The sequence below is a fragment of the Podarcis melisellensis genome (genome assembly GCF_964234715.1).
Source record: "Podarcis melisellensis genome assembly, chromosome: Z".
In the NCBI taxonomy this organism is placed as follows: domain Eukaryota; kingdom Metazoa; phylum Chordata; class Lepidosauria; order Squamata; family Lacertidae; genus Podarcis; species Podarcis melisellensis.
Genome location: NC_138547.1, coordinates 30,537,606 through 30,666,443, shown reverse-complemented (window position 1 = coordinate 30,666,443; position 128,838 = coordinate 30,537,606). Strand labels below are relative to the sequence as shown.

The 128,838-nt window shown below is 42.9% G+C and overlaps 4 protein-coding genes and 1 long non-coding RNA gene across 12 annotated transcripts; 3 read left to right on the top strand and 2 right to left on the bottom strand.

Annotated features, from left to right (window-relative positions):
• Positions 1-58,358: 58,358 nt before the first annotated feature.
• On the top strand, positions 58,359-76,935 carry LOC309361996 (endothelin receptor type B-like). The gene is made up of 8 exons (XM_081897429.1): positions 58,359-58,588; positions 61,346-61,881; positions 69,622-69,734; positions 70,071-70,275; positions 71,472-71,621; positions 72,791-72,924; positions 73,650-73,758; positions 75,035-76,935. The coding sequence occupies exons 2-8, from the start codon at positions 61,426-61,428 to the stop codon at positions 75,176-75,178; spliced, it is 1,311 nt and encodes a 436-aa protein (XP_081753555.1). The 5' UTR covers positions 58,359-58,588; positions 61,346-61,425; the 3' UTR covers positions 75,179-76,935.
• Positions 76,936-77,530: 595 nt separating this feature from the next.
• On the top strand, positions 77,531-78,713 carry LOC309362049. Its single transcript, XR_014164734.1, has 2 exons — positions 77,531-77,731; positions 77,830-78,713. It is a non-coding gene; the product is annotated as an uncharacterized lncRNA (long non-coding RNA).
• A 3,931-nt stretch (positions 78,714-82,644) lies between these two features.
• LOC309362041 (DNA-directed RNA polymerases I and III subunit RPAC2-like) lies at positions 82,645-88,677 on the bottom strand. 2 transcript variants are annotated; one of them, XM_081897527.1, is made up of 5 exons: positions 88,521-88,677; positions 87,091-87,188; positions 85,699-85,775; positions 83,524-83,606; positions 82,645-82,823 (listed from the first exon to the last, which is right to left on the bottom strand). In XM_081897527.1, exons 1-5 carry the CDS (start codon positions 88,563-88,565, stop codon positions 82,770-82,772), a joined length of 357 nt encoding a protein of 118 aa, XP_081753653.1. In that variant the 5' UTR covers positions 88,566-88,677; the 3' UTR covers positions 82,645-82,769. The 2 variants fall into 2 exon arrangements, with proteins under 2 accessions (XP_081753653.1, XP_081753654.1); XM_081897528.1 differs by having other exon boundaries at positions 83,524-83,603.
• Positions 88,678-89,059: 382 nt separating this feature from the next.
• Positions 89,060-104,472, top strand: VAMP7 (vesicle associated membrane protein 7). 4 transcript variants are annotated; one of them, XM_081897511.1, is made up of 9 exons: positions 89,066-89,187; positions 89,804-89,890; positions 94,951-95,109; positions 97,251-97,308; positions 98,328-98,465; positions 99,866-99,956; positions 100,482-100,549; positions 102,036-102,128; positions 102,594-104,472. In XM_081897511.1, exons 3-9 carry the CDS (start codon positions 94,964-94,966, stop codon positions 102,657-102,659), a joined length of 660 nt encoding a protein of 219 aa, XP_081753637.1. In that variant the 5' UTR covers positions 89,066-89,187; positions 89,804-89,890; positions 94,951-94,963; the 3' UTR covers positions 102,660-104,472. The 4 variants fall into 4 exon arrangements, with proteins under 4 accessions (XP_081753638.1, XP_081753637.1, XP_081753635.1 ...); XM_081897510.1 differs by having other exon boundaries at positions 89,114-89,230; XM_081897512.1 differs by lacking the exon at positions 89,804-89,890 and having other exon boundaries at positions 89,060-89,187.
• A 2,868-nt stretch (positions 104,473-107,340) lies between these two features.
• On the bottom strand, positions 107,341-127,892 carry LOC309361683 (SLAIN motif-containing protein-like). Of its 4 annotated transcripts, XM_081896759.1 has the most exons (10): positions 127,452-127,743; positions 126,705-126,755; positions 123,081-123,833; positions 120,847-120,980; positions 116,061-116,210; positions 113,127-113,267; positions 111,226-111,540; positions 110,969-111,106; positions 109,818-110,139; positions 107,341-108,191 (listed from the first exon to the last, which is right to left on the bottom strand). In XM_081896759.1, the coding sequence occupies exons 3-10, from the start codon at positions 123,779-123,781 to the stop codon at positions 108,137-108,139; spliced, it is 1,956 nt and encodes a 651-aa protein (XP_081752885.1). In that variant the 5' UTR covers positions 123,782-123,833; positions 126,705-126,755; positions 127,452-127,743; the 3' UTR covers positions 107,341-108,136. The 4 variants fall into 4 exon arrangements, with proteins under 4 accessions (XP_081752885.1, XP_081752886.1, XP_081752887.1 ...); XM_081896760.1 differs by lacking the exons at positions 126,705-126,755; positions 127,452-127,743 and adding an exon at positions 127,806-127,892; XM_081896761.1 differs by lacking the exon at positions 126,705-126,755.
• Positions 127,893-128,838: the final 946 nt, after the last annotated feature.

Genomic DNA, 128,838 nt, shown 5'->3' with positions numbered 1-128,838 from the left:
AACGCCATATAGCTTCCCGCCATTTATCTACTTGCACTGGTATGCTTTCAAACTACTAGGTTGGCAGAAGCTGGGACAGCAATGGGAGTTCCCCCTATCATGCAGATTTGAACCGCTGACCTTCTGATCAGCATGCCCATGAGGCTGAGTGGTTTAGAATGCAGCGCTCCCTTTTTTACTGTTTTGCACGTATCAGAGAGGGCTGAGCATGAACCAGTTTGTACTGCAATCCTAAGAGAGATGGGGAGTGCAATATTGTTGATCAGCCACAGCTTCCAAAGTCAGAGCAGGCCAGAGCAAAGAAGATTTACCTACTCCCCCCCCCCATGTGGGTCTTTTTTAATGTTTTCCCCATTGGTTTCAGGTAGGTAGAGAAGATTAGTAACACAAACTCCTGAAGTCTCTCAGATTAACAAAGAGATCCAGCAGATCCACGGCCACCTCCTCCCCACTTCTGGTCCCAAAATGCTATATTTCAGTGCCTAATTCTGGTTATTGCTTTTGAAAGACCCCCAGTGATAGCTCTGCACCCATGGAACTATGTGCAGTGGTAAGTGAAGGGTCTCTGCAGCAGGTATGTCTCTCTACCAGTGAAGTAGAGAGAGTTGAGGTTATTGGTTTGTTCTTGTTCTTATTATGTATTTGTTGCTATTTTATCTTGTATTTTTATGCCCTGAGATCTATGGATGGAGGGTGGCATACAAATTTAATAATAAAGAATAAAGAAAATAATACTAATACTAATAATAGCAGCAGCAACATCACCACCACCGGTGAAAAGGCACCTCAACCCCATCCTAACCAGTGGAACTGGGGATTAGGGTTGATCAGATGCAACCTTATACCCCAGGAGTCCCAGTGGAATTCGCCTTGAAAGATGGATTCTGTTGTTGTGGTGGTGGTGGTGGTGGTGTGTGTGTGTGTGTGTGTGTGTGTGTGTGTGTGCAGCCCACAACTATGCCTCTAGTTTGCAAATGTCTCCAGGGGCCCATAAAGACTGATGATCCCTATGACAAAAGCTTACCTGGGAATAAGTCCCATTGAGCTGAGTTCTTCAATGTATACAAGTGTGGAACTGGACTGTAAAACTCCTGAGGTTTTTTTGTCCTGCTGATTTGAAAACTGTCAATTAAAAGAGAGGAAGTTGTGGTTCTGATTTTGGTCTTGTATTTGGTTTATCCCCTTTGGGTTGAGCTACCCTGGGAATCAGTTGTTGGAAGGTCTGCTTCTGTGGCTCTGCTTCATACACTTTATGAGTGATTTCACTTACCTGGAATGTGTCCTTGAACTATAATGGGGTTCCCCTGCTGGATTGCCCAATAGGAAGACTAAGCACATGCACACCAGGCAAGTGGGCTTTTCTTTCTTTCTTTTTTTAAAAAAAGAATTTGACATTGAGGGGGTGAGGAAGGGGGAGTGAGATGTGGACTCTTCCATCACCACAGTACCTTCTCTCAATCTAAAGACGTATTTCAGTCAGTCAGAAACACTCCAGGAGGGTGCAAAGCAGGTCTGGAGACTGGGTGCCCTGAACCCTGACGGAGAGGCCTGGAGGGCTGCATAAGGTCCCTGAGATTGTTATTGTCTATCCATGCTCTAACCTAGCACCCATAACAAGTTACAGTTCCCAGGGGGCACCATTTTCTGGTTCACGTCTGGCAGCAAAAATGCCTTGGGCAACCCTGTTCTTACCCCACTTATCTATTCTTTTCTTATTTCTTATCCCCACCTAAACCAGTGGGCATCTTACTAATGTAGACTGAAATAATGAGAGGAAATCAGTTCCTGTCTTGTGTTGCAATACATCTGTTTTGTTTTATTAGGGTTTTTTTACGGTTTAGTGCTGTTTTATTTAGAATTACATGGGTGGGGGTGGGGGGTGTAATAGCTTTTCAGTGCCTAGGGCCTCTGAAGGTCTTAATCTGGGTATGATATTGCCTCGTTGGTAGCTTAGATTGTCTATGTATGTAAACTAGGGTTGCAATATTTCAAAAAGTAAAAACCAGGACACCCCAAAAGTTGTTTGTTGAGCTTTTTTTAAAGTTGTTGAACCATGATTTTTTTTAATTATTGACTTCCCTATGATCCAGGATAAAGCAACACCTTTCAGAAATTCCTCCCAGATGTCAATTCCACCTTTGAAATCCCAGACGTGCGGCAGCCCCAATGTAAACCCTTGGATGCCTGGAACATAGGCAATTGTACAAAAAGAAGAGTCACAAAATTGCTTCACACCCTTTTGCCTCTAGCCCCGCCCACCACTGGCAGGCACCACATCCCCAGAATGTTCAATATGTGAGAATGCAGTCCTCAGGATTCAAGAAAAGTTCACACACCCTGGCATAAACGCCTTAAACAGACAAATGCATGAGTCAATATCAGCAGAGTGAATCGGTGGGAGGATAAGCAAGCAGGAGTGAAACATGACAAAACTTGTTCCATCACCATGGCAGTAAAGAAATGGGGGTGGGGGGGAGGGAAGAAGAAGCAATAACATGGTGAAAGGAAGTACACAAACCCACAGGACTAGGAGCTCATCCATATTTCACAGCCCAGTTATACAAACAAAATAGGAACCAGAGCGACTGCGAGGACACCATTTGTCATATCAAAAAGGCGTTTCAGCAGCACCTTCCTGGGCCACCTGTCCCCTTGAAGTGTGCAGCTGGGGAGGGGTGGGGAGGAAAGAAAAGGAGGAGAGGGGGGGACAGAGCAGCTTTCTCTCCATCCTGTAGCCTTCTTGCCACAGCTGGAGATGGCAAGCAAGTAATTAACCTCCAAGCCAATTCCCTAGAGGGGGCTGCCAGGCAGATGAAAAGGACCAACACATCTTTGTCTGAAAGAGGAAGCAGTGGGGAGCTGATCACCAAAGTCAAGGTGGGAGAGAAAAGAGGAGAGTGAAAGTCTGCGTTCTTTCTTTTTCTCTCCCCAAGTGTTTGTACCCAAGTAATTGGTGTGTGTGTGTGTGTGTGTGTGTGTGTGTGAGAGAGAGAGAGAGAGAGAGAGAGAGAGAGAGAGAGAGAGAGAGAGAGAGAGAACAAAACCAATTCCTTATATCTCTGAAGGTAGAGTGGAATCTTCCACCCTTTACATATAGTGCGAATGCCTGGGGCTGTACATTCTCAGGCAGGATCAAAATGGACCTTGTGGAGTGAGCACCCACAACCTTATGAGAGGGTTTCCATCTCAGACAGAGGGGTAAAGATTAAGCCAAGCTAAGATCTAAAATTGGGACTAAGCCTCCCCCCACCTGAATTTAAGAAGAGGGAAACACCAGGTGACTTGTTTATCATTAACAACAACAACATATACTACTTAATATGCTAAATCCCTAATTAGTTTACATAAAACAAAGTAAGACAATTAGAAAAAAATAAAAAATGTATATACAACATCTGAAACCAAAAATGCAGAGAAAAACATCAGTAAAAACAGAGAAGCCATCAATAAAATATTGAGTTAAGTATCAATCAATAAATAATCAAACAGAATGTGATGAATCAATGAGCCTGGGAATGCCTGCTTAAATAGACGAGTCTTTAGTAGGAGGTTATGCTAAGGTTAAATTATGACTAGGACTCATTGAGCATACATTCAGATGTGTTTGTGGGAGGTTATACAGCAATGGACATTCAACTTGTTTCACTTGAACAATAGTTATATTATTTTCCCATTAATTGTTTGTTCATCCCACCCAAAATGGCCGCTGAGGTCACATGCAAAAAAATGAGATGTCCCATTTTTTGGGGCTTAATGCCTTAGATGCTTCCCTTTTTAGATGGCCATGCCTCACATATTTCAGAATGTGGCAAGCCAGCTCTTCTGCATCTGAGATCCCTTCTGCTGAGTAAGGCCATGAACACCTGCCCCAAAGCCCTACCTTGACAGCACTACCCGAGGAGGGGAATGTACTGTTCTGGCTCATGCAGTAAAATAGATTGGGTCAGCCCTGCTGACTGGAAGCAGCACCCCTCTGCCTGTGTTATCTGATCCATTTAACCACAAATTCTGTAGATGGAACGTGGGACTTTCTGCATGCAACTCACACATTGAGCTAAAAGATCTCTGCCGACAGCCACCTTTACCAGTGAGAGGTGAAAAAAGAATTTCAAGGGAAGAGTCCAAAAATTTCAAAACTGTATTTTTCAGCTGTTTGTTGGGTGAGTGGGGTAAAATGAAACTCTCTGGATAAAATCTATGAGGAGCACAGAAAGTTGCATTCATCCATCTAGCTCACTAACATAGGGACATAAGGAGCTGCCTGACACTGAGTTAGTTTTTGTTGTTTAGTCGTTTTGTTGTGTCCTACTCTTCGTGACCCCATGGACCAGAGCACACCAGGCACTTCTGTCTTCCACTGCCTCCCGCAGTTTGGTCAAACTCATGTTGGTAGCTTCGAGAACACTGTCCAACCGCCTCGTCCTCTGCCGTCTCCTTCTCCTTGTGCCCTCCATCTTTCCCAACATCAGGGTCTTTTCCAGGCAGTCTTCTCTTCTCATGAGGTGGCCAAAGTATTAGAGCCTCAGCTTCAGGATCTGTCCTTCCAGTGAGCACTCAGGGCTGATTTGCTTAAGAATGGAGAGGTTTGATCTTCTTGCAGTCCATGGGACTCTCAAGAGTCTCCTCCAGCACCATAATTCAAAAGCATCAATTCTTTGGCGATCAGCCTTCTTTATGGTCCAGCTCTCACTTCCATACATCACTACTGGGAAAACCATAGCTTTAACTATACAGATCTTTGTTGGCAAGGTGATGTCTCTGAGGTAGTACTGGTCCATTTAACTGGCAGGAGTTTTCTGGGGTTTCAGACAGGGGTCTCTCTGGGAGATGCCAGGGATTGAGTCTGGGACATGCTGCATGCAAAGCAAATTCTCTACCTCTGAGCTATGACCCTTCACCTTAAAAGATATACCTCAAATGTCTGGGATGGGTTTACCATGTACTTTACATAAACCTACGGGTTGCCACAGGCTTTCCCTTTCCCCCCTTATTTTCCAAACTTTTATTTATTTCCTGGAATACCTTGAGAGCAATGCCATATCCATTGGCTTCAGGGAGTGTGGCCTACAAGTGTTGTGAAGCTTTTTTCAGTTTTCCCACCTTCTGCACTTTCTGGTGATACCCAATAGGGTAGGTGCTATTCTGCCTCCCCCTCCCCCAAATGTTGGATAATTTTTTCCTCCTCTCCCCAAAAGTGACAAATTATTTTCAGGAAAAGAAGGGGGGATTTTTTGCTTAACCTCACTTAATTCTGACTTCACGTGCAAGCATTGTTCCTTAGAAATAATCATTTGCATGAAAATGGAACAGCTTCCTGTTGGTTGAACTTTATAATGAACGGATCCGGCTACGTTTTCTTGATTTCTTTGTCAATATTCTGCAAAATCTGGCCTGCTCAGTTATCTGCCTAGACCTTACAAAGCAAGCTACTGCCATGCACCTGCCCAGCCAGATTCTAAAGAAAGAACCATTTAAAAGGATATTAATGAAATAACTTTGACTTAATTAAAGTCAATTATTGACTAACTCTTAGACTCACGTTATTTGGTCTGCAAACCACCATAAAGCAATTGGTTTTCTCTCATCTCTGCACTTGGTGCAAAGAAAAAATTGCTGTTATTACTTGACATAATTGTGTTTTGCTTAATGTTAAAGGAAAAAAAGAACCAGGCTGGGTGGAATCCAGGAGAGAATCTATCTGAAGTCTCTGTTATTGGCAGGTTGGGTGATCAAGGAGGTTGGCTAGCGGCCACTTGATGCACTCTTGGAAGGATTCAGTGACAAGGAATGGCTGCTTATGGTACATGGGTGGCAGCCTTTGCAACTAGGCAGCCGTAAAACTGCCCACAGAGGCAGATGAAGCCTGTTGTCTCAGCATTTTAGGAGGGGAAAACCTTGTGTACTTGCAAATGAGGGGGTCATCAGACTGACAGTACTAATAGTTTATGCCAAGAATGACCAATATATTGTCATACACCTTGCACTTTCCAAATGGCAAGGAATTCCATAGTCAGTACAGTCATACCTCTTGTTATGTTTGGTTCAGGTTACGTCTTTTCAGGTTGTGTCCTGCGGCGACCCGGAAGTACCGGAAAGGGTTACTTCTGGATTTTGCCACTCGCGCATGTGCAGACGCGCAAAATGATGTCATGCACATTCGAAGAAGCAGCGAATCGCGATCCATGCGTGCACAGATGCATAGACGCGGGTTGCGTTCCTTTCAGGTTGCGAACGGGGCTCCGGAATGGATCCTGTTCACAACCAGAGGTACCACTGTAGTTCCAAGGTTTGGCTTCCTTTGGCAGGAGAGATCAGTGGAGACGTCTGCCATTTTGTTAAAATATATTTATTTACAAATATGCAAGCCTAAGTGGCAGCAAGCAGGGTTCATTCACTCCTAACTAGATATGGATGAATCTGTCAATTTTCATTTTCTTTCATTTTCCCAACTGAAAGTTCAGTTCACCTCTTTTCCACATCAGTATGCATTTTTTAAAAAATAATAATAATCCAATACAAGGTGCTTACCTACCTAATTTTATTTGTATGACGCCTTTCTACATGGTTCAAACCATGCTCAAGGCAGCTTACAACATGAAGAAAACACATAACTGCAACGTAACAAAAGTGGTTGTAAGCAATAAATAAAAACATCAAAAAATACCCCACCAAACTGAACAATTTCTATATAAATCATAAGATCTAAAATACAGATACAATAAATTAATATCACTATCAGCAACACACACACACCTCCAACAAAACTCAACCTAGGAGTCTATTCAAGCTGCATCGGCTTTTGTAGCTGGAGTCAGTCCGGGCCCTGTTTCTCCCAGGCCAGGTGGAAAAGGTCTGCAATGCATGGAACAGGTCTTCCAGGACTCACAGCCAAAATGGGTTTGGTATCTTGAACTATATGATGTCATACAGTTTGATGGCTTCAGGACAGATCTCACTCTCTTAGTCCATAGGTTTTCCCCTCCTACGGTATTACACAGCAGAAGCCATTGGTTGAACAGGCTAATTCAACAGATTTCAATGGATCAAACTGGGAATCTGAAGGCAACCTCTGCCACGCTATTCTGCTGCGCTGGCTTGTAGGTGCCCTTTTTAACTGAGGAGGAAGGAATCACACACAAAATCAATACCTGCTCTTCATGGGCGTGAGATTAATCTAAGACAACAGAAGCAGTGTTTTTGCAGTTGGTTGATTTTGGTAATCCATTATTAATGCCTGACTAAGGCCTGGTTCTCTCTGAGGTGGCAGACTTGTATCTGAGCAGTATCACTTCAGACAGCAGGTGGAGGCTCTCCGGTCTCAATGTTGCTCCATACTGAAGAATAATGCCTCAGTATAGAAAACAAGAGCCCTGTTCCCATAGTGCCATGCAGTCTTCACTAACCTGGTGCTTTAAACTACAACTCCCATTAGCCCATTCAGCACATTCTGGCTTGGGTTGATGAGAGTTGTAGACCAAAACATCTGGGAGGATGCTGTGTTGGCCAAGGCTGATGTACTGTATATTTAGTTATCTGTCTTATTTCACAACATGTATATACTGCCTGATTGTAATAAAGCCTTAAAGCAGTTAAAAAAACAACCAATAAAATTATCAGGGGGTTTTTCAAAGTTATAAACAAGTTTATAAAACTTTTGGAATAATTAAACTCAACAATAAACTAAAACCAGTTTTAAATACATGATAGCTTCTACATGTGTTGATAGGCTTGCCTAAACACATTTTTTTAAAATAGGTGCCCAAAAATGGATGGATTGCCAAACCACCCTGGGAAATGTAGCTCTGGGAGGTTCAGAATAGTGTTCTCCTGCTCTCAGAAACCTTAATAAATTATAGTTCTCAGGAATTTTTGGATGGGGGCAGCCATGATTGTTTAAAGTAGTATGTGTAGCTTGTTGGCATGGCAGAAGCTCACCCATGATGCAGATTTGTAAGTCTGGTTCAGGGATGAGATCCTGTAGCCCTCCAGATTCCAACTCCCTGATTCCAGTTGTCTTGCAGATGGCAGGCTGATGGAGTTTTAGTCCAGCAATAACAGGAGGGCCACAGGCTCACCATCCCTTTACTTGGAAACCTATAAGGAAAAGCATACAGGTCTTCTTTCAGTTGCTAACTAAGCAATAAACTTGCTTTCAGCTTCCAGCAATCCGACCAACGAGAGAGCAAGCATGAGGAAAACTCACACGAGACATTTAAAGGACTGCTCAGTATTAAAGGATGGTTCAGTCATTTCTGTCATAGACTACTAGGGATGTGCCAACCTAGCAATTCGGGATTCTCTGAGTTTCTCAATATTCCAATCTTAAATTCAGTTCTTAACATTTCCACATCATTTTACCTTTTCTTTTTTTTTAAAAAAAAAAGTTCCTCATGGAAATTCACTAGCATTTTGGTGCAAATTTCTCCTGATATACACATGCTTATGGGCAAGTTTGCTTGATAGACATATTTTTGCAAAACAATAATTACCTAATATAATGAACTTTGCATGTTATTTTCCCTCATGCATTGCAAGCACACTTTATTTTAGTATCTTTATTTTAGTATATTTTAGTGCAAATTAGGTAGGTTCGCCTTTAAATGAGAAAGGAATTGTATTTCTCCTCCAACCATAGAAACTACCTGTATTTATGTTTTGGCCATTTTGCACTGATTACAAACCCTCTTTTATCACTTTTGCTGCAAGATCTCTGCCTAAAACAGATTCGATGGGTACCCTATTTCTCCTGTTTCAGTTCTGCACATCCATATACCAGACCTTTGCTACTCTCAGATTACCAGACCATGTTAATATGTCACAAGGTCATTCTTGGTCTTGTTAATAACCCACTGCATGAGAAAGGGGGGATTTCGAGAGAGAACCCTTTCTGATATCAAGTATGGACTCTTGAGTCAGTCCCACTGTGACCAGCTGGTCTTTTACTCTCATTGCTCATTCAATTTCAAACCCAAACATTGCCATGCGATACACTTGACCTTTGCCCTGGCAGAAGCTCATTTGGGATGACGGTGAAATTCATTCTTTGTCTCCCTAATTCTATCTGTTAGTTCCACCATCCTACACAAGTCCCCTCTTCATGCAATTCTAAGGAAGCATAGCCATTCTGTACTGTCTTGCCCTTTTGCAGACATATCTCTGGAGGAAAGATGAATTTATCACCTTTCAAAGTGTATTACATGAACACAGTTTCTACAGCATGCTCCCTACATCCTGTTTTGGGGGGCAGTTTTGAGTGACTTGCTGGTCCTTGTTAGCACAGTGATAGTTTCGTGGCTTTATTTTACATTGTGTATTTTTAAATATAGACACCTTCGCTTTTCTATTAAATTATATATCCGAAGTGGCTTACATAATATTCATTTTAAAAAACAATTTCTCCAAAGAATGAAGAAGACCTCTTAGATCACCATCAGTTATACAGGACCATCCCAATACATGTTTGTTGCCTGGTCAGCCCCACCATTAGGTAAAGTGAGGCAGCTGCCTTGGGTGGCAGATGTAGAAGGGGCAGGGAGTGTTGGCAAAGTTTCAAAACTGTGTGTGTCATGTGGCCTGCCCTGAAGCTCCTGATCTATCCTGCTGCCCTCTGGTACAGGAAAGCAGTGGGTCCCAGCTGGGGGTCTACGGACCCCAGGAGGTCCATGCAGCCCATCCAGGGTGTGCGTGGCACATATTCGCCAACTGTCTGGGACATCCCGTTTTTGGAGGGCATGCTCTGTCGTGTGAGAGCTTGGTTTTTGAAAAGCAGGCGGTATGCAATACTTAGCTAATTGGGAACCATTGCAGTAAAGGATGCTGTTCACATCATGAGTGTTGAAAAGACAATTCAGTTGTCAGTTCCATCAGCCATAGGAGTGGAGGGGGCATCTTCTCTTTTGCTTCAGGAGGCAAAGTGTCTTGAGCTGGTCCTGCCTGGGATGAAAGACAAGATGATGTTCATCCACTTCAGCTCCACATTAGGGATGGGTGAATCTGACAAATTGAGTTCCGCTCATGGTCCTATTTTTCTCCAGTCCTAAGTTTAGTTCTCCACATTTCTGTATCGGTTTGCAATGTATGATAAGCAATATGTTTGAACACTGAATGTGTAAGCTTATGTTTAAAGTCAATGGATAGAACAAGCACCATTAGATGTATTGGTGGATTTGTTTTTAATGGTTCTGATTTTTGTATTTTTTAAATTTAAAAAACCCAATAAAATAGAGTCCACACACACACACACACAAATGTCAGTATTTTAGTGTACATTTTTCCTGATAAACACATTTTTGAATGCAATGTACACATTTTTGCAAACAGATTTCCCATATCTAATGCATTTTTGTATGCTGTTATCATAAATGTATGCAGTTATAAACATTTTTGTGTGTGCATTATTTGTTTGGAGAACTGTATTGTTAAATTAAAAGAAGTGCAAATTCTGAAGGCCAGCTGAATTTCAGTTTACAAATTGCCTGGGGAAGTGTGAATCAGGGCCTGAACATTTAAATGATACCATTTGAAACGGTTGTATCTGCCCACCACTGCCATAAGAATCATGGGAAGTGGGTGCTGTGAGATTATTAGGAGACCTTTATTCCCCTCATGGAACTACAATCTGCAGAGTGATTTGGCAATCACCGCCTCTTCCCAGGTGACTTTGTGAAGGGAATTGAGGTCTCCTAGCAACTGCCAGCACCCTTAAATATCTAAATAATTAACTAACTAACTACAGTTCCCAGAATTCTTTGGGGGAAGCCATGACTGTGGTATCTTAGTGCTTACCTGTACCATGCAAGTTCACATTAAAACACAAACCAAACTGAATTTCTCTCCATACAGTAGTTGACAAGACTAGCAGTTGAATCTTGCTTCAACACTGGTAATAGACTATTGTTTTCAATGTAGCTGCATACCACTGTAGCCTTCAGCATCCTGCTGCTGCTTGCTCATTGCTACACTTCGCTCTTGTCTCTCTTCACTGCCCACCCCGCAGTATTTCATCTACCACCTCAAGCATGTGGTCATCACTACTGAAGCACTCCACACATCAGTACTGATGACCACATGCTTGTGGTAGTAGACGATTTTGTCCACCTGGGTTCTACCATAACCAGCAACTTCTCCATTGATGCTGAGCTGGACAAGCATATTGGCAAGGCAGCTATGGCAATGGCTCTCTTCTCCAAAAGGGTATAGGAGATTGTGATGCTAACACCCAATATCAAGATAGTCCACCTGGCTTGGAAGTGAGTCATGGGCAACTTACAACCATCAGGAGCGACGCCTTAGTGACTTGAACATGTGCTATGTCAGGAAGATTTTGGGCATCATATGACAGGACAGAGTCTTAAACAAATGTGTGCTCTCCCAAGCTCACATGCCCTGTATGTTTGCATTTCTGTCTCAGCAACATCTACGCTGTCAATAAAATGGAAGATAGCTGGATTCCCAAGGACATAGCCTATAGGGAGCTGACTTCAGGCACCAATGGCAGACCAACTCTGCATACAAAGATATTGACAAACATGGAATAAAGGCTGACAACAGGTTGTGCACCCATAGCAGTGACCAGAAGAAGAATGACTGCTGGGAGGAGCGCAAGAGAGAAGAAATGCTGTGGTACATCTGCAGCAGCACAACCAGATACCTTCATTTGCCCCAGCTGCAACGAAACATGCTTCTCCCATATTGGTCTCTACAGTCACAGTAGGTGCTATAATCTTCTGACAGTTTGACTACACCACCAAAGGAGCATGCCTTCATTGTCTCCCAAGACAGATGGATGCCAACCAGGGTTGGATAAACAGATAAACAAAATCAGAAATAATATAGATCTACCAAATGTTTTGGTTAAAAAAGAAACAAAAAGAACAATTTGAAGTGGATGCCTGAGATATCATAAGGAGACATCAAGTGAACATATGTCAGATCAAGAGGATATTCCACAACTGGAAAGCCACAGTGGAGAATGTCCTATCCTTGGTCCTAACTTCAGCAGATGAATGCACCTGGACCTCAAATGATCATCTTTTTTATTGGGTAGGTTCATGTGATGAGAAAAAATGGCCCTTCACCATAAATTTATAACCACGTTAGCTGCCATGGCTACCTCCAAGGCACCCTGAGAATGGTGGATTACTGAAGTGCTGAGAAATATTTGTGGGGAAATTGGACAGGGCAAGGTATGGCATAGTAGCACGTTCTTCAGACCACATGTGAATATCCCTGAAGAACACTAATATTTCTGGTCCCTTCACTATCTCTGTGCCCCAAGTGGCTACAAACAAGGCAAGAACTACACATTACACATCCTCCCCATCTACTTTATCTCCAGCAGCAATTCTAGCTCCTGTTTTTGTTGCAGCTTTGGGGTGAATTTGCACACACGTGGGAAGGTATAAGTACTCTTCACTCACATGTTAATCACCATTGTTTCCTGCTAATGCTGATTTGCAGAGAAGTAGCTGCCAAATTTTGTAAAATGAAATGCAGCTGAAATGGGCTTGTGAGGAAGGTACGCATAGCAAAGGCACAAATCCCTTTGCTTCAAGAATTTTTTAAGCCATCCCAACTTTTAACATATTGTGCTGTGTTTAATATTTATATTCTATGGACCTTTTATGATTCTTAGTCAGTTTAAGGGCTTCTAGTAAGCAGAAAACCAGGGTGCTAGTGTAAGAATAATAAATAATGACACTTAACAGAATTCTAGTTTCACATTCTTTTGAAGCAGGTATCGGTTGGACCGTTTGGTTTTTTGTAAAAATATTTTTTTTACTTGGAATATTGAGGACTAGAAGCTTACGGCATGGAATAGCCTTTGATTTAAAGGCAATTTCTGAAATTGGTTGCGCTCATATTCATGCACCCTTTGCTTCCGTGACTTTAGCTAGCCCACCTTAACTAAGGCAAGGCATCACCTTCATGCAGAGAATATCTGCATGGAATACACCTGATGAATCCTAAGTGTTTAACATCCATAAGCAGGCAAGGGCCTTCCTCTCTCAAAAGATGATCTCAGCAGCCTCCCCAGAAGCATTTAATGCTGGTTTATGCCATATATATATATATATATATATATATATATATATATATATATCTGTTGTGTTAACAGAGCATCTAATGTGACTAAATAGGACAACCTGCTCTCCCATCCCCATGAAAAATAAATGATGTGCTTTATTCATTCTCTCAGCTCGGCTTCCTCTCCACCCCATGCACTCGCCACGATGGGATGGCCTCGAACCCTCCCCCATTCAGGGAGAACAGCCCCACAGGAGATCAAAGCAGGGTGCCTGATCTCTAGAGAGCAGGCACCTGAGTGGAGACGTTGACCCCAGCCCATATTCAGCCGATCAAGCCATTACATTTTTTAAAAAATGGGCAGGAAGGAGGGAAGGCTTGAAAGGGGTGTGTGTGTGCATGCATGGGGTGTGTAGAATCTATGCGTAAAATGCGGCCAAGCAGCAGTTCACCCTTTTAAATATTAATCATCCCTGCTTCTGCAATTTTGCCAATGCGTCTGGGCCCACCACTGTTGAATTTTTCATTAACACTACTCACTTCCAACAGCATTTCACCCACTTTCCTCCTTCTGGAACACCCCTCCTCGTTCTCCTCCTCCTATCTCCCTTCCCCACAGGCTCTCAGCTTTGCCACCCAGCTCTCTCATTGAGGGCAATGACATTGCTGGCTGCCAGCATCCTCCCTGGCTAGGCTGTGGCTGTGGAAGGAGGAAGAGGTAGCAAATGGAAACAAGGTGCCCCACTTGACAGGGAAAGGACGCAAGCACCAAGTCAACAAGTTCCTTGTTGCATAATGCACAAGCAAGAACAGGGCAGAAGTGCTGACAGGGTGCAGTAGGAGCCTCTTGGCCCAAAGGTCTTCATGGCTTGCTTTGCTCTTGCAGTGACACCAAGCAATGAGCACACAGCTGTGTGCAAGTGGAGCGACCCCATTTTCTCATGGTGCAGCACAGCCAACCAGAATGGGCTAGCTGCTACAAGCACTCATTTTGCAAAGCAAAGCGGAGGACTGAATGTACACAAGGCAGGGTTTTTTGCAACAGCAGGCCAGAAGAAACTAAGCAAAAAAAAAATGAAGCAAATGGATCTCAGGTCAAGATTTAATGGGTGAGTGGGTAAGTGTAACAGTTTTACATCTGAGGAGTTGCCTTTCACATAGCTCTTGGCATGGGGAGGAGCTAAGCAAAATATTTGAGACCCACAATCAAATATCCCATCTCTTTCACACACAAAAGCACACACCCAAACCCACACACCCCAATTGAATCAGGATCACAGCATTTGGCGAGCCATGTTTAACCCAGGGTGGGGAAAGGGTGGTCAAATAAGGAGCAATCCCAGACCCTGAGATTTCAGGACTTGAACCTGAGGCCTTGGGGCAGCACCCCAGTGATGACATGGGAGCAGGTCCTGGAGAGAGGTTAATTGGGAAAGTGGAGCAGAGGAGGACAGACCTCTAGAACGCTATATATTGCAGCTGGCTCCTGCCAGACTGAAGCTTGCAAGCTGAATGCACAGTCTCCTTAACAGTTGTTGTTGTGGTGGTGATGGTGGTGGTGGTTGTCACTCTCACCCCACAGGAGATTCAAGCTCTCCTCCTACAACTTGGAGGGGCCAGGTAAACCTAGAGATCTCAGGTCAGACCTGGAGGTCTGGCAACCCTTTTCCAGAAGCTTCAGCCTTCACTTATTCAACCCTTCTCTCACACACTTCAGTTTTCATTCTATATTTTCTTTCATTTCAACCATACTCCTGGTATAAATCCACCTCCAACAGTTGTTATATAGTTGTTATATATAGATGATATAGATAGATATAGATATATATTACTGTATATAAATAAATACTAGTCTTCTTTGCTCAGGTGTTTGTCTTCCAACTCATGTCCAGTTTGTGTTCTTGTAAATAAATTGTATCACAACCATCCCACATGCTTCCAAGAAAACTACCTATAAACAACAGCCCCCGAAACTCCCAACTGCTCAAGTTAGCACAGAGCTACAAATCTGCCCCCATTTCTTACAGCAGAATAATATTTCTTGAGGGGTTTGAAACATTTGTTGCTGGTGTTGTTGTTGAGATACTCAGTAAAAGCTGTGTCGCTTTAAAATATCAAACACAATAACTAGTCTTATTAACTCAAGGCTCTCATTTCCTCTCTTTGCATTATTAAAAATTCAGAAGGGTTGTCACCCATGTCTCAACTAGGCTGTGTGCTGGTTGGGTTTATTTATTGCACATTTTCATAAACATTGCATGAATTAAAAGTGCACAGTGTATTAATGGGTTGGCAACACTCGGGGTCGATTTTATACAGTGGGCTAAAAGGCTGGGCTATTTGTGTTCTAGATGCCATCTCCTTGTGTGCCCAGTAGAAGCATGGGCACAAGGCTGAATTGTCCATAAGAGGCTGGATAACCTTCTGTTGGGGTAGCTTTGGATATGGACTTTCTGTGTCAAATAAGAGTTTGGGTGGAATAGTACAAGGTTATCTAAAGAAGAAAAAATGAGAGGAACGCAAGTGCTTTCTCCATGAAAAACCTGCAGTATCTCTTGTTCTTTATTATCTTTATCTTGTTCCCAACTGCATGAGCTGAGAAAGGAGGACTGCCAGACCTTCAGGGCTGACCTGAAGTCTCCAAGTTTGCCTGGCCTGCTCCGGGTACCAAGTGGGTTGAATCTCCAGATGGGTAAAATTGCCTTAAGAGAGATAGGGAGGGGGAGAGAGAGAGAGAGAGAGAGAGAGAGAGAGAGAGAGAGAGAGAGAGAGAGAGAGAGAGCAGCTTACAAACTTCACCTCTGCAGAAGTTGGCTTCAAATTGTTGCATAGACTCTCAATTTTAGTGGTCTAGGAGCCACATGCTATTAGTGGGTGTGGCCAGCAGGGGAAGTAGATGGAGCAACAAATGTGATTTTTACCTTTGTACAATAGACTAGTTTCTACACACACCCTCTCTAACCTCCAGCCAGGCAAGCAAGAAACATTATCAGAGTTCAAGGAGGGAGAGAACCAGGGCAGGTGAGAGGTACCGTCTGGGGAGAGTTCTTAATACCAGACAGAGAGGTGTGCAGGGCTGCATTCAGCCCCTGGGCCTGAGGTTCCCCACACCTGCCAAAGGCAGCTGCCAGTATTGCTTTTTCGTTGAGCTGGTGCTATGCTGGGCAAAAATCACATGACTGAAATGAAATGAAGTCTCCAATGAGAAGATGCTCTGGTGAAATGATGCTAGCAGACATTATTTCTGTGCCTTAGATAGATATATCTATTTGTCAGGGAAAATGTTTTCAGAGGCTATTTTGGTTCTGGTGTGTTGCTGCAAGATGGAAAGAATAATAAAATATCAAAACCATTTTCTCAGTCTTTGAACAACAGTTCACTATGTTTCATTTTTAAGTTTGAATTACCTTGCACTTCTTTGAGACCTTGAATTTTTTTTGTGATATGCAACTATTTTATGTGTGTTTTTGTGTTCTGTGCAATAAAAACAGATCTGCTATAAGCATGGAAAAGCAAACCAAGGAAGTTACTTCACTAGTTCCATTGCAATTAAATCTTTTTTCTTAATATTTAGAATTAAATAAGCTTTGCTAGCAGTAGATTTTTTTAAAAAAAATACATCCCCCCTCCAAACCCTGCATCTCATTCCTGCTTCACCCTGTGTCTTCTTTTTTAAAAAAGAAGACGAAGAAAACCTGGGCTAATTCACCTGGGAAACTCCAGACTTATAAACAGATGCCACTCACACAGGTTCTGGGAGGCCTTCCCATCATTAGATGATGGTGAACTTTGAACTCCTGATTTGGAGCCTCTGTTTCGCTGGAGAGGAGCAGAGAGAAGGAAGGAAGAGGAATGGCAAGGAAGGGATAGCGGCTTGACAGGAGGTCCCTAGTGAATTGTTGGCCTAGCCCAGCACTGGAACACTCAGGACATCAAATTGGCTCCAGTCACTTTGAAGCTCCCCTCACTCTTAATCTCTCTCTTTTTCTCTCTCCCTTTCTCACCCCCCTCTTTTTTTTCTTTCCCCTTGCATCTATGAATCATTCATGCCTTTTACTCCCCCCCCCGAGGTTCCTTTAAAAAAAAGAAAGAGTAGAAGAAAAAAGGAGGATAGAGGGAAGAAAAGTGCTACACACGCTCACACAAAGCCCAGTCTGCATTTATGTTCTTATTGCTCTATGTAGCTTATTATCACCAGTGTTGAACAAATTACTTACATGCTGTTTCCAGCACACTGGCAGTCCTCAGAGCAATGCTCTTGGTGGGGCAAACTGTTTCATTATCAATGTTAATGTTCCATCAGGGCAGCATGTTAACAGACTCGGTGAATATTCTTTTGCCTGATGCATTAAAGCACACACACCACAGAGCGATCCTTTGCTGCTGGATCAATTGGACAGGTATGGGAACGTTTGGGCCTCCAGAACGTGTGCCCCTCCAATTTCCATCAGCCACAGCCAACATGGCCAAATATCAGGCATGATGGGAGTTGGAGCCCAACAACATCTGGCCAAATGTTCTCCATCTCTGCCATAGGAGAAACCCAGTGCAAAATCAGAGACACTTCTCTCCTTGCATTCTTTGGTATTATATTGAGAGGTGAACGGATGAGCACTAAGCAATTGGAAGGAGTTTCATTTGCTTACTGAAAAATTTGCAGAAACTCTGCACACATGTCCACAAAAGAGGCTCCTGATACCTTATATATAACTTTGACATTCAAGATTGGATGCTTGACACTATTTACTTGCTGAAATGGCATGTACTTTGTTTCTGACTGTATTTGGGAGATGGCAAGCAGTGGGGGGGGGCATCCAGCTAAGTCAGAACAGACCCACTGAAGTAAATGAACTTAGCTAACAGAAGCCTATTAATTTAAATGGCTCTGAGTATGACTTTAGTTGGCTAAGGTCTATGATATTTTGTATTTGAGAGCTTGTTAGAGTTTGCATTAGATACCAGCCAGACTTTAAAAAAAATAAATCAGACAATGCCAAAAAGGTTAAGCTTTTAAAAATGTGAGCAAAAAAAGTAGATTTAATATGTGAATTTTTATTTCAAATTTAACACTCTGCATTAAATGTGAATGAACATTTTGACTAATTGTGATTTACTTTTAATTTTCTGTGAAGAATATTTGTTTCCATTCTGTCTGAAATGAATATGTGAGAAAGCATTCTGAAGCAAATTCTTTTGACATGAATTTGCTTTCAAATATGTGTTCCCCTGTTTTGTTTTGTTTAAAAATAACTTTAGGGGAAGGAAAATTACCTCTCCCTTCCTCCATGGTCTTAAAGTACAGGACACTTTTTAAAAACATTCATCTTTGGAGTGTAATTAACTAGCCCAGAAGTTGTTTGCTACCTGGTCTAGTCAATTTCACTTGCCAACTGACTTGCATAGAATTAGGGAAAGTAGCTGTAATTAGGAAGTAGAAAAAACAGAGCAAAAAAGTTTCTGCTCATCATGCAGAAAATGTCCCCTTTTACCATTACATTTTTGTGGTTATCAATCTAGAGATCAGGGCCAAAGCTATGGCAGTATAGAAGGGGAAATTACTCCTATTAATTACACCCTTCCCTTCTCTCTTTGGAAATGAGACCAGGCAATATGGAAGTCCAGACAGAATCTCAGGTGAAACTTGTCCAAGAATTTTTGATGCATCTCTAGGAAGATTAAGAAATGCCATTTTTAAGGGTTGGTGCTTTGGGTTAAACCACTGATCCTAGGACTTGCCAATCAGAAGGTGGGTGATTCGAATCCCTGCGACGGGGTGAGTTCCCGTTGCTTGGTCCCTGCTCCTGCCAACCTAGCAGTTCGAAAGCATGTCAATGTGCAAGTAGATAAATAGGGACCACTCCAGCGGGAAGGTAAACGGCATTTCCATGCACTGCTCTGGTTCGCCAGAAGCGGCTTAGTCATGCTGGCCACATGACCCGGAAGCTGTACACCAGCTCCCTCGGACAATAAAGTGAGATGAGCACCGCAACCCCAGAGTCAGTCATGACTGGACCTAATGGTCAGGGGTCCCCTTTACCTTTACCCTTTAAGCTGAGTTTATACGATCTTATATGATCTTGGGCACAAGGAGTGACAGCTGGAAAAATGTGTGTTACTTTCATGAAGGGCACGTCTATATCTTAAGGGGGAATCAGACTCCATCTTTTGGCCTCCAGTATCTTTAAAGGAGCTTTCTCTTTTAATATCTGTACCTTTCTTGATGTATGTAGAATGTTTGATGTTTTATGACTCTTTGTTTGCTACTACTATATAAGCCTCATTTTGATTTCTCTCTGCACAGTCTTCTAACTGGTTCTGCTGAGCAACTGGTTGATGATAGTTAATAAACTGGGTCCCTAACTGGTTCTGCTGACGGTTGATGTAATTCTCTTGGTCCCCTGATTTATTTAAAAGGTGTTCGCTCACCTGGATAATGAACAGGTGGTGTAGAAACCAAATTCTTACAACAATTAGAAACAAAAGAAATTTGAAATCAGTATGAATATTTAACATTATTGATGTGACAGTTGTCTTAAAGTTCTTGATTGCAACCTTCCATTGACTTTGCTGCTAATCCTCTCCACTCCTTTCAAGGCTTATAAATGCATTAAAAAGTATGTGAAAGGGTAGAGAGCTTTGCTTCTTCTTGGTCTCAACACGTTGCCACCTTTAAAAGCAATATTATCAAGACTAGCCTTCTTATTTCTAGCCTACCGTTAACTTTATGAGATAAAAGATATGAAAGAATGTTGGGCCACCTTCATGAAGCTACTGGTGGTCCATGGACCACAGCTTGGGAACTTCTGGTTTAGATCCCGCTACTGGCAGCTGGTCAGGACCAGGATGCCATCTTCAGGGCTGATAAAAGACATTTTATGCCAGAGTCAAATAACAAAGCCACTTCCATATATCCAAGCCATCCAGACTGGTAGCTGCACCTTAGTTCACTAGCAACAAGAAAACACCCTCCACCAGACCTAGCATAGTCTAGCTTATCGGCTGCAGGGACGTAAATTATGTGTAGGGTTGCCACTTGTCCTGTACTTCAATGTAAAATTCTATATCCTGTATTGATACAGTTTTGTCCTGTTTTTCAAATCTTCTCTCTCTCTCTCTCTCTCTCTCTCTCTCTCTCTCTCTCTCTCTCTGTACCAAATTAGGGATCCTCTCCAAATGCATGTGTTAGAAAGGGTGTGTGAAAGGTCATGCATTTCAACTCTGGGTAGTCAAGTACAGACAGATTTACAAATTTGTGTGTGTGTGTATTTGCACATGTATGACAAATTCCAGAGGGGCCATCCAGTTAGGATGCAATAGATTGTAACGGATTGCTTTGAAGTCACTTCAGCACCAGATGGGGGGGGGATCACCCCACAACTGCCCCGACTCGCCCACCCTGTATTTTATCAGAACAAGGGTGAAAGCCTGAGGAATATGACACTCTGTTCCCCAGCACCTCTGCATTCCTGCTCAGCTCCTGGAACATCTACTATCTGAAGTGGTCTTTAGACATGGGTGAATCTGTCGATTTCAGTTTCTCTCTGTTCATGGTTTTTCTAGTGTTAAATCCAGTTTTCCATATTTCTACATTGTTTTGTGGGGGTGCGGTGTGTGTGTGTGTGTGTGTGTGTCCTCATGAAAATTCACCGGAATTTTAGTGAACATTTCTACAAATATATACACAATTTTGTGTGCCATTTTGCCAGATATACACATTTTTTTGCAGAACATGTTTTCCCTAATATATAATGCATTTTTGTGTATTGTTTTCACTTCTGTATGGATCTTAATGCACGCTTCACCATAGTATATTATATGCACTTTTGTACACATTTCTTGGCTGGAAAACCAAATTGCAAAATTCAGAGCAGTGCAGATTTTAAAAAAGGGTGACTGTGTTTCAGTTTACATATTGTTTTAGAAAGTGAAAATTAGGCTGGTTCACCTTTAAAAGCAAACTGAACTGAATTTCTCCCCCGTCCCTAGTGGCTGCCTAACTATGCTTATTGATAGAGCTAGCCCCGGTTCATCATCATAGGCAGCACATTCACAGGGAAAGCTGATGACCCAAGAGCAAGAGATCCCACCCCACCCCCACCCCACATGTCCACACACTGGGAATAGTGTAAAGCATTACTCAGTTGATTTGGAAGTGAGTGGGAATAATTTTTCTCTAAAGCATTTTGAAATAGTTGCTCACGAATACCTTTTCAGTATTCAAGGTTCCTGCTGAGTTTAGACACTCATGGGCTGGAACAAGTATTCCATTTGGCTCACTTGGGAGGGTCTGTGCAAAACCTGCTCATAGATTTGGCCACTTCTGAGTAATACAACATGTGGAATGCATCATAATAAAAGCTTTCAAGTGCGTTCCTTCTCTGAAACATCTATAGCAAAGCTCCCACCGCCAGCCTGCAAGAGAATCAGCCATGGGCAGCAAGCCTCTGTGACCTATTTAATATGTTAAAAATAAATAGCTCTCCATTAATAATACATATTATAAGACTTCAGTTTGGATGCTCTTGGGTGGCTATGCTGTAAAATGTTTACTATTGATGCTGATTGCCAAGAAAACACTTCTATTGATGATATATTTGGGGGTTCCCTCACCCCTTCCTTCCTTCCTTCCTTCCTTCTCCCCTTCCTTGGATGGTTAGAGTCTCTGTGGGGCAGTCCTTGACACAATGGTTCAAAATTCAAGAAAGATTAATAGGGTTCAGTATAGCATGACTTGTTAGTTCAGAGATGCTTTTATAGGGCTGACTGCATTCAGAAGCGAGAGCGCTGGGACGTCTGTATGTATGGTGTTGTTGGTCATAATCTGTTTGTTTACAAATGTACAGGCTGGTATTCCAGGGGAAAAGAATTAAGCACAGAAGGAACATAAGGATTCACAGGAATGTTGATACTGCTCTTAGAATTTAGGTTGAAAAGACACTGTGGGGATGCAGCAGGAGTCAATTGCACACATGTGCAGCAGTAAATCCGAGATAACTTCAACATTCTGAAGTTTTACACATGTTATTATATCTATATAGGGGTGAGGAACCTGTGCCTGCCCAGCACTCTCTGTCCAGCCCCTGAGACTCTTCCCAAGCTATGCTCCCTTTCCAGACTACACTTCTCTCTGACAATGTTGTGCAGAGGCGTACCTCAGGTCCTTTGTGCCCTTAGCAAAGAGCTGTATCAGCGCCCTTGCCAATTCACTTTACCATGATAGCTACCAGCCGAACAAGGCCCACAAAAGGTCCAAGAAGCCGCTGGGGCTTCCGCCACCTCCAGGGTCAAGCTGGGAACACATAGAAGCAGTGTGGCTTCTTAGCCTGCACTCTCACCCAGCAGCAAGCAAGGAGGCAGCTAGGCTAGCAGAGTCTAGTCAGGTCGCCTGGGGAGGGGGGACTTTGAGGACCACACACACACAAACAGAAAAGAAAAAGTTGGGAGAAGTTAAAAGCCCCTGTTGATAGAGGATGTGAAGAAGGTGGCAGCAGTGACCCCAACCATCCCATACCATCCTCCCACTCACCCCAATCTCAATACCTTCTGAGGCCACTGTCATCCAGGCAATCTGTCTTCTGTCCCTCTCGCCCCACCATAGGTGCCAACTCCTAGGGGCCGAGGGGTCATCAGCCCCCCAATAGGATAACCAGCCCCCCCCCCAAGTTGATGGGCATTGCCATTCTGATGGTGTGTGTGCACAGTATCATGTGATTGATTATGCAGGGTGGGGCTTACCTGGGCCACCCCAATATTTTATTCAAGTTGGCGCCCCTGCGTTCTACACAGCCAACTACCTTTCCTCTGTTGGAGCAATGTGGGTGATTTTGCAGGGAGGGCTTGCGTCCTGAGCAGGGGCTGATTTTGCCAATCCCTAGCTACCCCCCTGCTGTTGTGCACCCCTCTTAACTGTCCTCCAGTTCCCCCTGCCGAATGAGGTGGGGCAGGTGGTTACAAGGAAAGGGACTTTTCAGTGGCAATACCCCAACTATGGAATGCTTTGCCCAGAAAGGCTCACCTCTGCCTATGTTTCAGTGCCACATGAAGACCCCTTTTTATTATTATCCCAGCCCTTTATATAACTAAGGTTTTAGGGCATATTAGAACCAGCCTCCCTCTGCTAATTTTAAATGTCATTTTCCATCATGTTGTTGATCTTATGCTTCTTTGTGATGGTTTTATGCTGGTTTCACATTGTCCTGGCACAGGTTTTTATACTTTTTTTATTTTATTAGGTTTTGTTGTATTTGCATTCTGTCTTTTAAATCTTTTAAATCTTTTAAATTTGTGAACTGGCCACACCTATCTCTATAAACCTCTAGGCTGGCTAGAAAAATTTGTTTCCACCTCTAACCTGGCAGGTAGGTAGATCTGCATTCCAAAATCACTTTAGACAGGACCAGCCAAATAGCCCATTACTTCCCAGTTGTCTGCCACCAGCAACCAGGCTGTACAGAATCTTGGGAAAGAGCCATTTCTCCATTTAACTAGCAGAAAAGCATTGTTCCAAACAGCATTTCCCTTGCATTGCCCCAAGGAGGTGAAACCCGTTTTCGGGATGATTCTGTGCAAGGACCCAAACACACAATTGTTTAGGACTTTCAAATGCAGACTGTGCTAATATGAAATTGTGAAACATCAATAAGATATTGAATGATGACGATGATAAGCTGCAATTGACCAAAGAGTGTAAGCAATGCATTCAAATAGGAAGTTTTGAAGGTTAGGGTATATGAATCTGCAAAGTTCAGCACTTTGGGGATGGAATAATAGGGACACTTTACTTGGAATGTAAGAGCTATTGAACAGAGTGGTACTTGGTTCCACATAAGATGTGTTGTAAGTTCTGTTTATTTCAGTTGAAGGAGTAAGCACTTGCCTAGCTCCACCCACTGAAATCAACAGAAGTTCTCAAACTTCTTTTTTTCATGGATCACTTGAAGATAGTTGGAGGTCTCAGCAGTCTTACAGTTTAATTATATAGAAAATTCAATAATTTATAAATATATAAATTCAATAAAGGATGGTGAACTATTATTTTACTTTTAAATAAAAACACAGGTGTACACGTATATATAATTGTTGTTCAATCCAGTGCTGTAGGAAAATTAAAATATAAGAACCACCTGCTGGATCAGGCCAATGGCTCCTGTAGTCCAGCATCTTCTTGTAACTGTCACCAACCAGATGTCTACGGGAAGCAACTGGCATTCAGAGAAACACAGGGACTTGCCATATGTATTGAACTGGACCATAAGTCTATCTACTGTGTACAGCAGGCCTCCCCAAACTCAGCCCTCCAGCTCTTTTGGGACTACAACTCCCATCATCCCTAGGTAACAGGACCAGTGATCAGGGATGATGGGAATTATAGTCCCAAAACATCTGGAGGGCCGAGTTTGGGGATGCCTGATCTACAGTGAATGGAAGCGGCTCTTCTCGGTTCAGACCAGAAACATTGCCAGCCCTACCTGGAGATGCCAGGGATTGAACCCAAGACCTTCTGCATGCAAAACAAATGCTCTACCAGTGAGCCATGGTCCTATCTGACTGTGGAGGTGGAGTCACTGCAGCTAGTAGCATGAGGAAATCCATGGGCTCTAGTCCAGTCTCAGTGGTAGAATGCCTGCTTTGCATGCATAAGATTCTGGGTTCAATTTCTGACATCTCCAGCTAAAGGTAGCAGCTATCTCCATCTAAGGTAGCAAAGGTAGCAGCTACCTCCATCTAAAACCCTAGAAAAGTGCTGTCCAGCAGAGTAAACAATATTGCCTAGATGGATAAATAATCCAATCTGCTGTAAAGCGGTTTCCTATGTTTTTTTAAAAAAATAATTTTTATTAACATATCAATCAAATCACAAATCACATTAATTCCAAATTACAAAACCAAATTTTAAATTTTTGTTGGGGGTACCCAGGCTTCGAGCTCAGAAAGGGTCCAATCATCTCTTATTTCTATTGCTTTGATGTTCACAGTTCTGTCCATTCATCTCTTTGTTATTTTCCTTTAAAAATCAATTCCAATTTTCTTGTTATTGTATTTTTTCCCTTTCTTTATAAGCTCTGAAAGTCTCCACAAGCGAGTTGAAACAAACGTTGTTATAGTCCTGTGTGGATTTTCACATTAATCCAAAAGACATATTCAAACAGCAAACACCATTTCGACACTTCCATGAAATACTGTCTCAGCGTTTGCTCATTAACTTTCGCAGACCTGTTGTTCCGACATCAATCTTTTCTGGGGGTTCTGCCAGATCAGACACAGAGTCAAGTATGATAACAAATTCATGGGTTCCCCCCCTTCTTGACCGTCAATCCTACAACAGAGTCTGTCTTGTCATGGCGAATCTCTTTTAGAACTGCGTCATCCCAAAAGCCTTCCATTTCTTTTCCAGATCTTTCCCAAAACAAAGCCTTTAGTTAATGATTCATTTCCACACAGTTCATTAATCTATCTCACTTGTTGTTGATTATTGCAACGGTTCTTCTTAAAGGGAGGGGGGTTAGGCAATCACATAGAGAGAGAAAAGAAAAGTCCCCCCCCTTTCCGCCCCATTCCAAGCGGTTTCCTATGTTCTGGCTGCCTCTGCCATTTCCATACAAGAACTTATAGTTGTGCAAAGGTGGCATTGTGCAAAAACTTACTTAAGCTAGGTTTGGATGGATCTGTCCATTTCATTTTCTCTGTTTCTTGCATCCTAAATTCAATTCTCCACATTTCCACACCAGTTTGCAATTCTTTTTCAAAAATAATATTGCAACCTAATCAGCATTTTAGTGCAAATTTCTCCTAATGCAAGTTCTTGTAAGCAATTTCCCCTCATGTTTGCATTTTTGCAAGCAATTTCCCTTGCTATAAGGCTTTTTTGGATATTATTTTCTATAATGCATGCATTTGTATGTACACTTTCCCCTGATATACACATTTTTGTAAACATCATCTGGTTGGAGAAGTGCATGAGGAACATAGGAAGCTGTGTTATTATGAGTTGGACCATTGGTCCAACAAGCTCAATATTGTCTACACTGACTAGCAGCAGCTGAGCAAGGTTTCAGGTAGGAGCATCTCCCAGCTGGGGATTGAACCTGGGATCTTTTGCATCCACAGCAAATGCTCTACTGCTGAGTTATTGCCCTTCCCCAAAGGAATTTGGGTACAAACTGGAGAAGTGTAAACTTCATAGGATAGTTGCATTCCAAATTGTACATTGCTTTGTGAAGTGCAAATTAGTGAGTTTTGCATTAGAGTGCGAACTGAACCGTATCTCTCCTCCAGCTGTACTCTAAACCAATTGAAGAGTGTCTGCGCTGGAGTGTCTGGAAGCTTTTTCTTGGGCACTGAAGGGAGGCAAAGCAATGAATACAAGACTGATGATGATCCTAAGCTATTGATTTTGGGGCTTTAGCTTCCCTGCCTCTTCTGACTCGTTAGCTCTGGATAAAGGCTAAAGTACAAGCTAATCTGACTTGATTTTAGATCAGAGATGGACACATTTAAATAAAGCCTCTGCTCTCTCCAGTCTTAATGCACTGCTTAATGGGTCATCTGCATGACTCCTGGGAACGCAGGGACTGAGGAGGAGGGAGAGGTGGGCTGTATTAGCAGGAACCGTCTACATTTCTGCATTATGGTAAGGGTAATGTTTAATTTTTTTTATTCTTCAAAGAAAAATGCACAGAGCTTTAAGGCTGAGAAAGACTTTTTGCAGCTGAAGATCTTAGTTTTAAGAAGGACCTTCACTCAGGACTTGAATTACAAGGAAGCCTGATTTCTTTGGGGGGGCAGTTCCTGTGCTTTAGCAGGGCAGGATTGTGGGGGGGCAGAGGTCCAGGGCTGCACCCCCAGAAGGAGCAGGATAGCCAAACCCCCCCCCCGATGCAGCATGGTAGACTCAGAGAGGTGGAGGAGAAATGTGATTTTGTTTGCATGTTAATGAGAAACTAACCCACATGTCATGATGCAGTTCTCCAGCCAAATCCCTTGTGCAAATCTACATGTGTTAGGAGAAAGTATACATGGAAATGCATATATGGCTGAAAATAACATGCAAAATTGCGTTCTAGATTGGATTACTGCAGCATACTCTGCTTTGCGCTGCACTGGAAGGCGACTCAGAAACTGCAGCTGGTCCAAATTGCAGCCTACAGGTTACTGACTAGGGTTCCATGTAGAACATATAGAACCCCTGTGTTAAAGCACTAGTTGCCAGTTCATTTCTAGGCCAAATTTAAGGTGCTCACATGTGTGTTTAAAACCACAAATGACTTGGGCCCCGAATATCTGAAAGATGGCCTCCTTCTGTACATACCCTCAAGATCAGCAGAGGGGGCTATCTTGGTAGTTTCAGCTCCCTCAGATGTTCAGAGTTGCCCAGGAAAGGGCGTTCTCTATTGTAGCTCTAAGTTGTGAAATTTCATCCTCGCAGAGGTGTATCACACATTCTTTATGCAATTTCTTTTATACACTGAAGACACTCCTTTTTACTCTGGCCTTTGCACCTGCATATATTAAGACCCACCCTCCTCTTGTGGTGTCCTTTGTTTTAAACTGTTTTTAGCATTGCATCTTAAATTGTTGTAACCTGCCCCGAGATTTCCTGTTAAGGGACTTAATAAATGGGGGGGGGGGAATAGTAAATGAATATATTAGGGAAACTGCTTGCAAAAATATGTATTTTAATTCGGAGAAATTTGCACTAACAATCTGAATGGTTTTCTTGAGGGTTGTTTTTTATTTTATTTTATTTTTAGTTTCAAATTGCTGCAGAAATGTGAATAACTGGATTCAATATTGGGCAAATGTGGCATGATCTCTTAGAGTAATCAAATGAAACTTTAACACAGGGCATGATGAAAGTCTGTAATTTGATCATGACAAGTTACTTGTTGTTTACTGTTGTAACAATTGATTTCTCAAAATTTATCTTCCGTACTATGAAAATAAACAAAAACAGTATTTAAAAAAGAAGTTTGGGCAAATGAGAAACTTAAGAGGGACTGAAATCAATAGCCCCTTAAGACATATCTAACACAAAAAACGGCAATCCTTTCCAGCCTGAGGGTCACACGGTCTCATGGGCAACCTTCTGTGAGCCACCCATTTATGGTGGACAGGGCCAGAGGCAAAAAGGGATCAGAGCAACAGAGATGACTCTTATTTCTGTACAGAAGGCTACATGCCAGCCATGCAAAAGTGAGATTTCTACACCCACCACTAGGGAGGGAGGAGAAATTTGATTCTGCTTGCATTTAAAGGCAAACCTACCTATTTCACATTTTCCAAAATAATATGTGGACCAAAATGCAGCCTTCCTTTGAAATTTGCACTTAAACAAATTTTGTACTTCAGTCAAGTAGTGTGTAAGATGCAAAATTGCATATGAAAATGTGCAAAAAGTTATGATGAATTTTCACTAGAATATTTTCATGAGAAAAATGAGAGAAACTGAAAGTGAACAATTTGACATTCCCTACCCACAAATCACATATCTGCAGCCTCCAAGCAAGCATGAGGCATTTTCACAGTTCGAAAACATATTTCAGTTAGCAAAAATGTTCATTTGTTTGTCAATCATTATGGTAGCTTAGTATTCATTATCCCCCTCCCCCGGGGAAAAAAAGAAGTCTAGGAGGAGTGGGTTTTACTTCTTGCTGAATGGAGTAAATATTAGTATTACTATTGTCATTTCAATTTATTACCTGCCCTTCACCATCTGGTCCCAGGACAAGTTACTACAATGGAAAACTGTTAAAGCACAGTTAAGACACTTATATGCTGTTCTTTTTTAGTAAAAGGATCCTTTCTGCTTGCTTTTTAAAAAAAATCAAAGCCAATAATTTAGAGAAAAGGCTTAGAAATCTCCCTTAGAAAGTCAGCTCCCTTTCCCAGGGGTTACAGCCCTGCATCCAGTTTACTGTCAGAAACATACAAAATCAATAGCTTGGTCCAGACCCTCTGTGTGCAAATTGCTACCAGTGGATTCCTGTAGAGTTACAGTATACGAGCAATCAAAGATAAAGATTGTTTGGGGCTGCCTGAGCTGGACTCACCACCAGAGAATCGTCCTAGCTGCTGGCTCTGCCTCATGCACATGCATGCACGTGCCTCTTCCCCCGCCCCCATTTAACAGAATAAAGCAGGTACGCTCAGTTTACATCAACAACAAAAGAGTCTTGTGGCACCTAAAAGGCTAAAAGGTGTAATAGAGCAAAGTTTCCATGGGCTGGAGTCGGCGACTACATGCTTTTGACTAGATTCTGTGTACCATCCCCATGTGCATGTGTACTACAACCCCTGTCCATGCATATGCTCTGTACATGAATGCAATTTGTATATGCAAAGGGACTGTATGGACTTGGTTTAGTGAACAGATGTAAGTGTGGGATCCACTGCTCCCATGCTGCAGCACCACTAACACCCATGCAAATGTACTCTTGCACATCAAGTGTTCAGATCAACCTTATGATTCCATGTGTTCTGCTGCTTTGGTTGCTCCATTGGACAACTTAGGAAAGATGTCCGTCACGCGGAGAGACAAGTTAATTCCGTGTCTGGTTTTGGCCTGGGTGCCATAATTTAGGAAGGCTACAGGTTAAAAGTGGGGAGCATTGGGCCCAGGAACCAAGTATGACCCTCCAAGCCTCTCTATGTCCTTTCTTTGGGTCACCGCCCTGCTTCACACACACACACACACACACACACACACACAGAGTGTTTCTGCTTGGCTGGAGTACATCCTTGAACTCTGATAATATACCTTGCTTGTCTTGAATCTTGATGGAGAACAGGGACATAAGGAACTGCATCAGTGCATTGGTCCATCTAGCCCAGTGTTGTCTACAGTGACTGACTGTGGCTCTCCAAGATTTCAGGCATCATTCTCTCTCAGCTGAGCCTGGAACAGAATCTGGGAATTTCTGTATGCAAAGCAGAAACTACGACTGTAGGGCGCTTCTTTGCCAGGGTGTTCACTGCAGGGAATGCACTAGGGAAGCAGACCCAGCAAGACTGAATCCCCTGTCCACTTGCTAGTGAGCACAGGATTCAGTCTTGATGCATGTTTCTCTACAAGCTTGCAGAGCAGCACCCAGCAGGATTGGACCCTTCTGCTCACAGTGCAGAAGGGGAAGAGAAGAAGATGCGGTGTCTCCTTCTCCCTGCCCCTTTTCCAACCATACGTTCATTTGGCATTTTAAAAGGAGGAGCCACCAGCCATTGAAGCAGTGGCGTAGCGTGGGTTGTCAGCACCCGGGGCAAGGCAAGTAATTTGCGCCCCCTAACCCATGGATTTTAGCAGGGGGTAGAGAGCTGCGAGTGCGAGCGCGCCCCCCCAGATGTTGCGCCCGGTGCAGCCGGCCCCCCTGCACCCCCCACGCTACGCCACTGCATTGAAGTCATGTGGCTGCAATGTTCAGCTCCATCCCTGGCGCCACCCAACGTCCTGATGTCACATGCACAAGCTGGCTCCTCTGTTCAGGAACGTTCTAGCTTTTGCCATGTTGAATTAAGCACCTCCACCTCTAAAACAAAAGTTGATATTAGGTTCCAGAAAACACAGGAACATAGGAAGCTGCCTTATACTGCTTCAAAGCATTGGTCTATGTATCATCTCAGTATCTCCAACACTGACTGGCAGTGACTCTCCAGCTTTTGCTTTTGCTTCAAAGCATTGGTCTATGTATCATCTCAGTATCTCCAACACTGACTGGCAGTGACTCTCCAGCTTTTGCCAGCTCTGCCCAGAGATGCTAGGGATTGAACCTGGGACCTTCTGAGTTCTTCCACTGAGCTATGGCTCTTCCCCAAGAGGTTTTTCTTTTTTTAAGCCTTTAGTTAGCTCCTGGCACTTTCTCATCTGCCAAATCTGTTCAGGATATATAGTCATTTCTGAATGTGGAAGTGCTCCCATTTACCTTCCTTCTCCTCCTCCTTCTCCTCCTCCTCCCCTTTCCTTTTCCTTCAGTTCTTTCCCTCCTTACCACCTCCACCTTGCTATTTCAATTATTTAATTTTTTTTCTTTCTCTTTCTTTCTTTCTTCCCTTTTTTTTCCCCCAGCGATGTGAAAAACTGAATGTCTTAAATACAAATCATCTCCAAATCATTCCACGCAGGACCTCTCCGCCCTTGCCAGAGCGCTGGGGCTGCGGGATAATGAGCTCTGTAGAGATTTTGCTCCGATCTTCCACACCACTAGTGGGGGGGATATAGGAGGGGGGGGAGGAAGAACAGAGGGAAGGGAACGAATTTTGCTCTTTCTGATTATGTGGGGAAAGGGAGGGGGAGCATCTCCTCTTTCTTCCTTCCCCACCTAGCTGACCAGGGAGCTGGTGTCTGTTTGAAGTGAGTAACCTTCCACATCCTGTAACAGACTGAGCAGGACCACAAAAGGGGGCTGGGGGGCCTGAAGATTCTCTTGCAGATTGGTGCACTGTATACTCTCCTTTGCATTCTGCAGGACACAACTATAATAAGGAGAGCCCTGCCGGATAGGACCAGAGGTCCATTTCGTGCAGCATCCTCTTTCCCGCTGCAGCCAAGCAGATGCCACTGGGAAGCTCATGAGGAGGACATGGGGGCAAGGGCTATGCTGCCACCTGATCCATGCACACGCTGTTGCATCCCAAGCTGCTCCCTGCATCCTCTGCATCTCAGAGGACCCTGTGGTCCTCCCAGAGTGGAGACAGGACCAGACTCAGTGGACTACAGCGTCAGGCTTGTGTCTGAAGCGGTGCTAAGCCTCTCTGTCCATTAGTGCAAAGATTTACACCTGCACAATTGAAACCACACCCCATAAAGCTCTTCTGTCACCCTTGACCCTCTGGAGCAGATTTAGGGAGCGTAAGGGGGTCACATTGTGGGGGGGAGGCAGGAGGGGGAACTTCTTCTGTGCATTTGTAATTTCTTGTGCTAACATAATAAGGGCACTGGATAACACCATCAATGAAGAATGGGAGTGCAAAGTGCTTTGCTTTCATCACAATTGGGGGTGGGTGACAGATTTCAGACGACAGATTCCAACTTCCAGCCATGTTTTAGACGTGGTATCAGTTGAACTCCAGACAGAGCAGGGGGACAACAACCAGATGCACTAAGGAAAGAGATATGTGTTGTGTGCGAGAGCCAACTCTGCCTCTTGCACATGCACACATAGCTGTCAACTTTCAGATTTGAAAATAAGGGACCAGCAGCCTCACCTGTCCCAGAGGCGGTCTATGGGATATCTAACAATCCGGGATAGCAGCGGGAAGTAGCAGGAAACAGCGCTGAAATAAAGGAATTTCCTGCAAAAAAGGGGAAGGTTGACAGCTATGCATGCACAGGGAACTCAGTTTGACATCCCTGTTGTGCATGCTCCATTTGCTAGAGAGAGAGACAGGAGAGAGGAGAGAGGAGAGAGGAGAGAGAGAGGGGGGGGGAGAAGCACAAGCTACAGTTGTATGTTTGCTCACTGGTGCACAGAAACAAGTGGCTGCAAATTCTGTCCTTCACTCCCACTCCTGGCCTCATGTGAACAGCAACCCTGCCCCTCCTTCAGATCCAACCCACATAGAGACTGATGCTATGAACTGGATCTGATTCAGTCCTGGATTCCAAACTGAACGAGGCTGCATTCACATGGCAGTTTATTCCTTTTTCAAGACATTTCCCTAACCCTTAACGTCCACATTGCATGTGAGCTTTCGTGTGATGTGAAATCCACTTTGGGAACTACAGAGGAATACAGTGCAAGTTTACCCCTCATTTCCATGTTACTTGCAAACAGTTTTCGTTTCTTCCTGGCAGCGGATAACACAGAAATGAAACCTAAACTTGCACTATATTCCACTATACTCCCAGAAATTGCCTTTACATCATGCGAAAGCTCAAATATAATGCAGAACTTGACAGTTTTCCCTACGTTGTGAAAATAAAATAAACTACCATGTACATGCAGCCTGAGTCAACCCAGGATGTGGATGGATAGGGATGATGCAGCTCAGGATCATCCCAGATCAGACTGAGCCCACCAGGAGCAATCTAGGGCTGTCAAAAGAGGGGCCGCCTGGTGCAAGGAGAGAGGAGATCTAGGTTGGGTAAGCCCTGTATTATCCTGGGTCAGACTGGGGATGTTCCAATGCATTGGATGCATCCCTGAATTGGGCTGGTCCCATGCACAGCCCAAATAGAGACCACCGGCATAGGGTGGACCATGTGTCTTATTTTACACATGTTTGAGGGTCTGTGTCCTGTCCAAATCTAGCTTAAAGTACCCTAAGAAATGAGAGCACAGCTGCCTAGCCACAGTTAGCACCTGGCAGCAGAAGGTGCATGCACTCTGACCCCCTGGTCACACTCTTCCATACTATGGTGAGATGTGCCATTTCCATTAAAATTACAGTTATTGTTTCTAAATTTGCACCTATATCTATGGTTTAGCACAGGGGTAGGGAGCCCTTTTCAGCCTCAGGACCACATTCCCTTTTGCTGTACCTTCCAGGGGGCACATGTCTATGGTGTGTGGGACCAGAGGCAAAAGTGGACAGACCAATGAATGTGATTTTTTTACCTTTCTACAGGAGACCCATTTCTGCACACACATGCACACCATATCTATCCTGCAACCACACAAGCTACAGGCATCTTCAGGAAACATTCAGGGCAGGCAAAAACATGCTTGGTGTGAAGTAGGACCAGTGAAGTAGGTGTGGTCTGGGGAAAGTTCCAAGGGTCTGGAGGCCTGAGAAGCTACATGAAGTTCTCCTTCCCCTGGATCAGCATATGCAAATCTTATGCAAATCAGACCCTCTTTTGCCCTCTTTTTGGGGGATGTGTAAGCAACCCCACCCACCAGGCAATGTGTAATCGACTGCTCCAGCCTCCTTGCACCTAGCTATCTCATCTGCTTTCTCCACCCCAAGTCTTGGACCTTTTCTCTATGAGTTCCACAAATGCAAGTACCACCTTCACGTACCGAGGCTGCCTTCTGACAGCTCTGCACACATTTTGCGTCAGTCAACTGAGTGCTTATGATGAAAACTCCCAGGTTGGCTGTTTCCACCATGGAAAACACACACACGCAACATGAGTGAGTCAGAAACAAAAGAGTGCCTGTCTCTCACTGCTGACTTCAAAGCTGCTGTCAGCAGGAGCCATTGAAACAGTTTAAGTACAAAATGAATTGTTTTAATATTTAATCAGTTCCTAATCGGCGCTGGAATCCCCACTGGAGGTCTGGTTCAGTCAGAAGGCTGTCCAGAGCTAGCACCCTCCACCTGCTTGACCAGAAAACTCATCCTAAACCCTCTTTTTTTGCCTCTCCAAACACGTTACCCACCTCTCCAGTCCAGCTCATAAACGGAAGAATGACAACCCTACATTATAAGGAACACTCTTAATTTGAAAGCAATGGGGGTTGCTGCTCCAAATCCAGATGTGAATTTCACAACAACTACTGCAGGTCTCTCTGGTTTCACACCCAAAGATTCATAGTGTAGTCCAGGGTTAGGGAATGTTTAACCCTCCAGAAGTAGCTGGATTACAACTCCCATCACCCTTGACAAATAATCAGGCTGTTTGGGTCTGATGGGAGCTGTAGTTCAACTACATTTGGCGGGCCTTGTCCCTGATGTAGTTATACAGACCTCGCGTGCCTGTTTTGTTCCTTCCAGTAGTGCGCAATATCTCCTACAGGACCCTCTGTGAGATTGTCTCTTAGGCCAATTCTCTAGTAATGTCCTTCCAAACCTTGGGTCCCCAGATGTTGTTGGGCTGCAACTCCCCAGCCAGCATGGTCAGTGGTCAAAGTCGGTGGAAACTGCAGTTTAACTATATCTGGAGGGCCATACATTCCTCATCCCTGGACTACACTTTGATTGGAAAACTTGGCCAATCACTTTTGAGACACCACCCACCAGATGAGCTATTTATGCATCTTAACTGGTGATCATCAAGACGTATTGGGATATCATGTTGTTATTGTTTTATACCATGCCATTTTGTGTCCTAAAACCAAAGTAAATAATCTGGCTTGCCGATTCCATGAATTAATTATGCATGGTGTAAATAAATTGTTTTTCTCTCTTCCTCACAGACATAAGAACGTAGGAGCAGCCTGTTGGATCAGACTAGTGGCCCATCCTGCCTATAGGAAACATGCAAGTAGGACCTGAACAGGAGAGTGCTCTTCTATTCTATGGTTTCCAGCAACTGGTATTGAGAAGCATCACTACCTTCAACAGTGGAGGCGATGCATAACCACCATGGTTCATAGCCACTGATAGCCCTCTCCCCCATGAATTTGCCCAGTTCTCTTCTAAAGCCATCCAAGATGGTGGCCATCACTGCCCCCTGTGGGAGCAAGTTTCCAAGTCCAACTATATGCTGGAAGCTGTCCTAATCATAAAATAGACTGGGATGATCACACTGAGAATCGCCATTCATGTTTCCCACAATGTGATGGACCTGATCCAAGCAGTGAATACATCCAAAGATTACAGCAAGGGGAGGAAATCACTTGCCATGGACAGGCAATGTTTCCCCCTGCAGAAAATGCTCCAACCCCTTTAAAAATGTTTACTGTAGTCCAGGATGATTCAATTTTTTGTTGTTGCTTCACACATGCACATCACTTGACTTCAATGGTACCATTAGGTTCAGCCTCTGGGGCAGATATCCAGGACCCCATTCAGAGTTTGAGCAAAAGGGCCCCCAAACAAAACAAGGCTGGCTCACCACATCTTGACGTAAGTGACATAGCACACATTACTATTTAAAGGAGTGGGGGAGCCTGGTAAGACCATTAAGGCCACAGCCCAAAATTACCTATCTGCACCACTTCTACGAAAGGATAATCGTACATGTGTGATCTGTCCCTGATGGCAGCACAATCCACCTGCTTTGACCCTCCATGCCCTCTGGCTAGCCCTCAGGCCTCTCCAGGCCACACACCCTAGCCTTGGGCCACATCCCTTACTCGCCCTGCTTTCTTGCACCCTCCTTGAGTGTTTTTGCCTGGCTGGAATATGCTGTTAAATTCTTGAATTAGTCTGCAGGGTAGAGAGGGGTGCTGAAGCGTGTGTAGGATTAGCCTGCCATCAAGGTAAAATCCATGTTCATGGCTCTGCCCATGTTAGCCTTGAGTGCTGCTTACCATGTGTCTACCACTGGTATGTGGTCCACAGAAGCTTGCCCAGAAGTCAGTGTGGCTCTCAGCTGAAAAACACCCAAGGCTTGCTCCTTCGCAAAAGTAGTTCACCTCCTCTTCCAGTGGCTTCCATTTCAGGGCCTGAGGGAATCCCTCTCCAACCCCAAAGCAAGGGATGCCTGGCTGCTCTTGAGCAAGTAGCATCCGGGGAAAGCTGAACAGCCTGAACTTGGTCATTAATCAGGGATATTTTCCATTAGCTACCTGGAGAACCTCCCTGCCCTCCACAGACACACACACACACAGAGAGAGAGAGAGAGAGAGAGAGAGAGAGAGAGAGAGAGAGAGAGAGAGAGAGAGAGAGAGAGAGAGAGAGAGAGAGAGAGACTGCCTTGAAGGCAGCTTTGCCTTGCGGCTTTTGAATGGCTGCAGCGTATCTTTGCTCTTTCGGTAATCTTCTGGATGTCATAAATAACTCCTTATGTCCCACAAAGTGAATTTAGCCATGCAGGGTTATTTTTACAGCATTGCTGATAGGAAAGGGGCTCAGGGGAGGGGGGATTTCTTCGTAGAGAGGCGGGGACGGACGGACTCGTGGCCAGCACAAACTCTCAGGAAAGCTAGTGGCTTCACGATGACTTTCCTGCCAGCACCATCTACTGGGCACAAAGGGAAGTGAGACAGCTTTTCTTCCTTGCAGCTTCTTCTACAACCCATCCTTCCTCATCCCACCTTCATGCAAACTCAGCCAGTGCAGGGAAAGCGCAGGCAGCACAAAGTAACTCATTGAGAGCTGGTGAAGATATGCAGAAGTTTTTCCACGTGTTGCAGATGGTCTTGAGAGCTGGGCAGCAAGGTAATTGTGGGGATGAAATGCTGTATGAACAACAGTCTGGGGTGGCTATGTGACCTGTTTCACAGACAACCCTTTCTTTGTTTGTTATTAAATTTCTATGCCACACTTCATCTTAGTATCATAGGGTGGTTTACAATATAAAAACACAAAAATACATAACACAGTAGCAAACAAAACCAATACCCCCCCCCCAGTTTAAATGGCCATAAATAGTTTTATTAGCCAAAGACCTGGAGTATTATGATGATGGTGATGATTTACATTTGTATACCACCCTTCATTTGCAGATCAGGGCAGTTCACAACATAAAAACACAATATAAAATCACAAAATATATGATAAAAACAAAAAACAAAAAAAACCCCACAGATGAATAACCCGCTTCCTCCGTATAAGATGTTAATCCTGGGAGAAGAGGAATGTTTTCACCTGGCCCCTAAAGGTGTACAATGAAGGTGCCAGCCAAACTTCCCTGGGAGGAGCATTTGACAAACAGAGAGCCATAGCAATAGTAATAATAATAATAATAATAATTTATTTATTTATACACCGCCCATCTGGCTGGGTTTCCCCAGCCACTCTGGGCGGTTTCCAACAGATCACTAAAATACAATAACCTATTAAACATTAAAACCTTCCCTAAACAGGGCTGCCTTCAGATGTCTTCTGGTAGTTATTTTTCTCGTTGACATCTGGTGGGAGGGCGTTCCACAGCGCGGGTGCCACCACCAGGAAGGCCCTCTGCCTGGTTCCCTGTAACTTGGCTTCTCGTAGCGAGGGGACCACCAGAAGGCCCTCGGCGCTGGACCTCAGTGTCCGGGCAGAACGATGGAGGTGGAGACGCTCCTTCAGGTATACTGGACTGCGGCCGTTTTCATGCTGCCAGCCTATGGACCTCTCGTGGAGGAGGCACACAAAGAAGGGCCTCAGATGATGAACTCAGGACCTGGGTAGGTTCATAATCTGAGGGAAGAGGAATGTTTTTTCCTGACGCCTAAAGATATGTAACAAAGGTGCCAGGTGAGCCTCCCTGGGGAGGGCATTCCACAAATGGAGAGCCACTGCAGAGAATGCCTAACCTATTTGAAGGTCTGTCCAGTACATGTCTGAAGATTGAGCAGGAGGAACCTTGACACTAACATCGTCCTTAAATGTATTGCCTGCCCTTCACTAGCAGTGAGCTTCAGATCAGCAGGTTCAGGCAGGCACACAATCTCCCTCACAGTGGCAGGACGTATTGCTACTTAAATCATTTCTACATTTGTATCTATGCTACTACTATTACTTTGACTACTACTACCAGTGCTTTTTTTCTGGGGGGGTACAGGGGGACGCATAACCCTAAACATTTTATGAATCTAAGTTTGGCCTCATTGAGGGGCAGTATTTCAATATGAGTAGGAAAATGAGAGTATCTCTAAACATTTTTTTAGAAAGCACTGACTGCTGCTACTACTACTAATAATAATAATAATGCTTATACCCCGCCCATCTGGCCAGGTCTCCCCAGCCACTCTGGGCGGCTCCCATCATAATATTAAAAACACGATAAAACCACAACATTAAAAACTTCCCTGAACAGGGCTGCCTTCAGGTGTCTTCTAAAAGTTTATGTCTTGGACATCTGATGGGACGGCGTTCCACAGGGCAGGTGCCACTACCGAGAAGGCCCTCTGCCTGGTTCCTTATAACCTCATTTCTCGCAGAGAGGGAACCGCCAGAAGGCCCTCAGAGCTGGACCTCAGTGTCCGGGCAGAACAATGGGGGTGGAGACGCTCCTTCAGGTATACTGGACTGAGGCTGTTTAGGGCTTTAAAGATTAGCACATGCAGATTTCATGCAGCTCTGGGCCTGTACAGATAAACTCTGTATGTCTCTTTCTGTATGTCAGTTTCTTCTGGTCTTCCCTGGTGAAACAAGCCAGGGCCAGGGCCAGGGCCTTTTCCTCCAGAGGGAGGGAAGTGAAACAGCCACAGGTAGACTTGGACAGGATCAGGTGTAAAAAAGACATCACCCTGCAGAAGCAACCCCCTCTAATGATGAGCAGGTCTCTGCCACAGGTGTCCCCTTTTATTGTCTTTCATGTCATTTGCCGTTATTTTCTGTGGCACTTTTAAAGGTTCTTAAGCCTGTTTGGACTGCATTTGGGGGCAGGTGCATGGAAGAAAAGGCAGGCAAAAGGTGCTTTTGTGTGCTGCTACCAGGATCAGAGGTGATGTGTCTTTTAATACCAGTTGCTAGGGAGCAACAGTGAGAGCCGGCTGCCACTGTGCTCCTACCTTGCTTCTGGGCTTTCCAGAGGCATATAGCTCACCACTGTGGGGAGCTGGATGTGAGGCTAGATGGGCCTTTGATCTCGTGCAGCAGGGTTCTTCTTATGTTCACCTGACATCATGCCTAGGATTAAACAGCTCTCCTGCAGCACAGCAAGTGATTCCATCCTCCAGCCCTTGCATTTGTTTTATTTTATTGCAGATTTGTATCTAGTCTATTAGCCTCACTAATTGGCACCTGTCTGCGGCTGTGTGCATTGCTATACATCCACATTTAAAGCACATTCCACCCCTAAAAGGAATCCTGGGAACTGTTGTCTGTGAAGAGTGCTGGGAATTGCAGCTCTGTGAGGGGTAGACTATAGTTCCCAGGATCATTTTGGGGAAGTTGTGTGCTTTAAGAGTGCTTAAAATGTATGAAGTGTACACAACCCAAGCCAAAAGAAAAACGCCTGCCTCAAAATAGTGCAGCTCAGCAAACCAGCACTGGATGGCAGCAGTCTATGGCCAAAGTACCTAGACAGCAGCAGCCGCAGTAACCATTCGCTGGGCTAGAGAACCACAAGCTGGCCACATACAGTTCCGCTCCTCTTACCTTCTGTGCAAGAGAGGTTAGAAGTGCTTTAGCCTCCAAGAAGGTGCAAATATTAATAGTGATAGTAGCTGCACCCCAATTAAAAAAACTTGAATCAATTAAGCATACGAATTATTTTAGGCTGTAATCCTATACCCACTTATGGGGAGTGTCATTGAACCTAATGGGGCTTACTTCTGCGTAGACATACATAGGATTGAGATGCAAAGCTACAGTCCTTTGTATCAGGGATGAGGAACCTCCAGTCCTGTAAATGATGTTAGACTCCAGCTCCCATCAGTTCAGTCACCAGCATGACCAGTAGTTAGGGATGGTGGGAGCTGTAGTCTAATGACATCTAAGGTAAAGGTAAAGGGACCCCTGACCATTTGGTCCAGTTGTGGCTGACTCTGGGGTTGTAGTGCTCATCTCGCTTTATTGCCCGAGGAAGCCGGCGTACAGCTTCCAGATCATGTGGCCAGCATGACTAAGCCACTTCTGGCAAACCAGAGCAGCACACAGAAATGCCGTTTACCTTCCCGCAGGAGCGGTACCTATTTATCTACTTGCACTTTGACGTGCTTTCGAACTGCTAGGTTGGCAGGAGCTGGGACCGAGCAACGGGAGCTCACCCCGTCGTGGGGATTCAAACTGCCAACCTTCTCATCGGCAAGTCCTAGGCTCTGTGGTTTAACCCACAGTGCCAACAACATCTAGATGGCCACATTTCCCCAAAATCTGCAATGCACACTTAGCTGGAGTCAGATCCATTGAACTCAGAGACACTTATTGTTACAGCACAACTTATCTGCTCAGAAGGAAGCCCTGTGGAATTCAATGAGTGTTTACTTCCAGGTAAGTGAGCATAGTATAGCCTTAGGTGATTAATCAAGCAAGTTATCACATGTGTGGAAATATAGGCTATTACACCTTTAAAACATCCCCTTCTAAGTCATTTCTAAAGCTCCCTACTTCCTTTAGCATAGAAAGCACCACACATTTAGTAAGTTAAAAATGGTATACTTAGAAGCTCTTCAAAGATCAGATTCATGTGCTTTTCTAAATTATTTGTATAGAAACACAAACATGGTTTGTGAAAGCCACACAATCAAAGCTTGGAGCATCCAGATTAGACATTCTTTTTCTTTTCTTTTCTTTTCTTTTCTTTTCTTTTCTTTTCTTTTCTTTTCTTTTCTTTTTACATGATGGAAGTGAGAGAGCAAAGAGTTTGGTAAATCTTCTTCCCAAGGTGAGGGAGTGTGACCTAGCTAAGCCTGGCAGGACAGCTTACTCTATGGTCTTAACCCCTTCATGCATTAATTAAAGCTAAGCATGTTGGTTATACGAGGCTGATTTATCCCACAAAAATAATGCACAAAAATGTATTATATTAAGGAAGTTTGTTTGCAAAAAATGTGCACATTACTCAAATCTGCATATAAAAATATATTCATTAGGAGAAATTCACACAAAAATCCTAATGAATTTTCATGAGAGTCTTATTTTTTCACATTGCTGCAGAGATGTGGAGTCAAAATTTAAGATCAGGAAAAATGAGAAACTGGGAAAACTGAAACTGACAGATCCCTCTACTTCTGAACAGATGTTCACTGGGGTGTGTTGCAAATGTCTAGAACCAATGAGCTGTCCTTAAAGACTAATAGTACATAGTCAGAAACACAGAGCAAGGGGAGACTGATTAGCATCCCACCCTACTTAAAATTGGCTTTCTGCTTTCCAGATCAAAGCCAGATGTACTCCATCCTTGCCCTATCTAAAGAGACAATTGGCTGTTATTTATTATTTACCGAGGGTCAAAAGCGGCTACTGTAAACTGCAACAGCAGGTTAATAAGCTGGAAACATTCCCTGGAGTGGCTAAAATTGCTGCATATTTCACTGCAATATTCTACATGCACACGCAGCATGCAAAAGCTGCTGAAGAAGCATCTAGCTGAAGAATGCACCGTAAAAACTGTAATTTTATTATACACATTTCTGTATGAATATTTGTGTATATTGTTATAGGTGGAGGAGGGGGCTAAACCCTAGGAATTAATAAAAGGTAGGATTTTGGTGATTTGGGGCATGAAGGGAGAAAGACAAAATCCTGGTCTACCCTGTGCAAAATGACCTGGCCAAGCTAGGGGTATTAAGAAACAATACAGGGCCATTGAGGGCCCTTGGCAATGCAAGAGAACTGATCTTACACACACACACACACACACACAAACGCCTTGAGGTTGAACAGAGAATGGGGATTTGGAAGGTTGCCAGGGTAACTGGGTGTGATGTCACAATAAGGGTTTGGGGCCTTGGGCATGAGGCTTGGAATAGCTGAGAGAGAACAGAATGATTTTGGGCTGGCTGGCTGAAGGCAGGCAGGGAGAGATGCCTTGAACTTCAGTGCTGCACTGCTATGGGGAACAAGCCCCTCTTGAGATGACCATGCTGTAATATCTGGACTCGCTCCATATAAATTCAGGTGTAAATATGTGGATACATAACAGCCTCTGCCCTATCTTCAGTTCTCCATAGTCAAGCCCCCTGGAATCCCATGCACAGCTCAGCAGAGATTGGGGTGGCCTATAACAATATTTTCACCAAAATAGGTATTTTTTTCCTGGTGCATTTCCCTGTAGGATATGCACTTTGTGCACATTTTAATAAAAAAAATATGGTTTTCACATGCACTTTTTTTGCACACTAGAATACCACTGCAAAATTCAAAGAAGTGTATGATCTGATCACAAGTTGCATTCAAAACCACAAGTAGGTTTGGGACTGTCAAACTGGGTCAGTCCAAAGCAGACTAAACAAATTATTCCTCCATCTCTCCATTTGGAGGTGTGAGAGGTTTGTCTTTTTTCCAGAGACACTGACAGCAGACAAAGGCTGGATCTAGACCATCAAAGAAGTGTTTCAGTCTAAAGCCTTGTGATAGTGAAAACAGGTAGAGAAAAACGGGACTCCACGTCGCCATCTGGTGGCACATTGCACATACAACACACATAAATTGCTTTTTTCTTTGCCAGTCTAACTGAGTCCAAAGTTGATTTTGGAGCGGCTGTAATTTTATTTTCTCAGACGGGAGATGCCAGGGATTGAACCTGGGACATTCAGCATGGAAAGCAGGTGCTCTGCCACTGAGCTATGGCCTTGGATAGCTCACCTGGATTTCTGGCACAGCTCCTAACATTGTCAAATATGATTATGGTTTGTTTGCTGGCCTAGTATCAGTATCCAACATATGAGTGAGGGGGTGGTTCTGAGGCCCATGAACCCCAGCAGGACCCACCAGACCTGATGTTTTGCTTGGTTTCTGGTGGTGATGCCGCTGAAGCCACCAGCCTTCCCAGTATGCTCACTTGTGAGCAGGCTTATCTAGCACCAAGTGAGCCCATGCATTCATGGCTGTGTAAGAAAGTGCAAACATGAAGTGAAGGGAGGGAGGTGGCAATTTCAGCAGTGCAGCTGCCACAATGAGATCCAAGTGACAGAGGTTGATGGGGGATGGCACCAAAGGCACCCAAATCTGCAGTATGCCTCTGGCCACCAGCTGTTGGGAATCACAGGTGGGGAGAGTAATGCTTCACCTAGGGTTCCCATAGGCATCTAGTTGACCACGGTGAGAGTTTTTCACTAGATGTGCCCTTGACTTGACCCAACAGGGCTCTTCTTGGGCATGTTTATGTCTGCAACACTGGACTCCTATAAAGCATGTGGGAGGATAGCTCAGTTGGTCAGAGTGTGGTGCTGATGATGCCAAGGTTGCAGGTTCAGTCACCGTATATGGGATGGTTGCATATTCTTGCATTGCAGGGGGTTGGACTAAGATGATCATCATGGTCCCTTCCAACTCCATAATTCTATGATTTGATTCTATGTGGAATTCATAGTCAAATCCTGGCTTCAAACACAGGAAAGATTGTAGGGAAATGTAGAGAGCGGACTACTTCACTCCCCTTGGTCTTAGAGCCTTCATTTGGAATGTCTCCTGTGATCAGTTCAAACTGGGAAACATAAAATTGTCTAAGGAAATATTACAAAAACAGAGATGAATGGCTTGGGGGGCAGGGAGAGGGGGGAAGACACACACACCAGCACAGATGTTTTATTAACACTGCAGCACAGCAGGAGGTGGGTTTCAACATTCCTTTCACCGGTGATTAAAGCAACATGGCCTACAGCAAGCCCAGAAAACCTCTTGCTTTGACTCTGAGCACGTAACAAACATTGGCAGGAGAGATGAAGAGGTTCACAACAGAGAGAGGACCAAACCTAAGCCCTGCAGCCAAGTGCCCCCAACTCTGGAAGTGTTAGAAGTTTGCAGTTTGCAGATGTATTTCCATCATCATCATCATCATCATCATCATATCATAGGGCCTCTTATCTTTTAAAATGATAGGTATGAATTTTTATTCAAAGCATTGTGGGATACTTACAGAATGGTACCACCATGTTAATTGCTGTGTTTAAAATGCCAGAAAAACATTGTGGGAACCTAATGAAAATATAGTTTACTTTCAGCATAAGATGCCATCAGGAATTTGGTTACCCTGTATTAGGTTCTGTAGAGTGCTTACAGTGCTTACTGGGCATTATAAATTGATATTGGTTGAATAAATCAAGACCATGTATTCTCCAGTGTCAACTTGGAGGGAGAAATGAGCAATTTCCCCTCTCAACACACAGAGATGCCTTCTGTTTTCCTGGATAAGTCACATAGGTGATGCTAGCTTGCCCATCATACAATTAACAGGATGACACCACAGTGCTATGTATCCAGTTGGTGTTGTTTGTGTGAATAATGCAAAATATTCCCAACAATATTGGATGTCTGCTGGAGATGTAAGCATAACAATGTTGGAAGTCTGAAGATGTAAACAAGTTCAAGGCACTTTTCTCCTTGTGTGGTGGGATTGTAATTTAATAAGCATCTATTGGAAAGTGGTTACTCAAACAATTGAAGAAATTAAGGCACCTGAATTATGAGTGATTCCTGTCACTATGCTTTAGGAATATGCAAGATACCCAATAATGGAATTTTTTTCTTCATCTGGTTCCCATTGGGATTAGTAGGACAGAAGGCATGGAGGTCAACTGTGGGTGGAGCAAGAGCCAATGACAGGCAGAACCAACTAATTCTAGTTTTGTTCCCATCCTTCTTCTTACTGAGTCCTACAAAGACAATGCTGAGACTAAGGAAGAGGAAGCTGACGTCCATGGCCACCCTTTTGGATGAATTATAAACATGAAGACTGGCAGGCAAGGACTAAATAAGAGCAGGCTGAGGTTCCTGGGGCAGTGCCCCATTTGCCCTTATGGACCAACTTCCACTGAGCAACCCAGATTGTATCAACTAAGACATGCAAGTTCAAGGTGGTACCAACAAATGGCCAGTGATTTGAGAAAAATATAGTACATCATAGTGATGAATAAAATCACTAGAAGCAACTGTAGGATGGGAAAATTCAATCAACTTGGATATGTCAACAGAACTAGGCACTTTTTGCAACATGGTAAAATCAATATAGAACTGATAAAATAAGTCTTATGTGAAATAGTGAATATGTAATGATGACTTTCTACCTTTATGGATGAAAAATATGGGAAATAAATTTAGGGAAGAACTTTTGGCTATTAAATGATGTCACTGAGGGCATGTGAGGTCAATGTAAATGGATAAGCAAAATGTTCCCAAGAAATGCAGAAAATGCTCACTAACATGGAGCAGTTTGGGCTAAACTTCTATAGGAAGCAGTTCCTGGATATGACTGATCACTTGTGAAGTTCACCCAAACTAGCCATACCCACAACCAAGCATGATCAAAGGGGCTCTAATATTTATTTGTCTGCATATGATACCATCATGTTACCAAACCCTATCTGTCATCACATTGCCAAATCTAATTGACTGTGTGACACCACAAAACCAAATTAGAGTGAGGGCAATCATTTCTGCTAACTTCACTAACTCTGAACTGACATCATCATCATTATGGGACTCAAGGAGACTCACAGATTTTTTAAAACCGCTAAAAATATAGAAAATACAATCATTAAAGACAAATAAACATTGATAGAACATTAAAGACAATTTAAAATTGATAGAATTAAAATTATATGCATATATAAAAGCTGTTTAAAACATACAAATAATTACAGTAAAACAGCATGGCACCAGCAGTCAGTTCCCAAAAACATGTTGAAACAAGAAAGTCTCCAACTGCAGATGGAAAGACAACAATGAGGGAGCCAATCTAGCTTTCTCCAGGGAAGGAGTTCTAGAGTCTGGGAGCAACCACTGAGGAGACATCATGATTTGATGACACAGCTAATTCTGAGAAGTTATGTGGCATCATCATGAAACCAAATAAAAGGCAAAGCTATGTTTCCTGCCCTGACTCTGGCACAGAAGAAAGTGGAAAAGTCTCTAAGCAATGGCATCGGACATGATTGCCGCCATCATCAGTTTATTTCCCAGCATGCCTCTATCATAACTAGAGCCACCGTAAAGTAAGTAGGGAGTTTATTTGCAGGTGATGAGTGAGGTGATTAAGTTGGGGGCTTTAGGGATCAGCCCTACTTTTTAGTAAAAATGTAGGCCTGCAGCTCTCCCAGCAAAGCGTCAGCAGTGACAAAAATAACACAGGGCAGAGACCACTTTCCATTGCATGAACTTTATAGGGCAGTGTTGGGCATCAGTAAGCACGAACACAGCAAAATTCCCAAGCTGCCAGAGTCCTGTGCCCATGCTATTAAATATAAATTATTTGGAGCACCAAGAGACTGTGAACCTGGCTGAAAAAGAAACATCTCCATTCACCCTGAGGCCTGGAGAAGCTGGAAGTCCCTGTGCTGGGAGTGCCTTCTTTAAACTCTCTCCATTTGGGGGCAGGAGGTTAATTAGGAAGCCAGGTAATAAGGAGTCATTAAATCTGTCTGCACAATGAAGTTAGCATAACAAGGGCAAGCTAAGATGGTTAGAGCTTGTTTGCCCCATGCCTTCAATTAACCTCTCCATGTTTTCAGGATGCGCAAACCCCCTTGAGAAAGGTTTCCCAGTGCCTCTCCAAGTTTGCTAATTAGCAGGAAGGCTTGGCAAACAAGGCCCTTCAAAATGGCTATATACTGATAACTGTACTGCCTCCAGGATCAGAGGCAGCAGACTTCCAAATACCAGTTACTGGGGTGTAGAAGCAGGAGAGAGCTATTGCGATCATATCCTGTTTATGGGCTCCTAATAGACATCTGGTAGGTGACTGTGAGAAATGGAATGTTGGACTAGATAAGCCTTTGGTCCAATCAAACAGGACTCTTTTTTCCAGTAGCAGAAAGTATAGTGGGCTGGATGCATTTACCTGAGCTCCTAGCAGATGAGGGGAGGAGTGGGGGGATCCAGGTGAGTGTAGTGCAAAGGCCCTAGTGGTGCTAAGGCTCCTGCCCGTGTGTTTGCACCACAACACCCTTCCACCTCCACCTGGCAGGAAGCAGTGACCCAGCTGCCAGGAGGTCACAATAAGCATCTCCACCCCACTCCACTGCTCACTACTGTCTTCTTGACTTGAGCTTGAAGAATCTATGGCATTCATTTCCACTATCCCTGTGGGTTCTAGGAAGAAATTTGCCGCATAAAGAATAAATTACCATGAAAGCATAAGATTAAAATGGATTACAGTCATTTTCAGAATATTGGTTGTAGACAAATTAACAACAGCAAGGAGGCAGTGGCCAGCAGCACCTGGAGTCAGTACCTAACCAGCATGGGGCTGCTAGGACTTATGCTGAGCGCACTCCTTATTTTAAAAAGCATTTTAAAGCCAGGGTAGTTGAGGCACAGACATAATTACTCACCCTCATTTTATTATTTTAACTTTAAAAATGCATTGTCCTTTCGTACAACAAAATTGTGCTCATTCCCAGATTAACGTGTTTTAATCAGGAATAGCATCCGAAAGAGTGGAATAGCAGTAGAAGCAAACTTCATTTTATTCCTGCGCTCTTGTTGGTGCTGTGATTTCAGTGAACTTTTTCAACTAGGAAGCTGCACATTTTCAGAGTTTAAGGTTTGTTTGTTTGCTTTTTAAAAAATCAGGATTGGTAATCTATGGTTGGTTGGTTGGTTGGTTGGTTGGTTGGTCACTCTTAAAAATCAGGAATGTAGTAATAGCTGTAAATCACGGAACAGTGGAGAAGAATAATGTTATGCTTCAAAACTTAAGAAATGTCCATAGTCTTCTAAAAGACATTTCCCCTGCATTAATTCCAGAGTCTAGATTTAACTAAGTGCATCACTGATCTTATGAATTTATTCAATTACTGGATAAATTACCTAGGCACGTGGGTAAAAAACCCCACAATATTTCTGAAGCAAGAAGCATGTTTTCTTTGTTTTAAATTCTTGCACACACAAGGTCTAAGAGGCACCACCTTAGAAGAGGCTTTCTCCCCTGCCTTTGAGAGAAAACAGAACACCTCTCTTCTTAAAATCAGCCAATCTGATTAATCCAGGATTAATCTTGGGCATTTAAAGACCAAGAACCATATTCCATTCTAGGCAGCCTCCCAAGGGTCACCTGACAGTGGAGGGTGGGGCCAGGAGCAAAAGTGGGTAGGGCAACAAATGCTAATTTAGCCACATATCCCTCTTTATTCTCCATCCAGGCATGCAAGAGGCGGTATCACAATTTGAAGGACGTTCTAGTCAGACAAAAATGTGGAGGGTGAAAAGAAGGACCACTGAGGGATGTAGCCTGAGGGCCTTATAGAGATGCCTGGAGGGCCACATTTGGCCCCTAGGGCTTGATGTTCCTCATCCATGGATCAATCAATTAAATATTTCAGTCCATTGTTTAAATAATCCTTTTTTCAAAGCTGGTTTAATTAGAAAACATTCTGCTGTGAGCAGGCCATTGCTCTTGATGGTTGTGATGCTGACCCTCAAATCTAAGAGATCCCAAAGCACCCTAATCTCCCACAACATGATTTACAGCTCCTCCAATAACATCTCTCCCATTGGGGAAATTCCTAACAGGATGTTTCCTGCAGAACCTGCTCTGAGCTCCACTACTATCCGGATTTCTGACCAGAGCTCTCTGAATAGGAGGCCTCATTGAGGCTCCATCGTTCCGCAGTCACATGCTCTGCTTGTGACTCACCAGCCAGCATTGTGCACACTTGAATCCACAGAGACCTTTCTGTCCTCTGGGGATAAGGGTTACATTCACCAGCATCACATAAAACCAGTCACCCTTAATGGGCATGACCAGCATTTGCCTGCAAACCATTTGTGATTTATTTCCCTTTAAATGATCTTTTACATTCTTCCAGCTACGGTTTGCATGATTATTATTCTTTTTTTAAAAAAATTGTATTTATTGGAGACTGCACAGTGAGGCCTTATCATTTGACTAACCACAAGCCAAGGTGTTGGCTTCTTCCTGTTTTTTAAAAGCAAACACTGACCTCTCAAAAGAGGCTAGCTGCTGTACAAAATCAATGAACCCCAAATGGAACATGCCCAGAATGCCTCAGAGGTGGGTATCAATGAATCTGTCAGTATCAATGAATCTGTCAGTTTCAGTTATATTCACTTTATCATTTTTCTAGTCTTAAGTTCAGTTCTCCACATTTCTATGTCAGTTTGATGTCTGTGTGTGTGTGTGTGTGTGTGTGTGTGTGTGTGTGTATCCGTTTGATATTTTGAACAAATTTCTCCTAATATTTTCCCTATTTTCTATTCAATTTTGCCAAATACATCCAATTCTGCAATTTGGAGAAGTGCAAATTTTGAAGGATGACTATTCTAATAGGTGTCCTGTCTCTGCAGGTGGGGGGGGGGAGTGCTGAAAACCTAAATCTCATCAGGAAGTTATCTGACCATGACAAGGAAGCAATGTCAATATCCCCCACTTTCAGATCACCTTCATCCTGCCTAGTTGAGAATAGAGGTCCAGAGTTTGGTCTCCCACATGTTGGGACAGCCCTATGGTCATCGTGGCAGCCATGATGTCCAGAGCAACCCCAGATTCAGTCACGTTGGCACGGACATTGATGTCTCAATAACTCACAGCCTGGGAATCCCTTGAAGCAAGGGCAAAGCCTTAATGTAATCAATTAATCAAGATTTTAGGACACTGCGGAAAAAAGAGAGAACAGCAGTGTCTGCACCATTTAGTCAAATGATGTGAGGGCAGAGCAGGGTGGGGGTATGACTCTGCAGATGGTTCTGGAATATAACTCCATGCTGGCATGGTCATTAGTAAGAGTTGATATCATTTGCAATCTATCCAGCAATGTTTGATAGACCACAAGTTCCCCATTACTGATTTAGTCAAGATTTGGTTTGGTTAATCAGTTGATTTGGTTAATCAATTTCAAACATTTTCATTTATGGATTTTTACATTATTTGCCATTATTTCAAATGTAATTTAAAAATGTAGGTGGCAAATGCCATCTTAGAAGAGACATTTCCCTTAGCCTCAAACCCAGGAGGGAATGGAACTATGATGGCACTAGACAATCAGCTCATCATCGTATCACCTTGGAACATACCACATTACACTGCAAGAGGGTGAAGTCACAAGTCTGAATTCTTCCTCTTAGGGGAAAAATGCCCTTAAATATTACATGAGCATCTATGGAAGCAGACTAGGTCAGAATTCCTCTCCCTGACATCTAGCTTTCAAAATAAATGGAAGTTGGGAGCTTTCTCCTGGGTGCTGCCAGCAGAGAACTCTTCAATGTGACTTCCACACACCCAAAGGAAGAGCTCTGTGCTGCTGAAGTGATTCTGGTGTAATTCTGCAGGTAGTAGGCAACCAAGCTGATCCTTCATCCAGTTCAAACCTCCCCAATCCAGCAGGAAGAGGATTTGGATTGCATTAAAATACACAGATTGGAAAACAGTTGTCCTTTGTTTTTTGCACTTACCCAATTTTGCAATGCAGTTCTGGGTTCAGCAACTGTATGAATACAAAAGTACATACTTTAGGATAAGGTGTGTGCAAAAATATGCATTTTAGGACCAAATGCATTTAAAAGGTATATTGTGAGGGGGGAAATACATACAAAAAGAATACAAGTTTTTGTGTAGTTTTGCAAACAAACAAACAAGTGTGGGTGGGTGCAGAAACGGGGGAGAATGGATTTAAGCACATGTGCAAAAATGGATATAGAATAGAAATAGACTGATCCGTTCATCCCTGCACCCAGGGGGTCAATCTGATAATGTGCATGTGCATACGACCATCGTCATACATACACAAAATTATGAGAAGAAAATTATGGGAGAAAATGTTGGAAAGCAGGTGAACTTTTTCTGAACTCTCCAAGAAAAACCTCATAAATGTGGAACCAATTATGAACTGAGCTGAGGGACACACATCCATCGTTTGTTTTGTGTAGACCATGTATTGGGAGCAGCTGGTGGCCAATTTACAACATATCGGCCAACTAAAGCCAGTGGATAATAACTTTCCCAAAAGATATCCACATCTGCTGCTGTTCTGAAGCAGTAGTGGTTAGCTGCAGCTGGGCAAGTGGTATGTATTTTGTGTATTTTATTTCTCCAAACCCAGTCCTCAGACTGCATTTGACAACTGATCTAACAGTCACACATCTCCTTTTTCACTCCTAAATGTTTACTTTCTGCCTTCATGCTTCATCAGTAACAAACATTTTATTCAAAAGTGACCACTAATGCCATTGGTCTCAGATAACATCTCTGTGCTTTGAACTTCTGTATGGGTGTTTGTACTCCTTTCTTTCAGCTTTTGCATAGCTCTTTATGCTTCTATTTTAGATCCAAATTCTTATTCATTGCCTCATTTATTAAGCTCTGGTTTTGACTGGTTTGTTTCTTCCAGAATCTGTCATGGAGCAATTTAGATCTGCAACAATATTCTTTCCTTTTTTTAAAAAAAAAGTAAACTTAATATATTTTCCTTTTTTAAAAAACCTTTTTTAAAAAACCAAACCAATACTTTTATCTAGATGCAATAAAAACACAAAAAATGTGTGAGTGGGAAGAAAGAAATAGAGGAAGAAAAAGGAAAAGGAAAAAGAGTAGAAAAGAGGTTAAAAGAGAAACGTAGAAAAACAAGATTCAGAAAATAAAAACTTCTGATAACTGTCGAATAGGGGAACAAATATCACAACTGGAGAGAGATCTGTTGGAATTTAATGTAAAAGTTCTGTCTAAAATGTATAAGATATTATTGGAATGGGAAACAAAGGATGAGCAAGTAAAATCCTCAATGAAACATTGGGCAAAAGAAGCATGGGAACTATTGTGGAATATGGATATAAAATTTAGAGCATACTATAGTTTAAGAGAAAATTAAACAAAAATGTTATATTGATGGTAAAGGTAAGGGGACCCCTGACCATTACGTCCAGTCGCAGATGACTCTGGGGTTGCGGCGCTCATCTCGCTTTACTGGCCGAGGGAGCCGGCATACAGCTTCTGGGTCATGTGACCAGCATGACTAAGCCACTCCTGGCAAACCAGAGCAGCACACAGAAATGCCATTTACCTTCCCGCTGGAGCAGTTCCTATTTATCTACTTGCACTTTGACGTGCTTTCGAACTGCTAGGTTGGCAGGAGCAGGGACCGAGCAACAGGAGCTCACCCTGTCGTGGGGATTTGAACCGCCGACCTTCGGATCAGCAAGCCCTAGGCTCTGTGGTTTAACCCACAGCACCACTCACATCCCAAACAAACTGATGGTACCTCCACCAAGTAAATCGGCAAAAAATATAAATCAAAATCAAATAAGTGTTGGAAATGTAAAGAGAAAGAAGGTTCTTTTTATCACATGTGGTGGCCTTGGAGTATGATTAAAGCTTATTGGGAAGTGATATATAATGATTTGGGAAAGATATTTAAAATGAAGTTTGTAAAAAACAACAACCCAGAAGATTTCCTTTTGGGAATTATAGGGACAAAACTACCCATACTATATAGAAATTAATTCATGTATGTGACTACAGCGGCAAGAATGTTACTTGACCAAAAAATGGAAAGAAGTTCCAACAAAAGAAGAATGGATACAAAAACTTATGGAATATGCAGAGATGGTAAAACTTACCAGAAAAATAAGAACTTTTTATAAAAGAATAGAAATGATTTATTGAATATTATAAATAAACTGTAGACAGATAAGAACATTGGCAGGATTATTGTAATAACCTGCAGTCTTATAAGATTATAAATTTAAAGTAGATGAATAAATGAGTAGATTAAGTTAATTTGGAATATGCAGAAAATATTAACAAATATATACTAAGGAACCACAGGAAGAGGGAGAAAGAAGTTGATTTTTGAAATGTTAAAATGATTGTAAAATTATTGAAATGTATAAAACTGAAAATCATAAATAAAATAATATTTTTTAAAAAACAGAAAATAAAAAATCTGATTCTTCATCTGTCCACTATATAAAAACAATATTCACTTCATCAAATCCAATATAACACCCTACAAAGCAACAAACAAACAATATCTTCAATCCTCAAATCCAAATATCATTATCTCTGTTTTTTCACACAAAAAGGCTGTGAGAGGTTTCCAATCTTTAACAAATGTTAACAATGACTTTTCTCTGATTAAACATGTCAATTTCACTATCTCAGCTAAGTCCATTAGTTTTGACAGCCGTTCTTCCATTGTTGATAAAAGTGGGTCCTTCCATCTTTGTGCATATAAAAGTCTTGCAGCCATACAGTGGTACCTTGGGTTACATATGCTTCAGGTTACATACGCTTCAGGTTACAGACCCAGAAATAGTACCTCGGGTTAAGAACTTTGCTTCAGGATGAGAACAGAAATCGTGCTCCGATGGCGGTGAGGCAGCAGCAGGAGGCCCCATTAGCTAAAGTGGTGCTTCAGGTTAAGAACAGTTTCAGGTTAAGGACGGACCTCCAGAACGAATTAAGTACTTAACCTGAGGTACCACTGTAATTATATATTGTAACAAAATTCCATAATCCTTTTCTAACTGTATACAGTTGTACCTCAGGTTAAGTACTTAATTCGTTCCAGAGGTCTGTTCTTAACCTGAAACTCTTCTTAACCTGAAGCACCACTTTAGCTAATGGGGCCTCCTGCTGCCGCCGCGCCACCGGAGCACGATTTCTGTTCTCATTCTGAAGCAAAGTTCTTAACCTGAAGCACTATTTCAGGGTTAGCGGAGTCTGTAACCTAAAGCGTATGTAACCCGAGGTACCACTATATCAATAAGTCCCACCAGGAGGAGTTCTGGCTTCAGTTGAAAATCAATCTTCAAAATTCTCTGTATCAAAGTATGTATTTGTATCCAATATTTTTTGGCTTTTTTACATGTCCCCCGAGCATGATAAATTGTCCCTGCATGTTCTTTACATTTCCAGCGTGTATTTGGAATATTATTTTTTTTTACATTCTAAATAATTTCTTAGGAGTTAAGAATCACAGTGTATATTTTAACCCTTTAGTTCACATATCTTTCCACTGTTCCATCTGTATATTATCACCAAAAATTATTGCCCATTTAATCATGCAAACTTTGACTTGCTCTTCTTTCATTTCACAATTCAGCAGTAATTTATTCAATTTTTTGCAATATATTCAACATATGCATAGCTGTACTTCAAAATGTCTCTCTTTTTTTTCTATACCACAAGTCTTTTTATCCAACTTAAATCTCTCAAATCAATTGCAAATGAGCACACCATTGAAGACTGTAACCTTCTCTTATTAATTGTTTCCATGTTTTAATTTTACAGTCTCTTTGGTCCCACTTAGTTAACCATTTCTCATTACCTATCATCTCTCTTCTATAGAATGCCTCTTGAGTTGAAATCCATAAAGGTATCTTCATAGAAAACCGAGATTGGATCTATTACAGACTTTCAATATAGAACGTCTAACAAAATGATTTTTGAAGTCCACATTAACTTCAACCCTGTCACATCACATAAATCCATAACATCCAAACTTTAAATCATGACCCGTTACTTCCAAAATGCTCCTGTTTTTTAGAGTCATCCAGCCTAAACAACAAGCGGCAAAGTACAATTTCAAATCATTCAGTCCCAGTCCTCCCCTGTCTCTCACATCTTGCAGTACTTTCATTTTAACTTGTGTTTAAATCTCTTTGATAAATCTCTTTGCCATTCTTTAAATGGTAGATCATTATTCACAATAGGTATTCTTTGAAATAGAAAGATCGTTCTATGCAAAACATTCATTTTTATCACTGAAATTCTGCCAAGCAATGACAGTTTTAACTTCACCCATTTGACATATCTTTTTTAACTTCAGCCCATGTTTTGACCTAATTATTTTGAAATGATGCACAATTCATATTTGTCGTGGTTATACCCAAGTACTTTTTTCCAGTTTGAAACCCTGTTTTCTCCATCAAAGCCTTCTGGTCTTCTTTGTTAACATTTTCATTTTCTGATGGTTAATCTTAAAACCTGCTAATAAACCAAACTCTTTTAATTTATCCATAAGAACTCCTAGTCCCTGCAGCGGGTTTTCTAAAGTTAACATCAAATAATCAGCAAATGCTTTTGATTTATACATTTCTTTTAAAATCTTTATTCCCATAACTCATTTTCTCAAATGTTTCTAAGCAAGACTTCTAAGACCAAGATGAAAAGTTAATGGGGATAATGGGCATCCTTGCCTTGTCCCCTTCTGCATATCACAAGGTTTAGTCAAATCTCCATTAACCAGTATCTGTGCTGTCTGTTGTGTATAAATTGATTTTACCCATTTAATAAAATTATTTCCAAAGTTCATTTCTTGCAAAACTTAAAAAAAATACCCACCCAATTCAGATTGACAAAGGCCTTTTCTGCACCCAAAAAAATCAATCAACTTGCTTTTCATTATGATAATTCAAATATTCCAAAATGCCTAATGCATTTCTTATATTGTCTCTTAGCTGTCTTTTATAAACTTTTATAAAATAAACATTGATCATAGTGAATAAGGTCCTGAAGAATCTTTTCAAATCTTTCCACCAATATAAATGTAAATAGTTTATAGTCATTATTCAGCAAGGAGAAAAATCAATATTTTTTCACTTTTCACAAAAGCTATAATTTTATGGACAAGTGTCAAGCTTATGTAAGTGTCCATGTGAAACAGTGGGAAGAACCTTTCCGGGCATATTACCTGTGGCCAGCATTGTTGTGAAGAATGGGGTGATTAAAAACAATCAATTCTCCTGTCAGATTGAGAATATCCCCTCAGTCATGAAATTTAGGATATTCCACCATTCTTCATGAGAGTTTCTTTTCTTTCAGCAAAGTCAGCGGCTCAGGTATATGCCAACAAAACTTTAATAATAAAGAAAATTGTAATGCAATAGCATACTATCTGAGAGAAACTAAAACAACATCAAGCAAGTATGACAGTTGGTGTCACTATCTGAACTAACTGAACACCTGAAGGGAGGGGCTGATTCTGGAGCACAACACAAAAGCCCCGCCCACCAGATGCCAGACATTCTACTGTTCAAATTAGGCCCCAGTGTTTTTCTAACAAGCATAACGTGTCACAATTTGTTGACAGGCCCCCACAAATAAATACTTCCAGTGCAACACTCTGTACATATGAATTCTTACTATGCATTAAGGAATTGCAAGTTAGTATGACGTCCATGTGGAAAGTTGTAATGCCCACAGGAAACTACAGTTGGCAACCTAATGATTTATGTATTTTCAGCTCAGCATTTAATTTGCAGAAAAGATAAATGTCATGGAAGTCCTTTTTTAAGAAGAGGATTTCATGTTAATTGATATGATAATGCATCTCCTGGTCAACAAATTTCCTTTTCAATTTCCCTGTCTTAAAATCAACAATCAACAATAACAAATATTACCAGCCAGTACTTTAATAGGCTGTTTCTGCTTATGTACTTTCTTTCAAGGTAATTGCTTTCCTTCGGGGGCATGATTACCTCTGTTTCTGGTGTTTATCTCAAATTATGCGAAATTGTTTATATTTTGTGTTAAAGACTACCTTAAACCTTTTACAGCAGGGATGAGAAACCTCCTTTCCACAGGCCAAACTTTGCCTGATATGGCCTCATTTGGCCCGCAAGACTATTTGAGGGAAGCCATGCCCAGCTGCCCTACACCTGATACCTTACATGTTGTTGGAGGTGGGACGAAGTAAGGGTGAGACAAAGGACCTTATGTCCAAGGTTGAGAGGATCAGCACAGAGCAGGCTTTGCAAGCCTTTCTGCACTCCCTCTGTTTCTGCCAGCAGGAGGGATGAATGGGCCAAAGCAGCTTCTACTTGTCTTTCATTCCCCACCCTCACCTCACCACGGTCGCCTCTGTTGCTGTAGGGAAAAGAGACTGCATATTTCCTCCTCTCCCTTGCTTCAGTGAAAGCTGCAGTGTGAAGTGTGAGAATGAATGGGACAAATAAGCTTATTTCCTGCCTCATTCCCCACTTCCCTATTGCCACTGCTGCTGTGTGAAGGAGAGGAAATGCTACATTTTACAGGGTACATGTCTTTCTTGCCATTTCTACAGAAACAGTGCAAGGAATTTTGACAGGTGGGCAGAAGCAACCCATCTGCCAGTTATATGACATCAAAATGATGTCACACAATTGGCAGATGGGCAGCCCCACTGGCCTTTCAAATTTGGCCCACAAAGCTTATGCTGATAATGATCTCACCTGTGGAGCGTAAAAGGTTCCCCACCCCTGTTAAACCAGGTTGTAATGTTTTGTGAGGCAAGGCAAGAGAACTTCAGCTCCTGGGACAATTTTTAGATGGGCCCACCTGTTAAGCTTAGCTAGGGAGAGCCTGTCAGGATGGACCTGCCTCCTTGAAACATTTGGGCAGAAGCTGACAGAAGCTTCTGCAATATTCACAAAAAAGAGTTGGGGGGGTCTAGGAGAGCAATATCAATTCTACTCTTTTCTAAATTACACCCAGTTTGAAGTTAGTGATAATTAATCTAAAAACGTTATCTAATTACTAATTATATTGATATATGATTATATTTTCTTTCTTTTACAAAAGCATTGATGTATGTCCACACTCTTCTTGTTTGACTTTTCTCCCAGATTTGTAAGCTGCTTGAAGGCAGACACCCGCCTCCTTTTATAAAACTTTGTAAAATGCCCTACATTGATAGTGTAGCACAAATAATGTCTTAGTAATTACTAAATTCTCAGGGAACAAATTCCTACCAGTACTGTGTCTCAGTACTGGTAAAAATGTGCCTGGTATAACAAGACGGTCAGGCGATTGACCATATGACAGAGGTTGCTCTTTGGGATTCAATTCCTGTCATCATTCTCTTCCTCCTTTAGCTATCTCCCTCCTCCACCTCCCCTCTGCCTGAAGCACACACACTGGTGTATGATTTTGCTCTCCCACATGACAGCTTTTCCATGTCAGCCCTATTTCCTTCACCCCTTCTGGTCTAATGCCTATTGGCTGCCGTGGCTGAACACAGAGGAGGGACAGGCCTTAGGTCCTCTATAATTGCGGCTCATTCCTTTTTTGAAACTTTTCATCAAACTCTTAGGAGGGCATACATCACAGCTGAGCAGCATCTTCATTGCATCAGTTTTGGGAAATGGCTGGATCCAAACTCCTCTGATTTCCAAAACCACCCAGCTCACTTTGTTGGATAACTCTCCTTGGTGAAAGGGATCCTTGGTGTGAATGCAACCAACACAGAGGGCTTCCTCCTTCAAAAGGACTGGGAAGGTAACTGAATATTTTTTAGGGCAGATAATTATCAGGGTTGTTATGCCTGCAGGATATTCTTTTTTAACAGGCTGTATATATTTTAAGTGTCCTATCCTTTAAAAATATCTAATATTGTGGCTTGGGATGGAGGAGAAATATGATTCAATTTGCAAGTAAAGGTGAATCTTTCCCAAATAATACATGAACCGAAACACTACCATCCTTCAAAATTTACACTTCTCTGAATTTTGCAGTGCAGTTATCCATCCAAGTAATGTGTACCAAGATGGTAAAGTTTTCATTAAAATGTATATAGTCATGAAAGTACTCAAATTAGGGAAACTACTTTGCAATAATAACAATATTAGGTTAAATTGCATTCAAAAACGTGTATATGAGGAGAAATTTGCACCCAAATGCTGATGAATTTTCATGAGGACTTGTATGAACAAATCCACAAACTGATACGGCAATGCGGAGAAGAAAAAATGTGGGATGGGAAACTGAAATTGATACATTTTCCAGTCCTAATTATGGATGGAGTTTGACAGTGTGTCTTTTCTGGTGGCTGAATGAAACCATCTGTAATTGGGGGCAGGGTTAAAAAAAGAGCTTTTCAAAATGAAGGCCTACTGCCAATATGCTTAAAAAATGAATGGGGGTTCTGTGTGAATTGGGAATGGTGGAGAAATCGGTTCAGTTCTCATTTTAATGCAAGATTTCCAATTTTTCACTTTCCAATATAAAATGCAAACCGCAGCATAGCCATCCTTCAAAATATATACTCCTCCAATTTTTGTGATGCAGTTATCTCACAAAAGAAAATGTGTGCAAGAAAACCTATATTGGAGGAGTGTGTGAGGGAGAGGGGATGAGGGAGAGAGAGAGAAATTCAAAACCATATTATATTTGATATATGTATGTATGTATGCAGCAAATTGTACTGTGCTGAATATTAGAAAATTAAAAGACTAAGAGAAACAAAAATTGGCAGATTTGTACATTCCTAGCAGCACTTTGTAGGAAAAATATGGTATGCATCCCTGTTTAATGTATACATACATACATACATACATACATGGCAAGGAGCAGTAACTCACAGCATGAGGAGCACCGAAGATTCAATCCCAAGCATCAGTGATCCTGTCAACAGGGAGGACCATAGTTCAGTAGCAGAGCATCTGCTTTGCATGCAGAAGGTCCCCAGTGTCTTTAAGTAGGCCTGGGAATGTTCTCAGCTTGGAACCACGGAGAGATGCTGCCAGCTTGTATGGGCAATGCCTAGATCATGGGTAGGCAAACTAAGGCCCGGGGGCCGGATCTGGCCCAATTGCCTTCTCAATCTTGCCTGTGGATGGTCCGGGAATCAGCGTGTTTTTACATGAGTAGAATGTGTCCTTTTATTTAAAATGCATATCTGTGTTATTTGTGGGGCATAGGAATTTGTTAATTCCCCCCCCCCCAAAAAATAGTCCGGCCTCCCACAAGGTCTGAGGGACAGTGGACCGGCCCCCTGCTGAAAAAGTTTGCTGACCCCTGGGCCCAGATGGACTGAAGATTAATAAATAAATAAAAAGCTGGTCACTGGTTGTCCAACAGACATTTTAACTGAACTTAAATTTCATAGATTTAGCACACTTTTCATTTTCTTTCCAATGAGATTCTTATACACCACTTAGAGATGATTGCAATTAAGTGGTTTATAAAATATTTAAATAAATAAATTACAGGCAGTTTCAGTGAACTGAAAATTACCATTGTAGATTTATGCAGATGCACAGTCTCTTCTATGCCAAAGACACCTGAAACTTCAGTAAGTCACAGATGATGATAGATAGATGATAGATTAGATGATAGATAGATTAGATAGATAGATGATAGATAGATAGATAGATAGATAGATAGATAGATAGATAGATAGATAGATGATAGATAGATATAAATAGATAGATAGATAGATGATAGAGATAGATAGATTAGATAGATAGATGATGATAGATAGATAGATAGATAGATGATAGATAGATAGATAGATAGATAGATAGATAGATAGATAGATAGATAGATAGATAGATAGATAGATGATAGATAGATAGATGATAGATGATAGATAGATAGATAGATGATAGATAGATAGATAGATAGATAGATAGATAGATAGATAGATAGATGATAGATAGATAGATAGATAGATAGATAGATAGATAGATAGATAGATGATAGATAGATAGATATAGATGATAGATGATAGACCTCTTTTTCTTTTTTGCTTTTTCTGGTTGTGTCTCTCATTTTCATGGTAGCTACAAAAAGAAGACAGAATTTTTCTCTCTTCCAGTTCCCTAAGTTTTTGTCACACTCTAAAGCAGGGATGGGGAACATATGACTCTCCAAGGTTTGGTTAGGCTACAACTCCCATCACTCCTGACCATCAGCCGTACTGACTGGGGCTGATGGCACTTGGAGTCAAACGGTGATGAATAAATAGCTCAGATGATAGAGCATGAGACTCTTAATCTTAGAGTCATGGGTTTGAATGCCACATTGGGTGGAAGATTCCTGCATTGCAGGGGGTTGGACTAGTTGAACCTCTTGGTTCCTTCCAGCTCACAATTCTATGATTTTATGAACATCTGGAAGGATACAGGTTCCCTATCACAGCCCTATATGAACAATAATCAATTCCAAGGAAATTCATGCCGAGTAACTGTTCAATATCACTGTTTCTCTCCTCTCCTGTAACTCAGAGAACTCATCCTTATCTTCCTTCCACAGGCAAGATCAGAGAAGATCTTTAGCTCCTGGTCCCACCAACAGACTCAAAACTTTGGCTGAGCTTTAAGCTTTCCATCGCAATGGGCAAGTTTTCTACTTTACCTGTTCTGGCCTATTGCCTGGCCTGCCTCATCCTGAGAGTCTCCAGCCAGACAGCAGTGAACTTCAGGAATACCCCCATCCCCTTTGAGGTTCTGGATCAAGATAAAGCTTACAGTCTCATTCAGCCTGGAATATTTACAAACTCCAGAGCCACCACCAACCATTCAGGCAACCTTATTGGAGATGCCACCACAGAGGGTCCACAGCTGTCAGTCATGTGTGCTAAGCCGACAGAAATCCGGCAGGCCTTCAAGTACATTAACACGTTTGTGTCTTGCACTATCTTCATTGTGGGCATCATTGGGAATTCCACCCTCCTGAGGATCATCTACAAGAACAAATGCATGAGGAATGGGCCTAATGTCCTCATTGCTAGCCTGGCTCTTGGGGATCTGCTCTACATTCTCATTGCCTTGCCCATCAATGTATATAAGGTAAGGCCCCTCTTGGCCAGGGTTGGGAAAGAGGAAGAAAACACCCAAGTTTGGATGAGTTTATTACATCACTGCAGTGCAGTGCCTGGTGAATCAAGACTCTTCAGCAATAAACAGTAACCACGAGTTAGGTAACTGCCATATATACTAGGTTGAAGATGGGACCTATCCAGGCATTCCAATCCCTTGTGCAAGGAGGGTGAGTGGGAGATGAGGCCCATCATTCCCATTCTTGTTAGCCTCCACAACTTGGAATAATAATAATAATATAATAATAATAATAATTCATTACTTATACCCCACCCATCAGGCCAGGCCTCCCCAGCCACTCTGGGTGGATATTAAAAACACTAAAGCATCAAACATTAAAAACTTCCCTAAATAGGGCTGCCTTCAGATGTGTTCTAAAAGTCATATAGTTGTTTATTTCCTTGACATCTGGTGGGACGGCATTCCATAGAGCGGGCGCCACTACCGAGCAGGCCCTCTGCCTGGTTCCCTGTAACCCTTCTCACAGTGAGGGAACCGCCAGAAGGCCCTCAGCGCTGGACCTCAGTATCCGGGCTGAACAATGGGGGTGGAGACACTCCTTCAGGTATACTGGGCCGAGGCCATTTAGGGCTTTAAAGGTCAACACCAACACTTTGAATTGTGCTCGGATATGTACTGGGAGTCAATGTAGGTCTTTCAGGACTGGTGTAATATGGTCTCGGCAGCTACTCCCAGTCACCAGTCTAGCTGCAGCATTCTGGATTAATTGTAGTTTCCGGATCACCTTCAAAGGTAGCCCCATGTAGAGAGGATAACTTCTGATACAGGAAGACTTTTCTGTTCCTGAGGGTCCCCATGCAGATTTGAAAACCTGGATCTCATGGTGTTCTAGGTTGTACAAGGAAATCCTCCATGAGCATAACAGGTTGGCTGCTACATATGTTTGCCTCCCTGATCATGAATCACAGTTGGTGCAAGCTTCAGAGCAAGCACACTCATTCTCACTCTATGTGACCTAATTGTGAGGGTTATTAGAACACCATATTAGGGGTAGCATGCAACACTCAAAAGATGCTTCTCTTTTTGGTAACATGAGGGATAGGGAAGAAATCTGATTTGGCTCACTTTTTAAGGTGAAAAAAAAAATTCCTTCCAGTAGCACCTTAAAGACCAACTAAGTTAGTTCTTGGTATGAGCTTTCGTGTGCATGCACACTTCTTCAGATACACAGTGTATCTGAAGAAGTGTGCATGCACACGAAAGCTCATACCAAGAACTAACTTAGTTGGTCTTTAAGGTGCTACTGGAAGGAATTTTTTTTTATTTTATTTTTTTACTATGGCAGACCAACACAGCTACCTATCTGTAACTTTTTAAGGTGAATCTACCTAATTAACACTTTCTGAAACTGTAACACAGGGATCCTTAGGAATGCTCCAAATTTAGCAGTGCGGTTCTGCAGTCCAACAGTGTGTCTAAGAATGCATATACTAGAATAAAGCATGCATGAAAAAGCACATGTTGTGCAAAATAACATTTTTAAAAAACATTATATTTGAGGACATTGTAAAAAATGTGTATGCTAATCAAAACTGTGTATATGCGAGCAGAAATTTGCACTGAAATGCTGATGAATTTTCATGACTTCTCCCCCCCCCCCATTACAAACTGATGTTGAAATTTGGAGAACTGCAGTTATGATTGGAAAAATAAACTGAGGGAAACCAAAATTGGAAGATATACCCATCTGTACCCTCATATTATGTAAATTTGTGTCCTCTTTTATTTTGATCTATAAGGGCTTGCCACATGTTGGGGAAGACACAAGCACAGCAGGTTTTTCTGTTTTGAGAGTAATTTATTTGGGAGAACATTGAGACACCAGGTAACTCCCCTTTTCTCTGAAATGGTATAGAGTGACCATTAACAGATAAGTGAAGGCATGTACACATTGCCATCTAAAGAGGACTTTCCTTGCCCCACCCCCTAATATGACCAATAAGTTCAGAGCAGGGCTTCCCAAACTTGGGTCTCCAGCTGTTTTTGGACTACAATTCCCATCATCCCTGGCTACTCATCCTGCTGGCTAGGGATGGTGGGAATTGTAGCCCACAAACAATCCCAGTCCAGAATCTAAAATTCCCTACTGCACCATGGTGCAGAGATGGGCGGTTCAGAAGCATTTAGGAAAGCTTGGTGTTTACTTCCAAACAGAAGCATCCCTCTTTGAACTCCCTTCTTAGCCCTGCAGCTGAGGACACAATCAAGCTACTGTTTTGCATCTGAGAGCCAGAAGTTGGTCAGATGTCAGAGAAGCAGCAAAACTCGGCTTTCGCATGTACTCAGCTGGGAAGCCTCCAGTGCAAAATATTTCTGTGAGATGTAACTGTTTGTGCAGGCTGACTTGGATATTTCAAGTTGTTTTGGATGTTAGCCAAGGCACCTCCTGATTACAATTAATCAGGAGGTGCCTTGGTGAGGAGCCAAAACAGTTGTGGACACATGGCATGTGAGTGTAGGGTCTCCTTCAGGGGGACTTTGTTTTGAAAGGGCTGCTACTCCTGCTTGCCTTCTCTGAAATTGGTACAGCAGCAACAGCTTATACAATCTGACCTTTGGTTCATCTTGCTTAGTATTGTCTACAATGACTGGCAGGATCTTTCTAGGGGTTCAATCAGGAGTCTCTCCCAACCCTACCTGAAGATGTCAGGGATTGAACCTGCGACCTTCTGCTTGCAAGGTGGATGCTGTAACCACTAAGCTATGGGCCTTCCCAAGAACTGCCCTCATCTCTATTTCTAGATGCAGAGATCTTTGTACATCCCTTGACTGACAGAGAGAAGGAATAGAAAGTTGAACAAAATCTTCCCTAGGTTAAAGAAGAAAGGAGTGGTTTTATGAAAGAGAAAAGATGAGATTAAGTTAGATCTTTAATTTCTATGCCAATTTCCCATGAAGGAGATGGAAGCAGTTCACAATACAGTGGTACCTCGGGTTAAGAACTTAATTCGTTCCAGAGGTCCGTTCTTAACATGAAACTGTTCTTAACCTGAAGCACCACTTTAGCTAATGGGGCTTCCCACTGCCGCCGCGCCGCCACCCCACGATTTCTGTTCTCATCCTGAAGCAAAGTTCTTAACCCGAGGTACTATTTCTGGGTTAGCGGAGTCTGTAACCTGAAGCGTCTGTAACCTGAAGCATCTGTAACCCAAGTTACCACTGTATACAAAATAGAAGCAGCAATCATGAATGCAATTGTAGATTGAATTAACTGAAGCGTAGAGTCCAGATCACAGGAAGTAAGAGTTCTGACTTAGTTCTGCATTTTTTATGCAGCCTAGGGATAAGTAAATCTTTTTCACTTTCTCTCTGTTTCTTACTTTTTCAGTTTTCCAGTCTTAAGTTCTGGTTCCGATGCATTTATTCATCAGTCTGCAATTTATTTATTTTTAAAAGAAGAATCTTCAAGGAAATTCATCAGCGTTTCTCCTAAAATACACTCCCCCCCAAAAAAAAACCCCATAATGCATTTTTGTATGCTATTTCCACTAACAATTAATTCTATTGTTTTTATGGATCACTGTTGTGATGCCATGATGCCAAAAGTTTTTTATGCCCCCCAGGCCTGGCCCCATTTTATTTATTTATTTTCCATTTTTTAAAAATAACATTTTTTAGAGGCTGCTTCGATAAGCCCCCTGCTGTGATACTGTGCTGCCAGAGCGGTTTTGTGCCATGTGTCCATTTTTAAAATAAAAAAATAGCAATTTAAAAAATTCAAAATTATTTTTAATTAATTATTTTTAAAAATATGCATTTACTGCCCACTCTGAGAAGTAGCCCACTGTGATGACACAAGGTCTTTGTGCCCTCAAGCCAGCCCTAATTGTTCTCCATTTGAAAATAGCAGTGATGGTCATGGTCATAATTTTACTGACCACTGACCACTCCCACTACTGAGATTCAGTGGTGCCAAGTGTGCTATGTGACCCCTCCAAGATGAGCATTAGCTCTCTGAAATATACTTGGAGTTGAGAATGGATTTCGTGCTCTTTATTCAGCTCATAGTGGTGAGGAGGAATGAAAGTGCCCCCAGAATGTCTGCTTTATATACATTATTCACACAATGGGCCCCACGTGATTGGCTAATTCCGGGATTCTCCTGTAGGCCAATCAGGTTGTGGATTCACTTCCACCTGGAGCTGGATTGGGTGGCTCCTGTGGACCAATCAGACCGCTGCGTTTTGGATCCTATTCAACTCAGTAAATAACACTCTCCATGGTTTCAGATGGGAAATGGACATATTTCAGTAGCAGAGCATCCACTCTGCATGCAGAAGTCTCCAGGTACAATCCTCAGCCTTTGCACGTAGCGCTGGGAGAGACTCCAGCCCGAAACCCTGGAGTACTGACAGTCAGCGTAGACAATACTGAACTGGATGGGCTAACTGCCTGACTTGGTATAAGGCAGCTTATTCTATTTTAAGTGGGAGCCTTTTCCAGCTTTGCTAGGAGATAATGGAGACTGAAGTTAATGCCTTCTTCGTGCAAAGCATGCACCCTGCCCCTAAGCTCCTGCTGCTACTCAAAGCCCCTGTCTTGCAAGCAACCAGAGTCTGCCTCCTTTCCGTACACCCATGTACACCCATGTACAGCCTGCATGGGCTGGGTGTCGGGAGCACCTTCTCTGACCTTCCGATCACAGGAACGTAGGAACATCAACACAGCATTCCCAAGGAATAGGTCCTGGTGCAGTGGACTCACATTTGATCACGTGAGCACCTGAAACGCAGCAGAGTAACGGAAGCAAAGCTGTGGAGATTTTGTTGCATACCTAATTTATTTCTTCTAATTAAACAAATAAAAGAACATGACAAACATGTACGAGAGAAACAGCTCTCTCATTCTGCCATCTTGTCTCTAGACAGGTCAAAGAAAAAGACGCATAGTGCTAGGGATGGAAGTCTGGAAGAGTAGCTTCCTCCCCCTCCTTTAGACAGAAAGTAAAACAAACATGATCTAGTGATCCTTGCAATGGGGAGGGATGAAAATACTGACACCTCCTCCCTGTACCTGGAAGATAAGCAAATGAATTGTTTGTTTTTCTAGCCCAAGCAATTTTTTTCTGGAGCAGTCTAAGGGCTAAAGCAATTCATGACTGCTACCATTTCTATCTTTAAGGATTAAAATAAGCAATGAATGGGTTGGAATGAATGTTCAAAGCTTTCCGAAGTGCCATGCACACCAAAAACTAACATCTCAAGGATAAAGATCAGCAGATCCCTTTCCCTGCCTTGACATACTAGCTTTCCATATGCAGGAAGGGTTTTGTTATGCACTGAAGTTCTCACCCTGGGCCAGCAGGGGGATACTGTAGATAGTTTTCACTCAGATCCACATATGCAAATAAGGAATTGAAAGTGACGTTCAGTGATTGGATAGTTACAGAAAGTTGTTACTGTTGCTTTTTAGTGGAGCTCTATATAAGCAGGTTGGCTGAACCCTTCAGTCCAGTTCTGTTCTGGGCCTGTGAATAAACAAGAGCTGTTTGAAGAATTGCTGTGTTGTCTGATATGTTCACCCACAACTTAACAGGTTTATTATTATTATTATTATTATTATTATTATTATTATTATTATTATGGTCCCATCTGCACTAAACATATAAAGCAGCATCATGCAACTTTAAACAGCCATAGCTTCCCTCCAAAGCATCCTGGGAAGTGTAGTGCTGAGAGCTGTTGGGAGAACCCATTCTCTGCAAAAGCCTGCAGTTCCCAGAGTGCCCTAGAGAACAGGATTGATTGTTAAACCACTGGGAATTGTTGTTCTGGGAGGGGAACAGGGGGTCCTGTAACAGCTCTCTTGCTCTTAATAAACTACAATTCCCAGGATGCTTGGGGGGAAACAATGACTGCTGAAATAGTATCTTGGCCCTTTAAATGTATGGTGCAGATGGAGCCTGTCATACCCATTAGACCCATTGAAATGGACTGAGGGCCATTTATTTCAGTGGGTCTACTCTATGACTAATGTTGGCTATCACCTATGGTCCAAGAATGGCTAATTTTAACTGTTTCCCATGGCTTAGAACTTCAAGCTGAGTTACTCATGGAAGTTCATTCCTGCACCAAAGCTCAAAGTCTTAATAGGCTGTGTATGACAACTGTTCTATAAACTGGACAAGTTGTTCAGGACCTAACACAAAGAGGAAATTACATTCTGGTTGTTGAATGGAATATCCTAACTGTTACACAATTTATTTCATTAATCCACATTTTATTATTTGCCGTATCCGTGTAATCCAATATTTAGCGTGAACTGAAACAAAACTTTCCAGTCTAATTCAAAGTAAACCAGTCTGGTAATCAGATTTCCAAGACAGCTGATTCACTGATTTAAGAGCTTTTTCAAAAAGGAAAGAGGAACTTCCTCAGCCAGCAAATCATTTCTGAACATGTAAGGAGAGCTTTCATAAATTATTCTAATAGTTTTCAAAACTGAGATGTTTTACCTTTATAACTATTTTGTTTCCAAAGTTCATTCATCTAATGATCAGAAATTATTTTCTGCTTTTCAGCTGACATTCTTCAAAATACAGCTGACTGATATTTTACATATTTGTTACATGAGCAGAACACTTGCATTTCATACAAGAACTTGCAGATTTATTTTTTTCTAGGGAAAAAGCTACACATAGCCAGAATGGTATTGTTGGACTCATAGGGACTCATAGGGATGCGGGTGGCACTGTGGTCTAAACCACTGGGCCTCTTGGACATGCTGATTGGAAGGTCGACAGTTTGAATCCCCACAGCGGAGTGAACTCCCGTTGCTCTTTCCCAGCTCCTGCCAACCTAGCAGTTTGAAAGCATGCCAGTGCAAGTAGATAAATAGGTACCTCTGTGGCGGGAAGGTAAATGGCATGTCCATGCACTCTGGCTTCCATCACGGTGTCCCGTTGCACCAGAAGTGGTTTAGTCATGCTGGCCACATGACCCAGAAAGCTGTCTGTGGACAAACACCGGCTCCCTCGGCCTGAAAGCGAGATGAGCGCTGCAACCCCATAGTCACCTTTGCCTGGAGTCCTTTACCTTTTATCCATCCTTAGTTGGACTCAGTAGTGACTGATGCCCATTGTGACTGGTCCCCCACAGTCCCTCCCCCCATTCGCTACTGCCTGTGGCACTTCAGATGTGATTGGGCTCTGACTCTCATCAGCCAGAGCTACAGCAGCCAATGGTCAGGCACACTAGAAGCTGCAATGAAGAAATATCTAGAGGGCCACAGATTCCCCGTCTGTAAACTAGATAAACCAATTGTCTGACTCTGTATGAGGCCTTTTTATATGTTCATTAAAGTGATCTTGTACAGAGCAGTTGCTGCACCACTGAGGCCCCCATGTTTGCTACTAGGGCGAGGGGATGTTTAGCATTTTTGTGTAGCATTTTGTTGTTGGCTAGCTTTGAATGGATGGGCATCAATTCAGCCTAGAATACCTACACAACAGAAAAAGGTGATACAATGGTGAATGTGAAGAATGGGACTGTAGACTACAACCAAGGAACATTTTTGAATATTAAAAAGTACTCCTGGCAACCAGAAAGCCGGGGGTGGGCACCAAATTGTCGAAGGCTGGTGTATGGGTTTGCCTGATGCCCCTACACATGCAAAGAAATGAGTACAAAGTTATAAGAATCCAGTTCTCCACTGAGATGGCATGCTGATGATGCGCTTCCTCTCTTTCAGCTGCTTGCAGAAGACTGGCCTTTTGGTGTGCAGGTGTGCAAATTGGTGCCTTTCATTCAGAAGGCCTCCGTTGGCATCACAGTCCTCAGCCTCTGTGCTCTCAGCATAGACAGGTAACAGACCACCTTCGTTGCCTCCTGTCAAGCCATTCACTTAGCCAGCCCTACCTATGCAATTCATTGACCCTCTTCAGTCTTCCCTGAACACTGTGGTGGATAATCTTTTCAGCCCAGTGGAGCTACACTGTCTTTAGAGGAGGAATGTGGTCCTGCAGATGTTGCTGGGCTGAAACTTCCACCTTCATCTCCTCTGCTGTATTTTGTCCATGCAGTGTGTGGGAGTTTCGACTCCCTGTGCGGCAGGGAGGTTGGACTAGATGACTCTTGTGGTCCCTCCCAACTCTACAGTTCTATGATTCCATTTGCTTTTTCCTGGGCTGCTCATGGCAGGTATAGAGCTGTGGCCTCTTGGAGCCGGATTCAAGGGATTGGCATCCCCATGTGGAAGGCTGTTGAGGTGACCCTCATCTGGGCAGTGGCGATCATCCTAGCTGTCCCTGAAGCCATTGCTTTTGACTTGGTGGAACTGAATTACCGTGAACAGACGCACTGGGTCTGCATGCTGGCCGCTGAACAGAAATCCAGCTTCATGACGGTATGTTCTCTCTTGTTCAGCCAGATGATTTGAACAACCAAGGGAAGGGATGGGCCAGTCTGTCAACTACAGCTTCTCATTTCCCCTCTTTTAAATTCTGCTCCCCACATTTCTGCATCAGCCTGTGAATTCTTATTTTTTAAAACAGTTCTCATAGAAATTCACCAGCTTTTTTTGGTGCAATTCCCCCCTTGTTTACACATTTTTATATGCAATTTCCCCTAATACAAATATTGTTGCATATCAGGGGGGTTGAGGTTGGATTATATCACCCTTGTGGGCCCTCCCAACTCTATAACCCTATGATTCCATGATTGTGGTTTGTTTTTTTCCTGGGCTGGTCATAGCAGGTACCAAGCTGCATTTTTGTATGCTATTTTCACAAATGTGTACATTTGCACACACACTTTAGTTTATGAATTTATTTATTATTTTACACATTATTTGGATGGAGAACTGCATTTCTAAAATTTGGACCATTGGGAAATTTGAACAATGGCTGTGTTTTGGTTTGCATATTGCTTCAGAAAATGTGACTTGTGTAAATTTGCCATTAAATGCAAACTGAATCAAAGTGTGTATTCTTATGTTAAAAGTGAGCCTCAAATGCATACAATGAGATGATTCCATTTGCTTTTTCTTGGGCTGGTATAGAGAGCTGTGGCCTCTTGGAGCCGGATCCAAGGGAATGCATACAATGAGGTGGAGCAGGGCAGAATAGCATGCAGTTAACGTAACATAAGAACATAAGAATAGCACTTGATTTCTTGGATAAATCAGGCCAAAGGAGCCCCATTTGGTACAGCCTCCTTTTCTCACAGTGGCCAGCCGAATGTGCACAAGATGCCCAAAAGCAGAACCTGAGCACAACAGCACCCTCCCCTCCTGCAGCTCCTAGCAACTAGTATTCCTCTGACATTGGAGCAGAGTATAGTCATCATAGCTAGTACCCATTGATAGCCAATGGGATGCAATGGCACATCATGGGAGGGAAGGGGGTGGAACAGGTCAGCAACTGAATGCCAGTGAAACCAGGACATGGTGGAATCAAAGGCTCAGTCCATCTCTGGTCTTCATGTGTTCCACAGGTGGCATAGGGACAAAAGTCCCCAAGGCAATCCCACCCACCACACAACAGCTAACAGCTCCTTTGGAGAGGCAGCTGCTTTCATACCTTCCTTCCCTTCCATCTGCAGTTCTACAAGGATGTGAAAGATTGGTGGCTTTTTGGCTTCTACTTCTGCCTGCCTCTGGCCTGCACTGGCGTCTTCTATTCCCTCATGTCATGTGAGATGCTGAGCAAGAGGAATGGCATGAGGATAGCACTCAACGACCACATGAAACGGGTGAGGTCCCCCAACCAAGGCTCAAGGGAACAAACCCTGTTCCTTAGCTTAGATGCAAGGAATGACGTCAGGCCACCAGACCACATGGCCAGGCTTTGCCTGCTCTGTCTGGCAATGGCTTTCATAAGAAAATAAGAAGAGCTGTGGTAGATCAGGCCAAAGGGCAATCTGGTGTTGTCACATGGGTCAACCAGGTGCCTATGGAAAGCTCACAAGCAGGAGCTGAGTGCAAGGTGCCCAGAAGATGTCCTGCTAACTGAAATCTCTTTCATTGCAATAGGGAGCCTGTGACTCTATGGGCATGTTTGGGCTCCACTGCCCATCGTCTGTGCTCATTGCCTGTATCTGGGGTAGAGGGAGTTTAACAATATCTGGAGAGCCACAGCTGGAGATGCCAGGGAATGAACATCTGAATGAATAGTGGCTTGTCCTCTGAATTTTAGTAGTATGCTCTGATAAAGAAGTGGGCTTTCTGGTTGGACAGCCTGTCTCCCTCATGCAACTGGTGAAATATGAACATCCTTCCCTTGCTTCCATTCCTGGCATGCAGGACTCTGGGGATGTTCTGGATATTCCCTAATACCAGAATATGGCAGTCATCTGAAGAGCTAACATCGTGCAGTGGTTAGAGAGTTCCTTAGCTTTCATGAGGTTGTTGTGGAGACTAAGAGAGGAGGTGGGGATCTGTGCATGCCACCTTGAGCTTCTTGGAGAAAAATGTGGTCCATAAATGCAATTTAAAAAAAAATTCCAGAAAGAGATTCCATCACACCTTCTTGTATTCTGGAAGAGTCAGTTCAGACTTCAGGCTGGACTATTATTATTATAACTATTATTATTATTATTATTAATCAGTGGAACTGTCCGAAGTCCTGCATTTGTGGGCACAGTAACATAGTAAAGCAACTCCTTGGTCTCTGCCTCTGTATATCACTCAGCAAATAGCTGAACTTTCAGCTCATAATAGTGCAGAATGAACAACAGAGAAACCAGGGCGTGAAACAGCAATGGGGAGCAGAAAGACAGGAAAAGTTAGGGCTTGGGTGTGAAGAATGGGGTTGATGGTATTGATTGATGTCTTTACCATATTATACACATGCTCATGTCATCTTTGCCTTTTGTTGCTCCTTCATTCATTAACTTCAATGACTGGACTGCTGGTATTCCAGCGCCGGGAAGTGGCCAAGACAGTGTTCTGCCTTGTGGTGATATTCGCCCTCTGCTGGCTACCTCTCCATCTCAGCAGGATACTTAAGAAGACCATTTATAGTCAACAAGATGCTGATAGGTGTGAACTGCTTAGGTAAGCTCAATATCAGAAGCTCCTTATTTTCTTCTTGGTGGTGGAAGAGATCTCTACCCTCCCTGAAATTAAAGAGGCCATTTCCAGTGTTAGAAATACAGGGAGCCACTTCATACTGATTTGGACCACTGGTTCATCTAACTCAGTATTGTCCACATTACTCTTAACTAAAAGCAAGATGTATGAGTGGTCCATATGGTGATATGGTGTAAGGGGTGAAGGAATGCAAGAGGTATAAGGGGATCCTTCAACATATAGGGCTTTCAGACTTACTCATGAGCTGTTGATAATGCATTTTGATCACTGAAATTTCCAGGCAAGACCAGTGCCAAACGTTGGCATTGCTGGGTACTTTATGCTGGCCCACACCTCTGCTGGGAACCCACTGCCAAACTCTGGAGACTCCCAGGGCACTGGAAGTTGCCTTTATACCAAGTCATACTATTTGCCCATTTAATCCAGCACTGCCAACTCTGGCAGGCAGCAGCTCTACCAAGTACCAAACAGAGGTCTTTACAATCACCCGCTATCTGATAATCTTAAGAGGAGACAACAGGGGGCTGAACCTCACACGATAGACATATGAGGCATGTGCTCTCAGCCACAGCCCTTTCTACAAAGTTTGCATGCCGGTGGCCATAAGAATTGTCAAAGGATTGAAACATGCAGCTGCCATCATGCTCCCTTCTGACAGCACTGACTCTCCATTTTCTTCTCCACTCCAGCTTCCTTCTGGTCATGGATTACTTTGGCATCAATATGGCTTCGCTTAACTCCTGCATCAACCCCGTGGCTCTCTATTTTGTCAGCCGGAAGTTTAAGAATTGCTTTCAGGTAGGATCGGGATTGTGCTTATGGAGGTGCAGGGGAAAGGCCCAAGTGCCCCAGCCAAGTTGTTACTGGGACGAGGAGGAGAAAACTTTATTGGGGCTAATTCTCTCTCTCTAGTGCAGATGTTGTTGTTATTGTTATATTTTATTACTGAGCCTTCGCCCTAGGGCAGGTTGTGATCCAAACACATTAATATTAAAACAAAATACTGCACAATATTATGAACAGATGTTGCTGAACTACAACTGCCATCATCATAGATTTCATAGAACTGTAGAGTTGGATGGGACCCTAAAGGTCATCTTTTCCAACCCCCTGCATTGCAGGAATCCTGCCCATAACCATCTCTGGGTGAGCTCAAACCACTAAAATTCTGATGAACAGACGCACTGACCCGTTGTACCACTGTCATTGACCGTTGTCCCTGGGCATTGACCATGCTTGGTGGGACTGGTAGTTGTAGTTCAGTTGCATCTGGAGGGCAAAAGAGTTCCCACACCTGCGATCTCAATATATTCTTGTTCTTCAATACATTCGCACATGCAGAACAAATATAATCAGAAGAAAACATTACCCAAAGACATTTAAAGTTACCTCTTGGGATTTTTATTTGTTTGTTGCATTTATGACCTGCCTTTCCATTTAAAAAAATGTCTAAGGCAATGATCAACAATAAAATCTGCAATAAAATAATATATAACCCTTTTAACAAATAAGCACCACAATTAATCAGATGAAATATATTAAAGTGCTGTTGCAGTAGAGGCAGTGAGTGAGATGAACCCAAAGGACTGAAACTGGCGCACAATTTTCTTATCACAGTGTTAATTGAGTCCAAAGGTCAAAAAGCCAGATTTGCAATTTTTTCAACATCCTGAAAAAAATATCTCAAGGACAGCACAGAATGCAATATTGTCTCCATCTTGGCCTGCCCTTGGTAGTAATGTCCCAGCCTCTCTCTGGGATGGGGACCTTGGCAGGGCCTTTATTTATTCATTACATTTTCAGCCCAACTTTTCTCCTCCCAAAGAGCTCATTCTGGCATCTATGGTTCTCCTACTCCTCATTTTATCCTCACAACAATCTTGTGAGGTAAGCTAGACTAAGGAGACAGTGACAGGCCCAACGAAGATCACCCACTGAGCTCCATGGCTGAGCGGCTATTTGATCCTGGTCCAACACTCTAGCCACCATACCCTGCAGGTTTGCCATCTTCCTAGGGCTGTGGTGTAGGGTGGTTCTTCAGAAGCCCTAAACATCTCTGGTTTCTTTCTCATAGTCATGCCTTTGTTGCTGGTGCCAGAGACCAGCTCTTGGCATCGCACCAACAGATGACAAGGGCTCTGTTGGGAAGTGGAAAGCCAATGGGCAAGAATTGGGCCTCGATCGGAGCAGCTCCCACCTGAAGTACAGCTCTTCGTAGATGAGGAGATAAAGAAGAGGAGGGTCCACCAGGACTATGGAGATGGCCAGCCTGATTTTCCTCTTCAACTTCTCTGCTTTATTCTGGAAGGAACTGGCAGTTTCATCACCCATTCCTTTGAAAAGGTCTTGCTCACCTGATGTTCCTTAGCCCCTTATTACTTCCTTAACCCCACCCAATTAATGCATCTTTTTCTCTTTCTAAACAGCAGAATCCCTCATAAAAATAAATGGCAGGTTGGAGCAGACCAAAGGCACTTATAGTCTAGACGTGGGGAAATTTGGGCCTCTCTGGCTGGCTGCTGATGCTCTCCCATGCTACACACCCCAACAGCCTTGCTTTGCACCCTCCTTGGCAGCTTTTACCTGCTGAGAATGAGTCCCCGAATGAACTGTGATTGCACTCCTTACCTGCCTGGATGGAGAGAGAGATGAGTAGGGGTGAGTGTGTGAAACCTTTTAAACATGCATAGCTGGAAAGTAGCCTACTGTACAAAGGTAAGAGTCAAATTCATTGTTCTGCCCACTCTTGCTGCCCATTTGCATGTGGACCCTGTAAGATTACCTAATGGCGAATGTGGCCCTTGAGCTGAAAAAGATTCTGCAGCCAAAGATGCAGTTGATGTATTAGGTTCCAATTTTCCCTGGATATCAAATAAGGGCACAGTTGGGGAGAGGAAGGACATGGAGGGCAGGAAAACAGAAGGGATGTGGTTCTGGAAGGGACAGAATGCTGGAAAGGAATTGGACAATATAGCAGATTCCCTTCTCCCTCTTGCCTAAAGCCGGGTGGGTAGAACTATAGCTACGGATGAGAGGGAGAGAAATCTTATTCAATTCATGTTTAAAGCCAAATCTATCAAATTCACAACATCTGAAGCAGTATGAGAACCAAAACACAGCTGTCCTTCTGAATTTGCATGTGTCCAGATTCTCCAGTCAGTTCTGCAGCCAAACAATGTTTAGAAAAATGCATGTATCAGGGGGGCAGTGTGGACATTAGTGAAGATAATATTAAAAATGCATGTGTTAGTCAAAACTGAAGGCAAAAAATGTGTTTATTAGGCACTAATACACTGAAGGAATTTCATGAGATTTCTTTTGGAAAAGATTTTTGCAAATTGCTGCATAAATGTGGGAAACTGAACTTAAGATGGGGAAAATGAGAAAGAGAAAGAACTAAAACAGAGAGTTATTTCCATCCCTATCTGTAGCAGAGCAGGCTGTGTGGCTACGGATTAGGGTGAAGTGGTGGTAGATTTCCTGCTATGGTCCGTGCCTCTCCTACCTCCCCCTTTCACCCCTAGTCATTCCTACACTCCCAGGTTTCTATCTTGCACATGGGCAGGTAAGGATGAGGAAGAAATTTGATTTTGTTCGCATTTAAAGGCAAACTTACTTGATTCATACTTTCTGAAACAGTAGGTGAACTGAAATTCAGCCCTCCTTCCCAATATTGTGAAGTCTCTAAATTTTGCAGCAGTTTTTCACCCACATTTAATTTAACACACACCCATAAACATGATAATAGCATACAAACATGTGTTACATTAATGGGAATTGCTTTGCAAAAAAATGTGTGTAAGCAAGATTGCTTACAAATATGTGTATATGAGCAGAAATTCACAATGAAATGCAGATGAATTTTCATGCAGATTTTTTTTTAATGCTAACCGATATGTAAATAGGGAGAACTGAACTTGAGATTAGAAAATGTGTCCTTGGACTATTTTCGATGGAAGACAGAGTTGCATGTATGTATAGAAAACCTCTGATTCCAATATAGCTGACTGCAATCATTATCTGTTGCTCCACCCACTTTTGTCTCTGGCCCCACCCACTCCTGGCATGTAGGCCTTGGAAGGTTGGCCAAGATCGGAATGTGGTCCTAAGGCTGAAAAAGGTTCCTCACATTCTTCTTCTTCTTTGGCAATCACTTGTAGCCAAGTAGGATTGTCTTCCATAAACAAGGTTTTAACAGTGAGTCTGTAAGTGACTGTGGAGGCCAGTTCTGGATCCACATGTCCTTCCACAGTGGGGGCAGGAGTAGATCATATACACATGGACAATACCAGTGCACCACCTACTGTGTCATCACTTCCAGAATATGGGTGGTATTCAAATACAGTCGTACCTTGGTTTTCAAACAGCTTAGTTCTCAAATGTTTTGGCTCCCAAGCAGTGGCGTAGCGTGGGGGGTGCAGGGGGGGCCGGCCGCACCGGGCGCAACATCTGGGGGTTAGGGTTAGGGTGCGCAAATCCACGGGTTAGGGGGCGCAAATCCACGGGTTAGGGGGTGCAAATTACTTGCTTTGCCCCGGGTGCTGACAACCCACGCTACGCCACTGCTCCCAAGCACCACAAACCAGTGACTGTTCTGGTTTGAGAACTATTTTTAGAAGCTGAACATCCAATGGGGCTTCCAATTGGCTGCAGGAGGTTCCTGCAGCCAATCAGAAGCTGCACTTCGGTTTCTGAATGTTTTGGAAGTCAAACGGACTTCTGGAACGGATTCTGTTCAACTTCAAAGGTACCACTGTATGTTTTACTCAGAGTGGCTCTATTGAAATTAACATATGTAATTTAATTATGTCCATTCATTTCAATGGATCTACTCTGAGTAAAACTTAGTTGAATGCTGCTCTGCATAAGTGACATCACTTCTTGTGAGCTGAAGCCACCAAGAAAGCAAAATATGAGATTGTAATGGGAATGCCTCTCCCACTATAATGCTTTTGTGATCCACCATAGTCATTTTGTTTCATCAGCTTCTTTTCACCTCTTCTCCTGGACTACTTGGCTCTGAAGATAGCTCAGTCTTCTTTATTTTGGATTTTGCTAGCCTGCTGGTGTTTCAGTGCTTACCTATGTGAGTGTGTTTGTGTAGACAGTAGCTTATCTCTCATGCATGTATATATTATATATTGTACAGAAAACCATGTAAGCTTTCGGACTTCAATAAGGTAACTGTGAAACAGTTACAGAATCTATTCAAGATTAAGTCTTCAGTCCTATGCCCACTTAGCATTTAACTCAGTGGGATTTGCTTCTGAGTTATATATGAATGAGTTCATATAATCACAGTACAAGTAAACTCTTAAGAGCTGTATCCAGTGAAGCCGACCCATAGAAATTAATGGACACAGCTAATTTAGCTCAAGTAATTTCAGTTGGCCTACTCCGAGTAGGATTTCGTTGGATGCATTCCTAAACTTCTGCTAGACAAGATAGTGCTGTGATTTAAGAATGACAAACAGCTGTAATTTGTTACAATATAACTGGTTTCCATTCGCATCAGGTAGATGTTCAAGGGTACCAATGAGATTTGAACCTGTTACATTTGTGAATGTGATCAACTCATGCGCTGGTGATCAGCACCACACCTGGGCCTCCTTTTCCAAGTATTTTGAAGAGGATTTATTTGCAACAGAATGAAGGCATCATAATTTTGGGTTGTGACTTTATTCTGTTGTTTATGTAGCCGTGATCTATATTATGCTGAATTTCAATTAAAAGTTCATTGACTGTGCCTCAAACTTTTTTCTGGCTAATATGCTGACTGGCAGTTGCAAGCATAAGTAGTAATGGCTGTAGGCCTTAGCCATCACCATCCATACTACCGTATTTTTCGCTCTATAGGAAGCACTTTTCCCCCTCCAAAAATTAAGGGGAAATGTGTGTGCATCCTATAGAGCGATTGTGGCTGTGCGGCTAAGCCCAAAGCCAGAACAGGGACACGGAGCGCTGCGCAGCGCAGCGCTCCATCTCGCTGTTCTAGCTTGGGGTTAGCTGCGCAAAGCCTCTGAAGGCACCCCGTGGCTCTGCGGAGGCTTCAAAGGCTGCGCCCTGGGGGCTTCAGGCAGCTATCTGTAAGCCTTCAGAGCAGAGCAGGAGAGCTGCGCAGAGAGGATGAGCTGCGCAGCACCCCTTCAGTGAAGCGGGAGAAATGGAAGGGGCTCCGTTTCTCCTGCCGCTTTGCTGAAGGGGCGCTGAGCAGGTTCCTGTTCTCCCCCTCCTATGGTCCGGTGCATCCTATGGTCCGGTGTATCCTATAGAGCGAAAAATACGGTATAAGCCAACCACTTCCTAGTTGCCTGGATATAATTTATTCTATTTGTCTATTTGTGATGGCTGGGTGCAAGGGCTTTTGCATAACTAGCTGAAAATAGCACCACCTATTCTGCAAGGAGGTACCCACAGATGTCGGGAACTCCAAGCTTTACAAAAGTACAGAATGTGAGGTTGGGGGACCTGAGGCAGGAGCACCCAAAGTGTTCAACACAAATAGTATACAAAGTGGCCATGGAATGCTGGCTGGTTGGGTCAGAGAACTGGGTGCACTGCCTCAGATGTCTCTCTCCCAAAGAGGGGGAAATACATCTGGAAGGTGGGGAGTGGAGGCTGGTCCATTAGGGCAAATAGATCACTGCCTCACAAACTCAACCTGCTTTCCTACTTGCAGCCAGTTCAGAGGGTGGTTCTGGCTGGGTGCTTCCTCCTTCTTAGCCTTGGTGTTCCCCTTGCAAAATTCAGCAGGATGGGGAGGAAACTAGAAATTGTCAAATCTGTCTGCTGTTGGTTCTAGCTCCACCTGCTGTTGGGCTCCTTCCTTTCCACCCAACCAGTTGCAATGAGCAACAGCCACCACTAGCTTCCCTTCCCAGCAGTTGTGCACTCAGCCTGAAGTCATTATCCTGCATCCATTTTGCACAAAAAAGAAAACCCTTGCAGGGAGGAAGTCACCATGCTGCAGTTCTGCCAACTCTGTTGAAGTCTTCCAAGAAGTCTTCCAAGAAGTCACTTCCTCAGCAGAAGTGAATGTGAAATACTAACCTGAAGAACTAGGAAGGAGCGTTATTCAGAAATACCTGGGTCTAGCTTGCTTCCTGACCTAACATCTGCATAAGCAAAGCACACCATCAAGCCACCTCCAGGGCCATGTTGGTCAATTTGTAGGTGAAGGAACAATTGTACGGCAAATGGTGACATTCATACCCCTGTCATTCTCCCAGCTCAGTGTGAATAAAATATTTCCCTATATGAAAGATTTAGAGGGATTCTTATTAATGGTTACATGGGCCTGGGAATCTACTAAATACTTCATACTGCTATCTAATTCATCCCTCTCGTGTGTGCCTCTGGAGAATGCAAACATAGTCCAGACAATCCCATGAGCCCCAGTGGCTGACATGGGAGGGAGAGAGTATGCTCAGCATGTACAGTACCATGTAATTGCTGGGCTTATCTGAACATGTTTTAAGCTGCCATACAAAGTCCAGAGCATTGTCTCATGAGAAAAATCATAAACAGATTGTGGGTTAATTTTGTTGCACAACAGACTGCATGTGCACCCTGTTGTGCAGTAAGCTTTCACCATCACAGCTGATTGGATTCCTCTTCTGTGCAAAACTGACACTCGCTTGCTAGCACGACAGCCATTGTGCTAGCCGACAAAGAGCACTGGATACAGCCCTATGTCACCGATTACTGGTGAACTGTTCTGGTTCCAGGTTGTGGAGATACTGAGGGAGGGGACACCATGGAGGAAGAGTCAGCTTCACTGCCAGGAGCTGCAGCAACTCTCCCTCATCACTGCTCCCCTCTGCTTGTTTGCCATGCAGAGAGCAAGCAGGCAGTGACATCTGCTGATCCTCTCTCTCACCAGCATCTGGGCCAAAGTAAAAGGCAGGTGAACAACCAGCAGGTTCCAATGGTGAGGTGGAGGCTGGGCCAGGGGCCCCTGTCAGGCTATCAGCAGGTGTCTGGCCATTGGTAGTGATGTGAACAAAATCTCCTTTTTGGTTTTTTTAAAATTAATTTTTATTAAATTTTTCCTTTTACAAATTCATCATCCAACAATGTTCACACATTTCCAATTTTTGTACTTCCACCAGCTCCTCCACCAATCATCCATATTTTCTATTTTTACGCATTTTCTATATTTAATATTGCCAATTAATATTAATCTTTCATTTCTATTTTCTTTTTTACAATACATCTTTAACTATCACAAAGCCTCTTTAAAGCCCACTAGCGTTGTCTGTTCATCACATATGCTTTTCAGATAATCCGTGAACTTTCCCCAGTCCTCGATGAACTTGTGGTCCCATTGATATCTAATTTTCTCAGTCATTTTGTCCAATTCTGCGTAATCCATAAGTTTCATTCTCCACTCTTCAATGGTCGGTAACTCCTCGTTTCCATTTTTGGGCCATTAATATTCTTGCCGCTGTTACTGCATATTGGAAAAGTTTATAGTCCCTTCTGTTTATCTCTCTTCCTATTATTCCTAACAAGAAGGCTTCTGGTTTCCTTACAAATGTATATTTAAACATCTTTTTCAGCTCATTATATATAATTTCCCAGAAACCTTTCACCTTCTTACATTCCCACCACATATGAAAAAAGATCCTTCTTTTTCTTTACATTTCCAACACTTATTACATGTTTTAAACATTTTTGCTAACTTGACCGGTGTAATGTACCATCTATATACCATTTTCATAATATTCTCCTTTAACGCCGTACATGCAGTAAATTTCATATTTTCATTCCATACTTTTTCCCAGTCAGCCAATTGTATATTATAACCAAAGTCTCTGGCCCAATGTATCATAACCGACTTTATCTCCTCATCCTTCGTTTGCCATTCCAACAACATTTTAGACATTATCTTATAATCACTATTTATTATCACTGTTTGAAATTTCGATTCTTTTTCTGTATATCCCCTCTCTTTAAAGACCTTTTTAAACATTTCATTTACCTGAAAATAATGCAACCAATCAAAAACATAATCTTTAACTTGTTAATATGGCTTCATTTTCCATTTCCCCCCCTTCTTTAATTAGTAAGTCTCCGTAGGTAATCCAATTCCTTCTCATATTAATTTTCTTTACACTCATAACCTCTAGTGGAGACAACCAGTGTGGAACTTTGGGTTCTAATATGTTTTTGTATCTATCCCATAGTTCTATTATAGAACTCCTGAAAATATGATTCTATGGCTTTTCTTCTTTTCCACAAAATCTCCTTTTTGGGTGCTCCTAGTAACGCAGACAAGTTGGCTCAACTTCCCTGTGTCATTGATCTGACGCTTTCTTGCTACCAGATACAAAACAGTAATTTTTAAGAGAATTCTAAACAGGGAGCAAAACCATTTAAAAACAAAAAGCCACACACACACAGTAAGTTGAAACGGATTCCATCATCCAATGTTTATTAGGGGGGAAAACTTTACTCCATAAAAAACAAGACCCTTTCTTTCTCAACCCCACCCCCTCCCCACAACAAGACAATCCAATTTAAGTCACGGTGGTGCCAGTATTTACTTATTTAATGAAATGTATAGACTGCTTGATTGTGATGCTGCAGCATTCTGCAATAACTGCAGCTTCCAGTTCAAAAGGCACCCTCCCAATGTCAGACTCGGTCCTGAAGATAGGGTTGGAACCACTGCCCCCAAATCACATAACAAGAGGTAGGAGCAAGGTCACACTCCCCGTTCCACACTCTGCAAAGGCCATTCATCAGAACAACCAAAGCAGACTAAGTTCTGTGGCCAAGTCTGAACAACAGATTGGAACTCAAGACTACACTTCCTCCATAGTCACATCCTTCTGGGCATTGTACTCTTCCACACTTGCCTGCAAGGGAGAGCAAACAAAGGCCGTGGTTAAGGGATTTGTGGTTCACATTTGAGATGCAGCTCCTAGGGGGTGGATGGACCAAAGAAGCTGCACCACAACCTTCTGTTACAGTCCCCTCTGTTAGCTGTAATAGGTAAATAGAACTTTTGGGCTCAGGCTGTGTGCCTCTTCATCCATCCTTCTAATTCTGATATTCAAGCTGTGAGTGTCATTGCTTATGTAGTTAAATGGCACCACCCATGGACAAGAGGATGGTAATAGCGGCATTGGGGGGGAACCCTGAAATATGTTCCAAGTTCAGAAGAGCAGAAAAACAAAGGGGAGAGGTTCAAAAACCATTGAGTACCAAACATGCTCAGTATAAATAGAATGGAGGATTGGGAGGGATGGAGAGAGAATGTAACTGAATCCTGAACCCATGCACTTCACACTGTAACAGGTCCTACTCTATAATGTATATTACAAGTTCTTAGTTGCTTTTGATAACATTGCACCTTGCTGAGTACTCTTGGGTGACCTAGAAAAACAACTGATAATTGGTTCCTGCCCTGCTCAGAACAGAAATGATGATGCAGCCAAGGACTGCAGCTGTGGTACCACAAGAATAGCAAAATGGTGCTGTGTTTCTGGCAGAAGGACCTCAATTCTTAAATTAAAATAAATACATTTCAAGAGGGTTGGAAAGGACAAGACCCACCTCAAATTTGCTGAGTACATGCTGGCAGACACCCCTGAGATCCTCCAGCCCCTTCTGGAACACATCGACAGCCGGTAGGCCTGCTATGAAGAAAGGGAAGCATTCAGAATCAGGCAAGACTTAAAGAGGGTCCAGATCCTTCCTCTGCATTAATAGGTTCCTCCATTTTCAGGTGAGCCATGAACTTGTGAAACAAAACTGCCTGCAGGCAAAAGACCATAATAATTGCCTCCTATACATTGGTACCTCTGGATGTGAACAGGATCCGTTCCAGAGCCCCATTCAAGCCCCGCGGGTTGCAATTTGCTGCTTCTGCGCGTGATGTCATTTTGACCGTCTGTGCATGCGGCGAAACCCAGAGGTAACGCTCTTTGTTACTTCTGGGTTGCTGCAGCGCGCAACCCGAAAATTCTTATCCTGAAGCTACTTCAACCTGAGGTATGACTGTATATTTTTATTAAAGATTTCTTAGTTTACAAAAAAGTGCATTGCCCATTTTTCAAGCTGTGCTTTCTACAGATCAGTTTAATTTGCTGCGAGACATTAGTCTCCTCCTCCCATATGTCATTCATTAACAGCAACAACAACAACAATAATAAAAACATCTGAATAGCACCCTGGAGGGAAATGTACTTTGAAGCACAAGCAGTGTTTGAAACTCCAGTAGTAATGGACGCATTCTCTGATAGAGAATTTTATTATTGCAAGCATTTCTTGAACTCTTGTCGTAGTACACTGCGCCTAAGATTTCAATTTAAATTGCCTCTGAGGGCGCTGGAGGAGAAGTCCCTCTCCACCAGCCCTATGTTAAAGAGACTGCTGAAGTGGGAATTCGAAGAGAGCCGTAACCTGCCTGCCTGGGGGTGGGGAGAGCTGTGGGGCTTCAGAAAGCCCTGCCAGACCCTGTGCCGATGTGGATGCTGCAGAGGTGCTGTTGCCTGGAGCCCCATCAATGCTGCAATTGCGGAGCTGCTTGTAGCTCCAAACAACACTCTCACTTCACAAGGCAGCAGCAGTGTTGGGGAAGGGGAAGAACGGGAGGCTTCGCCTGACAGAGGGAGGCAGAATAGGAGACGTTCGTGGAAGCAGGATCGCTTCTGCTGCTGCCTTGGGGAGCAAGAGGGTTGTGGGGTGGTTTTGCACCCACGCTGCCACTGAAGTGCCAAAGCTGCAGGAGCTGTTTAAGAAGTTGAAGCAACAGAACAAGCAGCTCTGCCATTTGTAGCCAAGCACCCCACTGTTCCCTGCCGCTGCCAGGAGCAGCCCTAGATGTGCCTCTTTGGGTGCTGCATGAGCCGGGAGATCTGCCGAGCACTGCAGCACAAATGCGTCCAGAAACTGTGTTTCAGTGTCCCCCAAATCAGGTTCCAGGGCCTTGCTTTTCTTTCCTGGTTTCAAACACTGAGCACAACATAACATAGCCAATGGTCAGTGATTATGAGAATTGCGGTCCAACAACCAGAAGACCACTGGTTTCTGTTACACGAGATAGTATTATTATCCCTTATGTTGAAGCTGAGAATAGGACGGTGCCGAGAGTGACGGCATAAGGCAGGGACAAGATTCGGAACAGCATTTGTAACTCAGCCTCTTATTCACTAAGTTGTGCTATGTGCAAGCACCAATTCTCATAAACCCCACAACTAAATTCTGCAGGATTGCCCAAGCCTGATGGTGGGATATAAAGAACAGTTAACTGGCAAGCTTCACGAAGGCAACAGAGCTCACCACAATAGGCCTCCCTGTTCGCCACAGATGCATATGGAATGATGCAGCTAATGACATATATAGCCCAGGTGGATGTGAGGAATACACCAATCAGCCTTGTCAAAATAGTGCAGCACTATGTAAGAGGGAGCTAGACAATGTAAGGAAGGGAAGGACATCTCCACCTAGCTCAGATCATGGCACCTTGATCAGGTACTGTAAGGAAAGACCCAGAGCTGAGAGAGATGGTGTACTGTGGCTGTAAGGGACCATTTGTGCTTTAATATGCAATTTGCAGGCTAGTTCTGCTCAGAATCAGGTTGGCTACATGTACTGTATGTTGATTCTTGCTATGCATGAGTAAAATATGTAGTTTTCACCCAAAAGTTTGTATATTGTCTATGAATCACAAAGAATAGCTGCCCTTTAGCAAAATAGACCTCCAAGAAGCAGGCCTGCACACTTCACCTTTGGTCTGGATGCGGAGGTTTATTTTTCTTTCCGAAGGATGGGTGATGCTATATCCACAGAACTCCACTTCAGGGCTATGGAGAAATGAAGAGGTTGTTACTCATGATAGAGAGTAGTTGTGCTTGGATATCACAATAAGCTGTGGTTTATAGTGATGGGAACAAAGTCTACCTACCCCCCAGGCTTGCATGCTTCCTCTGACTTGGTTGTGGCTTCTCATTTCAATTAACCACAGTGTAGTATTAAAACTTGTGTTAAGAATTCACCTCTACACTACCTTGTTCATTACCCAGCTGAGGAACAACCACCTTTTGAATAAACCACAGAACCAAGGAAACTACCGTATTTCAAAGTCCAGCATACAAATTTAGGGATCCAGCATTTATTATAGCTATTACAATAGGAAAGAGCTCACTCAACTCAACGTGGTAATTGAGAAGGTCTGCCCTGAGACATTCAGAGCAAAAGCTCATATAGTAGTTCAAACACAGCAAACATTATAAAACATCTTCATATGCATCAAGAAAGGATACAGATCATGAGAAGTAAAGAACACATGACTCCATACTGGTATCTTCACCCCCGCATCACCTTGGAGTGGCCCCAATGTGCCCAGAACTTTTGACCATTTTAGGTCTTGGCTGTCTGACATTACCCTGGCAATCTAGCCTTCAGTGAGGGAAGAGCATCCTCTTCCTGGGTCTCAGATAGCTTCAAGGATAGTAGATTTACATGCTGATGCTAAAACATCATGCCATTTGTACCACTTTCAGAGGTAGGTAAGGAAATGGAATGCCGCATAGGAGGGGGCAGACTCACAAATGCAGAACACACAAAAATCAAGCCTAATACATTCTAAAAGGTTAAATACAATTAAAGTGTAACACTGAAACATTATTAAAATAATATACACCTGGGGTCTCCAATTCTTATATCAATCTGAACCCTATGCAGAACTTGATTTAATTACAATTTGTTGAAGCAAGTCAACTTCATAAACCCCAAAATGAATTTGGCTTGCTTAAGACAAAACAGAGTTAAGGTTAACCAAGATTGTCACATTTCAACAACATGACAAATTCTAGTTAATCAAAAACAGAAGCAACAATCTTCTGCTTCTGGATGAAAAGGGAGGGGCAGTACCAAGAGGGAGCCTAGGTTCATTCCCCTCACAATAAATCATAATTCTCATAATCACTGACCATTGGCTATGTTATGTTGTGCTCAGTGTTTGAAACCTTGCCACTGACTTAGCTAACTCCTTTAGCAGTCCCAGCTACATTTGAACACACATAGGTGCTCCTCATAAGGCAATCAATGGCTAGCCCAGGCAGCCTATGTGTTGGCCTCACCTTCGGCACCCCGATAGGCAATAGGACTCTTACTTACTTTTTCATGATCATGTATCGAAGGGAGTTGCCAAGCGTGTGGTCCTCATTGTGGAGCACAAATGTAAAACAGTTCTTATCTGTCCCATCTGCCCGTACCTAAAAGAGAAGTAGTGATGATAAAGAAAAGAAGGTCCCTGAAGGACAACGTAAGAAATGGCCAAGTCAGACCATTGGTCCATCTAGCACAGTACAGTGGTACCTCGGGTTAAATACTTAATTTGTTCCGGAGGTCCATTCTTAACCTGAAACTGTTCTTAACCTGAAACAGCACTTTAGCTAATGGGGCCTGCTGCTGCGCCGCCGGAGCATGATTTCTGTTCTCATCCTGAAGCAAAGTTCTTAACCCGAGGTACTATTTCTGGGTTAGCGTAGTCTGTAACCCGAGGTACCACCATACTGTCTACTTTACACTGATTGGTAGGGGCTTTCCAGGCTCCTTCAGGTAAGGCTCTCCCAGTTCTACTTGGAGATGCCAGGAATTGAACATGGGACCTTCTGCATGCAAAGCATGTGCTTTACCACTAAGCTATGGCCCTTCCATCATTTCTTTTAATACCATCTTTCCACCAAAATGGTATTGGTGATATACTGATTTCACGCTTGCAGTATGTCTCCATGTGCAAAAAGCGAGACAATTATCTGGTTAAGGAGGGCACTTTTTCCTCTTGCCAGTTGTGGGTGGATTTTGGCCAAGCAATAGTTTTAAAAAACATTTTTTAAAACACCACGTTTCAGCCAATGTGGCTCCTGGGTCAGACCATCTGCCTAACCTACTCCACAGGGTTGCTGAGAGGATAAAAGCAGGCAGGAGAGAAGATAAGAACTAGGCAGGCCACACTGGGTCACATATGAGGAATATAAAAGTAAATAATGGCCGCATTGCTGCTGCTACTACTGCTAATAATAATAATAATAATAATGGTGTTTTTCAGCTGGCCATGCTGTGGGAATAACGTGTTACTCTGTTACAATAACAACGCTAGTATAAATGCAATACTGTAGTAGTAATAACAACATTGTGGTGTTTTTCAACTCTGCATGGGCTGAGCATGTGCCTTTCCCATGTGCCCAGGGGATCTGAAAGGAGAGTTAATATTAATCTGTTTTAGCATTTTTACTTTTTTGTAAGGACGATTTTTGTTATTTCAATCTCTTTGTAAATCGCTTTTGAGGTTTTCCCCACTCCCCATTTACCATCAAGCGGCCTGGAAATTTTATGAAGTAAATAAAACAAATAAATATCTGTTTCCCGCGGTGGTTCTCGCCGAATAAAAACAACCCGGTTCGGATGGCCACCTTCCCCGTCCACAGCCCCGGACAGAGGAAAGCTTCACCTGTTGGATGTCAGCCTGTCGCACCCCCCGTGGAGGGGCAGCCTTAGCCTGCCCGATCGCCCGCCCCCCTCCCCGCCACGCGCTTCGGTCTCACCATCTGCAGCACTCGCGGCTTCTTCCCGTCCTCCTCGTCCCCCATCCTCTTCCCCGCGAGGCTGCCAAGCGCAGAGGACGACGGGAGCCGCGGTCACGCACGTAACGCTCACACACCCCCTCACGCACGTAGAAGCCCAACCTACCAGGCATCACCTCCCGGCAGCCACTGCGGCAGAAAGTCCAAGTACAGGAGCCCGCGCGCAAAGTGCTACTGGGAATCGTAGTTCCTTGGGGAGGGGGAGTCCGCACAGGCACCAATTCCCTCAGAGAGCGGGAATTCGAGCTAAAAAAAAAAAGTGAAGTGGGAGAGTCGAATGTTCACAAAGCACAATAACTTCGCCGCCGCCACAGAAAAACTGAGGAAGGAACCCGATTCTTAAGCTCGGCGGCAGCGAAGGGGTTAATAGATATCAGAAGGCGGGAACTGCCATCCGCTGACCCAATCCGGAGCCGTCTCTGCTGCCGTACTTCCGACTTGCGTTCCAACGGAAGGCAACAAGAACACGGGGGCGGGGTGTGCGTTTATAAATGTTTCCGCCCTCCCTCCGTGTTTGCTTTGGCTGTTGTCGGTGGCAGTAGAACTCCATTTCCCAGAATCCCGCGCGGCGGTCAGAAGCGGAAGCTCACGTGCTGTGTTTGCTTGTCCTCCGAGAGACGCGACGCTGGTACGGGGAAGAGAAACGGGGTTCCGGGTGGGCTCCCAAGCAGGTAGGGAAAGGGCGGGCGGGCACTCGGTTGTTGCCTGGTTGTTGTTGCTGTTGTTGTGGGGATTGCGCGGGGTGGGGAGTCACCTTCGTTTCCTCACCTCCTCCCTGCTACGAGGCCTGGCTGTGGCTGCCAAGAGGAAAGGGAGCAGTGAGTTCCCTTCAGGGTAGAAACGCCCCCACCCCAGCTGTCGCTATGACAACGCCCCCTCAAGGAAGGGTCGGTCTGCCCCCTCCCTTTGTGTGTGTTTTGAGGGGCGCTTGCACCCCCTGCCCTCTCTCTATGGGAATAAAGGGAGGGGGTCATTGCTTCTCACCACGTCCACCGTAGCTTGAGATTGGGATACAATTCGCTGTTTTTTCTCTCTCTGTATATGTGTGTGTGTTTAAAAATATTTGTATTTTATTGTGGAAATTACAGTAAGAAAGACAACAGCAATAGCACACTTGAAATTATGATGCAATACGATATATGGGTATATAAGGTAGTACCATTATCTCAGCAAATGTAAAATTATTAACAAGTCGTTATAATTTTTGCAAATGCATTCCAAATTGTCGTTCTATTTATCCACAGAATCTTATCTAAAAGCAGCCCGTTCGTATGCTGCAAGAGTTGTCATATCTTCTGTCCATTGATCAAAGGGCGTGTAGGAAATCTAGGGTGAGGATACCAGGCTGCTTAACCCACATAATCCCCTCCCCCACGAATCCTTGGGACTGTAAGTTATGCCTCAGGGAGCTATGGTTCCCAGCATCCTTAACATTTGCTATCCTTCACTAGGATTTTTTTTTTTGGAGGGGGGAGTAATATACTTTAAATATATACATTGTGTGCACAGCCTAAAAGAAAAAAGGAAGTGCTTCTTGTCTTGTTAAGTGCTGGCCGCTAGTTGCAATGCAATGCAATAGTTAGTGGAAGTGTCAAAACAAAAAAAATCCTTCCAGTAGCACCTTAAAGACCAACTAAGTTAGTTCTTGGTATGAGCTTTCGTGTGCATGCACACTTCTTTAGATACACACGAAAGCTCATACCAAGAACTAACTTAGTTGGTCTTTAAGGTGCTACTGGAAGGAATTTTTTTTGTTTTGACTATGGCAGACCAACACGGCTACCTATCTGTTAGTGGAAGTGTGTTCAGCTAAAGGTGGAGTTAGTTTTATGAAAGTGAATGTTATTTGTTGTTACAACAGTATGATGAACAGATGCAGTGAAGTGTTTCGTGTGTCTTGACATTGTGACAGAAGCTTCCTGGATCATCATCCATCAGATAATGATCATTATCATGACTGCTGGGGTCTTTAGTTGGTGTTATTGAATGTTTTTATTATTATTGTGATTTGCATTATATGCAAAGTTGTGTGTTTGTTATTAATGCCAAGCTGCTTTGGAAAGGCAATGGTCACAAAAGGCAGCTTAGAAATATCTGAAATAGTAAAGTGGGTTATGGACTGTGAAAGCATATGCAATAATAAATGCATTGGTCTCTATACTGCCACAGAGTAACTGTTTTCATTGTTAGCGGTTTTTGTATGAGACTAATACAGGTACACTTCTGGAAATTATTATAATGATAAGCAGAAATAAATGCTTCCCATCTCACATCCATCACTTTTGAGGCAAGTTTAGATAGGGCCCTTCTCAATGCACATCTTATTTGACAGAGCATAAAAGGATAGGCCCCTGCAGTGACAAAATTAAAATTTCTCAAAAAAGGAAAGATAGGGAGAAAGAAGACAGCATAGAATCTTGGAGGGAGATGGAGGCAGTGGTAAAAAAGATCAGACTATGTTTTCAGGAAATTTATTCATAACTTTCAAGTGTTACAAACCAGCAAGTTTGGTAAACATGGCACCTCTTATGAAGTACAAAAAAGACAAGTTCTTGTTCCAAGGAGTTTGCAATTTACATTTTGCACAATAAATGAATATAGGAAAAGAAGTGAGATTGAGTTGAGGGTAAATAGGAAGAATGAGTGTTCAGTCTAGTTATATCTACTTAAGCTTGGTTTTAGTGGTGGGGTTCAACTGAAGCTTTCATTGAAAAGATTTTGAGGAAGGATTTAGAAATATTCTGAGGCAACATCACCGAAACAAGCACTTCCTTGAGAGGCTATTATAATAATTTATCTGGATCCCAGATAGGTAGTAACTGCCTATTTGTGCTGAATAATGCATTCAGGAGCCCGAATTATTGCTAGTGGAAGTATCAGCTACCAAATTTCTGACGGTCACAAATCTGTTAATTTTTAAATTATATTTATATCTCACCTTTTCTACAATGAACTCAAGGTGGTATATGTGGCCTTTATCCCTGCTGTTATATAAACAAAAAACCTCTATGTGATAGGTTTGCCTGTGAGAAAGAATGACTAGTCCAAAGTCATTCTGTGAGCTTCGTGTCTGAGTAGAATTTGAATCTGGGTACGGCCCCCAGTCCTAGTCCAGTCGTTGCACCTGCCAGGGAAATGTGGGAAATGTGGAGGAGTTGATAACAATTAGCTGTGATGTGTGACTGACATTCAAAGTGGGCAAGTCCAGCTGAGCTTTCAAGGCAAAGTCTGAAGATTCTGAGTAGCAGAAAAACTGACACTTTTCTACATTTCTACTTTGAGTCTTGTCATTGTCCACTTTTCTGTGAAACTTCTCTTTGCAAATATGTGAAGCACAGACTGTAATTGCAGAATGGGGTGGGTGGTGGAAATATGTAGCTTATTTTCAGTATTGTCATGGGTACTTTCCCATAGATGTCTGACTTGCACAGCCATGCAGCACATGAAATTACAATGGCCCCTGCGAAGCGGACAGAAAGAATTGCATTTTCTCAGCAACAGTATATTGCAGTCTGCTTAAATAATCATGCAACGTCCTCCAAATTGAAAAACTTAATTGAGAAGGTAACATCTGCACCCAGTGCAAGAAATGAGTGGGGACTTTCAGTTGTGCTGAATAAGGGAAAAGGACTGGAAAGAACTTTGGACTTTAATATGGGTCTAGAACACAAGCAAATAAAACAAGTGATGTTGGCCAGGCAAAGAGAAGGCATTTAAACTGTTGGGGGAAGCATGCAAGAAAGGCCCTTCTTGGCTGGATCAAGTTGAGCAACAGCTGCTGCCTTTAGCAAGTTAGGGAGCTAGGAAGTGGTTGGGAGATACCACATTAAACTGTCTTATATTTGTGCGGTTTTGTGCAAGAAGCAGGGTTGAATAAAACCTGGGACATTTCGAACCTTTTCAACACAAGGTCAACAGCATGGGAAATGGATAGTAATAAAAAAGGCAAAGCTTACACTGAGCAAGTGTAGCTTTTGCCTGTTACATCTAGGAGGTGAGGAGGGTCTTCTAGATCAGATTGTGTGCCTTTTCGCCATGCCCGGGACTTCTGAGCATTCTTGAATACCAGAGCTCCTTTCCTTAAAGTTTTGGCAGAGGGCAAAAATTAATACATCACTTAAAGAGTAGTGATGGCAGTTTGATTGTTTCTTTGCTGTATTCAAAAATGCTTGCTTTTTCTGTCCTGGAGGCAAGCTCTGAAAGCAGGTCTGCAGATTTCCATCATGGTTTCTAGTTGGCATCTCATTCCACCTGGAGCAATCTGTATTATTATTGTTTTTAAGCTGTGCAGTTAATTAAGACTGACAAGACTTAACAATAACAAGGTTAGCTTACTCACCAATCCAGCATTTAACTTGTTGTTCTGTATACATTAATTGCAAAGGTACATTCACTTTGAAGGTGAAGTGCTCCTGTCCAACACTCAAAAATATGAGAAAAATAAGAAATTCTTCTAACAGTGTTCTGAAGAACAGGATGATGGTGTGAATTTGGAAACAACATGCTTGAGAACAGTTAAAGTAGACAGTTTAGTCTCACCAGTTTGAAGATGAGCGAGAGGAAAATGTATGCTGAATACCCACAGAGTGTGGAACATGAGTGTAGGTGGCACAGAGAAATGGCCATGGTTTTAAGGATGGATGTAATGTGATCTGTAGTTGCAAACTAAGTTACGTTGGTCCAGGTATAGAGGTACTCAGTGGCTTTCCTACTCTCCCCCCTTCTTAAAGGAACTGAATTCCAATGGAAACAAATAATGGGAATCTCTGAGCAGCGCTGGAATGTCACTTTAGGTTTGCTCTAGCTTTCAGTGGTTGGAGTTGCAAAACCTTTGGAAAGAGGAATGCTGTGATTGTTCCATGTGGAAATTTTAATGTATGCAGTATCTATAGGAAACTGAAATTTATTCACTATCTAGGGAACCACAGCTCACTGCTCCTATGACTGCTTCTTTGTTTGAGTTTTCCTTTCTGTGCCAGATGTTTGGTTCCATAAGCATCTTGAGGTGGTCAGGTGGCTAGTTGGATTGAATCATGTGCTCCTTTGCTTACCAACACACACACACACACACACACAAAATCACTGGAGATAACCTGGCATTTTATTCATGCCATGGGGAGACTGAGAACTGTTGTTGAAGCTGGAATAGCACTGCTTCATATTTGCCACTGGTAGGCATGTAATTGACATTAGTTGCAGGCTATAAATTCCTTTGTAGGCCAGTTGAAGTGTCACATATATTCACATTTTTCATAGGGAGCTTTAGAGTCAATACTTTGTGGACAACAGCCAATATTAATTTAATCCTTAAAAAGTAGACTTTATGGGGAAGGTGCTAGTTCAGCAAATATGAGTTTGAGCAGATTAAGGCATAACATGTAAATTTGTGTCCTCCTGACTAGTTAATATGTTCGATGATGTGGTATTTACTGTACACTGAGTTGGACCTTGCACTTGCCTGTAAATATACATAATTGAGCATCTGTACCATTAAAGTTGCAGAAAAATTCTCTACGTGTCTCAAGGATGAACAATACTGAGCTAGATGGACAGACCCCTTTCTTGTTTACCTCCCCCGGCAGGAGTTCTTGGTGTGTGTAGAGGAACCTACTAATAACCCACTACTGTGTGAAACATGACCTCCACATAGCACCAGTAACATGTGAACAAACCTCTTAAAAGACCTGGAGAGGACTTTGTTTAGTTATACAACCTGCAATAGAATGATAATATGTGACTCTCATTTAAGGCAATATGCCATATGCATTTATGATACTCAAAACAATTCTAAAAAGGGCAGTATGCCAATCACTTTCAGATTCTCTCAAATACTTAGACGAGTTCTTGCAGAGAACTCAGAAAGTCCTTAGTCAAACTCCACTTGGATTGCCACATAGGCAAGGATTATCAAATAGGATGATGCTCTGTGTAGCTGTTGCCTTTCGTTTTACTTGAATGGTACCTAGCACCAGCTCTCTTCAGTAGAGGTGTCTGCAGGTCTGAGCATCTTCTTCCTCCTCCTTCCACAATGATGTTCTCATTTTGGTGCCCCATTCCTTGTGTCCTGCAAGAACTATTAATTTAAGAATGCAAACCTCTTAGGAGTGAATGCAAGTGATGCAGACTTTGGGTGAGGGGAAAGGGGAAAAAATAATTGTTGCAAGCAGCTCTTGTGATGTTGCTTATCTAAAATGTGGATTTCTGCCGATGATAGTTAAAACTGGCTGTGGTTTGCAAGATATCTGAAAAGTGCAGAACCACCAGTGCTCTGTTGCTGTGTGTTTCTTTTGCTTTTGGCTGCACACTTAAGAAGATGGGGCAGCGGCTGAGGTGTGTGTGTGCTTTGCTCTGATAGGCAAAAGTTTTCTTATGCATTTTTTCCCCTTTGTAGCCAGCCTACAGCCATGGCTATCCTGTTTGCAGTTGTAGCCAGGGGCTCCACGATCCTGGCCAAACACGCTTGGTGTGGAGGAAACTTCCTAGAGGTGACGGAGCAGATCCTGGCCAAAATACCCTCTGAGAACAACAAACTCACCTACTCCCATGGAAAGTGAGTACTACTCTGGGGAGAAAGGAAGTGGCAGGGTGGGAGAAATGGATCTGTTGCAGATGAGGAAATAAAGTGGGATGGGGTGGTGGTGGTTGCTCATGAAAAGGTTGGTGTGATAGTCCCAGGTGATATGCAGCTGATCTAGGAATGCTTCCCAGATCCATTCTGTTATGTTCTCCAACTAGAGCAGTGGTGCAGGCCTGCCTTGATCAGTATATGACCATGTGTTTATCTAGCAGCACTGGAACAAATCACCTAAAGAGGAGACTCCTTTCATGAACTACTGTTCTCAGTTCTGTCTCCTGGAGTTTTGAATCTGCTTACTTTTTGTAAACATAAATGTTATTTAATCAAATCGAATTGATGGTATCAATATCTCAAGGACCACCTCTCTCCATATGAACCTACCTGGACCTTGAGATCATCCTCTGAGGCCCTTTTTCATGTGCCTCCTCCATGAGACGTCCAGAGGATGGCAACATGAGAAGGGACCTTTTCTGCAGTAGCTCCATGTTTGTGGAATACTCTTCCCAGAGAGATTTGACTGGTGCCTCCGTAATAAATGTTTAGGCGCCAGGCAGAAATGTTCCCTTTTGCCAGGCCTTTGGCTAAGTAACATCCAATACCATTTTAGTTGTGTTGTGGGAGGAGGGCTTGCTAAAAAAAAATTGTTCTTATTTTTAATGTGCATTTTGTGTTCTTTTATATTATAATTTTATGTTGTGAAGCACCTTGATATCTACAGATGAAAAGTGGCCTTCTATTACTACTACTACTACTACTATTACTACTACTACTACTACTACTAGTAGTAGTAGTACTAATACATTATTGCAGGGGTGGGGAATATCAGGCCTGGGGGCCAAATATAGCCCTAAGGGCTGTTCCCAGGCCATGCCTCTCACAAACCCTGCTTCACACTCTTCTTGAGAGTTTTTGCCTGGCTGGAACAGGTCCTTCAACTCTGATAATATCTCTTGCCTACCTGAATGGAGGAGGGAGAGTAGTGTGTGTAGAAACCTACTGTATAAATGTAAAATTTACATATATTGCTCCTCACATGTTTGCCTCTGGCTGCACTCACCGATAGCATGCAATCCTGGAAGGTGGCTTGGGAGAAAATAAGGCCCTTAGGCAGAAAACAGTTTCCGGGCACAAATAAAAGTGTTGGTGCTGACCTTTAAAGCCTTCTCCACCCCCGTCATTCAGCCTCTGCACTAAGGTCCTTCTCCGAGGGTCTTCTGGTGCTTCCCTCACTGTGAGAAGTAAACTTACAGGGAACCAAGCAGAGAGCAAACTTGGCAGTGGCGCCTGCCCTGTGGAATGCCCTCCCATCAAGGAGATAAAGAACTGCACAACTTTAGGCAGCCCTGTATAGGGAAGTTTTTTAATGTTTAATGCTTTATTGTGTTTTTAATTTTTGTTGGGAGCTGCCTAGAGTCAGTCAGATGGGCAATTTATTATTATTTATTTATTTATTTATTTATTCCCACCCCAGCATTATTGTAGAAGAGTTTGTATTCATGTGATTTAATTCAAATGCATGAGGGAAGTTGCACTATCCACAGTTCTTACAGAGAACTATAAATGGTTGGGCTTCTCATTCTGTTGAAATCTTCTCATGATATCCTAGCTTCCCAACTACCAGTTTACTGATTGAGTCCAGGGAATGCTTTGGGGTAAAATAACACTGTTCCATGATTGATGCCAAGTAGGTGTGCCCCACCTCAGGATGGGAGTTCTAACTCCTGTGTGAAATGAAAATGTGCTAGCAAAAGCTTTGCCTGCTTGGATCCATGTTGGAAAGGTGGTTATGTTTGATGTTTCTTCTTTGTGTTTTGTGCTATTCAGTAATGGCTTTTGCACCATGTGAATATAGCTTTGTTTTCAGGTAATTTTGTTTTCAAGTTTTCTCCATGTTTTGAGGAATTGGTTGGCTGTCTTGTCTTTGAGACATTGAATTAATGGGGTCTGGTTGCCAGCAGAAGAAATTTTTTAATGTATGAATTTAGTGCAAACTTAGGTCTGTGTGCTTGAAATGCCATTGAGTGTATGGCAACATATGGCCCAGTAGCTGTTATGTCAAAATCTATACCTACCTATTTCTTTAAACATGGTTCTGGTATCTTGTCTTCCTCTAGCTATCTGTTTCACTACATCTGCCAGGACCGGATTATATACCTCTGCATCACTGATGATGTAAGTATGTAGGACAAAAATGTATTTCTGTGCTCTTTGAAGGTGATTGCTGGAAATGCCCAATGGGGCCCAAATACTGTAGAGTTGCTACATATCTTCATTATGTAGAGCAAGGTCTAGACCTGCAGTGGCTATCCTACGGCCTTCCACATGTTGTTGGATACAACTCTTGGCATCACTGACTCTTAGCCATGGTAGCTGGGGCTGGTGGGAAATGAAGTCCATCAGCATCTGGAAGGCCACAGGTTAGTCACCCCTGGGCTGGATCTTATTTTACACACTGAATATATGCAGCAACACCGCCCCCGCAGTGCAATCCAGGCCTTGTAGTTAAGGTTTAACAAGTGTGCATACTTGGCTGCATGAAAAAATATTGGCCCTTTTTCCACCAGCAGCCTCTTCCCTTCCAGCTCTCATCTCTATCTAGGTCTTTGCAGGCTTACTTGCTTGTGTCTTGTTTGTATCGAAGACTCTAGTGTGGCTAGTGAGAGAATTTGCTTTTGCTTTGTACCCCCATCTTTCTGCTTAAATAGCTTTCTGGCAATTTTTGCTGTGACAGTGTTCTGTCTATTTTGTTTGGAGAACAAAAGTTCTTGTGGGCCCCATCTTCCAGCAGTGCCCAACCAGGTGCCCCTGTGGTTTGTCCCCAACACCTCCTCTTTAGATATACCTTGGTTTATGAACTTAATCCGTTCCAGAAGTCCCTTCTTAAACCAAAGTATTCTTAAACCAAGGCACACTTTCCCATAGCAGCAGGGGACTCAATTTACAAATGGAACACACTCAACAGGAAGCAAAACATGTTCTGCTTCCATGGCAGAGTTCACAAACCAAAACACCTACTTCCGGGTTTGCAGTGTTCTTAATCCAAGTTGTTCATAAACTAAGCTGTTCTTAACCCAAGGTACCACTGTACTGCCCATGTACACTGAGTTTCCGTTTTGCAGTCACAGTTCATAGCTGTTAATGCACCTATCCTAAGTGCATTTGTTGCTCTGATGAATTTGTTCTGCTTTTAGGACTTTGAGCGTTCCAGAGCTTTCACGTTCCTGAATGAAATCAAGAAGCGGTTTCAGACCACCTATGGCTCCCGTGCACAAACAGCTCTGCCATATGCCATGAACAGCGAGTTTTCCAGTGTTCTGGCTGCACAGCTGGTGAGGTTCATTGATGTCAGTCTGCTGGACACAGCATTCAACTATAGAGTACCTGATGTTGGGGAATAGGTCTGTGCTTGGCTAATTATCCTGTAGCTAGATCAGGGCCTCCCCAGGCTTCTAATACTGGTGGCACACTTCTTTTATTTAAAATTGGCAGTGGTTTTTTATTCAACCTCAAAAGATAGCTTCCTTGAATGCATTATAGTAAAAGGGGGTAAACTCTGCTCTTAGAAGAACCTGCATCGTTGTGTTTCTGAGGAAGATTCTTGGATTCTGCCTTTCCACCTCCAGAACTGAGGTGCTCAAGGTAGCTTAACATAATGAATTAATAAAAACAATGCAACAATCTTTTAGATCAAGAATTGCAGGCAAACCCATAAAAAGTGAAAAAGCAGTAACTGACCTAAAGTTAACACTGAAAATAACTGAGACGAAAACAAGGAGAATCCTATGCAGCAGACAAATTGAAAGCACGCAGCAAAAGAAGCCATTCAAGGCGATGGCAGAACTCTGAAGTAGGAACCTCATGAAATTATCTTGGAGCTCATATGGTTTCATTGATTGTGTAGTTATTTAAGTGTGGTAGCTTAAGCTATTAAGGACAATGACTGGCTCATTGAATTGCACCTATAAATGAACAAGTAGGTAGCGTGATTAGTACAGTTTGGGAATAGCATGCTCCCCAAACCTGACAACAGTCAGAACACTTGCAGAGCATTTTGGACTGGTTGATGATCTTCATGGGTAGCCCCATAGAGGGTTTGTTAATATTAATTCAGCCCAGCTGTAACAAAGGCATTTGTGACTTTTGCAAGCTCCATGATCTTCAGGGTTAGGCACAGCTGGCACAACATTCAAACCTGAACAAAAGTATTCTGGCTACTGTCATTGCTTGGACATCAGGAGCACTCCCAACCTGATATTTCAGTGGAAATCCAATCCAAAACAGGCAGTCACCCTATCATTGGGTTGGTTGGACCTCAGATGGAGAGCATTTCTATTTTGTCCTGATTGCAGTAACTTGTGCAGCAATGCTTTAAGCAGATTCTTCTGTTGGTTGGTATTCTGGACTTATGGTGCTGGTCTGCCCTGAAACATAGCTTAGGAATTTTGGGGCTAAATGCTGAGTAGATAAATCTCAGATCAGCCAGTAGAGGGAAACCTTCTTTAAGTTACAGTACTGGAAAGCACAGAGATGAATTGTTCTGAGGGCTGAAGAAGCAACTAAAGTGGAGCTGAGGGTCACCCTGCCCAGCTCTTAATGCTGAGGATAGTTCCTTTTATGAGAGGATCCTGTTGGACTTTTCTGATTGCTCTACAGAGACTTTACTTTCTCTTGCTTCATCAAATTAAGCAAGAACCAGAAATTCGTTACATCTGCTCTTCCTTTCATGCAGAAGTACCACTCAGAGAACAAGGGCCCTGACCAGGTGGCAGAGACACAGGCCCAGGTGGACGAGCTGAAAGGGATCATGGTCCGCAACATAGGTATTGTAGCGCTCATTGGCATAAAGATGGTGCAAGGTCCTGCATGTGTACTGAGGATGAAACGGCTTGGGTGTGATGAGAGTCCCTTTCTTGCAGTAGCATAGCTGTGCTTCTGCCTGGACCTTGCTTTGTTGTGGGAAAGATCGGTATGGGAAAGGAGGGATGGCTCTCTTTGTTGGCTGTCACACTCTTGCACAGCTCTTGTACAGCTCACTCACCTGGCAAAAAGGTTACATAGGACAAAATACAAGCTGCTTGTTCTACTTGCAGTCTGCCATCGCCCTGAACCTGGCATGGAGCTGACCCTTATGCTGCTAGCCCCTTTGCCTTGTGCTCTGCTGTTGCAGATCTTGCTCTGAGGTAGGGTAAAACCCACCACATACCTGCCCCAGAGATCAAGAGTACAATGCCCATGCAGTCGGCCTCTGTTTGCGGTCTTGAGGGTAAGCCGCCTGTTTAGCTAACAGCAGGAAAGGAGGCGTTTCTTCCCCATTGGATTCTCACTGTAGCCTTTTTTCATCCCAGATCTGGTGGCCCAAAGGGGAGAAAAGCTGGAGTTGCTGATAGACAAAACTGAAAATCTTGTGGATTCGGTAAGTTCTGGAATTGGCGGGGGAATTGGTTGGGTTTTTAGGATACGTATAACACACATGCAAAAAAAGGCAGGATTAAAAGGGAAGATTTCCCAGCTCTCAGGCTTTTGCTGTGTTTCCATCTTAAGAAAATGCTTTGAAAGAAGTAGCATACAGATGTGGGGCTGGGAGGTGAGCAAATCGGGTGATGCTTTTTCTCAGAGCAGCCACTCCTTAGAACATACGTTGCATGTTCTCAGGTCACACAAGACCTTCTAACCTAGGTGTTCAGAACAAAATTAGTTAATGTTTGATAGGATGCTGTTTAACCTAGCAGAACTTTAGCTTGGCAGACCAAAACAGCAGAGTGGAGGTTGCCAGCTGCTGTCCTTGGATAGCTAGACCCTCCATAGTCCATAGTGTAAATTAGAAATGTGTGTTCGGAAATAAAACTAAGAGAAGTGAAGAGTGGGTGCATTTTGAGGATTTCTCTAAAGCCCAGGCTAGAGAAGCTTCCAGACCAAGAGTGTAATGACCCTCCTCATGCCAGAATGTATCCTGGTGCTAGGCTGTTTTTTTGTCCTATGTGAAAAGCAAGTTGAGGGTGAGAAAGCTATTGCATGGTGCACAGTAGGAAGAGATTGAGAACATTATCTGTTCAGGGCATAGGAAATTATCACAAGGATCAGAAAAGAAGAACCAGACTAATGAACAGGATCACTTTTTGCTGTAATTTGTGAATGGACTATAGATTCCCAAGTGGAGTTCAAATTCTCCAGTGTGCAAAACAGGGCCCAATCAATGGTTCTGACCCTGAGACCAGGTGCTTCTAATGGTTGAGGCATCTTTCTGGGGGGAGTGATCCTTGCAGAAGGGTTGCTTACTCTAGTGGAGAGTAATGACAACTAGACCCACTTAAATGTTCATTTGAGTGTATTGGAAGCAAATTAAAACTTGCCTATTCTTATATGTTGAGGCTGAATTGCAAAACCAAGTAATAGCTGGGCAAGCTTTGCAGGGGATGCAGTGTTCAAAACTCACACTGTTATAGGCACATTTAGCTGCTGAATTTCATTAGCACTAGCAGTTTCTGAGCTCTGGGTGCAGTACTGATTTCCAATTAAAACTGCAGAGTGGAAGGAAAGGAGGAGCTTTTTCTGTCTCCACACTTCCAGCAACTCTCTGAAGACTGGAGAAGAGACCCTCTTGAGAATATTAGGGGGGTGGGCAGGGGAAGGACTAGACCATGGGAACAATGAACATAATATTTTAGCTGTACGTAGTTTATTCAGTTTAGCTTTGTATCCTTGTTATAAAAAAGCATGCCTAGACATTCTGTTGTTGCACCCATAACCTAGGATTAAGGTGCCATTTAGCTCCTAGCTTTCATATCTCAGTTTCTAACACGGGGGGGATGGCTAGGGAAAAATTGGCATGGACTTTTACAAAAGGCTAAGATGGTGTTGGATGTCTGATAGCATGCATCTCGTCTGTGCTTTTCCCATAGTCCGTCACTTTCAAAACAACCAGCAGAAACCTGGCTAGAGCGATGTGCATGAAGAACCTCAAGCTCACCATCATAATCACCATAGTATCCATTGTAAGTTGTTCACATCAGACATTTGGGGGGGGGGTTACACTTGAGTCTAGATCTCAGTGTAAAATGAAATAAACTGATGTTTACCTCTGTCCTGCACTGCAAAGGTGAATTCTTGGGGTATTCTGTGTAGCCCTTTACAGTACTTTTCCCTCCTTGTGGCTGGTGCCCTTTATCTCTCTCCTATGCCCCCGTTCTTTCCAGGCCTTTTGGAAGGAACATTATAGCGAGGGTGAATTAAGCAATAGGTCTGTATAATTCTGAGTGCCTTTGGTACCCTTAAACTCCTGGATTCCAGTATTTTACTTTTTGTCCAGAAGAGACAAATAGGCCTTTGAACAGCCACCCCCCAAGCAAGAGGGAAACTTAAGGCAACCTTGGTTGAAATGTAGAGTAGCTCTCTTTACAACTATTGGGCAGTGTGCATATTTTATCATGCACACTAAAGTGATTGTATCTTCTCCACAGGTCATAATTTACATCATTGTGTCAGCTGCTTGTGGTGGGCTCTCGTGGCCAAATTGTGTCCACTAGTAGCTGTTGAAACACGTCTACATGAGAGCACACGTGAGCAAGAATTTCTGAAGGAACGACCCTCATAAAACAAACATGGACCTCCTTGCTCTTCATCCTTCCAGGACGCTCAGGTCTTTTTGCCTTATCACCCCAAAAGGGCCTGTGTGGGACCCCAAGCCAGAGGGAGGCATCTTTCTTTTAAACCTACCTACTTGAAGGGAGTTTTGTCTTTTAATTGCAAGGCTTCCCAAGAGGTAAGGAAAGTGGTTGACAATGGGAGGGTCTAAACATACTTCTGTATTACCATGCTTTGCACTTTACTGTCCTGATTCCTGGGAGGAGGGGAGAGCTGATGGTCATTTGTCCTGTTCATCCTTTGGCCCTTGAGGGGGCAATGTGGGTGGGACCACCGAAGCCAACGGGTTCCTGTTTACATACCGTAGCCCAAATGCATGTGATCAGCTCCTCCCACAATTGCTTTCCCAGTGGTGCCTTTCCTAAACTCATGTCAGGCTGTGACTTGTCCTTGGAGGAGCCTCCTGTGGCCACCTGATGTGCACACTGGTGGGCTCTGCTTTGTGACTTGGGTGATTACCAAGTGTGTAATGTTTCGATGTTGCTGTAATGTATCTGCTCTGTAGTGTTAAGTGTTTTTTCTCCTGCCTGGTTTGGAATGTTTTCAGTCTGGAAAAAGTGCTCGGCTCAGGCTCCACCTGCAGGGTCAGTGAGAAGGGGCTAAAATATTGCTCCAGTGAACAAAGCCCTGTGACAGAGCACTTGCACAATGCACAACATAGGCTATTAGTCAACTTGATTCTGAATGGGGTGGGGTGGGGAGGGGAGGGTTCTTAACAGGCAATGAGTAAAGTCAGATGACGGGCTAGAAAACAACACAGAGATCCTCATCTGCTGATCTGGGGGAGGGGCAGGGGGAAGGCTGAAAAGAACTGCTTAAGGCTTACTCAAAATTCCCATGGAATCGACCCATCAAGTGCTTTCTCTCCCCCTCGCCCCCCCCCACTCCTGTCATGCATTGCCCTAATTGCATACAGGAGTTTCACATCATTGTCAGCTGCTGGTAGATTGCGCAAATGCAATTGGATGCCATTTCAAAGCTTGTATGCATGCTGAGTGGACACTTTGGAGTGATTTTTGTGGCAGACTCTACCTGGGAGCTAAAGCTTCTATGGGATCTTGCACTAAAAATAACGGGCTGGTGTTTGAAATGTTGGTGGGCAAGGCAAGATTGCAGTCCCAATGGGATACTCTACATATGCTGCCCCAAGACCTCAAACTGACAAGATACTTTGGCTGTCTTCATCCTTGTGTGTTGGGAGTATAGGACAAGAACAAATTATATAGGAAATGAACACTGATTTGTGCTGGTTACAGCAGCCATAGGACATTTAAACGTTCCTCCTCCCCAGGTTTATATGCTACTGAAGAACTGAGGCAACTCCCTAAAGTAGGATGGCACTTTGCCACTCCCTCTGTGCTGTTCTTTTACTAATGCTTTTTTTCTGTAATGAGGTAATTTTCAACAGCAACATAGGTGAGTGTTGCTTTATGCCCTATCCACTGTGCTGCAGAAGTTGGGCTATCCTGGGCATGTCCTCACTTGCCAGGGCCTGCTATCTGAGAAGGGCTCCGCTAATATTTTTTCCAGGCACATGTCAATGTTCACTTAATTGTGCATGTTTCAGAATTAGTTGGTAGCAGTTAATTTTCTTATTTTTGTTGCCTTTATGTAAAACCTTTAAGAGAAACAGCTTCTTCCTGTTTTAAAATTACACTGATGCATTGTAAAATAAAGTTAATCTGTTTGAATAAACCTGTTGTACAAATAATTGATGTGAACCTTTGCGGGGGAGCTTACTGTTTTTCTTGAATGACATTAAAAATCTTAGAAACGTAATATGGGATCATCTCAGCTGTAGGTAGTGCATTGAGAAAGGGAATGTGTATGGTAGATATATGTGGAAGTCACACAGTATGTTAAAACGCTTCTGAGGAACTTTCACTGTATTCTGTATCTCTCTGGCTTGAGACTTCATGAAAGGCAGAATATAAATAACATACTGCGCAAGCTGGTAGTGTTGTAAAACTTTATTGTAGACCCACTTCTGCAATTGGAATGTGCATCTGTGATGTTGCACCTCACCCTCAGATGTCTGGATTGAGGGTATATTAAGCTTAGTCTAGATCTTGCTTTTTGGCAATGCAATAGCTGAAAACAGCTTTATTTTTGTAAATGGGCAGTCACTAGTACTTGAGTTGGCATGCTCTTCTACCTTTGAGCATTGTTTAGTATGAATACAGCCTCTTTTGTTATTTTTGTTATGTTAGGTCAAGTCCAGCTTTATTCACAAGCATGACTGTCCACTCCACTCTTCTGCTTATTAGTTAACTCTTAGCTGCAAGTTACTGTTAATTACTAGTTCAGGTTTATTACCAACAAGCCCATCCCACTTAAATGCTAAATTTAAATAAGTGAGTTCAGCTGCTGCCATTTCAGTGACACCATTAATATACAAGTACTGAAGTAAAAGCTTTCATTATTTGAGGGCAATATTCCTCCCGCAGAATACCTACATATAATTAACTTTCCCAGAGACTTACACCAAATGGAGGTCTTTTCATGGGAATTCACATTATCCTCAAGGCAAGACGGTGCCATAGGGAAGGGGTTTTTTGCTTTTACAAAAGAAACCATACAGCCCCACTCTGTGCACATACCCCTTTGAAATAATAATATAATAATAATTTATTATTTATACCTCGCACATCTGGCTGGGTTTCCCCAGCCACTCTGGGTGGCTTCCAACAAAACACTAAAGTACAATAACCTATTAAACATTAAAAGCTTCTCTAAAAATAGAACTTTAGTATTAAATAGAAGGTAGGTATTAACTACAATATCAAGTCACATTCGTGGCAGGAACTAGGAGTGGCAGGCCAGTTTGCATTCCCAGGTATGATTGTGTTGTATTTATAGCAAGCACCAGCAGGCACTGATTTAACTGAAAATTCAATTTCCTTCATTAAAAACAGTAAAATATAACGAGTTGTACAAAAAGCAGAAAAGGAGGATTTTAGTATCTGAAATTACCAGTTGAGAAACATCAAGCACTTGTCCTGCTTTCAGATGCAGTACTACCTACACTAGATTACTGCAGCACATTATGTGGGACTGCCTCTGAAGAGAATTAAGAAACTTCAGCTGGTGCTGAATTCGGTGGCAAGGTGGCTTGAGCATATTACACCAATCCTGGCCCGACTGCACTGGCTGCCAATTACCGTATTTTTCGCTCTATAACACGCACCAGACCATAACACTCACATAGTTTTTAGAGGAGGAAAACAAGAAAAAAAAATATTCTAAACGAAACAGTGGATGATTTTTGTGGTTCATGCTGTGGCCACAGACATGTGATCTGACAGTGAATTTGGAGTAGCCCAATGCAAAAATCCTGAGGATCCACATTTTTGCACCACTGCGGCCCCAGGCAACAGTGGGTGCGTGATTTTTTTGGTGCAAGATGTAGCCATGGACATGCTATGTGATCTGATGGTGAATTTGGGGTGACCCAGTGCAAAAATCCTGAGGATCCATGCTTTGTAACCATGTTTTAAATGGGGGGGGGGGAGGAAAAGCACTCAAGGGACAAGGAGCACGTGTGGGGTGTGTGGAGAAGGATGCTGCTAATAATGAAGAAGAGGGGTATAAGGGGAGAAGGCTCCTCTCCTCTCCCACTTTGCTCCTTTAAAGCAAGCAGGCTCTGCTTTTCTCCCTCCTCCCCGCTCATCCCTGGCTTAGCAAGCTGAAAAACTTTGCTGCTATGTAGCGAGCTGAGTGGGGAAGAGAGAGGGACAGAGAGCCTGCTTGCTTTAAAGGAGCCAACTCCTTTAAAGCGGCTCCTCTCGTCTCCCGCTTTGCTCCTTTAAAGAATCAGGCTCTCTGTCCCTCTCTCCTCCCTACTCTTCTCCCGCTTTGCTGTTTCAAAGCGAGCCACGGAGGAGGGAAGGAAGGGGAACCATGGATCCTCTGTTCACGACTGCAGCAGATCCCCCCCGCCACCCGTAGGCATTCCCTCCATAGCACGCACAGACATTTCCCCTTACTTTCTAGAAGGAAAAAAGTGAGTGTTATGGTGCAAAAAATACGGTAGTTTCCATGTTCATTTCAAACTGCTGGGTTTGTCCTAGAAAGTTTTGGACCACCTCTTCCCATATACTCCAACCCAGACTCTGCAATCATCGTCAGGGGTCCTTTGTGTGTTCCTTCCACAAGAGTTCCAGAGGGTGGCAACATGAAAACAGGCGTTTTCTGCAGTGGTTTCCCACTTGTGGAATGCTTTCTCTACAGAGTCCTATCTAGCACCTTCATTACATATCTTTAGGTGCCACACAAAAACCCTTTTCTAGAACCAGGACTTAGGCTGAGTAAATATTCTGTGGGCTTTTAAATGGGTTTGGGGGGTATTGGTTTGTTTTTATGTATTTTGTGTTCTCATTTTGTACTTCTCCCTGTGACCTTCAGATGAAGGGTGGCATACAAATTTCATAAATAATAAAATTATAATAATACACCAAATACCATCATTACTCAGGTAAAATACAAGGAAAAGAGCAAATAGGTACACATGAATTCACTGCAGGGTACACAGCAGCCCTTCAAGAAACCACGTAAGAGTCTTGGTGTTTTGATATATTTATTTGGGAGTGTGTACTATCAATGATCAAAAACCAGCTTCAACCACTACTATAATCAAAGTAACTGAGATACCCATACTTGGGATAATTAGAAAACCTCTGAAAAGTTCCTAGAAAAGTTAAGATACCCCATATGACACTGTAATTTCTAATTATTTCTACTTCTCTAAATGCTTTTTGGGAGGGAACCCCCCCCCCCAAAAAAATCAAATGCTTTTATAGCCATAGGGGCACTATCCTGTGCTCGTCTCCTCCCCCCCTTGGGGGGAATGTTCAAACAAATGTTCAAGTGTAATCAGGAAGCTTTCTATATTCCCAAGTACAAAGCAATAAGAATATAACAGCTAAAGCAAAATAAAGGCAGTCAATTTCTACCACTGAAATAAAACAAAGGCAAAGAGGTGGCATGAATTCAGAAAAATATCCTTGTTGCTCAGGTGCACTGATGCTAAAGATGAGTAGACTTTTAAGATCCTCTCCTGCCCAGCCAGCTGGGCTCTTGGTCCAACTGCAGCATTTCCCAAACCAACCAGTCACTGTTTATCAGTACAGTCGTACCTCGGGTTAAGAAATTAATTCGTTCTGGAGGTCTGTTCTTAACCTGAAACTGTTCTTAACCTGAGGTACCACTTTAGCTAATGGGGCCTCCCGCTGCCACCGCAGCACAATTTCTGTTCTCATCCTAAAGCAAAGTTCTTAACCCGAGGTACTATTTCTGGGTTAGCGGTGTCTGTAACCTGAAACGTATGTAACCCGAGGTACCACTGTAACTTCACATTGGCTCAGAAGCACCCTTCTTTCCAAGAGTCATCAGCAGAAACACTGGCCTTCGGAAATCTGTTGGGATACAAAAAATTAAGTACTTTAGAGGAGTAGCCACATGCTACTGTAATAGAGTAAGAGCCAACATACATGATTAGCACGTATGTGCTGTATCTGTTGCTAAAGTAATGTTTGAATGCTCTGCTGTATTAAAAAACTCCAAGCACAAAGAAAACTAGCTTTCTCCCCAAATGTGCTCAGGACGTCTGTTTTCTACACAGCTGCAAGAAAAACAGGTGTTAATGTGTTTTACTGCATGTGCATGTGTTGGGAAGTTATAATGAAAGGATGGTTCCAGAAAACTGATATGCAGCAAAATAGATGTAACACAACTTTCCTTACTACAATGTATACTGCTTCTCTTATATCCACCAAAGAGAAACATTAGGTATTGAGCAGTACTCTTATTTGTTCAATTAAAAATGCAGTCTTTTCATAGGGGGTGATTTTTTTCCGGGCATGTTGCACAAACATGGAACTTTGATTGTCACATAGGAAATCCAAGGTGATACAGTGGTTACCATATCAGAGAGCTCTATAGCTGAAATAAATGTCATCAAAGCAAAAGTACATTGCTTGGCTTTTAAAACATGCATGCTTCTCAACATCCCTGTAGCTATCCAAGAACCAGGATTCTTCCCTGTGCACTAGCATCAATTCTATACCAAACACAAGGCCAACCTCAAAATAGATGGTTTAAGCACCATATATTTCACATATACCAAGCAATCTTCCTTTACTACAGCCACTTACTGCTTGTTGAGGACAGAATTATGCCGACAGCACTTCACTCGATAAGTCAGTTCAGAATTAGCAAAAGTAACAGCAACTCGCGACTATAGTGACTCCCTAATCTCTTGCTGCAAGCACCTGCCCTCACATCCACCTCCATGCTTATATTTGCCGTTTTAAAAAAACAAAAGCATTTATTCAAAAGTTACAATACAGCTTTGTCCACTGCCATAATATCATAGAATGATCAATCCTCAATCCCACATCATGTTTGCCTTTTTACATTTCATGGTTGAAGCAAATAAACATAACACACTGCCCCTAAACCTGACCACTCAGAAGGAAGTTCCACTGAATTCTGATAGAGCTGTGTTTTCCTCTAAAGTTGAAGGAAATTATCACAATTGGTCGACAAATTTTGGTTGGCCTTGGTGAGCCAAAAAAATTGTGGATGCCAGGATCATATAACCACAAATCAAGCATTGCCTCTGATTTTGCACTGTGTCCCTGAGATGTCATGAAGTTGGAAACAAACTTCCATCTTGAAAGTGGACGGCAGGCAGAAGCTTGCTTTGCGCCTGTGCTTGCCAGATGCTCCAAACACCTGGCCATGTAGCAACAACAAAAAAAGTTAGTTTTCTTACCAATTTTTCAGCTGAGGAGGTAGGGGATCATTCTGCCCCACACTGCATCTCCAGAACTAGGAAAATGCCTTTGGACTCTTGCCCAAGGGTGATGGGTGTTTTGCTGTGGTGAGCAAAACTGTGGAGTCCTGACTCCAATGCAAATAATATTAGAAGCCAATATTGCTATCCCAACCAAGCCAACAGCACAGATACTTCTTAATTCTCAGGGCACAAGCCCAGAGCATCCTTTTTTTACTTTGCACTTAAAGCTTTTAGCTCTTACCTCTTGGCTGGCTGTGCCAGCTTGCTCTTCAGGGAGGATGTTCCCCCAATGGACGTTCTACTTTTTGGAAGGGCGTGTTTTGCTCCTGTGGCCATACTATTGCTTCTAGCCACCAAACTGCCACCACCAGCAGAATTTGGATGCTGTGTGGAAGACTGTAGCTTTCGAACTCTGCCAACAGTACTGGCAAAACCAGCAGCTCTAACGGACTGCTGTGGTGTTATGGGACTACTGGCACAAGAACCTGCTTTCATTGGCTGTCGGACTATTAAGGGTGGCTTCCCAGCACCCGAGGAATAGCGGAGCTTACTTGGAGCCAGACCTTGAAGTGGGGTGGGAGAAAAGGCACAAGTGAGACCACAAAAAAATTTACAAAGTTTTTATCCTGTCTCCTCAGGATTACAAAATTTAAAATAAAACACTAACAAAACAAAAAAACCAGGACACCCCCTTCCGCAAACAACCCCAAGAATAGCCATTAGAGTTCATTCCTGAAGACTTCCCATTGGAAGAGAATCTTCAATGCCATCCTAAAAGCAGACCACGAGGGAGTCAGATGCACCTCTCTTGGGAGGTAGTTCCACAGACTGTGTGACACAACAGAAAAGGCCCTGTTTTCATTCCTAATTATCAATGCAGCGACAGAAAGAACTGCTTCAGAAGTGAAGCGGAATTCTCAAGAAATGCTTTATGGAAGAAGGCGATTGTTGAGATAACCTGTTCCAGGCTGTTTAGGACCCAAGCATGAATTGATCCTAGACACAAAATTGGTAGCCAAACAAGTTGGTAAAAATTAGGATGGCATGTTCCACCTCCTGGCTCTAGACAAAACCTTAGCAGCTGTATTCTGGACAGCAGCTGTATTCTGCAGCTGCATATAAAGCACATTACAATAATCAAATCAGGAGATGACAATGCCATGAATGAACTTCGGTCCAACACCCTCGGGAAAATGTACAACTAGTTTGCAGAGATGGATCCAATAGCATCTCCAAACTGTGAACCAGCTACTTCTCAGAAAGTGTAACCCCATCCAGAACAGGCTGCATGTCTATTGCAAGATTATCATAACCCCCAACCCACCAGTACCTCTGTCTTATCTGTTTTTAAGATAAGTAACAAAACATTCACAGAAAGAAAAGCTAACTTACCAGCCGATGGCTGATTGATTCTGGAGAGTCGACTACCGGGAACCTGCAGATCTGACTCCAAGCTGCGGCTGTTCTTTATAGACTCCAAGGAACGCCGACCTGTTCTGGCAAGGTTAGGCATGCTGTGCCTTAGCTCTTCTATAAGGGAAATGCAAATACAATGAGAAATCCAACTGCTTTAATGTATTCACTTACACAACCACTGCAGGCATGTGATCTTCTCAAACATGATTGGATTCAACAAGAGAATCACATACCTTCATTCCCAGAATATTTCAGCCTTTCCGGAATGGAATTCTGCACTGCTCTCCGGGAGGTGTGAATCCGGGTACCTGTTGCCCTGCCAAAGTCTGTGTTTGTGGATGGGGACTGGCACCGTGGTGAGTTCAGTGGGGATGGTGAGTATCTGTGGCTACTATGATAGGAAAAGGAACAGCCATCATCCTCATCCTCCAGACTGTATGTGTCAAAGTCTTGGTCACTGTAGGTGCCTTTGCGCAATGAATGCAAAGAAGCACTGGAACTACGACGGGAAACAGAGGCTGAGCTGGAGGCATAATCCTGGCGAAGACCTAAAGTATGGCCAACAACAAAGGATACAGTTATTGATCATTGTTTTTTCCCAGAGTTCTTGCCTGACATATCTTTGCTGAAGTTTCTACGATATGACCCACCACTGAACTACTAAACCAGACAGAAAGCAAAGACATAATACATTGCTTGTCACAATCACAGTGGTGCAATCAGAAATATTGTTCCAAACCCTAGAGATGGAAGATAATCATTCAGCATGATATATTCCCATCAGGTGCTCACATTTTATGCTACTTTTAAAACCTAGTTACAAACTGTACAAACAGTACTAGCACTGTGGACACAATGCTATATTTCTAGATTTGTGCCAGAACTCACCATGAATGCCTACCATGTTCTCTTATAATGGCAATGACACCCACCTGAGAGGTGCCAGAACTGCGTTGCTATGTATTCCAGCTGGGGGAAAAGCCCTGACTACACATATAGTTTTACAGTGATGTGTGTGGTTATTTAAAATGAATTTCTTGAATTTTAAATTGCAGGAAGGTTAACAAGACATTTGTTGAAACAACAACAAAAAGCATTTACACACACACACACTGCATCCATTATTTTGTTATGGATCTTTGCTTCCCCACTATTTGACTGGATTGTCTTCCAGTGGGATAATACTGTTAATAAGCAGCCACCCAGCCCAGTTGCTCCTGTTTAAGTTCTCTTAATAGGATAATTCAAGTAACTTTGTTTCCATTTTAAATCCCACCTAAGCAAAAACATCTTCAGACTAACACAAAAGCTAACACAACAGCTCAACTGAAGATCCCAATATATAAGATGGACACATTTTTGCACCAAAAAACACTAATTTATGCCACAGCTTTTGATGCCTCGAACCCCATGTCTTTTCAGTAACTTCAGAACATTGAAATTGCAGTTGTGAAAGCTAGACACCCTGCAAAACAGCTGCTTACAGGTCATGACACCCACATTCAGGGCATAACAAAATCCATGGAGATTTCAACGAGTTTTATAGCTGTGAAGTGCATATATGTATGAGAAACCAAATGCTCCATATGTGTTTCATACACTGCAGATAGTAAAAGACTTATTTAGTTTAAAGAAGCTGGCGGAATTTTGCTGCACTTTTCACAAAGATACTGTTTCCAGACCAAGGCCCCAGGACTAGATATGCTATTCCAACCTGTTCTCCTGTTCAGCAAACGCTAAGTTTGCTGTCAAACTTATTTTCTTCCCCCAAATCAGCCTGTACACCTGACCATCACCTAGACTGAAAAGGTGCTCTTGATCCAGAAGCAACTGCAATGAGTCTGAAAGGTTTTACATTCATCAGAGCAACAGTAGTCCTATACTGTTCACATATACTGTTCACAACATTTACTAGTATCAATATAATTTATTCAGCAGGGCTACTCAATTACCCAATCTAAGTGGAGAATTTATGTGTTACATATAATGCGAGAAAACAAAATTAAAATGTTACATATAGGGAGAAAACACAAAAGTAAAATGTTATTTAGCCTCTATTTGGGCAGTTTTTTAAAACCTCTTGTTGTAGGCAATACTGTCCTAATGTAGAGGAAAATAAATTGCTTTCACATACTTTCTTCCTGTAGACGGGCCATAACCAGCACATCTGTCAAGTCTTGCAGTTTGTATCCCATCGTGATAGAGTCATCTGAGGTACTGAGTTCACTGTCAACGGAAGACTGAGAGCTCAATGCTGAATGCATGCCCACATAACCTTTCAGAAGTGGTGGAGGAGAGAGAAAAGTGAAAATGAGGACTAGAAAGTATTCTTTAAAACTCACTAGTAGTAGCATACTAGGTACACAGCCTTGTTTGAGTCTAGTAATGAGTACAGTGACACTTCCTTATAAAGCATTCATGTTTACCATTAAGATTAATTAGCAATTACTTCTGAGTAAGAGAACTTCCTTATGTAACTAAATTACAGAGAAGGCCCACAAATACAGAGTTTGCATTTAACATAGTTTTCATCTAGGGACACGGGTGGTGCTGTGGTCTAAACCACCAAACTTCTTGGGCTTGCTGATCAGATGGTTGGTGGTTCGAATCCCCATGACAGGATGAGCTCCCATTGCTCTGTCCCAGCTCCTGCCAACCTAGCAGTTTGAAAGCATGCCAGTGTGAGTAGATAAATAGGTACTGCTGCAGTAGGAAGGTAAACAGTGTTTTCATGCACTCTGGCACTCGTCACGGTGTCCTATCACACTAGAAGCAGTTTAAACAAAAAAAATTCCTTCCAGTAGCACCTTAAAGACCAACTAAGTCAGTTCTTGGTATGAGCTTTCGTGTGCATGCACACTTCTTCAGATACATCATTGTTTTGACTATGGCAGACCAACACAGCTACCTATCTGTAACTAGAAGCGGTTTAGTCATAATGGCCAGCTCCCTCGGCCTGAAGCAAAATGAGCACCACACCCCATGGTCCCCTTTGACCGGACTTAACCATCCAGGGGTCATTTACCTTTACCTTTTTACCTATTATTGTTAACATCTTGCCCTTCACTTTGGGAAGGTCATAATAATTTAATGGCCCAATGGCATATGGTATCTAAGCAGGGGAGTAGGGGAGCAGGGAACGGTCTAGGGCCCTTGAGAGAATTTTGGTGGAGCTACAGCTAGGCCTATGATGACCTAGTGAATCTCTTAACTGCCATCATTCCCCATTTCCCAAATAAGAAAACAGGCACTGTAAGTCAAAGGGAGATGTCTTTTAGAATGAAATGTGTTCATACAATATTTGTAGACATGTTCTTTTTAAAATAAAAGGTACCCCTTCTTCTGGCTATGGCGAAAACAAATAAACCAAATCAGATCACCAAATCTTCATGCGTCAAAGCCTCCTAGATTGCAACAATCAAAACCTTTCTTGTCCTCTTGCTGGAGGTAGATTTAGGAGTCCTCCATATTATCCCTTCCTCCTCGATTCAGACACTGTGGATTTAGGATGAGTCCTAAGTTTCCTATAAGACACTTTCAGAGAGGGGAACACTTTTTGCCTGAAAACATCATAAATAATTGACTATTTAAAAAATTTTAAAGCCCAATACAAAAACTGGGCAAGAGAGAAGAACAGCCCCTTTTCTGTCCAAACCCACTGCGAGTCCCCACAAAGGTTTGCTTGTTTGTGGAGAAGGGCTGTCAAATATTTGCTTTGCATGTAGAAGGTCTTGAGTTCAAACCCTGGCATCTTCAGGTAGGACAGAGAAAGCCTCCTAGTCTCTGAAACCCTGGAAAGCCATTGTCAGTGTAGATAATATTGAGCTAGATGTACCACCTCAATATAAGGCAGCTTTCATTTATCTTGTTTTTTTCTAACCCATCTTCTAGTTCATTTGTGACCTAAAAGGAAACAACCTACAGTCCAATATTTGTCAAGTTTCTTTGGCTGATTGCCGAAAGATATTCTTACTCATCATAGATAACCACGTAAATGGCTACTAACCAAGCCCTAGGACACCTTAAGGAAAATACAGGCTTACTCACAGACCAAGAACCTAAGCTAATTATATTACATGGTTCATATGTATTTAGGCAGGATGTGCATTCAAGTCTAACCTCAGCAATCTTAATTCCCTCAGACTCTTAGACATGATGACAGCTATGATCAGGTACAGTGGCACCTTGGTTTACAAACACTTCGGGTTACAAATGTTTCAGGTTACAAACTCCGCTAACCTGGAAGTAGTTGCTCCAGGTTGCGAACTTTGCCCCAGGATGAGGACGAAATCGTGTGGTGGTGGCATGGCGGCAGCGGGAGGCCCCATTAGCGAAAGAGCGCCTCGGGTTAAGAACAGTTTCGGGTTAAGAACAGACCTCCGGAACAAATTAAGTTCGTAACCCAAGGTACCACTGTATTCAGAGGCATGAATTTGTCTGTTGCTGAGTACCAACAGCAGGAAAGGGCTATTGCTATCATGCCTTGCTTGTGGGCTTTCCATAGGCATCTGATTGGCCTCTAGTTATGTGGTCTGGTTATGCTGTTGTCACCTGTGCATACTGGTCACACTACTCTTTGGAAAACACTTTGACCCATTGAAGTTTTTCCCAAGTCTAAGCAGAGAAATTCACATGCCCATTTATATACAGTCCTCTGACTTCAAATGTCAAGCTAATCCTCCCCCAATACAGAAGGAATTTTACACATGCAAGTTAAACAACAAGTCTTCATACAAACCATGAAGTGGCAAAGCAGCAGAGGGAAGTCCTGTAACAGGAGGCTTCATCAGGGCTTTATCTTAAAGACCAATCAAATGCCCCAGAAATGAAATGCTCAGTTGTGCTGGGAGGTGGACTTTTCTCTCAAGAAATCAAACTTTTTAAATTCCCCAGAATTATCACAAACAAGCAAAGAGGTCTAAACAATCAGCATTAGGCAAAGGCAAGAAAAAGAATTAGGCAATCAAGTACCTGAAGATACCAAGCCAGTCTCACCTCTTCCTCCCCCACTCCCTCATGCATCTCCCACCTCCAGTCCTCTGAAACTATCCCCAATGCCATGCCGTACCTGAGCTGCCACAAGTTAGTAGCGGTTTGTTAGTTGATTTGCAGTACCCGGGTATGTTTAGTGCATTGCTACAGGACCCTGTGTCTGTATTCAAGTTATGCACACTTGAAGATGCCAGTGGACCGCAATACATGGATTTCCACCTACTGGCTAAAGGAAAATACAAGAAAGCCATGTAACTTTACCAAGTTAAATAAAGATATGGGCAGAAGGAGTGACAGACTACATTTGCATGCATTACATGCCAGACACACTCACCCTGAACACAATACAAACAAATCATTTTATTACCAACAGTTTAAAGTGTCTGGAATATAGAAAAAAAATAAGACAGTTCTCAGTTCTGCATACAGGGTTCTCTCCTTGGCTTAATACTGCATGCCTGCAAATGTAAAGACAAACAATACAATTGCTTCTGCCTCGGTTTATAATGCCCTCCCCATATATACCTGAGACAGCATCAAAAATATCAGACAGAAGGAGAGTGCTTCATGCATTATACTGAAATACTAATAGTGCTTCCTCTTTCCATGCTTCCCAGATAATATATAGACAGGGTAGATGGGATAGCTCCCCTATGTGGGAAGACAAGATAATTTTGACCTCTACGTCATCCTGAAAGTGAGGATTTAAATGGTTCACAAATATCGTTTTGTGCCAGTCCTGAGGAGCAAAGCTAGCCTCAGTCTAGTGCAATTAACATTTATGCTGGTAAAGTAGCTGGCCTACCCCAAGCAGGGGCAGGAAGCTTTGTTTCACATCACCCAATGTGGTACAGGATAATAATATACAATATACATCGTGCATTCTAGAAATCAAACATCCAAGAGTAATCAGTGTGAATCAGCTATCCTGCTGATCCAGATACAGGCAGAGTAGTCCCATGAAGCAGCCATCTGTGGACTCACGGGAATGAGGGAAAATAATGTTGTCCTTCTCTTCTCAATGCTCTCTTAAAGCACTTTCATTTAAAGTGTATTAAGAAGTTTTGAAAGACATGCTGCAAATAACAGCTATAAAAACCCTGCATGAATAGTCCACAGGTACTTGGCATACAGACATTTAAAATCAAAGACAGATTTCCCATCATTAGTTGCAGCTAAGATCTAAAACAAGTTAATGTTGAGAGTTCAAAAATGAGTGGTGTTATTAGTGCAGAGAACAATCAAGCCTTATTCTGAACCATCTTGTCCTTGAAATCCCTCAACTCAGAATGGTACCTCATGATACAATGGACATTTAGATTCTTTGAAAGCTAACTGAATGCCTTCTAGAGAGACCAACTCAGCCATAAAATGGAAATGGGTAGAAGCCTGAACAATATAACACATTTCCAGGTGGTCTGAATACATTTCCAGGGTGTGAATATAGGCTTGTTTAATAGTTCAAGACAAAATGATTACAGTGTTCACCTTACACATATTAAGAGCCATTTTGAAAATAGTAAGATTAATATTTGGCCACCCAGTAGCAGGCAATTATACTGTGTTTCTGCCTCCCTGAGCAGGCTGATAGATGCCAAGTGACAAAACTGGGCTTTGGAGGGATGTGTCTCTCTCCACTCTACCAGTCATCAGAGCCTTGTCAGTTTTCTGTTGCTGGCTGTATGTAGGCTAACAAAATCCTGGTGCCTTGGTGCAAGAGGAGATCTGTGGAAAACAGAAGTCTGAAGGGCTCATTTAAAAAAGAGGGTGGGAATTCTTTACTCCCCTATAACCAAGGCCTAAAATGGAGCAAATGGGACTTTTATGACTTTTTTTCACAGTAAGCACAACCCTTCTGAAAGCATTTTTAAAACATATTGCTACCACAGCTAATACATATGGATGCAACTTTTATATTCAAGATCAAAGCTAGTAAAATTAGCAATTATAACATGGCTACCAACTTGACTTAATTGCTGAACAAGCAATCTTAAGAGTATTGCAGAGTACATACAAAACATATTTTCAGTATTTGAAGCAGAAATGCAATCAAGAGAAGGATTCTGCCAAGCAGATTGCCACTGCAACATACAATTATCTATGTAGAACACATCCTCTGAATCTTCTTGCTTCTCACTTGCCTCAGACCTCTATTTTCTGAATTATGAAGCAAATGATCAATGTTTGAACATTTTCACACACCAATGAGCAAACTGAAATGTGTGAAAAGTGTTGAGATGCTTGTTAAAATACATGCAAATCTTCCAGAATAAGTAACTACAAATCTTTCAGATACTGATTCCGAGTAAAAGGACAGATTTTTATTTGCATTCTACCCCATCCCGATATTTATTTTAAAATAGCATAATTTAATCAAGAATGTAATTCTTTTAAACTTGTAACTTAAAAAAACTTTTGCACCTGCAGTTTTTATATTGACGTATTTATTATTATTTTGTTCCATGATGCCTACAAGTTTTAACAGAAAGTTGGCATATAAAGTTTATACTTCTCATAAGGAGGCTAATCATCCATCTACTATTACTTGCTATGAATGATAGGAAATTGAAGTCTTCAATATTATTATATGGTGTGTAGACAGTTAACACTAAATCTAATGGACTAAAAGAATTTACATTTGATTAGACATGGATAGAATTAGAATCCACAGGAGTTTCATTTTTCAGAGCTCTCTAAAAAAACACTCTCCTGTTTGTGAATAAGAATTATGAGGTTTGCATGATGATTTTAAGTATAGATAATAAAGCCTTACTTTTGTTTACTACAATATTGATGGCTTTAACATTAACAATTGTTAGCAGTCCTGGGCTAACTGAGTCAGATATGATAATAAGTATAAATTTTCCATATTATTCCCCTACGTTGAAAAAAATAAACAAACATTAATTGAGGTACAGGAGCTTTCAGCTCCATCCATAGCACTGGTCACATCTAGAACAGTTATTATTATAACAGACATGTATACTTTTAAACAACTAATACATCACACAGTGATTATGTTATGATTAATTATCTTTATTCTGAAAAACTGTTTGAAGCAAACACAGTATCAAAAATTCAAGAAAATGTTTATTTATGGTTAAAAGTGATTTGTTATTTGACATGAAGTTACCAAAGCTGTTTACTTAGTATTATCATCCACTGATGAAGCCACCTCAGCCCAAGTATCATGTACACCACCTTGCCTCTGGCAAGCTTAGAAAGATTATCTCCATGGCACCCTGCCCAGCCATTAGTGCTAATGCAATGTGGTTTAAGCTCTGGCAAGAAAATGCTAAAGAGCAAAACAAGAGATCAAGGTACCAAAGCTCTTTGAACTAAATTCAATTGCAAAATTCCAAATACAGTGGTGCCCCGCAAGACGAATGCCTCGCAAGACGAAAAACCCGCAAGACGAAAGGGTTTTTCGGTTTTTGCGACGCTTCGCTAGACGATTTTCCCTATGGGCTTGCATCGCAAGACGAAAACCCATAGGGAAATCTCGGGGACCTTTTTTTAAATGCTGGCGGTGGGGAGCAAAGCCTTTTCCCCCCCTCCGGACTTCAGAAGAGGTCCAGGAAGGCCGGCGGGGGCGAAAGGCTTTGCTCCCCACCGCCAGCATTTTAAAAGCGGTCCGGGATAGCAGGGAAGCGCTTCCCGCTATCCCGGACGGCTTTTGAAGGCAGGCAGGGGGGGCAAAGACTTTTGCCCCCCCGCCTGCCTTGGGAAGAGGTCCTGGACCTCTTCCGAAGGCGGGCGGGGGGCAAAAGTCTTTGCTCCCCCCCTGCCTGCCTTTCCGGGAGAGCGGGAAGGCAGCGCTGCCTTTTCCGCTCTCCCGGAAAGGCAGGCAGGAGCAAAGACTTTTGCCCCCCGCCCGCCTTCGGAAGAGGTCCAGGACCTCTTCCCAAGGTGGACGGGGGGCAAAAGTCTTTGCCCCCCCTGCCTGCCTAACCGGGGGCTTTTAAATCGCCCCGGGACTGTCCGGGGCGATTTAAAAGCCCCCGGAAGGCTTTTGAAGCCTCCCCCCGCCGCCCGGCTTCGGGGCGAGAAAGCCTCCCCCCCGCCGCCCGGCATCGGAACGATGTCCCGAAGCCCGGCGCGGGGCGAGAAAGCCGCCGCCCGGCATCGGAACGATGTCCCGAAGCCCGGCGGCGGGGCGGGAAAGCCTCCCCCCGCCGCCCGGCTTCGGAACGATGTCCCGAAGCCCGGCGGCGGGGTCGCGAAGCCTGGGCGCGCTGGCAACTCTCCGCAAGGAGCGCTCCCGCTGCTTGCGGAGAGGTCCGCGAAGCCTGTCCTGGACCTCTTCTGAAGGCAGGCGGGGGGCAAAAGTCTTTGTCCCCCCTGCCTGCCTTCCCAGGGGCTTTTAAATCACCCCGGACAGCGGAGAAGTCCTCCGCTGTCCCGGGCGATTTTAAAATGCCGCCCGCCAGAAGAGGTCGGGGGAAGGCGGTTTCCATAGGAACGCATTAATTGATTTTCAATGCATTCCTATGGAAAACCGTGCATCGCAAGACGAAAAACTCGCAAGACGAAGAGACTTGCGGAACGAATTAATTTCGTCTTGCGAGGCACCACTGTACTACCTATGGAAGGAGCAGAATTGTCCAATCAAATTTAACTTTGCAGGTGCTTTGAGAACCTTCATGGTTTATCTGCTTGGTAATTCTTGTGACAACCAAGGCCTCAATCCTACACTCACCTTCCAGGGAATAAGTCATATTGAACTCAATTGCACTTTCTTTTGGGTAGACATGGACAAGATCACACTGACAATAATAATTTTGACCCTTCTGGTTTTTTTCTCAGCAGCCATACAACACAAAATATTAAAACACCCTTTCAAACACATTCAGTTCACCTACCTTGGTCAAGTCTGCTAATTAGGGTACGGCAGGCTGCCTCCGTCTCAGGACTAGGATTGTCTAACACATGCCTACACCACTTCAGGGGAGACTCCTTTTCATCTGCTGGTATTTTTCTTGAAGACACATATAGCCTTAAGCAGAGGGAGAAAGTTTAACATGCTGATTCAGTAAATAATTATATCAGTTTGTCCACCTTTACAGCCAGAGTAAGCTGCTGAAATAAGCAACATGAACTAGATACAGTATGCATGCCCACCCCAAATAGATAACTACATTTATTACAAATATGCAAATAGGGAGTCAGTGTGCTTTCAAGGTCAGTTAATAATTTTTGTATTTTATTTTTTCTAATGATACTTGGTGAATTATGTGGTTCTGGTGGAGTCCAACAAGCAATGGTGCTACAACAAAAGAAGCTATCCAGCAGCAGCTTTTACTAACTTGAACTGCTTGTGGTTAGAGCAGATAATTTTTGCCGAATACATTTTTAGTAAAGTACTCAAAGAGACCCCTTTTAATAGTTTTAAAAGAGAGTTCCAAACTGGGAAGATTATGAGTTACTCATTCATACAGCTTAAGAGAAAAAAACTGACACTACATCAAGAAGGATGGGAAAAGAAAGTGTTGGGAATTTCATTGTTTAACTTCTAAACAAGACTGGTTCTTTAGCCAAAGAAAGGAAAAAATAATGGTTAACTAAAAGGGAAAAGTCCTAGCACAAAACAAAAACAAGCCCCTACTTTAAGAGCTGAGGAAGTCTTCCATTTTATTCCAAATAGAAAAAAATTACAGTACTAATATTTTTCTTACATTTTATAACATCTTGTTCTGAAACAGAGTACTACAGTATAAACACATAATGCACTTTTATTTCTGTATTCCAATCCATTTTCTATCAAAAAGCTATATTATGCCAGGATATCCATGACAAGATATGGGTGCACCGCAGAAAGCAGGTATGCCACAGTGTTTTAAGTAATCTCTAGATACCAGCTTCAAGTGCAGAAATGATGCCTCTACCTCCGTTTCTCATTGTTAAGTCTGCCACACTTCACTCACAAAGGCTTGTTAGTGAAAAACAGAATGAACAATTAAGATGGAACTTCCTAGCACTTATCTTTAAAACAGGCATTTATTGGAATGCAGCAGGTGTGACATTCCTTCAGAGAATTAACAAGACCCATGGCTATATGAAATATAAGTCCTGCCACAAATTATTAGGTAACTATCTATGATATTGACATATGAGCAATAACTACAACCAGTATCATGACTCACTTCCTGAGAAGTAGTCACATACAGCTTTAGATAAATGAAGTTCTCTATTCTCACAAAAATTCAAGGTGTATACAACTAACATTCAATTCCCACATACCTTTCCACAAAAATTATAAATGCACAAGCCTCCACAGCAAGCATATTCCAGCCAGGAAAAAAATGACTATACATAATTTCTTTCTAATGAATAGCTGGATTCATGCAAAAAATAAATAAATGAGGTTGATATTTTAATTGTTGTATGTTGTATATTACTTTATTTGTAAGCTGCTTTGAGACCTAGATGGTGAAAAGCAGGATACAAGTTTTTAAAGTAAGTAAATAACTGTCAAAAGCAGTAGCGGCTCAGGGCCTCCACACGTTTTATTATGTCTATATATAATTTATGTACCAAACACGTGTTGTATGAGGAACAAGAACTGGCAATAACACCCCACCACATTCGGCAAAATCAAATGTGAGTAGTAGTGGGAATGCATCCTACACTACGGAGGCAAACACTCCTTGATATCTTCCAGCTCAGTTTATGGCTGTCTCTTGAACTGATCAGGGCAGGGCCCAAAATAAACAACCACCCGCCTCACTCACAACTACATTGTGAGGAGTGATGCACCTGTAATGCAACCTTTTATAGTGCTGTGTTAACTAATAGCTCTAGGGGCCAGTAGCAGTTACACTTTTTGTGGACTTTTTTGGGCTGCTTCCCTTAGAACCTGTCCACTTCCAGAGTATGTGTGGATGGTGGCTGCCCAAATATCCATTTTTTTTCTTTGACTTTACACTTAGGAAAAGTTGCTGACAAAACCAATGAGTCCTGGTTTAATTCCTCTGAACACGGATGAAGGCCTCATTTCTTTTATCTCAATTCAAAACAACAAAACAAAATAGAAACTGCTCCAGAAATTTGGTCCAGTTCCCTCCTCCCCTGATAGGCATAATTTTGAGTGACTTACCAAGTGTCCTCTTCATCGTCAGCATTCTCAAGTTCTAACAGCTCCACTTCATCTAGAGTTGTCTCATTAAAGAGGTGTTCTACTTCTGCATCCCCTTCACTCTTTCTCAGTGCTGGCTCAATACCTGTGATGAAGTCTTCTACTAGCACTGTGCTGCCACCATTCCAACTAGACAAGTCATTGGTATTAGCATCACTGTTCTGCATTTCTGTATTGCTCACACACTTTGGGTTAGGAGGCTGTTCCCCACAACCACTGGTACAGTTGTTCTGTTCTGTGGCCTCTACATCCTTTTGCAAGATGTCATTAGTCTTCTCTGCTTCTGAACTCATTTTACTCAGTGCAGAGTGTAAGTCTGCCACTATCTGCAATTCCTGTTTATCCATCAGAGTGGTGATGCTATTATTCATTTCCATCCCATTGAGCCTGGAATTGCAATTATCCACTCTAGCGCCAGCTTGGCTCAGCAGTTTTGCCTCTGGCACACTTTGAAGGCTTCTAGTTCTCAGCTGCTCATTCTGGAGCTCAAGTCTCCTCACAAGTTCTTGCAATTTCCGCACCTCTTCCAGCTCAGGGCCCACTTGATCATCCACTGGTTCAGTATCGGGACCCATCACAGAGTTCTCTGCTGAGCCCCGGCTGAGTTCAGTTCCAAGACTGTGGTCTGGCTGAATTATAGGGGCACTCCCAGGGACAACCATCTTCCTGGAACCCCTGAGGAGACTTGCTAGAAAAAGATACTATAGAAGATACCTGTTAAAAAAATAAGGTAAACATACCAGTTCTTTTAACAATTGAATGTCTTCAGGGTAATGGTGCAGAGTCAAGCCTTAATAAAATCTGAAGGCACTTATCCACAAGGGTAGTGCATGTTACTTACAATGGACATGTTGACATGAACTAAATTTGCCCAGCAGCAACCATAATCACTACCATGGGAAAGGCAACTCATTGTTGTTCATGGTGTAAGCAGATATCCATAATGAACACATACAAAATAAGTAGAGTGCTCTATAATCTTCCCAACTTCACATGGAGCTGCCAACGCAAATGTGGTTTCAGGAAGACAGCTTTAGATCTGTGAGGTCAATTTGGAAAGGACATGACCAACTCAAACTTGCAAAATTCTTCTGAGCTAGCAAAAAAGAACCACATACAACATTTACCTATGTCTGTGCCAAATGATAGATTCGAAGACAAACTACCATGGAATTGATATTTCAAGTATAACTTGAATTACTGCCAGCCAGCATTAAATTTCAAGTGTTTAGGATTTTTGTAAGCCAGCTTTTTCAATGGGGAGAAAAAAGACTGAATGATATGGAAAGTCTTGTTAAATATCTGAAACACTGATATTAGGGGGAAGTTTCTATATTGTGAAGCTGCATTACTATGTTCAGTAGATAAATTCTGCAATTAACTGACAGCTTGGTTACATACATTGTGTATGCACAAACATAGGAAAATTACTTATTGAAGACAAAAAACAAAGCAAGCCAGTAGCTAATATCGGATCATGAAAATGCAGGAAAGGAAATTGCTTCTTTCCCAATTGTTTACATTGGAACAGTAAACCATAAACTTATTTCTGCAGGTTTTGGTAACAAGTGATCATACAGTGAAAGAGAATGAAGGACACCAGCAGTTTACTTAAAACTAGATGCATGGCACTGCCCATAAGCGACTTTTTACTATACTTTCCCCACTCCAGCAATTTGGCCTGACAAAAGCCAGTGAACTTGGGCTTCTGTTTACATAGTATGTATGTTTTTGGAAAAACAATTATACACACATACACCTTTTTTGGCTCAGTACTTTACTTCAAACTGAGTGGTTATGTTGACACATGGAAGGGTGTGTACAGAACCACCTTTGTCAATTAACTTTAAAGTGCACGAGACACACATAAAAGTACAGAGTGATGCCAATAAGTATGCACTAAGTCTTTCATTTAAGTCATACCCAATTACAGATGAGCACAAAAAGGAAGCAATGAAAAAACTCAAGGTGACAGCTCAAGACTCTGGGCTCTATTATTAATGTGGTACATGGGACTTATTAGTAAGGGTGTTATAGAAACCTATCAAGTCTTAAAGTGAACAGGTTTCTTTGCTCACATTTACAACTCTTGGGAAGCAAAACAGATGTCAAAGCCCCTAAAGCAGGGGTCAGCAAACTTTTTCAGCAGGGGGCTGGCTCCCTGTCCCTCAGACCTTGTGGGAGGCCAGACTATATTCTGAAGGGGGGAAATGAACAAATTCCTATGCCCCACAAATAACCCAGAGATGCACTTTAATTTAAAAGGATACATTCTACTTATGTAAAAACATGCTGATTCCTGGATCATCCACAGGCCAGATTTAGAAGGCGATTGGGCCGGATATGGCCCCCGGGCCTTAGTTTGCCTACCCATGCCCTAAAGGAACCATCATATAAAAACTGTGTAATTTCCAATTAAATACTTTATCTGTAGGGGAGAAATATCTGCCCCAATTCTGAGCCTAAAACACACTCCCATAAAATTGAATTTACTATAAAGCCAGCTAACTGGCCTATAATTTTCTGAATTCCTCCCGAATCCCTTTTTAATAATATTATACTAATCACTTTCCAGTCCTCAGGTATGGAAGCTGATCTTGGGGACATACTACATATATTTGATAGAATATCAGCAATTTCACATTTGAGTTCTTTAAGAAGTCTGAGGTGGATGCAATCTGAACTCAAGTCAGTTTTTGTTTTGTCAATAAGACCTAGAATTTTGTCTCTTGTATCCACCGTTTGCTTCAGTTCCTCAATCTTTTCCTGTGAAACTTAGTTCATATATAGGGATCTGCCCTACATCTTCTACAATCCACAGTGAAGGCAGGTGGAAATAATTCATTCAGCTTCTGTGCAATCTTTCTTTGTTTAGCATACTTGCAACTCCAACTGCCTCTCCAGTCAGCCTGCTTTTAACAAATGTATTTAAAGATTTGCTTTTTGTGTATTCTGCAATGAGCATTTCAAATTCTTTTTTATCATCCCTTATCATCTGCTTGTGTTTCTTTTCCCAAAGCTTGTGTTCATTTTTATTGTCTTCTATGGACAGTTCCATTTTCTAAAGAAAGCATTTTTACCCATAATATATTCCTTGATTTTGCTCTTTTAACCACACTGGAATCCTCTTGGCCTCAGTCCTACCTTACCTAATCTGCAGTATATATTCTTCTCATGTTTCTATTACTGTGGTTTTGAATAACACCCAAGCATTCTGGGGAGACCTGACTTTCTTTATTTTCTCATTCAAATCATCTTTCCCTCTTATATTTGGGTCCAGTCTTAGACCAGAAATGAGCCTACTGTATATCATACAAAACTGAAGGAAAGCCACATGTAGTGATGTTATGTTTTCTTTTTTAAAAAAGAGTTCTGTTAAAGTATAATTATTAATGTTTCCCAGCCACTATTTTTAGCCCTATTTCAACAGGCTGCTGCAATTAAGCAGAAAGTGGCAACCATTATCTCTAAACTACCCATGAGATCAACTGAAGCTCCAAGCATCCATCCCCCTCTCTCTCTTTTTTCCAGGAGAACAGTCGTTACCAGCGTAAGTGTCAGAGCAAAGCAGAGCAAAAGCATCACCCTGGTCGGGATAGATGATCTTACAGACTGACAGAGGCGTTGCATGAAGCCCTGAGGAGTGAAAGATACACACTACCAGGAAAAGAAAGAACAAATCAATTGCCAGAAGAAGCAGGATCTGGGTCAAACAGCAGAAGCACTTAATGTCTAAGGAGGGCCTCTCCACTTGTGAATGGAGGCTGGTGCCCCCTGCCCTAAAAATGGGGTTCCTTTCTAAGAGAACAGGAGGGGCAGATAGATGAACAAAAACCTAATTTCTCCAAGCCCTTAAAAAAAGAAAGGTGTGACTCTCCTCAGGAGAAAGAATTGGGGCAAAAAAGCTGTGTGTGGGGGGGTTCCCCTTTTCCCATAACGCCATGAAGGCAGCCACCACCAGAAGAGACAGATAGGTGGATGCCTTCCCCCTCCAGTTTTTTAATAAAAAAATTATTATTATCATTTCATTTATTTAAAGGATGACCGGGAAGGGTGGGTGGGGAGAGCAGCAGTTGCTGAGCAGGCAGGGAAGGTTTTGTATTAGTAGCAGCAGCAGCAGCAGCAGCAGCAGCAACACCACACACAATATGCACATCCTTCACACACGGAAATTTAACCAAAGATGAAGAGGAGAGAGAGAGAGAGAGAGAGAGAGAGAGAGAGAGAGAGAGAGAGAGAGAGAGAGAGAGAGAACCTGCTATGGGACTTAAACACTCCTCCCCACATTTCCGCAGGCAATCGAGTCAGGTCTCCCCCCCGCCCCTTCCATACCTGCTCCTCACCGGAGAAGACCCTCCGATACCTGCTCCTCACCGGATCGTCCGCTCAAGGGAGAGGGATCCGAGGGGATCGTCCGCTCAAGGGAGATGTTGTAGGTGGGAGGGAAGGGACGGAGGGCAGGAGGGATGGAGGAGGCGCCGGGGACCCAAACTGAGCCACGAAGGATGCGGGAAAGAGAGCGAGGAGGCAGAGCGAGAGAGGCCCGGCTCCGCTGCCCATCGCTTCAGGGGAAATGAAGGCGGGGGGGGGGGTCTGCCGACCAACCGTTGCCTTATCATCGCCGCCGCCGCCGCCTCCTCCTCCACCATCCGCCACCCGCCACATCCCCGAGAGCGCGCTCATTACCTGCCACACACACACCACGCGCGCGCGCCTCTTCTCTCTCCTTCCAGCGGCGACCGTTTGCCGCCGCTGCTACTGCTTTATGTTTTTTTTTTCCCTTCTTTTTTTTCTCTCGTTTCGTCCTCTTGTGGCTGATTGGCTACGTTCGCAGCCTCATTTGCATATCTACTGCACGGCCGGCCGAGCGAAAGCGAATCAGAAGGGAGGGAATCGGAGTTAGGGGCGGGATGGAAGCGTTGTGTGTGTGAGAGAGATAGAGACAAGGGACAGCGCTCAGAGAAAGTCCCGCCCACCTCCGGCTTTTTGAAGCCTCCTGACGGCGCGCGTGTCCTAAAGGTGTATATCTTCTTTTACGCCTGCGCGTTGATAGCTGCAGGGAGATCTAGGGGCAAAGAAGGGTGGCTTAGTTAAGGCAAGGCAAGGAGTTTGCTTTGCTGGGCAGGAGGTGCTAGGTAGATTGTGGTTGATGCGTTAGAGGTGAACGCGGGGTCGGGGGACGACGACGGGGAGCTGCCCTGCCAATAGCGGTGTGCCCTCGCAGCCTCATGCCGCATCTGCGCTACTCATTTAATTATTTTATTATTACTACTGTTTATTAGGATGAGAGGGAGCGGAGTTGCGCAAAACGTGTTGAAAAACAAACTTTTTGGAGTTTCTGGTCCATAGTCTCTCCTCCTGGCTTTGGAGGCGCTAATACATCTCTTTGCCAAGTGTGCAAGGGAGCCAAGGTACCGCTCTGTATCCCACAATACTCAAAGTGGCACTACATTAGGGATGCTCAGAGAAATTTAAATGGTGGCTGGATTCAGCCTTCTTGTGGCCCGTGGCAGGCATCAGCAGTTTGCTCTACCAGGACACTTGTCGCTACCATGGACATAGCCAGGATTTTTGTTGCGGGGGGGGGGGGCAGAACCAACATGATTGGTCAGTTAAGTATTTCTATTGTTTTATTTGATCTGGGGGGGCAGCTGTGCCCATGGTAACTAACCAAGGATGCCAGGTGGTTAGGCCTGTTCCGTGGTAGAGCATCTGCTTT

Coding starts and splice junctions, on each gene's coding strand:
- LOC309361996 (XM_081897429.1), top strand. CDS start 61,426: ATGGGCAAGTTTTCTACTTTACCTGTTCTGGCCTATTGCCTGGCCTGC. Junction 69,735..70,070: donor TGTGCTCTCAGCATAGACAG/GTAACAGACCAC, acceptor TGCTCATGGCAG/GTATAGAGCTGTGGCCTCTT. Junction 71,622..72,790: donor TCAACGACCACATGAAACGG/GTGAGGTCCCCC, acceptor CTGGTATTCCAG/CGCCGGGAAGTGGCCAAGAC.
- LOC309362041 (XM_081897527.1), bottom strand. CDS start 88,565: ATGGGGGACGAGGAGGACGGGAAGAAGCCGCGAGTGCTGCAGATG. Junction 83,607..85,698: donor CCTCCGCATCCAGACCAAAG/GTGAAGTGTGCA, acceptor CTTTCTTCATAG/CAGGCCTACCGGCTGTCGAT. Junction 82,824..83,523: donor ATGTACTCAGCAAATTTGAG/GTGGGTCTTGTC, acceptor TCTCCCTTGCAG/GCAAGTGTGGAAGAGTACAA.
- VAMP7 (XM_081897512.1), top strand. CDS start 94,964: ATGGCTATCCTGTTTGCAGTTGTAGCCAGGGGCTCCACGATCCTGGCC. Junction 97,309..98,327: donor ACCTCTGCATCACTGATGAT/GTAAGTATGTAG, acceptor TTCTGCTTTTAG/GACTTTGAGCGTTCCAGAGC. Junction 102,129..102,593: donor TAATCACCATAGTATCCATT/GTAAGTTGTTCA, acceptor TCTTCTCCACAG/GTCATAATTTACATCATTGT.
- LOC309361683 (XM_081896760.1), bottom strand. CDS start 123,781: ATGGTTGTCCCTGGGAGTGCCCCTATAATTCAGCCAGACCACAGTCTT. Junction 116,211..120,846: donor AATTAGCAGACTTGACCAAG/GTAGGTGAACTG, acceptor ATTTTCCTTTAG/CCAGTAGGTGGAAATCCATG. Junction 111,541..113,126: donor GGCCCGTCTACAGGAAGAAA/GTATGTGAAAGC, acceptor GCCATACTTTAG/GTCTTCGCCAGGATTATGCC.